Source organism: Panthera pardus, unplaced genomic scaffold (genome assembly GCF_024362965.1).
Source record: "Panthera pardus isolate Hobbes unplaced genomic scaffold, ASM2436296v1 HiC_scaffold_22, whole genome shotgun sequence".
Taxonomy (NCBI): domain Eukaryota; kingdom Metazoa; phylum Chordata; class Mammalia; order Carnivora; family Felidae; genus Panthera; species Panthera pardus.
This window is the reverse complement of record NW_026526788.1, coordinates 1839505-1945627: the sequence shown is the minus strand read 5'-3', so window position 1 is coordinate 1945627 and position 106123 is coordinate 1839505. Positions and strand designations below refer to the sequence as shown.

The 106123-nt window shown below is 49.6% G+C and overlaps 2 protein-coding genes and 1 pseudogene across 4 annotated transcripts; 2 read left to right on the top strand and 1 right to left on the bottom strand.

Moving 5' to 3' along the window:
• Nucleotides 1-26141: 26141 nt before the first annotated feature.
• On the top strand, nt 26142-37678 carry AGT (angiotensinogen). The gene is made up of 6 exons (XM_019419046.2): nt 26142-26261; nt 27127-27183; nt 29732-30593; nt 34145-34412; nt 36014-36158; nt 36913-37678. Exons 3-6 carry the CDS (start codon nt 29762-29764, stop codon nt 37102-37104), a joined length of 1437 nt encoding a protein of 478 aa, XP_019274591.2. The 5' UTR covers nt 26142-26261; nt 27127-27183; nt 29732-29761; the 3' UTR covers nt 37105-37678.
• An 8308-nt stretch (nt 37679-45986) lies between these two features.
• Nucleotides 45987-92399, bottom strand: COG2 (component of oligomeric golgi complex 2). 3 transcript variants are annotated; one of them, XM_019419050.2, is made up of 18 exons: nt 91978-92398; nt 79228-79389; nt 78045-78110; nt 75718-75798; nt 73934-74037; nt 71299-71407; nt 70571-70750; nt 68781-68905; nt 64123-64249; nt 62089-62228; nt 57556-57617; nt 55960-56111; nt 52874-53071; nt 51979-52051; nt 51537-51676; nt 49626-49765; nt 48147-48327; nt 45987-46697 (listed from the first exon to the last, which is right to left on the bottom strand). In XM_019419050.2, exons 1-18 carry the CDS (start codon nt 92047-92049, stop codon nt 46596-46598), a joined length of 2214 nt encoding a protein of 737 aa, XP_019274595.1. In that variant the 5' UTR covers nt 92050-92398; the 3' UTR covers nt 45987-46595. The 3 variants fall into 3 exon arrangements, with proteins under 3 accessions (XP_019274595.1, XP_019274594.1, XP_053766163.1); XM_019419049.2 differs by having other exon boundaries at nt 51537-51679; nt 91978-92397; XM_053910188.1 differs by lacking the exons at nt 62089-62228; nt 64123-64249 and having other exon boundaries at nt 51537-51679; nt 91978-92399.
• LOC128779064 (rRNA-processing protein FCF1 homolog) lies at nt 85941-89986 on the top strand (annotated as a pseudogene).
• Nucleotides 92400-106123: the final 13724 nt, after the last annotated feature.

Below are 106123 nucleotides of genomic sequence, written 5' to 3'. Positions count from 1 at the left end.
GCTTGAACTTCCAGTTTTGCCTAGGGTGACCTTGGACAGTCCGTGCCTGTTTCCTCGGAGTCAGGACAACAGCCAGGCAGACAGGTGTGACAGTATGAGGGTCATCCATTTCTGGTGGCACCTCCGTCAAGGAAATGATCACCAGCCCAGGTTTCTGAGAATTTCCCCTTCAAATGCCCCAGGGGAAGTGAAATTCAACACCGACCACGCCATTTAATGTGGGGCCTTCCCCACGCGCCAGGAATTTGGGTCCTTATTCCATTCCCATTACGTGGATCTCTGGACAGGGGTCTTTTCGCCTGGATCTCTCCCGTGGACTGAAAGAACCAGTTTTTTTGCTTTTGGGTTTTTTTTTTGTCTTGTTTTGTTTTGGTTTTTTTGTACGTTTCTTGTAATAAGTTCTGCCTGCTGGTCTCCAGCCCAGAGACACGGGTGGCTCTGAGCCCCGTAGGCCTCACAGGGCCCATTCGTCATTTTAGCTGTATTTCCTTCCCCTTGGCAGAACAATCTGCTGAAGTGAATTCTAAATTAATTGATCCTTAGCGGGGCCTCGGGGGGCCTTCCAGTCCTTCCCTCCGCACACTTGGCCTGCAACGAATACGTTTTGCTCTCCTTTCTCCAGAGCAAGCCCGGGTGTTCGTGCATGGGACAGAGGGATGCAAGGATCATATCTGGGGGGGGGGGGGGGTGTCTGTGACGCCTCTGGGCAAAACTCAAGAACCAATGGTCTGAACCCTCACCCGGGTGCAGCCACTTGGTCCTCGGACTCCAGTGGGCTCGGACATTACCGCAGGGCAAACTCGTCACAAGTGCACAAAACAGATTTGATCCTGTACCGGGGGTTGTCCTGTTTTCCGCGCCTGGCTCAGCAGGCGATGGGTGCCGTTCAGGGCCGGCCACCTGCTGTGTGGGGAAGGGTGGAGGAAGACACCAGACGGCAGGTGAGCCGGGGTGCATGCCCAGTGTGCAGGTGGGAGGGGCGTGGCTTGCGCCAGCCAGGGGCGGTGGGAGGGACTGGTGGGAAGGGACAGGTTCTTTTCGGAGGGTTAGTAGTGTCAGGCCTTCCCTCGTGGGGTGCTGGGACCCCGACCCGAATACAAGAACGGATGAGGGGTAGACCTAGACGTTCAAAACTTTGGATGCGATGGGAGGAAAATGCCCTCCTTGTTGCTGGTGGGAGTGCAGGGCGTAAACTGTTATAAGCACTTTGGACTGTGGCTTATTAAACTCCATCAAAGGGGGCGCCTGGGTGGCTCAGTCGGTTGAGCGGCCGACTTCCGCTCACGTCATGATCTCCCGGTTCCCGAGTTTGAGCCCCGCGTCGGGCTCTGTGCTGACAGCTCTGAGCCTGGAGCCCCGTTCAGGTCGTGTGTGTGTGTCTCTCTCTCTCTGCCCCCCACCCCCTGCTCGTGCTCTGTCTCTCTCTCTCTCTCTCTCTCGAAAATAAATAAAGATTTAAAAAATTAAAAAAAAAAATTACAAACGCCCAGACCCCCTGAGCCAGCCATTTCCTCCTAGCAACTTCTCCAGCAGATAGACCCACACCCATGCAAAGGGAAAGACGGTGCCCGCTTATTCATTTCACCGCCACGCTGTTGACTTTAGAGACCAGCAGGTTCCACGGTGTCAGCACGGAACCGTCTGCGGGGCTCGAACCCTGGCCGGTCTCTCGGCTCTGCCGCCTCCACCCCTGGTCAGGGCAACGCCTCGGTGGCACAGGTGACCCTTCCTTCTCAGCCGTGGAAACGGTCATGGCCGGGCTGTCCAGCGTCATTGGAACCCCCTTCTGGCAACTAGGGAGTTTCCCCTCTTAGAAACCCTATTTCCTGGACCCGATTCCCAGGTCTTCTTCGCTGCCCAAGGCTACGTAACTCAAGCTCAGATGCACCTCAGATGCCCCCTCCCCCCCCCACCAAGGGAGAGACAGGTTCCGAGCGACAGGTGGAGAAGCAGGAGAGAAGGAATTTGTTTTATGGGTGTTGTCGGTGCAAGGCGCTGGTGGAGGCATTCTGGGCCTGATGGCCTGTGTGCGGCAAGCTTTCGGTATCCTGTGTCAGCCTCCAGCGTGTCGGCCTGCGACACCAGGTCTCTGCCGGCCAGTGACATTTCTATAAAGAAGCCTCATGATGGCGCTGGCCATCGCATCCGGCTTTGTTCTGGGCCTCTGGCTTCCCGGTACCCTTTCACCAACGTTCTTTTGCTTTTTTTTTCCTTTAAAAACTTTTAAAAAATGTTTATTTTTGAGAGAAAGAGACAGAGCGTCCGCAAGAGAGGGGCAGAGAGAGAGGGAGGCACAGAGTCCCACGCAGGCTCCAGGCGCCGGGCCGTCGGCACAGCGCCCGACGCGGGGCTCGAACTCCCGGACCGCGAGATCATGACCTGAGCCGAAGTCGGATGCTTAACCGTCCGAGCCCACCAGGAGCCCCACTTTTGCCGCTGTGGCTTGCAAGTAGGAATCCTGGGGCCGGTGGAAACCCTTGGCTTATCTGCACGTGGTATCCGGGTCCCGGAACCTGGGTGGGCTCGCAGGCCCCCCTCTGCCTGAACAGCCTCGGTGCCCCTTCTTGCCTGGTACCCACACAGGCCCCCTGTGAAGCTGTCTGCTCCCACAGAAGCAAACGGCACCCGGCGCAGAGAGCACTGTTGGCAGAGTCCCCTACAAACGTTTGGGGTTTTCTACTGCTCTCCGTCTGCAGGTTGAACCGAGAGGAGGGTTGGGTGGGTGGAGGCAATGACTTCAGACGTGGAACTCATTCTCACCTTTGACTTCTCCCCACCGCCCCCCCCCACCCCCACCCCACCCCATTGCCAGGAACATTTCCCACTTCCTCTCCGTGCCCTGTGGGAACTTTTCTTAATGCCCTTACACTCCTTCTCTTGGACTTTTTGACTTAGAGAGGGGGTTCGATGACCTTAATATGCCAGGTTTGGTTCTGGGTATGTAAGGTAGCTCGGGAAGTTTAGAGAAAAGGCTTTCTCAACTGACTAAATGTGCTTAGCTTCAGACTGTTTCCTCACTGTGGACTTAATCTCTGTCTGGGAGCTCAGGGCTGGGCCCTTGGCTGGCTTCTGTCCTTGTCAGGTGATTGTCAGTGTGGCCACGGAGGTTTTGCAGCCGCTCTGGTAAGAGGAGGGTCTGTGTTCCCAGCCTGAGTCCGGGCCCGGCCTGCGAGCTAGTCTGCACCGGGACACGGTTGCAGATGCACTGACGTGTGAGTCCCCGGGCCCCTGGACACCCTGGGACTTCTGCCCGGTCCTGAGAACCCTTGTGGCACCGTGTCCACAAGCCCTGGCCAATGTGCTGCTGCGTGAGGGGCCGCGGGGAGAGAGGGTCCAGCCATCTCGGCTGTCCAGAGCCATCCCAGCTCCGTCGTGCCCTTCCGAGCCAGCTCTGGTGGAGATAGCAGAGCCCGCCCAGAACAGGAAGCCCGGCTGAGCCCGATGTGAAACACCAACCACGGACTCATGAAGGACCATGTGCTGTTTAAAGCCCTTCAGCTGGAGGTGGGTTGTTATGCAGCGAAAGCTAACTGATACACCTCCCAGGAAACAATAAATATGGGGGCCGTCATCCTGAGGTAGCCAGGAGCTCAGCATGACTGGGGGGGGGGGGTGGTAAACACCCACTGGTTTGGGATTTAGCGTTGAAAAAAAGATCCCTGGGGGCGCCTGGGTGGCTTAGTGGATTGAGCATCGGACTCTTGATTTTGGCTCAGGTCACGATCCCAAGGCGCGTGGGATCGAGCCCCGCGTCTCTCTCGTCCTCTGCCCCGCCCCCTGACTCATGCGCTTTCTCTAGCTAAAGAAAAAAAACAAGTAAATAAATAATTTTGAAAAATCCCTGTTACGCATCATTTTCTAAATCGGATAAATTTGGTCTGGGGAGCCTGGGTGGCTCAGCCGGTTAAGCGTCCGACTTCAGCTCTGGTCATGATCTCACGTGAGTTCGAGCCCCGCAGCGGGCTGTGGTGCTGACAGCTCGGAGCCTGGAGCCTGCTTCGGATTCTGTGTCTCCCTCTCTCTCTGCCCCTCCCCTGCTCACTCTCTCTCTCTCTCAAAAATAAACATTATATAAATAAATAAATTTGGTCTGAGCTCCCAGTCTGCAGAACTGATGAGAAAGGTCAGCTCAGTTCGTTTTGGGGAGGGCTCTGCTGAGGGTTGTACAAGGTCTCCACAGGTCGACCCAGGAGGGCTGGGGGTCTCTCAGGGCAGTCACCGCCAGAGCTAGAGAAACTCTCCCCTGTGGCATTGATCCCCTTGGCTCTGTGAGGGTGTAAATTGTCCTGACCCTAATTCCTCTGCATAAGATCCCTTATCGCAGATGTTAATCCCCGCCCCCCCCGGAAACCTGGATTGGGGTGAGTCTGGAAGATTCCTTCCTTCGTTTCCAGAGATACTATGGGGGATTTGCTCTGCAAGGATCTGAAGGATCCTTCTATCCTAAGTCCAAGCACCACATCAGGCACCCTCTGATGCACCAGAGGAATTATCCCAGAACATCCAGGCAGAACACTCAACTGTCCTCGATCGTCCCAAATCCAGGACGCCTCACCATTACTTACACGGCCTGTCCCAGGGTCCTGGGATGCGTCCAGCTTAGCTTTGAGGAGCCCTTGGATTTACTGGAACATCAGACATCATGAACCTTGATTTTATTTTGAGCTCACTTTTAGGGAGATTGGAATTAGGGAGGCCCGAAGCCCCAGGGGACTTTGAGAACAAGTCACATGGCTCTGGGCATGAATAATGCGGAGTCGGGAATGTCCTAAAGCATCTCCCATCGTGTAGGAGGAAGGACAGTCACCCGTAGCCACCACCGGAAGCGATTTTCGTGCCTGTCCTACAGGTTCCTGTCACCTGGGACTTTTTTCTGCCCAGTCAGCAGAGTCCAAAGACATCTGTTGTGTGAGAATCTACAGCTAAGATTCTCTGGTTGTCATTCGCAACCCTGCCGGCTAGGCTGGCCCAGGGACGCCAAACCGGAAACCCCGAAATAATCTATGGTCCCTGCTCATTTTTCTAGGTAGAAAATCCACAGTTTTCACCGGATTCCCCAATGAGCTTGTTTCCCTGGAGTTAAAAACCACTCATCTCCAATGTGGCATCCACATCTACTGCTGTTGTGATTTTTGAGATTCAGTAACACAAAACGATAATCAGAACCAAAAAGATACTTTCGCCTCACATCTATCTTAGTATTATCAACGATATCATATGACTGGGCATTTATTGTTTTACAGGGAACACTGATGAAATCATGGCTCGAGAGAAGCAGGAGCATAGTGACCACAGCATCATTCTTGTGAATTACTGCTGACAAACAAGGTTCTTTGCTACCAGAGGTCAAAGCTCGTGTAGCTTTTCTGTAGCTGAAAGGGAAGGAATAAAAAAAAGAAAAATCCTCTCATCGTAGGCATTTGCACATTTTCCACAATGCTGCCGCGTTTATTAAAATAATTTAATTGAAAAGACCCCCATTTGCGCTCTCTCTTACATCACACACCCAGCTGCATCTTTAGTAATTGGCACGGATTTGATTTAATTCCCGTCTCTTTCCGTGGTAATCTTCCTGCGTCTCATCTTTCGTCACTTTTCGTTTCGTCTTTTGACACATCGTGTTCAGATTCTCGTAAGTTGTCTTCTCCCACGTTGGGAAGGGCACCATGAGGCAGCAAACACATGCCACGTTTGCGCAGGATGAATGGCTCAGGAGAAGGACTATTTGTCTCCTCTGAGCTAACGGCCTTCATAAAATCTCAAAGCAATCCTTGTGCTCCAACTTGCAAAGGGGATTTATTAGCTCAGGCTCCCCTGGAAAGATAATTTATAAAGTCGCTGACTGTCAGTCCTAGCTATAAGGACAGAAAAGAATATAATAATCGCTTCGTTTTGATGGGGCTCTTGTCATCAGAGTACTGTGGTAGGAGCTGCCACGGTAACAAGTTCGATTACGATGTCTGATTTATAAATAGAGGTTCCTGCTTAACTTAGGGAATTAAAAAATGCGTGAGCTTCTGGGGACGTAAAACTTCGGAAAATGGTCCGGCAGTTCCACAAACGGTTAAACACGGTTACCGTGGGACCTAGCCACCCCATGCCTAGGCATCTTCCCCCCCCCCCAAAAATGAAAATATATGTCCACACGAAACCTTGTTCATGAGTGGGTATAGCCATATTATTCACAATAGCCCAAAGGTAGAAACAATCCATATCAACTGCTGAATGGATAAACAAAATGTGGTATAGCCACACAGTAGAATATGAGCAGGTCATAAGAAAGAATGAAGTGAGGACACTTCATGCTCAACTGCAGAAACCGTGGAAATGTTGTGCCAACTGAAAGAAGCCAGTCACAAAAATCCACATATTATATACTATAGACCGAACGTCTGCGTGTCCCCCGCCCCCCCCCCTGCCAAATTCATGTGTTGAAACCTAACCCCCGATGCGATGGTATTTGGTGGTGGAGCCTTTGGGGATGGTTAGGTCATGAGGGTGGAACCCTCATGAATGGGATCACTGCCCTCTGCAAGAGGTTCCAGAAAGCTCCTTCGTCCCCTTTACCATTGGGGGCGCAGTGAAAAGACGGTCATCTGCGAACCAAGAAATGGGTTCTCATCAGACACCCGATCTGGCGGTGCTTTGAACTTGGGACTTTCTCAGTTTCCAGATCTGTGACAAAGAAACGTTTGCTGTTCAAGCCACACAGTCTGCGGCATTTTTGTTACCAGCCCAAGTGGACCAAGATATTCTAGGATCCCGTTCCCGTGGATGACCAGAATAGGAAAATCTGTAGAGACAGCAAATAGGTTACCGGGTGCCCAGGGCTAGGGGAGAGCAGGGGGTGGGGGTGATAACTATAGGATCCGGGGTTTCTCTGCTGTGATGAGAATGTGCTGAAACAGGCTGTGGTGATGGTTGCACATACCTAATAAACATTGTTGAATTGTGTCCTTGAAGTAGGTGAATTGTGTAATGTGTGAATTGTATCTCAATGAAGCCGTTTGTGAAAGGTGTGTGTGACTTCTGTGCTTCATTTTGCCCCTGATACTGTTTTATAAAGTTATGTGCTGCAAATGTGATTTAGGTTTTAATAACAACAGTAAAAGCGGTACAAGCAATAACCAGCACATAGGATTCCTGGCCATCCCCTGCACGCAGTCCTGTACGTTCTCCTTCAAGTTATGCAGATCAATGCATGTAAATCAGGCAGAAAAGCGTTTACCAGAAGAGCTCGGGAAGCCAAGAAAATAGACAATGGCTGGCAAAACTAAGAACGGAACACAGAGGTGAGCAGGAGGTGGGGTAGATCCAAGAGCAGGGAACAGGAACATTCTCGAAGCAGGGTTGGAAGCCGGGATGAATGGGACCCAGCTGTCCCCACCGTTCACACCCCCTGTGCTTTGGATTCAGGCTTCAGATGACTGCCCGTTAGCCTAAGGAGGGCAGAGTTTCCAACTAAAGACCCTTCCAGATGCTACCAAAGAACCACAGGGGTCCGGGTGCCGAAAAGAGACCGGAGCACACTGCAGTCTCCAGGGACATTTTTGGTTCGGTCCAGGGCGAAACTTGCGGCTCCATCAGGAAATAGAGCTTCCAGAGTTTGCAATTTGGCCCCAAAGTACTGCTCGCAGAATCCCATTAGATAGTGTAGAGGCATGTGGCTGAGTTAGGAGAAATAAATCTGGAGCAGAGAAAACATTTAATTAAACCCTGAATATGCGAGTAACATACTCCCTCCTTGCTCAGCCCCTGTTTGTATTTCGGACCAGTGTTCATGCTCCAGATGTGGTGAAAATCCTGGGGAAACAGAAATGTTTGAAATAATTTTTCTGATCGAGACCAAAACAATGAGAAATCAATCAAGTTAAACAACAACAACAACAACAACTTTGCGTTAAACTTTACATATAAAGAATCTGTTTCAGAGTTCGGAGGCAGAAAACTATTTTAGGGGCTGAGTATTACTAAACACATGTTTTCTCAGCTGCATCAATAGATGAAAGATACGCAAAACCTTTGGATTTAGGGTATCGTCTTTCTTTGAGTTTTGATACCCTTTTCCAAACTTCCCTACACGTACATGAGGCATTTTTATTTCATTTTTATTTTTATTTTTTTTAATGTTTATTTAGTTTTGAGAGAGACAGAGCACGAGCAGGGGAGGGGCAGAGACAGAGGGAGACACAGAATCCGAAGCAGGCTCCAGGCTCCGAGCTGTCAGCACAGAGCCCGACGCGGGGCTTGAACCCACGAACCGTGAGATCATGACCTGAGCCAAAGTGGGATGCTCAACTGACTTGAGCCACTCAGATGCCCCGTGGCATTTTTCTTTTAAATGGTAAAGTCAGGGTCCTGGGAAGAAATAGGCAATATACCCAATGGGGCAACTGAGAAGAGTTTAATCAGTGAACTATTTACCAAGATGTGGGCAGGGAAAACACAATAGGTTGAGCTGGGGCTCAACCTTGGAGCAGCGGGGGCACCTTTGGAACCTCCACATCTGGGGGGGGGTTGGTAGGGGGGTAGTTCCAGGATGGGGGTGGTGGGCAGGATAAATAATGATCATCTCCCCCGCTGGCAACGACCAACTGGAAGCCTGGCCAAGGGAGCCCTGTGACACCATCCATGTAGATCAGCCTCCCGGGGGACAGAGCAGGGCGGCGAAGGCTGGAAAGTCCATCTAGAGGGACAACCGGATCAGCCAGCCCAAGACCCAATGGCTCAAAGGGGTTCGGGCCTCCGACAGTGGGGCAGGGCCTGGGTGGGGGGCCGAGCGGGACAAGGGTGGCAATTTCCCCTCACGTAACCTCTGTACTGAGGTTTTCAAAAGGACCGTCGATGAATTCTGACAATGATTTTAAAATAAAAAGTTAAAAATAGTAAACACGGCTTAGAAATCATTTAGTTAGAGGTAAGCAATGACGCCTTGGGTCTGCTCTACGAAGGAGAAACAGCCTAGCCGATTGTTTATAGAATGTACGAGTTACATTCTTCACCGGAGACTTTTTGTGGTAAAATACGTGTAACATAAAAGTTACCGTCTTAACCATTTTTGAGCTTACAGTTCGGTGGCTTTAAAGTACATTCACCAGGGGGCGCCTGCGGGGCTCAGCTGGTTAGGCATCCGACTCTTGGTTTTAGCTCAGAGGGTCGTGATCTCGTGGCTGGTGAGTTCGAGCCCCGCTCGGGCTATGCTGGCAGTGCGGAGCCTGCTTGGGATTCTCTCTCTCTCTCTCTCTCTCTCTCTCTCTCTGCCCCTATCCTGCTTGCTCTCTCTGTCTCTCTCAAAAATAAACAAACAAAGTACATCCAAAATGTCGTGTTGGCCATCACCCCCATCCACCTCCAGAGCTTTTTCATCGTCCCAAACTGACACTCTGTGCCCATGAAACAACAGCTCCCCATTCCCGATCCCCCAGGCCCTGGCAACCACCATCCCACTTTCTGTTACTGCGAACTTGACCTCGTATAAGTGGAATCACACTGTATTTGCCCTTTGGTGAATGACAGTATTTCACTCAGCACGATGTCTTCAAGGTCCATCCATGCGTAGCCTATGTCAGAATTTCCTTCCTTTTTGAAAGCAAGCAATCTTCCATTGCGCATACATCCCGCTTTGCCTATCCGTCCATCCATCGGTGGAAACCTGGATTGCTTTCGCCTGCTGGCTGTTGTGAACCAAGCACAGGGAATATAAAGGAAACAAACATAATGCAAACACACTCATACACAAAGTCCAGTGTGTGCCTGTGACCCCACCAGGGGTCATCCATACGACGACGAAGGATCATCCGTATGAGAGAAATAGAAAAATCGTGGGCCGCGTGTGTAAGAGACTGGATGAGAAGCTTCGACGGATTTGAGTTCAGCTCCATAGAAGTGGATCCCAGGCTGCTGCCTGAGCCCTGTCTCTCACCTCGCGGGGAGGGTGGTGTCCCTGAATGCCTGGTAGAATAAGTCTTCAGAAGGTGGACTCCGGATAGACAAGATAGAAGACAGGGCACGGGGGTGACCCAGTGGGAGGCCAGCCAAGATGAAGACTCCAGTCTTCATCATAGTGGCCCTCCAGTGGCCCCACCAAACCAGATGTCACAAGCGGGCAGAGCCTGGGGTGACGCCGTTGTGGAAATCCACGTGATCAGAAGAGTTCACCCGGTCTCGCCTCGTTGCCACGTTTTCCAGAGGAGAAATCAGTCCTTCAAATGCTTCCTATTTTCACAGAATAGTAAAGGTGCCATTTTGGCATGACCGGGTTTATTACCTTGCAGCAAACGAGACAGCTTTTTGGGGGTGCGGGTGCAAACAAATCTCCTGGTAAGAACAACAGCCTTATGACCAAAGGGGCTCGTGGGGTTTCCTGATGGTATTTTTTCACAGGTACTTGCTTTCACAAGCTTTAGCCTTTAGATCTTTTGTCTGTTTTAAACTGGGTGAGCACGTACAGGGCGCCTGGGTGGCTCAGTAGGTTAAGGATCTGACTCCTGGTTTCGGTACAGGGCATGATCTCACAGTTTGCGAGTTCCAGCCCCACCTCGGGCTCTGTGCTGACAGCGTGGGGCCTGCTTGGGGTTCTCTCTCTCCCTCTCTCTCTGCCCCAGGCGTGCTCTCGCTCTCTCTCTCAAAATAAATAAATTAACTTTAAAAACTAAACTAAACTAGGTGAACGTGTAAAAGTGTGCTTGGAAACAACTAGTAACGACCTGGGTTTAGGAGCTGGCAGAAATATCCTATCATTTCAATCAGAAGGAATTTTCACAAAAAAGGGCTGAATTTTAATAGGCCAACTATTTGTTTGAGCCCACCCACGCCCGGGGTGGTTTTAGGTACCTCCCTGCATTCCTTGTGCTCATTCTGTCCACCGAGAAAGCCAGGGCTGATCCCCCTTGGTGAGCACACCGATTTTTAAGACCTCCCTGTGGCCAGACACTGTTCTAGGCGTTGGAGATATTGCAACAAACAAATCCAATGCTCAGCGAGCTCATCATATGTAAAGCAATACACAAACGAGATAGTTTCATGTGATGCTTACAAAGGAGGGAAAGAGGTGTCCTGGGATGAGGTGGGAAGGGACGTATGGGGCCAGGGTGCTTCTCTGGGGTGCTCATGGAGACCTCATGCTCGATAGCGGGCCGTATATGGTTTCCGTGTCCAGGGGTTCAGGAATGAGGTCAGAGTGGTTGGAGCCCAGAGGACAAGGTGGGGCATGTAGTGGGGCTTAGAGAGGAAGGCAGAAGTCAGGTTGTGTGAATGGCTCCGCGTGGCAAGGATTCTGATTTGTCACTAAATGCAAGGGCTGCCATTGGAGAGTCTTGCTCCTCGAGCGAATACGATGTGATTTACACGGAAGAAAGAACTCACTGCGTGCCGTGTGAATAACAGATGGCAGGAAGCAGGGAGTCTAGGAAGGTGGCCGGTGGGACCTCCGGGGGAGCCATGCATGCATTCGACCAGCGGTGATGGGGCACCACTGGGGACACTGAATCAGAAACAGGGTCTTCTCCCAACCCAGAAATTCTCTCCGCAGAGTAGTGGAGAAAGAAAATACTTTGATGAGAGAATAGGCATTAAGCCCGAATGTGATGGGCATCGCAGGGAATCCACGAAAAGATTGCGGAGCAGACACGACCATTTACACACATGTTCTCAAGACAGACGATAACTGGTCCTCAAGTAAGAGGACTTGGCACTGTTGGTCACGCAGAGTTCATCTAACTTTCCCTGGTAACTGGGGTGACCATCTGTGCTAGCTAAGTGGCTTTATCCAAAGGAAAGACACGCTTCTCACGTCTGTATGACGGGAGGTAATTTCATAACGTGGAGCCAGGCGCCACACACGTTAGTCTCTGACTGCACACAGGGCCTGGGAGACCAGGGCTCTGTGGCCCTTAATGTTTGCATTTCAAAAAGAAGAGAAAGTGTTGGCAATGACAAGCTTTCTAGAAAACAGATGGTGGGGAGATCTCTTCTCCCATTCTCAACAGGGAGAATGGGGTCTCTTATTTATAATCTGAATTTGCCCTTACAGGGCCCTCGGTGTGTGGGAAACACTGCCCAGGAGCGCAGGGTGGCTGGGCTGCGGAATAGTTGGGCGCCATCAGGCTCTTGCTGGCTATGGACGAAAGTCCAGGGACAGATGGAAAATGGAGGTCAAAGGGCAGCGTGGGAGCCCAGCGAGGTAGATGGTGGGCAAAGTGCACGAGACAGAAGCCCTATAGGGCTCCGGGTCGGGTAGAGGGTCAGGTTGGCTTTGCGTTTCTGTTTGCAGCCAGCCCAGCCAAGTTAGCTCCTTCTCCAGCCTATTGGCTTAAAAACCACATCCCCAGCTGCCCTTTCACGATTGGTAGCACACTGCGTGCCTAACACTCACATATGTTAGCCCATTTCATCCTCATTACGACTCTTGAGATAGGAATTTTTCTACTGGGGACGGCAGAGGATGTAAAAATCAGCCTGCTATGTTCCCTAACCTTAAGTAAAGAGTATATGACACGAGAGCAAGAATAATGCAGGTGCCCAAAGCGCCATAGCACGTATTATATGGTCTATCCTTTTACCAGGTGCCCTGTTATGGATCATGGAAATGAACTGGCAGATGTGAAGTCTTAGAAGGGTGACCTGTACATTAAAAGTGCTTAGCAAGCAGCAACATCTTACAGTTGTTGCTATGATTCACGGGTGACATCTTTGTGCATAAATAGGACCTCGCCAGCCTGACATAAGACCCTTGAAGGCTGAAGAACTTCCTGTATTGTGCCTCCCAGTGGCAGGTCAGGACCTCATACAGAATACGTGCTCAATAGTTGTTCACAAAGGATGAGGGTTATTGGTCCCTTAGAAATGGCTAGAACTTGCCATTCCTCGCCCACACCCCCCACACCCCCACCCCCCCACCCCCCCGCCGCCCTGCCAAAGCATGGTGTCTTTCTGGAGGATAAAAGTTCAACAGAACTTTGTATGTCCTCCTCAGTTATTTGCTTAAGGTTTCTCTTACTTCTCGAGCCTGTATTGATTATTTGAATTTTGCTAGAGAATTGTCATTATCACTTAGGTTTTTATGCTTCTGGGCATAAACCCTTGTACAGTATTCTCTCTCAATTTCCTAATGTCCTTTGTAACTGGAGTCTGTTTATATGTGTTCAGTCAATATTTACTGACAGTCTGATCGATAGTTTTGGCTTATGATCATGGAAGAACCCAGCAAGCGTAGTTGGGTATTTGTCTCCGGGGGAAGATACCTGGGATTCACAGCTTGGATGCTTGGTGTTATGTGATAGTCTTTCTGCTCTGGCCTGGGAAATCACTGAAACCGGTTCAAGTATGAGAAGCAGTTCTTGGAACAGGAGATCATGAAGACTGGCACAAGGAGTTGAAGAGAATTGTATTTTTCTCTGGCCTACCATCTTGAGGAAGAGAGATCATCCTCTTTTGGGCATCAGAGTCATACCTGAGCACCACGGTGGGATTTTAGGGCCCTCCAAGGCCTACAGGGGTGCCGATTTCATGCAACTTTGCCGGAAAGTCCGACCGTTCATCAGTCACAATGCCACCTTGACTCCAGAAGGCCGCCATTGTCATGACCATCTAGGAGAAAGGGAGAAGGGAGGACTTCCGGATGCCTGATCCAAATTCCTTATTCCTTACTTGGACAGCCATGGCGTCTTCTGGGAAAACGCCTTGAGATCCAAGGGAATGACATGAGGTGGCAAAACAAGGATGGGGGAGAGACAGTGGCTGAGTTCCCTCAGTAAGGCTCTGTGGAATGGACAGGGGAGGAAACCTGAAGACAAGAGGGAAAACGAGATGCCTGGTCCTGGGGATTGCTTGGAGCTCTGTGATTCCTTCAGTCTGAAGAACAGACACAGATGACTCTTGACTGAGTTATGGAGCAGAGATGTTTGGAAAGGGTGTGAGAAGAGATTCATGCACCTGTCAGACTCCCTACTGTTGACTAAGGATACAACAAAGTAACGGAAATGGTCCGCCCAGTGAAATGTTTTTGTTTGTTTGTTTGTAAACATTGTAAGGACAAACCAGATCGAACCCTCTTCTTCTTTGGCTCATCGCATGACATCTTATACCCAGCCCTTATGTCCAGACAGCTTGACCACTTGCCAGGGAGCTATTTTTACAAGGCCACTGGCCCTGCTGTTGGTGAGATGGGCAGAGCAATTGCGGTGGGTACGTCTCTTCCTAAGGAGGTTTAGCTCTCTCCACGACAGCCGGGGGAGGCCCCAGTGGTGACCCAGGGGTCCCGGCCTCCACTGTAGGGCTGGCTCTGGCCAGCAGCCTTTGCCCACGCTCCTCCAGTGCCTGACTCCCCCGCCACCACTACCCCCCTACGCACACTCTGACTTCTCCCCTCCTTCCTGTCTGCAGCTGGAAGTCGCTCCCTAATCGTTCTCTTCCCAAATTTCTTTGCAAAGTTTTCCATGGCAGAAAAGCTGATCATTAAGCAAATACTATTTCTGGCACTCGGTTTTCGCAAGAGATACGTCTCAGGCCCAGAAGGACAGCATTTCTGTCATCATAGCTCTGGCGCTTTGGTGGGAAAAGGGTGACAACATTTTTCCATTGGACAGCCATTCGTTATCTAAACTTATTAAATGGGGAGCAGTACTGGGTTCTGTAGACTTTTCCCAGCCACACGGGTGCCAAAAGAAACACTGGAGTCCGGCCACATCGCTGCAGTAACATAGGCGCAAGACGGTCTGCAGGGAGAAAATAGACTTAGAAAGTAATACCTTCTGTGTGTTCGTTCATGGTACCTCCGTCTACTGACACAGAAACGGAGCCTGTCCAGAACCATCTCCGAAACACAGAGGAGCCCACAAAACAAACTTAGGACACCCGAGAATGTTCCCTCTTCAATAAGAATACTGTAGTCAAACTGCCGTGACTACTGGCGACTTTTCATTGAAAACATATTTTCTGGAATAAAAGCCATTAATTTTATTCCATTAATCATTTTATTCCATTATTCCATTAATGGCTTTATTCCATTAAGCCATTAATTTTAATTCATTAATCAATTTCTATTATATAGCGTCGTTAAATCATCTTTATTTTTCTTAAGTTAATGAAACATTTTCCATTTTTATTTCTCAAAAGGGATTTTCATCAGGATAAATTCTTTTCCATTTAAAATTTATCGTGAAGAGCGGATTAATCAATTCGCTCTGGTCCTCATCAAATTGTCTTGATTACGGCAGCTGCTACCCAGAGTTCCCTTTTGTTTTTCTCTCCCCTACTCACCCTTTGGTCAAGTCCAATGTCTCAGGCAGATCTGAATTTGCCAATGGTATTTTTAAAAAATTTTCTGTCGATGACAAAGTTTGTAATGGGGAGTTCTAGCCATCGTCTGGATAGGTTTTGTAAATCCTTTCTACCTGTCCTTTTCGTCATGGGGTGGATAAAATAGGTCATCCAACTTTTTTTGAGTCATTTTGTTCGGAATTTTCTGGATAGTCCTCCATTCATGCCGGCATAAAATAATAAAATTATACACAAAATAGGTGCTGTAAGCACAGTAGATGTTTCCAACGCTAATATTCAAAGAAAAGGATGACAGACAAGTATAGATCTATTACCTTTGTCACTGACGATCTGAATTAACGACATAGATTAGGTTCCGCAAACTTTTTCTGCAAAGGGCCAGGTAATAAATATTTTAGGGCCATCCATACGTTCTCTGTTGCAGCCACTCCACTCCGCGGTTGCAGCCTGAAAGCAGCCATAGACTGCATGCAAACTAATGAGCGTGACTGGGCTCAATTAAAACTTTGTTATTTATATTTTTTTTTATGGAAGTGTAATTAACATACAATGTTATGTTGGTTTCAGGTGCCTGACATCGATTCAGCAACTCTCTACATTTTTCAGCGCTCAACACCGTAAAGTCACCCGTTTGTTCTCTGTGTTTAAGAGTCTGGTTTTTGTCTTGTATTTTTTCCATTCCTCACGTAAGTGAAATCGCACGGTATTTGTCTGCTTCTGCCGCACTTATTTCACTTCGCGCGATACTGTCCAGATCCATCCATGTTGTCACAAATGGCAAGATCTCATTCTGTGCCTAATACTCCATTGTGTGGATACACCCCATCTTCTTCACGCACTCATCTCATCAATGAACACTCGAGTTGCTTCCATAATTTAGCTATTGTAAATAATGCCGCCGTAAACATAGGGGTGCATGCATCCTTTTGAATTAGAAAGAAGTGTTTTCCTTCTTTTCAGGTACATACCCAGTAGTGGAAACCCTGCCTCAGATGACATCTCTAGGTTTAATTTTTTTTTAATGTTTATTTACTTTGAGAGAGAGAAAGAGCGTGTGCGAGCGAGGGAGGGAGGGAGGGGCAGAGAGAGAGAGGGAGACAGAAGATCCGAAGCAGGCTTTGTGCTGAGGGCGCAGAGCCTGATGCGAGAGGCTCAGATCCACGAACCGTGAAATCATGACCTGAGCCGGTCAGATGCTTAACGAATGAGCCACCCAGGCTCCCCTCTATTTTTAATTTTTTTGAGGAATGTCCATACTGTTTTCCACAGGGGCCGCGTGAATTGACATTCCCACCGACAGTGCACGAGGGTTCTCTTCTCTCCACATCCGTGCCACCACTTGCTAGATTTTGTATTTTGATTCTAGCCCTTGTGACACTTCACTAGCCTTGTGAAGTGACAGTGCACTGTCCTCCAACAAAACTTTATCTATAGAGCTGCACTCCAGATTTGGCCCGTGTGCCATTGCCTGCCAATCCCTGGAACAGGTTAATGTTGTTCTGTTACTTACTTTATCAAAGGATCCTTGACTTGCTGGGGTTGACCGTAGACTACGATGGATAGAGAGCTCCTGGAATGCACACTAGAAATGGTTTCTCTTCGCCCAGCCTCTCAGGATCAAAGCCTTGCACACCAGCAATATGTGTATCAGCACGGTCATACCCAGTTTTCTTAGAGGAGCTCATCACCCTGTGGAATTAAGTCAAGAACCGTAAAACCTCCTGGGGAGGGATAAAGGGAAGATAATCGTATTTCCATCGTACTGAAAATGGAGGCAGGGGCACCCGGCTGGCTCAGTCGGTTAAGTGTCTGACTCTTGATTGCAGCTCAGGTCATGATCTCACAGTTGTGAGATCGAGCCCCGCGTTGCTCGCGGAGCCTGTTTAAGGTTCTCTTTCTCCCTCTCTCTCTGCACCGCATCCCCCCCCCCCAAAAAAAATGGAGGCAGAATGACCCTCCAGACCTTCATCACAGGGTTAATTACAAATGGAGCATATTGTACAACAAAATAAAAACTAATTGCAAAGCACAGCATGATGCTAGCCTTGTTATTCATCCCAGGCTTAGAGTTTTCATGAACCTCATCTGGGCACAACAGATGAGGTTCTGAATTTAACTGGGAAATTGTTACACTCTAGACTTAGGTTACTCCCTTAAATACAAAAACTCCATGCGCAACGCGGGCCTTGATCATAACCCTGAGATCAAGAGTCGCGAGCTCTACTCAACCGGGCCAGCCAGGTGCCCCGTGTGTCAACTGTACTTAAAAAAAAGAAAGAAAGAAAGAAAGAAAGAAAGAAAGAAAGAAAGAAAGAAGAAAGAAAGAAAGAGAGAAAGAGAGAAAGACCAAATATCCAACTCAAACAAATGTGAAAAGGAAACCCCATTACAAAGAGGCTAAAGTTTGATGGGAAATTTACTGCACTCGGCAGAATTAAGTTTTTGGCCTCTCGGTGGGAATGAAGGTTATGTTATTAGGGATCAAGTCCCTATTACTAGCTGAACAACTACACATTGTCATCTACAAACGCTACTATTGTGCTCAAACAAGCAGAGGTCCAGAGACAGACAATTGTTGGCACTGGCTGGGCAGCTCTGGGCCAATCAAAAGCTCAGGTTTTCTCTACATTCTTAGTTTGTCGGCCTTTGGTCTCTATGTTTGTTGTGTCGCGGCTGCAAGATGGCCGGCCTGTCTGCGGACATTACCCAACATTTGAGGGAGGAAGAAGGGGTAAAGTCTGAGCCACCGACTCTGCTTACACAAGGAAAGCAAAAAGACTCCCAGAAGCAAGCCCTCACATTTCTGTTCATGTCTTACCAGCCAGAACCATTTTACTTGACCATTGATGGAATTAGTGGTTATCGAGGAGGCTACAAAAGTGGCTCATTACTTTTCCCAATTTCCACGCGGATGTGGACAAAGGACAAAGGTGGAAGGGGAGAGGAGAGGTCCACATCCAACAGCATTTGGCATAAATTTCATTGCTACTTTTTACAACAACCCAGAACTGGATTCATTTGCTGTGTCACTTAATATTGAACCGGGTAGGAATAAATAACCCACTTCTTATGCATACAACAGTCATCGGTGACCAGGAAAAGCCGTCTGTTGGGCTGTCATCTCTGAAATACGCTCCAGTCCCAAGATTTCCCAGACTTTTGTTATCTCGAATCCACACCTCCTCCAGCCCGATCTTTGCTGCGTCTAAATCAGCAGCCGCACCCACCATGCAAAGGCTGCGTACGGAGGTGTGCGGGGCAGGGTCCAGGGCATCCTGTGATGTCTGGGAGACCTAACAAGGAGAGCAGATGCCTCCTGGTGAGGTGGGGGAGGGGGACTATTTTGTTTTATTTACCAGGAGTCGAAAGCCCATGTGAGCTGAGAAACCCGTCTTCGCGTTTGAGTACTCTTTATTGGAAGGAGATGGACTTCTCCCTAATGAGCCCATTTTACAAACTGAGAGCCCAGAGAGCTGGTCTCCTGGCGCGGAGGAGCAGCGAGGAGGACTCACAAGTCGTGGAACGTGTCCTTGTCATAAAAAGAAAAACTTGGACGCGGGACAGGGCCCGCCTCCCTGCTCCCTCCCTGGTTCCAGTAAATGACGTGCGGTGTAGTCATGTGTCCCAGACCAGGCACATCCGTGTGACAAGAGCTCTGATGCAGGCAGAGGCAAGGCCCCCGTGAAATCATTAGTTTTGTCCGAGAAGCAAAAACAGAAACCCAGTTCCTGTGTTTACCCCACATTCTTTCCTTACTTCGTTCTACCTGGTTCAGAGTTCGATTGCATCACGGACATAAAGAAAGCATCTCCTACTTTCCCGGTTTGGCTTTGTTTTGCTTTAGAGTAGGAGTTTGTTTGTGTTTGTCCCTTGGCTAGCTGGTTGGTCAGGAGCGGGGAGAGGGGGAGTTTTAACTCAGACTGATCCTCAGCTCAGTCCTCACCACAGTCTTCACCACAGAGTGGCCTTGACCCCCAGATGTCATCAGCCTGAGTGCATCGCTGCGGCCCAACGCTGCCTGCTATCCATGGCTCCCTTCATGGACCCAGTTCTGAGGGATGGCTTACTCAATTTCATGGCCAGTATTTCCTCTTTGTTCAACAGCTTTCCTGGAGCCACAGATAAACTGTACCTAACTTCCACTGATGGAATGAACACACGAGAAATTGTACCTGTTATTAAAAGAAAGAAAGAAGAAAGAAAAAGAGAGGGAAAAAGAAGGAAAGGAAGAAAGAAAGAAAGAAGAAAGAAAGAAAGAAAGAAAGAAAGAAAGAAAAGGGAAAGGAAAAAAGAAAGAAAATAAAAGAAAGAAAGAAAGAAAGAAAGAAAGAAAGAAAAGGGAAAGGAAAAAAGAAAGAAAATAAAAGAAAGAAAGAAAGAAAGAAAGAGAAAGAAAAAGAAAGAAAAGAAACAGGAAGAAAGAAAGAAAAGAAAGAGAGAAAGAAAGAAAAGGGAAAGGAAAAAAGAAAGAAAATAAAAGAAAGAAAATAAAACAGAAAGAAAAAGAAAAAGAAACAAAAGAAAGAGGAAGAAAGAAAGAAAAGAAAGAGAAAGGAAAAAAAGAAAGAATAAAAGGAAGAAAGAAAGAAAGAAAGAAAGAAAGAAAGAAAGAAAGAAAGAGAAAGAAAGAAGAAAGAAAAGAAAGAGAAAGGAAGAAAGAAAGAAAAGAAAAGAAAGAAAGAGAAATCGTACTATTAAAAAGAAATTGTTCTAAATCTGAACCAGGTCAAAAGTTTATAGCCTGTTTGAGTGGCTACTTCTTCTGGGAATAATTTACGGTCTGGATAAAATGCTCTAGCAATTTTCTGATTTATTTTAATGAGCTTAAAAGCCCGGCATCGAAAATTCACCCAGCCGATGGTCACCCTTAGGAGCTGATTAATGGCCTTTAACCAATCTCGAAAAAAGTTGACGCAGACATCCTTTACTGTGTCCAACTTAACAATGATTGCTTCCTTATTTTTTCCCCAATAACCTGTCATTACCAAGAGCAAAATTTCTGCTGAGAGACCTCTCTCCACCTTGCAACAAGTCTGAAATGAACTTTGACGTGTGTTGGAACCTCTGAGACACTGCTTTCAAATACACTAAAGCCTGTAATTGTGTGGCAGGGTCTCTCAGGACTGAAGAAATTGCGAGAAGGGGGGAATCGCTCCAAGGGACTCAAGGGCGTGGTTTGCAGAAGCTAGCCGATGGGGGGGGGGGGGGGGGAGGTGGCCCGGGTCTAGGGAGCCTGTGAGCACTCAGAGGCGGGACGCTTTGGATGTTCCCTTGAGGCCAGGCCACCACCGAGCCATGTGGGGCCACAGACAAGTCACTTTTGAGGGGGACTTATCTATACAAGCAAATTAATTTTAAAATTATGTGATAGAATTACATCCCAGAATTCATGGGCCACCGTGAGAGGTAGTGACTTTTTTTTAATGCAGACTTAGCACGGTGGTTACAGAAGAGGCACTTATGGCTCTATTGTCTAATCCGTGAATGCAAAGGTTCTTCGTGTTCTTTATTGTCAAGTGTGACATTACTGGATAACTTCCTACCCGCCGCAGCACATCGGTAGCGCCTCAAGCCTGTTTGTGTTGAGGCAGCACAGACCTTCCCGCCTCTGTAGTTCCCCGACACCACGTCGTCACTCTGGAAGATGTGTCCTCATTGGCACCATCTGGGGATGCTGGCTCCCAACAACTCACCAAGGTTGCCCTGTACTTGGTTGATGATGACAAATGCAAGGGGGCAGTCTGAATTAGAATCCTTTTTCTGGTCATGTGAACTTCACTGCTTGCAATTTCTTTTTTAGTTTATTTATTTTAAGAGAGAGAGAGAGAGAGAGAGAGCATTCAGGAGGGGCAGGGAGAGAGAGAATCCAGGCAGGCTCCCCACCGTCAGCGTGGAGCCCTCTGCAGGGCTTGAACTCACGACTCACGAGATCATGATCTGGCCTGGTATCGGGAATCAGACGCTGAACCAACTGAGCCTCCCAGGCACCCCAACTGTTTGGGATTTTTATGGCATAAACAGAATAACACGTCTTCTAATCGTGTCCCCTCCTGAGCTCCATGGGCCAGGCAGGAAGGGTGCGTTCCTAGAGCATCATCTCTTCCAGCGTTGACCTGCCTTCTGCACCCAACACCCGCAGGGAGGATGGGCGATGAGCCGTGGTATGAGGGCAAAGGGGGGTCTCATTGTCCCAAGGAATGTCCCTCCCTCGTCTGGCATGGCTGGAGACCACCCTGGAGGGCACAACGTCACTGCACTGATTTGAGGTGCATCGGTCAGATGGCTCAGTTAGCAAGCCTGACTGGTCCAGAGCCTGTGGAGCGTGTAGGGGGTGCATTCTGAGGGCCAGAGGCAGGGGGTCCACAAGAAGAAGGATGCCCGCAGTCACCCTGAGAAGGATACATGGGACACAGGTGGATGAGAGCAGATACATGGACCCACACATGGCTCAAGCCCAAGGTTTGGCAGTGGCTCTTGGTAGCTCAGAGCCCTGAAGTCCCATGTGTGATTTGAGAGTTCTCCAAAGAGGAGCATGTCAGTACCATTCTGGCAGCCCAATCTTACGGGACCCTGCTCTTTAATGTCAGTGAAAGAAACTCGTGCCCATCGGCAAGAGTGAGCTGATTAGCAGACTGCCCTCCGAGACCTGGGATGCTCCATAGGCAGGAGTCTGAGAGCTACTCAGACATCTGGTCACCTCCTGATGCAACGTGGGGGATGAGTAGAAGGGGGGGGGGGTTGCATTAAAGGGGAGAGCCAGGACAGAGACCACACAGGCTGTGGTCCTGTCGCCCTACCAGTCCAGGCACCAAAGGACTTAAGAAGGTTAAAAGAAGGTGCTCTAGGGCATAGTTGGCAGGATCTAAGGGTGGTAGTCTTGGGAGGCCCCTTCCGGTTCTATGGTCCCATGATTCACCTCTTTATGCCTTAATTTACCCACTGTTCGGGGCCATTTTGAAATAATACAGTAAAACGTATTTTATACATATTTTGGGTTCAGGGACCCTTCCCCAGACTTCACGAGTTTAATAAAAATGTGTGCACTATGGTTTGTCTAGACAGCAGATGTCCTCCTGCCCCTTAATACTGTGAAATAGTTGCTGTCCTTTGGAGAGCTGGGCTAAGACTCATGATCAGAAATTGAACTTCAGGGGCGCCTGGGTGGCTCAGTCGGTTAACTGCCCAACTCTTGAATTAGGCTCAGGTCATGATCTCAGGGTCATGAAATCAAGCACGGAGCCTGCTTGGGATTCTCTCTCTCTCTCACTCTCGCTCTCTGCCCCTCCCCCCCCAATAAAAAGAAAATAAATTGAACACAAGAATGACTGTGGTAGGAAAAGAGTAGCCATTGATGTCAGACAGACCTGGATTCACCACCTTCTTTCTGGGTGACATTTCGCAGATGGCTGAACCTCTTGGGGCCTCCGTGTTCTCTCCTTGGATGGTGGGCATGCTAACATTTGTATTGCAGACCTCTAAGAAGATGTATGCACCTGGCATGTAGCAGCATGTTAAAAAGAAAACCACGGGCCCCAAATGGTATCGCTTAGGCTAACTCGGCAAACCAAGACTGAATAGGTAACCTAACTGCAGTTTCAGCCTCCCAAGGACGCAACCTTTCGTTGGTCAACGTGGAGTTTTCTGGTCGACCCTAGGAAATTTACTCATAGACCCTTCCGCTCCCCTTCGGAGGGCAATGTTGTCTAAACAGTGAACTCCTTGCTAATAAATTCCTTTATTAGTTGTCTGTATGCCCTCTCTCTGCCTTCAAGATCTTTTGTTTGGCTCAGTGGGGCTCCCCTCTCTTTGCTGGATGGGATGCTGCCCGGCTCACGAATCATTGGGTCTTCACATTTACTTGGTAGAATTTTGATTTTTAACCAGCTGCTCAATCTAACCTTGTCCTTGTCTTGGTTATTGGTTTCATCATTCTCTCCGGGGCCTGAGCTTGGAAATTTGACTGATACGTGGCACGTGGATGCTTGTCGCAGTTAGAGGACATCTGTAAAAGCGGAAGTCTGGGGGCACCTGCGTGACTCAATCGGTTGAGCATCAGACTTGGGCTCAGGTCATGGTCTTGTGGTTGGTGAGTTCAAGCCCCCCATCAGGCTTTCTGCTGTCAGCACAGAGCCTGCTTCAGATCTTCTGTCTCCCTCTCTGTGCCCCTCCCCTGCTTGTGTTTCTCAAAAATAAATAAACATTAAAAATAGAAGAAGGAGAAAAAGAAGTCCACGGGTGCCTGGGTGCCTCAGTCGGTTAAGCGTCCAACTTCGGCTCGGGTTATGACCTCGTAGTTCGTGAGTTCGAGCCCTGCATTGGGCTCTGTGCTGACAGCTCAGAGCCTGGAGCCTGCTTTGGATTCTGTGTCTCCCTCTCTCTCTGCCCCTTCCCCACTCGCACTCTGTATCTCTCTGCCTCTCAAAAATAAACAAGCATTTGTTTTTCGGGTGTGGAGTTTGGTGAGCTCTTTATAGATTTTGGATACTAGCCCTTTGTCCGATATGTCATTTGCAAATATCTTTTCCCATTCTGTTGGTTGCCTTTTAGTTTTGTTGGTTGTTTCCTTTGCTGTGCAGAAGCTTTTAATCTTCATAAGGTCCCAGTAATTCATTTTTGCTTTTAATTCCCTTGCCCGAAAAACAAATAGCCCAGTGAAGAAATGGGCAGAAAACATGAATAGACACTTCCCTAAAGAAGACATCCGGATGGCCAACAGGCACATGAAAAGATGCTCAACGTCGCTCCTTATCAGGGAAATACAAATCAAAACCACACTCAGATATCATCTCACGCCAGTCAGAGTCGCCAAAATGAACAAATCAGGAGACTATAGATGCTGGAGAGGATGTGGAGAAACGGGAACCCTCTTGCACTGTTGGTGGGAATGCAAACTGGTGCAGCCACTCTGGAAAACAGTGTGGAGGTTCCTCAGAAAATTAAAAATAGACCTACCCTATGACCCAGCAGTAGCACTGCTAGGAATTTACCCAAGGGATACAGGAGTACTGATGCATAGGGGCGCTTGTACCCCAATGTTTATAGCAGCACTCTCAACAATAGCCAAATTATGGAAAGAGCCTAAATGTCCATCAACTGATGAATGGATAAAGAAATTGTGGTTTATATACACAATGGAGTACTACGTGGCAATGAGAAAGAATGAAATATGTCCCTTTGTAGCAACGTGGAACTGGAGAGTGTGATGCTAAGTGAAATAAGCCACACAGAGAAAGACAGATACCATATGTTTTCACTCTTATGTGGATCCTGAGAAGCTTAACAGAAACCCATGGGGGAGGGGAAGGAAAAAAAAAAAAAAAGAGGTTAGAGTGGGAGAGAGCCAAAGCATAAGAGACTGTTAAAAACTGAGAACAAACTGAGGGTTGATGGGGGGTGGGAGGGAGGGGAGGGTGGGTGATGGGTATTGAGGAGGGCACCTTTTGGGATGAGCACTGGGTGTTGTATGGAAACCGATTTGACAATAAATTTCATATATTGAAAAAAAAATAAACAAGCATTAAAAAAATTTTTTTTTAAAAGTCCAGCTTCATGGCACTCCTCTGCTTAGACATCTTCAGTCCCTCCCTCTTGTGGCATCGACTTTGATCTCTGAGCTGGTGTGCAGGCTCCAACCAGTGTCCTTTCTTTCCACATCACTCGGTCACACGCCCCAGACCTAGGGGTGCATGTGTGTTTCATCTTGGGCAGTTGGCTCCGATCCTGGAGAGTTTGGCCTGAAGCCCTGCATCCGGGGACACCCACGAAAGACTCGGCACCCTCGTGGTCCCTGGGGACAAGCACAGGAAGCAGCGGCAATTTTCTGTCACCCCTGCCCTCCCCTGTAGCACCTTAGGGGTGCAGGCGTCCCCCAAACAGGCTCCACGCTTCCCCACCTCTGTTCCCATCGTATAAACCTCTAAAATCCCTTCCTCAGCTTCTAAGTCCAGCTTATTTACCCTTCAAGGCGTGACTGAAATGACATTTCTGCCTGAAACCTTCCCCAGTTTGAACGGATTGTTCCCTCCCGTGATCTGAAAGCTCTTTGTTGGTGCCTTTCCATCTGGCTGTATCATTGCTGGTGTCTAACCATCTCCCCAGCTAAACCACGAGTCTCTAGAAGGTGCTTCTGCTTGGTCGTGTGTTCCTCCCCCTGCCCGTCAGAGGGCCTCTCATGGAGCAGGTGCTAAAGGCTGCCTGAGCTGCTCAAGGCCATGGGGTCAGATGTCACCCCCGGGCTGCCCCTCCTTCCCCTGCCCTCGGGGCTTCCAAGAGCACTCTTGGGGCCTCTTTGAAGCACACCCCAAACAGGGCTCCGTCAGAAGGCTTGGGTTGGGGGCGCCTGGGTGGCTCGGTCGGTTGGGTGTCCGACTCTTGGTTTTGGCTCAGGCCACGAGCTCATGGTTTCGTGGGTTCGGTCCCCACTTGGGACTCTGCGGACAATGCGTAGCCTGCTTGGGATTCTTTGTCTCTCCCTCTCTCTCTGCCCTCTCCCACTCGCGCTGTCTCTGTCTCTCTCAAAATAAATGAACTTAAAAAAAAAGAGAGAGAGAGAGAGAAGGCTTGGGTGGCTGGCCTGGGGTTGCCAAGCCTCAGGGCAGAGACACATCAATCACACCCCTACGTGGGACGCTCCTGTGTTCCGGACCTGCGGCCCCAATGCAGGAAAACTTCAGTAAATGTGTAACTCGATGGCATTCCAGCTCATCCTGTCCAGCAGTGAAAGTGTGTTATCGATCACCCTGACTTCCTGGAAGGAGCCCCTGCATGAGAGTCACTCTGGCGCCTGTCCCCCGGCCCGGCCTGGCTGCCTGAGGCCCCCCACCCCCACCGCTGGGCCAAGTGATGTCACCCCCCCTCCTCCCCAGCCTGGGCACAGAACGCTCTGGGAACGGCGCCGTCCCCACCCCTCCTGTATAAATAGGGCCTCCGCGGCCCTGCCAGGGGAAGAGGCTGCCTCTGTTTGGGGGAACCAAAGGCGGAAGGTAAGCTGGGAGGCCCTCTCCTTACACACCCCTCCCTGTCTCTCTCAGGGCAGCTGAGTCACATGCAGGGAGGAGAAGCCGGTGGGGGGCCTCTGTGGGGAGGTGAAAAGAGCTGCTGAGGGCCAGAAGCCAGGGGTCCCTGCAGCACGGGGACATCACCATGGGAGACTCACAGGCTGCCTTTCCTCTCCTGTCACAGCAGACATCCAGACATGGGGGCTGTCCTCTCCCACAGCACAACCCAGCTCCCATCAGAGGAGCCGTCCCTCCCCAGCAGAAGGGAAGAGAGTGGCCGGGTCCTCCTGCCGCCCATGAGCGGGGCTGGGGCCTCAGGGGCTGGCACAGGAGCAGAGTCATGGTGGCCTAGAGTCCCCTGGGTCCCCTGCCAGCAGAAGGAAGAGCAAACTTGCGGTGTAGGTGGCGGAGCTGGGGGAGGTGACTCCCCCAGCTGGGGGAGGCTGACTCAGTTGGCCCCCGGGGCCACGTCCCCACGGGGCTCGGATGAGGAGTGGCCAGCGTCTGACTCCCCGCCCCTCCCTCGAGGCAGCGCTGTCTCTGCGTTCAAGGCTGTGTTCTGTGCACTCATCACGCTGTACCCCCGAGCCTCGGGTGGCTCAGCCGTAAAATGGGACAAATGGCAATGCCTGGCCTTCCTTGCTCCTGAACCAGGGTGTATGTAAATCAAAAGAGCTAATCTAACGTGAGAGTGCTTTCTAAACTTTAGGATAAACTAGAAAGACAAAGTCTTATTGTTTTGTTCAAGAGGCACTACAGATCGGTGCTGAAGCGTGTGGACTATGGCGTCTGGGAGTGGGGGGGGGGGGGGAGGGCCTGGGTTTGAATCCTAGTTCTGTCTCTCCGACAGAACTGCGTGACCTGTGTGGCCTAGAGCAAATCACCGGACCTCCTCTGCAAACCCGCGGTAAGTGCTCCATTGACAATTATGTACCAAGTACCTACGAGGTCCCAGGCGCATTTCTGGGACCGCGGTGTCCATGCATCAGCGAACAAAACCGAGCGAGGACCCCGCTCTCATGGGGTTTGCTTTCATGTGCAAAGGGACAGAACTGAAAATGAAAAAATAAACAGATACATGCTGCAGACGGTTACAGGGTGATCGGCACTAAGGGAAAAGGAAGTAAAAGCAGGATCGGTGAGCCCAGAGTGTCAGGCGTGGCGGGGGACAGTTGCGGTGTGAAACGCGGGGTCAAGGAAGCCCCAGCAGGATGAGACGAGTCTATGGAAAGCCCTAGAACACCGCCCGGCAATGATAAGCATTGTATTAGGGTCGGTTGCCGATCTCACCATTTCATCAGGCCACGGAACCACGAGGAGTCGAGATACCTGGAGGAGGGGAGGGGAGAGGGAGGCTGAGGGGGAGGGTGGTGGAGGAGGGGAGAATCACAGGCTCCTGCTTCGTGCTGACTTAGGACCAGCCGGGGCAGCAGCAACTGATCCCAGCTGAGAGCAACGACAGTGATCCATGAAATTGCTCCCCACCCCCACCCCCCCCACCCCCCCCTCCCCCCGCCCCAGACGGTGCCGAGACGAGGCGGTGCAGGAGGGGTGGAGCAGGGAGGGGGCTGTGCTTACCTGCCTGGCCCCAACCCTGGACGGGGTGCCTGTTACTGCAAGATTTCTCCGGCACTCTGCTTCCACTATCTTTCCTAATAACTCAGTGTGGTCCAGCTTTTCTTTTTTTTTTTTTAATTTATTTTTTTTGAAGGGGTGGGGAGGGGCAGAGAGAGAGAATCCCAAGCAGATTCCATGTTGTCAGCGTGGAGCCCGACTCGGGGCTCGATCCTACGAGCCGTGAGATGGTGACCTGAGCCGAGACCGAGAGTCGGACGCTTGACTGACTGAGCCGCTGGCAGGCTGACAGCAGAGAGCCTGACGCGGGGCTCGAACTCACGAACCTCGAGATCCCGCCCTGAGCCGATGTGGGACGCTCAACCAACTGAGCCACCCAGGTGCCCCTGTGTGTGCTAGTTTTGTATTCCAAACTGGTTTACCGCCTCCCCTGGGGCCAAGAGGCCTCCAAGAGACCGGCAGTCTGGTCCACGTTTGGTTTTCAAGGGGAAAACTTACAGCCAGGGGCGCGTGAATGTATGAGTTTGCTTAGGGGCCATATCAAAGCCCCACAGACTGGGTCACTTAATAGACATGTTATCTCACGATTCTGGCGGCTACCCACCTGAGATGAAGGTGTCAGCGGGGCTGGCTTCTTCGGAGCCTCTCTCCTTGGCTTCTAGATAGGTGGCCATCCTCAGTCTGTACAGTGTCTTCCCTCTGGATGTGTCTGTGTCTTAATCTCCTCTCTCTTTTTTTTAAAGTTTATTTATTTATTTTTGATGGCGGGGGGAGAGTGCACAAGCAGAGGGTGGGGCATAAAGAGAGACAGAGAGAGTGGGAATCCCAAACAGGCTCCACACTGTCACCATGGAGCCCAATGTGGGGCTCAAACTCACGAACCGTGAGGTCATAACCTGAGACGAGATCAAGAGTCGGACTTAACCGACTGAGCCACCCAGGCGCCCCTGAATCTCCCCTTCTTAGAAGGACACCAGTCAGATTGGAGTAGGTCCCACCCCGATGACCTCATTTCACCTAAATTACCTCTTTATGTCTCCAGATATAGTACATTTTGAGGGACTGGGATTTCAACAAATAGCTTAAAACATTTTTTGCCTTAATATCATGATACGTTATTGCCAAAAATGGTCCCTTAAACATCAGCTTGAGTGTTTCCATATTATTCTCTATTAAACATATAATTATTGATGGAAGCAGAAGATCACTGATTAACATAACGTAAAAGTAATATCAGCCACTCATATATCCTTGGAGAGAAGTGCTTCCACTATTTTGTGAAAACATTTGTGAACATTTTTACTTGATTTCACAGACGACTTCCTATTTCTGTTTAAACTCTCCAGAGGTCTTAATCCCAAGACATCCCCACCGCTATAAAAATTAGACAAAACAACCGGGGCACGCCTGGGTGGCTCAGTCGGTCGGGCGTCCGACTTTGGCTCGGGTCACGATCTCGTGGTCCGTGAGTTTGAGCCCCGCGTCAGGCTCTGTGCTGACAGCTCGGAGCCTGGAGCCTGCTTCCGATTCTGTGTCTCCCTCTCTCTCTGCCCCTCCCCCGTTCATGCTCTGTCTCTCTCTGTCTCAAAAATAAATAGACGTTAAAAGAAAAATTTAAACATTAGACACAACAAAACACAAAGCCCACCCCAAAATAAGCCCCGTGAGAGCGCAGCCCAGCCCACAGCGGCGTTTTGCACCTGCGCGGTGTCTTCCCCAGAGCTTTGAAATTTACCACTTCTCTTCGACGTGTGTAGACTTCGATAGATTTCTCCTGGACTGAACGATTGCAGGGAATATTGGAACGGCTAAAAGTCTGGCTAGAGGGCCCCTCCACACCGAGTAGAACTGTCACCCTTGACAAGAGGACATTTTTGCAGGGTCCGCGGAAGTGAGCGCCCCCGTCAGCGATGGCTCCTGGTGGTGCGAGCCTGAGGGCCGCCGTCCTCTGCCTCCTGGCCTGGGCCGGCCTCGCCGCTGCCGACCGGGTGTACATACACCCCTTTCACCTCCTCGTCTACAGCGAGAGCAGCTGTGAGCAGCTGGAGAAGTCCAACGCAGAGGCGCCCAAAGAGCCGACCTTCACACCGGTCCCCATTCAGGCCAAGACAACCCCTGTGGACGAGGAGGCCCTCCGAGAGCAGCTCGTGCTGGCCACCGAGGGGCTGGAGGAGGAAGACAGGCTGAGGGCGGCAAAGGTGGGGATGATGCTCAACTTCTTGGGCTTCCACATGTACAGGATGCTGAGTGAGTCGTGGAGCACGGCCAGCGGGGCGGCCATCCTGTCCCCAACGGCTCTCTTTGGCACCCTGGCCTCTTTCTATTTGGGCGCCCTGGACCCCACGGCCAGCAGACTACAGGCGTTCCTGGGCGTCCCTGGGGAGGATCAGGGCTGCACGTCCCGGCTGGATGGCCACAAGGTCCTCTCTGCCCTGCACACCATCCAGGGCCTTCTGGTCGCCCAGGGTGGGGCCAGCGGCCAGCCCAGACTGCTCCTCTCCACGGTGGTGGGCCTGTTCACAGCCCCCGGCCTGCGCCTGAAGGAGCCATTTGTGCGGGGCCTGGCTCCCTTTGCCCCCATCACCCTCGAGCGCTCTCTGGACTTGTCCACGGACCCAGATCTTGCTGCCGAGAAGATCAACGCGTTCACGCAGGCAGTGACGGGGTGGAAAATGAACAGCCCCCTGTCAGGAGTCGGCCCAGACAGCACCCTACTTTTCAACACCTATGTCCGTTTCCAAGGTAAGACAGACCCTGTGGGTGGGGTGGGCTCTAACCCCGGGCCGGTTCCAAAGGGTGACAGTTCCCTGCGACTGTGGCTGTAATGCCCAACATTTCAGCTCAGCAAGGGCCAGGCCTTGGAGAAGGGCAGGGTGGCACATGTGAGGGAGCACCCAGGAGTCACTCTCGAGGAGGCGGAACTATCGGCCCACCTACCTGCTGCCCTACTCTGTGCAGCTACTAAAGTACATCCTTCTACTTTTCTCATTCAATCCCCTGGCGGTGTGGTGGAGAGGTGTTGCTGCCCCTAGAGGAAAAAACAACAACGCAGTGGCCTCCTCAAGAAAGCACAGGCACGAGCGGGTGTCCCAGGACCCAAGCCCCCACCTCCTGGCCCTGGGGCCCAGCTCTACGCTCAGGAGGGAGGGGTTCCTGTCTCTTGAGAAGGTCAATGTCCATGCAAACAGCCCGTTTGTTTGCTTAAATCCCTTTCATGTTGGGAGGGGCCATTACTCCCTCCTCCCCCGCAAAAAAATCCCTACGAAGACAGTTCGCTCATTCAATATATAATCACGGAAGAGGTTCGCATGCAAGCTCCCCGAGTTGGGCGTCTCCGGGGGGCCAGGTGGGAAGAACACACAGGTCCCGACCCCAGGTTGCCTATTCGAGCCTCAGCAGGGCAGCTAGGTCCCACAGGCGAATGCCCAGGGTACAGAGCTGCAGGTAAAAGTCCCCGAGGAAGGGATCTGGGGGGCTGAGCACCCAGAGGAGAGAGGGTCACTGGGGAAGAGGACAGAGGCCTGGGGGCGGCTCGGGGAGCGGGGCTGCAGTAGAGAAGAGCAAACACGTGAGCAAAGGCTAGCGAGTTCGGGGCCAGGAACCAGGGCAAGGGCGGCTCTGTTTGGCCGGAGCTGGGAGTGAGCGAGTGTGGCTGGTGCAAGGCGGGGCCGGAAAGACGGGGAGGGTTCCGACTTGGAATCTGACGTTGGGAAGGCTGACGGGTGTTGGAGCGGGCAAAGGGTTCTGTTCAGAGGTCGCCCAGGCGGCCTGTGCCATGTGCACTGAAGGCGGGGGGGGGGGGGAGGGGGACTCCCGGGAAGGCTGCTCAACGGGGCAGGCAAACCCTCCCGGGAGCATATGCTAAGGTAGTGGCTCTGCAAACTGAGGGGCCGGGGAGGGTGCGTTTGCGAGCCAAGCAAGCAAGCAGCCAAACCGGAGCCAGAGAGAGAGAGAGAGAGAGAGAGAGAGAGAGAGAGAGGTTGAACAGAGCATGGCTGCTTTCTTACTCTGAAAACATTCTGGAAGCCTGTAAACCGCAAGGGGGAAGGACCTCCAGCCTGTTCTGGGTGCAGGAGGAAGATGGCAGACCCGGGAATGCTCAGGTCCCAGTGCTCACAGGTCGTGGGAACAGAGTCCAGCACTGGGGCCATCCAGCTGAGCAGGGGAGGACAGAGGGGACTCGTGGGCTCAGCTCGCCATTCCTAAGAGGAGCCCCAGTAGGAGAGCTCACTGAGGAAGTCGTGCCCCCAAAAGGCGAAGCTAGGGAGCCACAGGTGCCAGAAACGGGGACTCATTCTGGAAAAGCCCCCGTGCACGCGTTCACATGATGGGGCTGGACAAGAGGGGAGCGAGGAAAGCCACGAAGAGAAAAGCAGAACCGCGCTCAGGACTCCGACGCCCTGGACGGTCACCCAGCCCCACCACATCCCCGCTTCTGATCTCCCTCCCTGACCTTTCTGTGCCTCAGTTTCCATCCAACAGAGACGCACCTGTCCGCCGCGGCGTGTCCACTTACGTCTTGGGAGCTCTGTGTTCCCCTTTGGCAATGACGTTCTATTACCGTGACCTGAGCGGAGGTCAGGTGCACGTTCCCAACTGGCGAGCACTTGGGGGCTGGGAGCCCGCGAGCTCCAGGGCGCCATTTGCCCAGGCCCTGCTGTCATCCCAAGCTGGGTGCTGGCCCTGACAGGTTCCACGACGCCAGCTGACTTAACCTTGAGGGATTTACTTAACCTCTGGACGAGGACGGTGTGCTGTGCTTTTCAGATGAGCAGACAGGACCAGGCAGCCGCCTCCGGTGCAGAGTCTCACATCTTTCTGTCTTGGTGGGAAAAGAGTCAGTCCTTTCTTCCCCTGAACTAACGAGTCCCCTGCCAGACCTGGGGGAGCCTGGGAGGAAGGACACCACGGCTTGTCGCTCCTGTCTCCCCAAGGCCCGACTACAAAGGGGGAGGGAGAGGCTGGGTCTGGCGGTCCCTTCTTGCCAGACCCAGGCCCTGGGAAGGCACCCTTGTCCTTCCAGCCCCCGCCCCTCCACTTCAGAGACCTCTGTTCCCAGAAAAGGGAGCCGTGGCTTTTGAAGCTGCCTTTCCTCAGACCCCCAGCTGCTCTGTGACAGACTCACCCTTACCCTCCCCTCATTCCCCCAGAAAGAACCCCGACATGGGCCACTCACGGTGACTGAGGAGACTGCAGGGGGGAGGGGCTGTGCCAGGGGCTCCGGTCACAGGGAGGCCCCCAGGGACAGGGCCTTCGGCAGGCGTCTGTCCTGTCTCCGAGGACAGCTGAGCCGGGTGGCAGCTCGGTTCTGCCACCACGTGCACAGCCCTGCGGGAGCGAGGGCACCAGAGAGGGTTCACCGCCCGCCGGCGAGGCCCAGTGCCAGCTTGCACGGAGCGCCTCTGCTCAGAGCCACTGGTCGCGCCGGGTTGTAGGGGTGTCCCTGGCAGCACAGGGGCCCGAGATGTGGAGCCTTCGTGACAGGAGGTGTGTGCTCAGCTCCGCGTCCTAGGACTTGAGAAAGGGAGTCTCTGTCACCGCCGGCCCTGCTCGCGGGCTGGAGAGCGAGCATGCACTGGGGGCGTGTCGGGCCGTGACCCTATTCTGGATGACGCGGTGATGGTGGATACAGGTCACTGCACGTCTGTCCAGACCCGGAGAATGTACGGCCCTGATGTCAACCACGGGTTCTGGGTCATGACTATGTGTCCGTGTCGCTTCATCGGCGTCAACGGACGTCCCGCCCTGGTGGGGGTGTCCGTGGGGCGGGAGGCTGTGTGTGTCGGGGGAGTGGGGGGGGGGGACACACAGGAAATCTCTATACCTTCCTCTACCTTTTGCTGTGAACCCAACAATTGAATTTGTCAAAAAAACAAAAGAAAAAGAAAGTGAGCACGGCAGCCCACAGGCTTTGGGCCAGGGCAGATCTGGGGTGAGTTAGTCACTCAGTCGTGGTGGAAGGTGCCTAAATTCTCCGCCTTCCTTTGTGGGCCTTAAGGCGACAGGTGTAAAGTCCCAGGGTGGCACCTGGCGGGTGCAATGTCTTCACCGCTGGTGGCTGGCGTCACCGCGGTGATCTTGCAGGAGGAGGACTTGAACGGGCCCCTGGGGCCGTGGGGCTGGTGATGCCCTGGGCGGGGAGAATGCCCCCCTGCCCGGGCTGCGCTTCCGGGATCTGCCCTCCAGGCCTCGCCCCGCCCCACCCCTGCTCAGTGGCGCCCTCGGCCCGAGCCCACCCGCCTGCCCCTGCCCCAGCTGACCCTTCCCCTCTTGTCTCCCGTCCGGGTCCGCAGGAAAGCTGAAGGGGTTCTCCCGGCTGGAGGGGCTCCAGGAGTTCTGGGTGGACAACACCACGGCAGTGCCCGTCCCCATGCTTTCGGGCACGGGCACCTTCCAGCACTGGAGCGACGCCCAGAACAACCTCTCCATGACCCGCGTGCCCCTGGGCAGGAGCGCCTGCCTGCTGTTGGTGCAGCCGCAATGCATGTCGGGCCTGCAGCAGGTGGAAACCCTCAGCTTCCAGCACAACTTCTTGACGTGGCTGAAGAATCTCTCTCCCCGGTACGGCTCCCGGGAAACCGCTGGCACCTCTGGGGCTGCTCCCCCTGGAAGCCGGGGGGTGGGGGGGAAGGCGAGGCGGGAGTGGGGGGGTGAGCAGGGGCAGGCCGGGCGGCCCCTGCTGTTCTGGGCCGGAGGGCCTGGGCATCCCCCCATCACCCCTCCAGCCATCCACTGACGTGGCTCTCGGTTTACCAGCTTCTTCCGGGAGCATGAGAGGTAATGGAACTGGGGAGCACGCCTTCCTCGGGCTTGTGCTCACCCGCTGGTTTTGGATGCCCGCGTTTCAATCTGCCCCTTTTGATGCCAGCCCCCCAGCCCCGTCCCCCCCCAACACACACAATCTGCTGCAATCCAAGAGCTTGTGGGGGGCCGACTTCCCAGAAGGGTTTGTACCCTTCCGAGAGACCCGGGGGAGGGGCTTTTTCTCGAAGATGACCTTGACCCCATAGGCCCCCTGGTTTGCTCCACTCCTGCGGCGGGGAAGAAAGCAATTCTCCGCTGGGGGCGCTACACTTGACCTACCACCCAGGCGCAGGGCAGTGGGGTCCGGAAATCTGCCCCGAGACAGGCACTCGGGGAGGGGGCGGGGCCTAGTGGCCTCCTGAGGTCTCCTTTCTAGATCATTTTTGGTTGTGGTGGGTGGTAAACACCTAACATTTACCACGTGACCCATCTTTTAGGTACACGGCTCAGGGGCACGGAGCACATCCACACTGTTGCGTGGCCCTTACCGCCACCCATCCCCAGGATCTTTCCCTCTTCCCAGACTGGAACTCTGACCCCGTTAAACACTAACTCTCCATTCCCCCTCCCCCCGCCCCTGGCCGCCACCTTTCTACTTCCGGTCTCTGAATGTGTCTATTCTAGGACCTCAGAGGAGTGAAGGCATAGGGTATTTGTCCTTATGCGACTGGCTTATTTCCCTTAGCATCTTGTCCCCAGGGTTCACCCACGTTGCAGCCTGCGTCAGAATTTCCTTCCTCCTTGAGGCTAACATTCCATTATATGGATGGACCGTGCTCTGTGTATCTTTTCATCCATCAGCGGACACTTGGGCCGCTTCCACCTTTTGGCTATCGTGAATAATGCTACTAGGGACATGGGTCCACTGTCACCTCTTGTGAGGGTTTGGTACGTCACTGGAAACATCCATGGGCTCTCAGGGATGCCAAAGGAAGGTCAACTGAGCTGATGTAAGGAACGTGCCCACCGCTGAGAGTGACAGGACATCCCTCCTATCTCTCTCTCTCTCCCCCCACCCCCCCCACGGTGGGGGGTTTCTATGTCAAGGACACCACTGAAAGGTAGCTAGTAAGACAGGATGCATTATTTCAGAGAATAGCATTTTAAAGTTCTCCAGGTGATACACCTTCAGTGCAGCCAACCTAAACCCAGAATGGAAGCATAGACTGTCCACAAACACCCAGAGAGCACCGCTGTTAAATGTATGCCCTTCTCACCGTATTCCCAAGGACATGGAAGTTTTTTGTTATGTTTGCTGCTGACAAACTTTCCCCAAGATGGCCTAGCCGGGTGAGGGGGGCCCAGGGCCTCACGGTGGGGGCCACCGGGACCTCCCTAAGTGTGTGTCACCCTCCCAGGACCATCCGCCTGACCATGCCCCAGCTGACACTACAAGGCTCCTATGACCTTCAGGACCTGCTGGCCCAGGCCCGGCTGCCCACCCTGCTGGGTGCAGAGGCGAACCTGGGCAAAATCAGCGACGACCAGCTCAGAGTCGGAAAGGTACCGTGCGGGAGGTGTCTGTCTGTGTCGGAGCGGATTCCGTGGGTTCGCAGAGTGGGAGGCGTGGACAGGAGGGACACAGGGGGAGCTCCCGGGAGGCGGGCGGGGTAGGAGAGGAGAGCATGGCCAGGTAAGTGTGCACGCAGGGTAGGAGAGAAGTGACCAGAGCCTTCTAGGGCTTTCTGGGGACAGGTGGAGAGCAGCGAACCCTTCCCCACCATGTGTTCTATGGCTCTGCCCAGCCTGGCCTAGCCTCAGGGTCCCTCCCAGATCCTACAGCAGGGCCAGGACTTGGGCCATGACAGTGAGTGCCCCTAGGCCCAGTGCCAGCCCTGCCAGAGGGCCACCTGCTTCAGGGAAACGCTTGGTGGTAGGCAGACTGTGGCTCTGCTGCCTGGAATGATGCACCTCTGCAGCGGGGCCGCCTGGACGCTCTGCTGGGGAGAAGAAGGGCTGCGGTTCTGGCTTTGGAGACCACTGTTTGGGGGGCATGAACCCCTGTGCTACGTGAGTGGGATGAACCGAGCACAGGGGCCCGCAGCCGAGGGCCCGGGGTTTTGCCGTGGATGGCAACAGCAAGGTGGGAAGTGGAGGGACTCTGGGGAGGAGCTGTCAGGTGGGTTGGGCCGAGTGGGGGTCGTCTACACCGAGGGGCGGGGCGTGCACGGTCTGGAGAAACGCCCTCCAGCGACAGCACTACATAGCTGGGCCCCGAGGGCCTTCGGGAGCCGTCCCAACACCTGCTGCCTTGCAGGTGCTGAACAGCGTCCTTTTCGAACTAAAAGCAGATGAGGGAGAAGAGCCCACAGAGTCCGCCCAGCAGCCTGACGGGCCCGAGGCCTTGGAGGTGACCCTCAACAGCCCGTTCCTGTTCGCCATTTATGAGCAAGACTCCACCGCCCTCCACTTCCTGGGCCGCGTGGCCAACCCGCTGAGCGCGGCGTGAGGCCTGGGCCGCCACCGAGCCGCGGCTGTCACCGTGAGCGACAGGCACACAGTAACGCCGATTTGTCACCCGTCTTCCACTTTTCCTTCCAGTGAGTCAGTGCGGAACGGGAAGGAAGCTGTTTCTCCCTGGTAAACGTGGCACTGTGTATCACGAGCAGCGGAACCTTTGGGAAGAAGGCCTCCCGGGTTCTTAGGTTTATCTTGGGCCACGTGAAGGGGGGGGCGGTGCCAAGAACCAGAGTTTATTAGCACAGGACGACTGTTCAGGACAAAGTGTGAACAGACTTAAAACCGGTTCGTGAAACCAAAAACTGCTTTCCTTTTTATCAGAGAACAGAAATCGGGCTTTAAAATTATACAGTTTTCACGGCCCTGGGTTTATACTCGGTTACGGAATACGAACGCACGAACTGCATACGGTCTCCACGATGCCTTAGTTTTTTGTTGGTTTCTTGGTTGTCTTCCCCAGGATGCTGTGATCTTGGAAAAACACAAGCGTCTGAATTAATGTTAGAATGTTAATACCACGGCTGGTCATCCCTTGTGTTCTTAATAAACGTCTTGCAACAATACGCAAAAGAGGAAAATTCTTTTCACTCTGCAGCAAAACAAATACATGCCATTTAGCTTAACAGACCGTACAAATGCTAAGTGCATTCAAGGGCTTTGAGCCATATTTTGGATGGCACTTCCCTGGAAGGTGCGGGCCGGTACTTGGCCGTCATTTGGAGAGGTTTTAGATGATGCTTTATTCTGGACGCTTCCATCCCTAAATGGCAGATGGGCATGGGGGGGGAGGGGGGGAGAGGCCCCATGCCGCGACAGGCAGCTGCGAAGGAACGGGGCAGGTGGGCACCTCTTCCTTTCTGGGGACACAGGGTCGGATCGCTGCTCCCATCGCCCAGGGACTGGAAGACAGAGAAACGAATCCTTCCATCTGCTGAGTGTCTCTGAGCGGGTTAGACGCCCGCGTTCCTAAGCTCGGGCGGGGACTGGGGAGGAGGTGGGCACCCGGAGGCCCACGCTGTTGCTGGAACAGTGAAGAGTGAAGATGCTTCCTGATGTGCACAAAGCCCCGTCTCCTCCTCCCTCCCACAGCTGCTGAAGTAACCAGGAAGGCTCCGTAATACGGTAACCACTGACGACAGCTGCTGGACAGTCACCGGGGGGTAAGAGTGGGGATGACGATTTCAAAGGCGACCCAGTTCTTGCCGGTATGCGCTTTCAGAGGCGTAAGCAGAAGCATCCCGTGTTCTGCTTGAGCGGTGACTGCACTGCCCACTGGTGCCCAGGCCTCGCCCACCCCCCTTCCTGGGCTTCGTAGCCACAGCCCAGGGCACCGTAGCCACAGTCCGGGGTGCTGGGGCCAACTGAGCACGTGCTATGAGACGCAGGCCTGCTCCTCTGATTGAGGCTCGGACCGAACAGGAACACAGAACAGGAACGATGCCCTCCACGCCCCAGTGTCCCCCTCATGTTCCCAAGTGCCCTGCCAGACTGGAACGCAGCTCCCTGCTCTGACGTCAAGGTCAAGGGGACAGCTGGTCCTCCCCCCCAACCCCCCTGCCCTTCTGTGGCAGTGGCAGGCACATGAGAGGCAGCATTGGTGGGTGCTCGGGAACGTGGGTGCCAGAGATGGGCGGGCTGAGCAGGAAGCCCAGACCCAACACGTGCTGGGACCCGGAGCAGGGGACATCACCCCTCTGGGCTGCGCTGCCCTTCTGTGTAAAGTGGGGAATGCCCGAACGAATAAAAGAATAACAGCAACCATGTCAACGGCAGTCAGTCCACAGTGAAGTCAGGACCTCTACCCTGTCTGAAGTCCTGTTCCATAAACGTACAGCAGGCAAAGCGTCCTCCCCTAGAGCCTCCGGAGGGAGCACTGCCTGGCCAATACCTTGATTTCGGCCAGTGACAACCATCGTTGACTTCTGGCCTTAGAGCGGTCAGGGAATAAACTGGTGGCAATGTGCTATGGCGGGGAAAGGAAACACTCAGGCACGTCTCCTATCCGGCACTGCTGGGGACCCTCAAGGCTCTCCCCCCACATTCCAACCCCTTCAAGAGCTGATGGTCCCCCCATCCATTAAAGAGGATCACTGGCCATACAAGGACCAGCTGGGACCTGGGGGGCGGAGGAGGTGAAATGTCCCAGGGGAAGCTTCTGGGAGGGGCCTCGAGTTCGCAAACCCCTCCCTGCCTTTGAAGCTACGGGTGAAGATCTCAGTGCCTGGAGACCTGCCTCCCCTTCCCCAGATCAGCCTCTGCTCCCTGACCACACAGGGGCCCCCGCCGCATGGCACACAGCTATGGATGGCTGCTTTGAGGCTCTAACGCGCAGCGAATGAGCCCGGGCAAGAGTTTCCCGCAAACATCAGTACCTCACCTGGTGTCAGGCCGAGCGACAAGGGCCCCGGCGGGACAGGCACAGCAACAGGACCTGTGCTTTGTTTGGTCGCTTTGAATAGGCAGCAGTCCAGGGGCCCTGTCGAACTGTGGGTGTCGCTGGGGGTCCCCCTGTTCACTGCTGGCAGGGACTCTGTCCCCCCAGCCCCCCGGCCCAGCCCCGCTTTCACCTGGGTTTACTTCCCATCACACTCTGCCCTCCCTGGGTCTCTCTTCTCAGAGGTCCAGTAGGGGGGGCAGCAGCTGGCATCCAATTTCTCACTGGTTTGGGCTTTTGGAAACGGCCACTGGATGCCAGGTCTCTGGGGGGGAACTGGAAGTTGGGGAAGCAGGAGCGTGTTAGAGAGTCACGACCCAGGGCGCCGGGATGGCTCAGTGGGTTGAGCGTCCCACTCTTGATTTTGACTTGGGCCATGATCCCAGGGTCGTGGGATCGAGCTCCACATTGAGCATGGAGCCTGCTTGGGATTCTCTCCCTCTGCTCCTCTTGCCCACACGCTCTCTCTCTCTCTCTCAAGAAGTAATAAGCACAGAGTCTCATGACTCCGTGTGGCCCTTGGTGCAGAATCTACAGCCCCACCCAGACCCCGTCCTCAGCATCTGCACCGTCACCGGGAGCCCAGGAACGCACACTAGACTTTCGGGTCAGGGTTGAGGCCGGCCCGGAATCTGCGCTCCCAGCCACAGGCTTCGAGAAGAGCAGGGGACACAACCGGCAGCGCCCCCTCTTGGAGTCCCGCTCTCAGGGGGATGCCACGTCTTCGATCTGAACCGGAGCCGTGGCAGTTCGTCCCGTGAGTCCTAACACAACCGCAAACGAGAAACGGTCCATCTGTGTGCGCGCCATGGGTTCAGAGCCGTTCCTCCGACCCCGTCCCAGCACCTCCCTCTCCACGCGGACACACACTTGTGAGCTGCCCAGGGCCAGCACGGAGCCCCAGGCGCCACCACCGACGTCCTCCTGATTCGTGCACCGTGGTTTTGAAGTCGTCCCCAGTGACCTGAGGCAGCACCGTCCCGCTGTGGCTGGGGGTACAGAACACGGTGCGATCCTAACTTTGTTTTAGAAAGCGACTGGCCGGGGCGAGCACATTTCTCCCATTTCTCCCACCGAGCAGGCTGCTGGGGCTGGAGCAGTTGCTAGGAGTACCCAGTACCCGGTTGCCAACGACCCCCTGCTGTTCTTTGTCCTCGGGTCTTTTATAAACTGGGAAGTGGGTCAGGATGTTACCAGGATACAAAACACCACCGTTTGGCAGATTACTTGACGCCAATATGTTAATTATGGGGGGTGGGGGGGGGGGGTGTCTGTTTCTCCAAAATCTTTCGTCACTAAGTTCCAAGTCGTCCTGGGCTTGCAAAGCGCTTCCCCGGAAGGCCGGGGAATGATTCGGCAGCTCCCGTCCCCTCCGGCCTCAGGTTTCTGCTCAGGACCTAGAGCTTCCCACGGCCCACCCACCCAGGACGCTCACCAGATCCCGAGCCTGTACTGAGTTCAGGACCTGAACACGATTTTTGCCGGATCCGTGCGGCGACCCCCAACCCGAACAGACACGAGGCTGCCGAAGACAATCCCGCTTCCGAAGCTTCGAGTGTGAAGCGTCCTCTCCTTGCTGCAGAGACACCGACGTCGGTGACCCCCAGGTGCTGTTCCGGAGCCCGCTGGGACGCCACATGGCACGCAGGATGCAAACCACTTTGCCTTTCTAAAATCTGAAAAATTCTAGGCACCGAAACACGTACTGAAGGTCTGGGACAGGTTTTGGACTTGAGAATCATCCCGTGTGGGTTGGTTTGTCTGTTTGGTTCCTGATAGAATTCACTTTTTTTAGCGCAGTTTTAGGCTCCCGGCAAAACCGAGCACACGGTAGTTCCCATATGCTGATAGGTTAGACATCCGGTGTCCTAAAAATCCTGTGTGCCCCACCTGTTCATCCCCCACAACTCCTGCCACCACTCGTCTTTCTCGATCTCCGTAATTTTGCCTCTTCCAGAAGGCCGTAGAGCTAGGTTCTATGCGCAGCCTTTTTGGATTGGCCTCTCTCGCTTAGCAATATGCATTTAAGATTCCCCCAGATGTTTTCATTTCTTTTCAGGACGGAACGACATCCCATTGTCCGGATGGACCGTTTATTTATCCGTCCATGAAAGACAAGTTGGTTGTTTCCAATTTTGGGCAGGGGAGGGGGGCAGTGATCCGTGTGCAGGTTTTTGTGTGGACACAGGCTCGCCATGTGGTTTTTAAAGCTGCAGGACGAGCAGACGTTCTGGGTGCCTCTGAGAGGCTCTCACAAACACCGCGGGTGGTGAATGTCAGTGACTCCCAACACTTCGGGGGGGGGGGGGCGGGTCCCACAGCCCACCTCCCTACATTCCATGTTACTCTACACTTCCGTGGAGTTACCTGCAAAGTTACCCTCTGAGGCTCGCTGTGAAGCTTTGTTAAGCGGGTCCAGACCAGCCTTTGGTTTAGGCCAATCTGGTGCCGCTCCTGAGGCCGATCCTTCTGAGGGCGCCGCTTGTGGCCACTGTCAGAGCCTTTCCATCCTGCCAGCGGGAACACGCCGGGGTCCCCCGAGCCTGGAGGATGATTCTAGCCGCTCCTTTCTAGGACCGCTTTCCTTGCCTTGATAGCCTCCTGCCCCACCAGCGGCTAACCAGCACCCGGCTATACAAAGTGAGCCACCTTCCTCTCCATACTCTGCCCCCCAAGGTCTAGACTCCTTCCCCCCCCTTCACCCCCCCCCTCCCCCGCTGCCTCCCCACTCCAGACTCTCTCACATCAGAGTCACCGGCTCCGGGTCCCCCTGTGCCTGGGCCTGGACCCTGGGCTGTCCACACACAGCCCACCTTGTTTCCCTTCTCTCTGGGATCCTACGCTGCTCTTGTCCAGCGTCCGCACGGTGCCGTTTCAGATGCTTGCCTTGGCGTTCAGTTGTTTAAGGGGGGACAGAGATTCAGGTCCTCGTTACTGGGTTACTTCACAATCAAAACGCCACCCCAAAGATCAAGAACACGTTTCAGTCCAACACTGACGAGAGCGAGGGAAAGAGGAGAGGAGAATCTGGATTGTTCTGGGACTCCGTGTGACAGGGGCGATGGGGCGGGTGGCGCGTGGAGGCATTTCTCAAAGTCACGGGAAGGTGTGACTTCCCTTGGTCCAGACGGCCTTTGCCGCCAACCGACAGGACGCCCGGCGGCTCTTCAAGAGGGGTGGGCAGTGCCGGCGAAGGCTCGCCCGGGGCCAAAGACAGCGTCTCCTTCACAGCTGCCTAACCTGAGGTGGTGGGAGGACGACCAGGGGAGGCCGGCGTCCTCTCAGATGGTGGAGGCTCCACCTGGGATGTCTGGTGGCTGACGAGGAGAGGTCTCTCTCACGGGTGAGGATGCCACGCGCTGACAACGTGAACGGTGCCTTCAGGTAAGAACTCCCAACAGGCCTTGCTTCAGAATCCCCCGTTTGCTCGGGGCGCCTGGGTGGCTCCGTCGGTTGAGTGTCCGACTTCCGCTCAGGTCACGATCTCACGGTTCGCGGGCTCGAGCCCCGCGTCGGGCTCTGTGCTGACAGCTCGGAACCCGGGGCCCGCTTCGGATTCTGTGTCTCCCTCTCTCTCTGTGCCTCCCCTGTTCCTGCTCTCTCAAAATAAATAAAAACATTAAAAAAAAAAAACCAAAAAACTCTACCGTTAGCTCGACATCTGAAGTTCGGCACCATTCTCCGGTTCTGAAACATGAACTTGAGCGGGAAGGTCAACGGGAGGGTCACGTGGACGCCCATTATCGCACCGCCAGGGCGGCTGCTGTCCTTAAAGCTCGACGCTGGCCTCCTCCATGCCGGAGGTCCGGGGCTGCCCTGATTTAGCCTGCGAGGCATGCAGACCCAGGGGCCCCCTTTTCCACAGGCAGGTTCGTGGCTGAGTGGCTCTCACAGGGCAACTCCACAGAGTAGTTCCAGGGAGCTGCAAAGAAATACTGGCAAAGACCCCCAACAGGACACCGGGGTGTGTAACTGAAGAAGCTCTAAAATTTGCTTTTTTTCTCTTCTTCCTGGACACATAGCTAGACCCATTTCCAGCCCCTGGACCGTGCGGAGCTCTCCCCGCCAGGGCCGCGGGCCCCCCCTGCCCCCGGGTGGCCCTCATGTGCTTTTCCTTTCCTGGTTGGCTGCAGCAGAGGCCAAAATGGTGGGCCCCCAAAAAGGTCCGCACACATGCTGGCCCCTGGAATCTGTGCATGTGACCTTACTGGGCAAAAGGACCTTTGCAAATGCGATTAAGTTGGGGATCTCACGACGAGAGCCTCCCGGACTACGCAGGTGGGTCCTAAATCCAACGGCACAGCTCCTGTAGGAGACAGAGGAGGAGACACAGAGAAGAGCAGGAGGCTGCGTGAAGGCCGAGGCCGAGGCCGAGTTGTGCCATCATGAGCCGAGGGACACCTCGAGCCACGAGAAGTGGGACGGGCAAGGGGGAGAGGAAGTGTGGCCCAGCCGACACCTGATTTGGACTCTACCTCCAGAACCAGGAGGGAAGAGAATTCTGTTGTTTTCAGCCATCCCGTTTGCAGGAATTTGTTACAACAGCCACAGGGAACTAACAGGAAGTGACCCCCGGTGGGGGGGGGGGGGGGGGACACGGAAGCCACAGGACGGAGGTGGTGCCTTGCAGGCAGCCTGGGTCCCTGAGGACTGTGTGGAGCACCCCCACCCACTCATCCCCTGCCTCCCTGGTACCACATGACCAGTTGGCCAGAAAGACTCCTCTGCTTGAGACTTTTAGATTCTGTAGGATATAAAGTAAAACACTATTATAGTTTTACTGTAAAAATGTATCATTCATCTTTATAAACTTTGTTCCATTATGACTCTTCAAGCCAAAGCTCAGAAAACACACATTAAATGAAGGAGACGTTCTGGGGAGCCAGGGATAAGTGTTCTGGAACGTTCTGCTTTTCACTAAAGGTTCTTGTTTCTTCAGCCTAGACACAGGAGTGGGACAACACGGGCGTCGCCCAGAATGAGCCCAGAAATGTGGTTACTACTGAACCCAGGCTGAGCCTGGGGCTTGACAGGTGTCCGGGAAATGGACGCCTTGGGCCCCAACCCTGCCCGATCAGCCCCTCTGTTCCGATGCTCATATCAAGGGGGGAGAATTACCCGCTGCTGAGCAACCTGGACTCTGGAACCATCTTCCCTGGATTTAAATTCCATTTAACTATTTTAACTCCTTAATTTCCGTTTCCTTGCCTCCATAATGGGGATAAGCCGGCTGGAGTTGGAGGGGCTAATACACTGTATCCTTGTCAACCACGTTTTGAAACAAACGAGAAAGAGCAGTCAAGGAGAAAGGAAACACTGGGGCTACTGTTGACCAGCGTCGGGCTGGAGGGAGGCGCTCAGCCATGTGGCTAACCTGGGGGACCACCGGCAGGTAGGCAGGTCTCGTCACCCTGGCAGGGCTGGGTCTCCACTCCCAGAGCTCCCAGAGCTCCCCACTGGGCAAGGTGGGAGGTCTGCCTTGCCCACAAGGGCATGTCTGCACTCAGAAGCTCCCGCAGGCCCAGCCACCGGGTGGCTCACACGGCTCCCGGCACGACGCGCGGGCCCTGCTGGACCTCCCTCAAATCCTGGGCCGGGCGCGCGAGCTCAACTTCTGCAGGCCCATCGCTGAACTTGGGGGACGCGGGTGGGGGCGGCAAGAGACAAACGTGGGTGCCAATCTATCCCCACTGGCTCCAGGTCGGCCTTGCCCTCTCTCACTTCACGTCCAGCTTCCTTCCCAGCTGCCCCCTGCCCCTTGCTGCCTACGAGCCCAGCACCGCGAGGTCCAAGCCTGATGCCAAATCCCTTCTGCTCTCGCACCCACGGGCCGGGGTCTGACTGGACTCCCAGTACCGACCCGTCAGTCCCGCTCCAGCTGGGGCAGGGCTCAGTGCTGAGGCTGGGGCACTGGCTCTCCAGGGGAGCACAGGCAGGCCCAGCGTGCAAGCCCCGAACACTTGCGGGGCCGCACGGCCGCAGAGGCGGGGAGGACATGCATCCGAAGCCGCTGCTCTCACCACTTTTATGGGGGTTCCTTTCACGCTCCCTATTTCCCCGCGCTGCCTCATCACTGCGCTCACACACATACAGACAAAATCTCTGCTAGCGCCCGGATCTGCTTTCTTGATTGCCGATCGCTTACTTTTCCTTGCTCTCCCTGGAGCTGACCTCCGGGCCAGGAGACGGAGATGCAATGAAACGCAGGCTAGAGGGAGAAGCGCCCCTGCCTCGGGCGCCTACCTCTTCCCAACATCCCCGCGGCCTCTCCCTCCCGACACGAGGGCCGCGGCCTTGTCGCCTCCCACACCTGCAGGAGGAGGACCCGCTGAGGAGAGCGAGAGGCAGGTGCCCTCGAGGAAACGTGCCCGACACGCCACCCCCCCGGCCAGAGCACTCAACCCGCACCGGATTCACAAACACGAGCCCACGTGCTCCTGGCAGACACTTCTTTTATTCAGGAAATGCATCTTCCTACAGGTTCCAGCTCCTGCCGGGACAGCGTGACCAGGAGCACTCTCGCTGAGCACCCAGGGGGAGAACGGAGGGGGCGCCCCTTGCCGCCTCTCTCAGGGCGTCACGAGGCGTCACCGCGCGCACCGGCTTTCCCGGCGGAGGAGGGGGAGCCATCCGACACGGTCGCCCCCCACCCCCGGCGGGCGGGCGCTTCCGACAGCGGGGTCGGGGCCCGGGCCCAGCTTTCCAGAGTCCTATGTATATATTCACTTTAGTCGTATTTTAGAAATCAGCTCTTCCGCGCTAAGATTTACAATAAAAATAAAATAATTTGCTCTGTAAACTAGAGTAGAAAGTTTCAAGTGTCTTAAAAACTATCTTCCATACAACGGAAAAAGGCTTCTGTGTTCTGTCCTGGGCAAAAGGAGACCCCAGTGTGTGGAGAGAAGCTGCCCTGGCGTGTTGCTCGAGACGCCGGGCGCCGTGGAAGCACTTCTTGGCCGCGGAGACTGGGCCCGAGGACAGAGCCACTGTCTTCCCCTCGGGCTCCACGTCCAGCTTTCCCCTCCCCGCGGGCTCTTCCAAGATGCTCACGGCTGCTCTGCCGTTGCCTGGTCCTTGGTGGCGGCAACCAGCTCGGCGAGGGCCGGGAAGCTCTTTATGTCCTTTGTCGCCAGGCCCATCTTTTGTATCTGCAAAGGCCACGAGAGCAGATAAAGGCACCGCGGTGTGAGCTGAGCGCGAACAAAAGAGCCTCATAAAGAACACACGGGATGTCACCCCGATCCTCTCTGGAATCTGAAAAGGGCAGCTCCCCAAAGGCTGGCAGAGCCTTCTCCCTTCACAGGAAGGATTTGCTTATTGCAGAGCTTCGCTTTTGGGGGTTAAACATTGCGCCTTCAAAGACGCCAGTATGTTCATTTATCTCAGTCCATCAGATCAGGCTCTTGCCAGGGGAAGAGCCTCTTTTGTGGACTGCAAAGGAGGCGCACGAAAAGAAATCACCAAGCGAACTATTTTTTAAGTGGAGAGTTTTCACAAAGTGCCTGAGCACTTAATGTCTTCACGGGTCATCGACAGATTTTCTTAGAATCTGAGGGACTGTGGTTGCTGTGGCAGAGCAACTACCGTGGATTGCCGTGGTAACCGAATGGTGACAAACCACGTGCCCGCTTTTGTTAACGGCAACACACACGCGCACACACGCACAGGAAAATCTGGAAAAACCCACATCAAGCATTTAGCATCTGTCGGCGTGCTGCCGTTCATTCTGGGGGCTGGCGACCAAGGAGTGCCGTCTCTTTTCCTGCACCCCCACCCCCCTCTTTCTCTGGCTTCTTTGTTCCTCATATTTCTTTACCAGATTGTCTGGTTTGTAAAAGGACTGCAAGTTTCTCTTATGAGAGAGAGAAATAGGGCAACGGACTTCCGCCGGGATAGATCTCTAAATTCACATCAAAACAGCAGAATTTAGATCTCCAGGGAGGACCCTGACGTGCAAGAGTCCTCAGTCAGCTAGAAAAGCAAGCGCTTCTGGATGGAAATTCTCCTCCAGCTGCAAGATCTTCCTGGAGGGTGTGTGCTATATGGGGACTCTAAACAGTTTAGAAAGCCAGCTTCTCAAGAACGAGAGAAGTTTCCTGATCCTTGAATGAGTCACCTGTGTGAAGAGAGGCCTGGCACGCAACCCACGTCTGCCTCCTAAGTGACACCACGTCCAGCAATGCTCCTGCGCCTGCTGGGACTCCAAAACCTGTGCTTTATGGGAACAGAGGAGACTCGGCCAGGGAAGCAAAGAGGTCAGGCTTAGACGACCTCTCAGGGGCCACACTGAGAGATCCACGGGCTAATGCTTCTCTACTTATTCTAACCGCCTGACTACGTGTCAGGCACTTCCCTGGCGGTGGACAGAAAGGACGCCGCCTCCGTCTGGGAGCTGCCCCTCCAGTGGGCTCCGTGAGCCAAGCGGATGCCAACTGCACCAAAGACCAGTTGGTCAATTTCCGGTATTCGTTACGCACATCCCTTCCCCTCAAGTATTCTGGGGCCCTGACCCCTCCCTCCAGCCCCGGGAGGACACGCTCGCCCTCGGCAGCACGTCCGGGCTCACGTGAGGCACCTGACGACGGCTCGGCGGTTACCTGCTCTCCCAAGTACTCAACGTCCAAGGCCAGCTGCAGCCTGATTTTGTCGTCGTCACTCATGCCGCCACCGGGACCGATGGGGTTGGCAGGAGTGGTTTTCCTGGCTTGTTTCAGCCGCTTCAGGCTCTCCTCCATTTTCTTCACCGAGTTCAGAACGTCGGACACAGTTTCGTAGTACCTTGGGCACAAGACACGCTTACTGGTGAGACCGAGGGGCTAGCGTGCATCCCCAGACCGACTGGCTTGGTGGGCCAACACAAGAGATTCGTAAGACCAACACTCATTTCCAATAAAAGAAATCGGCCATGGTGAACTGACCAATGTTTCTTAAGACTGAAAAAAAGGAGCCTTGACACCCTAGCATCACAATCCCTCAGAACTTATGAAATACATACGTGAACTCTGTTTACAATTTTCATCCCGGACACCAACAAGAGAACATCGAAGGCCAAATGATCTTTCCTACTCGAAGGGGGCAACAGCTGGAGCTCATTCCCCAAGTGCAAGTAACAGATTCATTTACGGTCAGTTCTAGGAACAGTTCATCTTAAGAACGGAAAGCTTTCAAATTTTTAAATAACACTAATTACCTTCACAGTGCTCTCAATATAATTTGCAAATTATAAAGGAGTTGTATTTCAAAACTTTGTTTACAAGCTGGCTACTTGGCGCTTGGTATATACTTGCCCACAAAAACAAGACTCTAATTCACTGTTATGTTCTAAATTAAGCCACAAATGTTCCTGAACTCAGAAGTAATTGAAATAAATCAAGTACCATCAGAAAATAATTAAACAAAATCCAATAGCAAAATTGAGTAAGATGCTTTTGACATAACTCAATGCCGGCATTTGGGGAAAAGTCTATTAAATGAGAAACGAAGAGGCATTCGACCAAAGGGATCCCGAAGACCTCCTGAGATTTTCACGGGTTGCAGGGTTTTGGATACTGAACGTTTATCCGTTACAATCAGGCTTCAGAACGTGTGTTTTCTCTTCCTTGGCCACAGTGGTCTCGCCAGTCTGCGCTTTCGGTTATCTGGCGCGAGCAGAGCCACTGTGGACACAGGGGAGAGCGGATCTTACGGGAAAACGTGTGCCTGGCCTTGCAGAAAGAGGGCCGCGTGAAACGCACCCTGCACACCAAAAGCTGGGCGTGCCGGGGGAGTGGGATGTGCCTGCGCCTCCAAGAAGTCCTTGACCCAGGAGGTGCGGGGCCAGGGGAACCCCGGGCGGCTGGGGGGCAGGTGGCCCATCGCACTCCAGGTGCGGGGGGGGGGGTGGGGGGGGGTGGGGGGGGTGGGGCCAGAGCGGCTCAGCCACCAACTCAGGTGTGAGCGCCTGCACCCGACCCGTCCAGCGACGCGGCCATCTGACGTCGTCAACAAGCCACGTGCCACCCTCCGATGGCCTCCGCGGTCTCTGACTCGGGGCTTCCCTAAGCAAGTCCGGGATGGCCTACTTCTAAGGTACTTACTTATGAGTGCTCTCAGAGAGGGCGCCTTCTAACCACTGTCGGATTACTGCCTGTCTCAGCTTATCCTTGTGCCCACTCTGAAGCTGGCGAAATGGCTTCAGGGCACTGTCCACGTAAGAGGAGGCTGTGGTTGGCACTTCCTGGAGTAATGATGGTAGGGGTTGAAAAAAAACGTATAGAAAAAAAAAAAAAAGAGTTATTCAAACTTCGGAAGGATGTTACTAATGTGCCAGTTTGGAGACATGAACGAACCCCATCCCTCCCCAATAGTGACACTAAGGTTGTCTCCCGAAAGATATCTGAGAACAGGAGGGGTCAGGAAGAGTACAGCAAGGGAAAATAATGTTTAGAGCCAGAGAGAGAGAGGGAGAGAGAGAGAAAAGGACAGAGAGAACAAGTTCTGCAGTGCGCGGTTACGGGGGCCGGGAGAGCAGTGTTTGAGGCCATGCATTTCTAACGGGCTCCCGCCAGGTCATGCTAATGCTGCTGGTCGACAGAGTGAGACGCAAGGATCTAGGGCGAGTAATTGGTTCTGTTTTAGCTTCTTCGTCTGCAAACAAGGACACTGGTGCCTACTCTGGAGAAGAGCAAACGACAGCATCTGACCGCCAGCGCACCGGATCTGACCCGCAAGCACTTGGTCAATACCCCAGACGGGAAAGCTGGTAGCTTCCGCAAAGAAAATGAAATGTATCTAGGAATACAGAGGAGGTCTCTCTCTCCCGCTCTGAAGTGGGAGCTTCAGGGCAGACCAGACAGGGAAAATCAGGTGGCAAAATCCTCTTGCTGGAAGCGGTAATCCTACTGCACGCCCCAGATTTTGGGAAAAGGAAAAGAAGAGCCACGAGGGAGACTCTGTCCACCTCCGCTGAGCACTCACTGCCTCCAGAGCACCGAGTCACGCAGGCGGGGGGCGGTCAAGACGCCCGTGCTCGGCACACAGAGACCGCCCCAAACCAGGGACACATAGGAACTCCGGGGACGCTCCAAAACAACAGGTCCTAAAAATCACTTTGGTGCTAAACTGCCTGACACCCAATTCTACAACTGGAGAAAAAAGAAAATTCGATGGAAAATTAAGCGAGATGTAGCAAGAAGGAAAGGTGCGTATAATGCACAGAAAGAAGAGCTCAGGAACGGAAACGACAGCTCTGGTCGAAACGAATTCCCCAAGGCGCCTTTCTGCCAAATGAGACAACGGGGGAATTCGATTTTAAACCCCAGTGTGCCCGCACCCTTTTCATCTCAGAGATGCTTTTCATATTCCTGATGCAGCTTTTTGAATCTTTTCGAGTTACAGAATAGCAGAAAGCAGGTACTTGCTAGAACGATATGAAGGGAGCAAGGTCGATTCATTTTTTTCCAAATACAAGAATCAAAGTATAGGAGTTAAAAATATTTTGTTAAGGGGTCCCTGGGTGGCCCAGTCGGCTGAGTGTCCGAGTTCGGCTCAGGTCACGATCTCTTGGTTTGTGAGTTCGAGCCCCGCGTCGGGCTCTGTGCTGACAGCTCGGAGCCTGGAGCCTGCTTCGGATTCTGTGTCTCCCTCTCTCTCTCTCTCTCTCTGCCCCTCCCCTGCTCATGCTCTCTCTCTCTCAGAAATAAATAAAAAACATTAAAAATATATATCTGTTAAAAAGCTTTCTTTTCAAATTACTACCATCTTTCCTTAAGGCCAAGGGAATCCGGGAAGAGGCCGTGCTGTGTGAGTCCAATTACCAAAGCAGCTGACCATCCACCTGCAGAGTCCCCTTCTCACAAATAAGGCTTCTCGGGAGGAGGCCGGGCAGGCCTGCCTTGGGCTACCCCTGTGCACTCATTTCTGGGTCTCGCTCAACAACCCACTGCCTCTGTGGCTTTCCTGTCATGTATTTCCCCACCTCAAAAGGCTTTCCAGGGAACAGTGCTGACCTTATTGGTTCTTCGGTAGAGCCTGGGGACCTCTAGGGCACTCTTCAGGTAGCCAAAGCAAGACTCACTTAAGTCTTGGATGATCCTGTCACTCAAGGCAGGAGCACAGGCGGACAGAGACGTCTGGGAGTCCTCCAGGGCTGCTGTCCAGACACAGAGACTGAGTTTAGCCACTTACTGAAGCCCGGGTGCGAATTTTATTTTAGACACTGTCACAGTATTTAGAGAGTGTACAACAATAAGCCGAATCAAATCAACTTATTAGAATTAAACAAAATATCTCATCTGGAGAAGTTATCATCACAGAACAGAATATAGAAACAACCAAGGATTGACAACTAGAAAAGAAAATGGTAGTTTAAATATATGCTACAGGCTCTAAAGTTTTATTTTAAATTATTTCTTATTCAGAGATGTGCTGAGTCTAAAGATTCATTTTTACCTGAGATAGAAGAAAAATTCTTAAAGCCAATCATTTCAAGTTTTGGCTTGATTGTTTCCAAGAGTTCTGGAAGCTGAAATAAATACATGCACTTTATATATTCGGTTACTTTTTTATAAATCAAAGGAAGAGGCAATTCAACTTGCACCTATAAACTCTAAAATACTATTAATGAAAAATGAAACTAAACTCAAGACTTCCTACAATTTTCATCAGAAGAAAGCAAAATTCTTAACGCTTTCACTAAAACAGAATCCAGCAACACGGGAAACAGCAGTCCCCGGCTATTAACAGGCCCAGGGAAGAAGCAAAACCATTTTCTATTCTGTGGCTTTCACCGATACCAAACAAAGACCAGCGGAAAACAGACTCATGTATCAGAGCACTCAAACACAAATTTGGTCCACAAAGCCCTGTTAATGATAAAGGCCCCAAACATGGACATCCCCAGAGAAAACAGGGGGAGCAGTTTTCACAGTTCACTTTCAAAGTACACGCGAAGGTTAACTGTTGCCAGGAAATACGTGGTCAAGTGGGGGTACAACCCGTTAAAATCCAACCCACCAGCGATCATGCCAAAACGCGGAGCTAGTGAACAGTGGGGCATGGCTCACTCGTCACTTGTGTCGGGAACACTGAACAGGCAGCAGAGACCCCCCCCCCCCAGGTTCACAAAATATGAGACTAGACTGACAAGCAAGGAGGCAGAGAGCCCCCCTGCGGGGGAAAGCTGGAGAGATCGCTCGGAGCGCGGGCGAACCTGTGCTCTCCGGGAGGCCCTGGGCCCCACGATTCCAAGCCCCATGAGGCCAGATGGGGTCAGACCCTCGCACATGTCACTTTCGACGAAAACACCGAACCGAGCCCCCGGACTTGTCCTGGGACACAGGCCTACCTGCTCCTGAAGCTTGTCCAGGTCGGCGACCACATATATAAGCTGCGTACTGGAAATGGAAGCCACGGGCCTTGTTTCCGCAGGGCCGCTTGCTTGGTCTTCACTGTTTCCCTGGGTAACTGAAGGGTCTTTGCCACCAGTTACCAAAGGCTTTTTAATATCCTTGGCACTTTCATTAGAGATGGGCCTGAGTAAAAGCTGAGAAACCGTTTCAACGATCAACTACTTTTCCACCTGCCACATACCTGAGCATTAAGTTTTGTGGCCCACCATCTGCAAAGTATTCAGTAAAAGTTTACCAACGAAAGAACAACAAGGAGAAACAAAGCCAAACCACAACCCCACGGACATTTGTCCTCCTTAAGCTCGCGTCTACTTTCCGGTGATTAAAAGTAACAGGCAAAAAACAAAACAGGTCCCTGAACGAAACGAAAATTAATTTCTAGAATATCACAGTTAAAGAAAAATTCATTAGCTCAACTAGGTAAATCATTTACCAGGTTTGCTCGGTAAATTTACCTAATGTCAATTATAATTAATTAATAAGGATAAAAAAAGCACAATCCAAACCTCACCATGTTTCAAATAGTATCAACAAAAGTGTTACTTGCATAATGATTTGTTACAAGGGAAAAATCAAAGAGAAGTACCCCCGGCATAAGGAAAAAACGGAATAATGAACATGGGAGGCAAAATAATTTATTGGAGACCTGAGAATTACTGGCTGGTAAGAATGCAGGACCCAGCCTACTCAGGCCTAACCGAAGAATCGCATCAACCCCGCTGCCTCCCCGGAATCAACTGCACAGGGGTCTTCAGAAACCGCTTGGTGGACAGGGGGGTCTGTTAAGAACCCTTCTGCTCTCAAAGTAAATAAACTTAAAAAATTAAAAAAAAAAGGGGGGGGGGGGCGGCTGGGTGGCTCAGTTGGTTGAGTGTCCGACTCTCAGTTTCAGCTCAGGTCATGACCTCACATTTCGTTGAGTTTCAGCCCCACATTGGGCTCTAAGCTGACACCATGGAGCCTGCTTGGGTTTCTCTCACTCTCTCTCTGCCTCGCCTCCTCCCCGACTTGTGCTGTCTCTGTCTCTCTCAAAATAAGTAAATAAACTTAAAAAAATTAAAAAAAAAAAAAAAAAAGAACCCTTCTGAGCAGAGGAAGGCAGAAGGGAAAAAGAGAACTAGCTTCCACCGAGCTCCCAGAATCTGCCAGGCACTTCCGTCAACAATCTGCTGGTCAACAGATCCCTTTTTACTCCTCACGGATGGAAACCGTTTTGCCATTTCACAGGTGAAGAATCCGGGACCCCTAGAGCTAAGTCTCCCAAGGCCACAAAATTTCAAAGTGGCAGAACCTGGGGGCGCCTGGGTGGCTCAGGAGGTTAGGTGGCCACCTCTATTTCAGCTCAGGTCCTGATCTCACGGTTCATGAGTTCGAGCCCCGTGTCGGTGCAGAGCCTGCTTGGGATTCTCTCTCTCTCTCTACCCCTCCCCTACTTGTGTTCTTTCTCAGAATAAACTTAAAAAAAACAAAAAAAAAAGTGGCAGAACCTCAGTCTGTCTGCCGTGAAAGCCTGTGCTCCTTCTGTTAGAAGACCCTGCAAGAGGGGCGCCTGGGTGGCGCAGTCGGTTAAGCATCCGACTTCAGCCAGGTCACGATCTCGCGGCCCGTGAGTTCGAGCCCCGCGTCAGGCTCTGGGCTGATGGCTCGGAGCCTGGAGCCTGTTTCCGATTCTGTGTCTCCCTCTCTCTCTCTGCCCCTCCCCCGTTCATGCTCTGTCTCTCTCTGTCCCAAAAATAAATAAAAAACGTTGAAAAAAAAAAAAAAAATTAAAAAAAAAAAAAAAATTTAAAAAAAAAGAAGACCCTGCAAGACAAGCCGGGCTCTCCTCTCCAACTCAAGATTGCATTCCTTCTGATAGCTGAGGCTTTGTCACGCCGTCCTTCCTGACAACTTACGCACGCCTAGGCCCATTTTCATACTCATCACGCACAGTGAACAGGCTGCACGTCTGTCTGTCCCCTGCGACTGTCCAGGAGGGGCCAGGGCCTCTCTGAGCACGAGACGCTGGCTCGGGGCCTGCCTGGGTGCTCAGGGCTGACCTGTACGATCACCGCTACGGCTGTGTGCGCGACACCTAATCCATCTTCACAGGGATGCGGATACTTAAGAGAGTTAACTACTCGACAAGGAGAAAAGGAGGGTATTCTGAAATGAAGGGAAGGTTAATTAATTTTATTACCTTTTAGTCCAGATGATCATACGATTTTTTAAAACTTCCAAATATGATTAAAATGCGTATGTTTTTATTTCTACTCATTTTCATTAAAATGAGCATCTCTGTCTTAATTTCGAGGCATCTCGAAGATTCTGGCTTTGAGATGGGAAAATGAGCTTGTCGGGACAGTGCTTTTCCACAAGAGGAAGCACGGACAATGGGACAATAGACACCCATACAGGCAACGGTGGCAAGAAAAAGGAAACAAATACTGGATACAGACTTGAGAAATGAGTCGATTTTTGTCCTCCAGATGACCTCTCATGACAGCCTGGCCTTTAAGAGTCTTAGCGTATTTAGCTTAACGTATCTTTAATTTTTTTTTTTTTTTAATATTTATTTTTGAGAGAAAGTGTGCACATGAGCGAGGGCAGGCAGAGAGAGAGAGAGGGAGAGAGAATCTCAAGCAGGCTCTGTGCCATCAGAGCAGAGCTTGACTGACGGGGCTTGAACCTACCAACTGTGAGATCATGACCTGAGCCGAAATCAAGGGTCAGATGCTTACCTAACTGAGCCACCCACGTGTCCCTCTTTAATTCTTTTTTAATATTTTTTAACAATGTTTACTTATTTTTAAAAGGGAGACAGAGTGCAAGGGGGGGAGGGGCAGAGAGAGAGAGAGACTCCGGAGCAGGTTTCAGGCTCCGAGCTGTCGGCACGGAGCCCGACGCGGGGCTCAGACCCACAAACTGCGAGATCGTGACTTGAGCCAGAGTCGGGACGCTCCACCGAATGAACCACCGAGATGCCCCCCCCCCTAATTCCCAACAGTCGTGATTCTGGACGAGCTACGTGGCCAGCCCTCACCTCACTGACAAACACGGAGTAGCGAGCCAAAATCTGCAGTGTGAGCCTCCACAGACGATGCGCCAGCACCGGCAAGAACATCTCGTCCGACCAGCACCTCTGAAGGCTGCTCCATGTTCTGTGAGAAGCCAAAAGGCAAAACGAACTGCCAGCTAGAGAAACAGACAGACACGTAAAGAACCTCAGGCAATTCCCAGCTAAATTCTAATAGTTCCGATGCATAATTCAAGAGTGAAGAACGCGGCCATAATCCATGCTGTGTCATCTTTTGAGGCAGTGTGTTTTTCTAATTTTACACAATTCCCCCTCCCGGATGTTTGAGACTGAACATCTATGGCATTCGGCAATCACTTGTCAACAGGTATTTTGTACCAAGTCCACAAACCCAAGCTGGAGTGGTCCCCTGCAGGCGTCTCAACTACAATTCTGAGTTTGTCCAGTTTCGTTTGTCTGCTCTTCCGTTCCTCTATCGGAACTCGCTACATACAGGAAGTCGATCACTAGGACCATGTTTTGCAAAGACAGACGAAAAACCACCTTGGAGCCTAAAATGGTGCAGTCAGGCTGACTTAGCTACATAGAAGGGAGCAGAAACTTAAGTGGGAGTGGCCTAGAGACCCGTGTGGCCATCGAAACAGCCGTGCGTTACGCGAGCGGCCACTGGGAGTGACTACAAGACACAAGATCAATGAGGCTGTTAAGGAAACCAAACCTGTCTGCAACCCACCACCCACTGTCACCTGCCCAGTGTCCCAGGACTGGGGCCGAGGGCTCAGGAGGCCTGAGGCAGGAGCCCCAGTTGTAAATCATCCCCCAGGAGGGAAGGGCCATCCTGACGCTTTACCTTAGCCTGGGAGGAAAACGGATGGAATCCAGTTTTCTATAAAAAGCGCTGATCACCAGGGGCTAATCCCCCGTGACAGGTTATATTCAGAGACAAAACTGAGGTCTGCTTCTTACGTTCTTAAAGCATTTATTTTCAATCTTATTTTAATTCCAGTGGAGTCAACATACAGTGTTGTCCTAGTCTCAGGTGTACAACATAGTGATTCAACGCTTCCATATATCGCTCGGTGCTCGAGATACGTGTGCTCTTTGTCTCCATCCCCTACTTCACCCCTGCTCCGCCCCACCCCCCTCCCCTCCGGTGACCACCAGTTTGTTCTGAGAGTCTGTGTTTTTTGGTTTGTTTCGTTTTTTTCTTTGTCCATTTGTCTCGTTTCTAAAATTCCACCCTATGAGTGAAATTACATTGTATTTCTCTTTGTCCAAGTGCCTTATTTCACTTAGGATTACGCTCTCTAGCTCCCTCCATGTCGTTGCAAACGGCAAGATTTTGTTCTTTTTTTTATGGCTGCATAATAGTCCGTTCTTTTGATCCTCTCTGTAAGGAAAGAAGCTCTATGGACCAAAAAATATACTTTTAGCCTTTTAGGAAAAAAAAAAAAAAAGAGGTTGAGCCGTGTTTTTAAGCTACGTTTTCACCTACTGCGTGACAAAAGAAGGTGAAAGTACCCTCAGAAAACGAAGGCTTAGGTAAGCGCTGAGCTTAACCCCTTGCGTGACATCCGCCATTGATCGCTTTACGGAAATTACCTGGAGCGTCCTCCAACCCAGCTGTAAGTGCTGCTTCTAAGGATCCTGCGATCTCTCTAAATCTGAGAGAAAAACAAGAGCACAGATTAGGGTTTATGCTGCTGCTGCATGCCTTTACCTACCCGTTCTCCCTTCCTCCTGAGCCACAGGAACTTCCTCCGCTGGCTTGTCTCGAAGAGCGTCCCAAAGACACCCTTACAGATGCCCGGCCGGCCCCAGGAGGCCCATTCTCCCACTGTTTTCAACTGAGCAAGGAATAAATTTCTCCCGATTAAGCCACCGTCAGGCAGGGCTTCTCTGTTATCTGCGGCTGATTGGAATCACAACCAACCCCGTGTTTTTCGAACTAAACAAACCACCCGGTTAGACTGCCATCAAGGAGCCCGTGTCAGGCCAGGCCCACGTGGCTGTACTCGGTGTCGTCGCCTCGTGGCCACAAGACCGGGGGATCTCCGATCCACCTCGACTCACGCTGCCGTAGGGAAAAAAGGAAACGTCTCTAAAGTAAGGAATGGGAAGGGTGGACTCCGGATCTGTTTGCAGTTTGAGAAAAGTCACCGCGAGCAGCCGGTGAACACTACAAAAGCCCGCTGCGTGTGCTGTTCACACTGCTGCCCAGCCTCCCGTGCTGTCCGGCCCCCGCCTCCCGGGTCAGTCCTCCTGGGTGGTCAGCTGGCCCACCAGGCAGCGCCTTCTCCCGTCACAGAATTCCGTTTTAGTAACTGCGTGGGCACGTTTTCAGGGCTGTGTGACATTAAAACGCTGTGTTTTGGAAACAAGCTGTGCACGTGGCATCGGGTCCCAACTACGGAACCTCCGCCGTCGGACCTTCCCCAGCACACCCGTCACCTGCCAGTTCCCTTGCTGGCAACACATGCTGACACCCGCTCAAGATTAATTTCCCTGAGCCTTTCGGGTTTTTTATAGTACACATTTTTTTTAAAGCAGATCAGAGCCTGAGCTTAAGGAATCTGTCTGGAGGGTGAAAGGAACAGCACATCAGACCAAGAGCAGCGGCCGTGCCCTCCATGAACGTGCAACACGGCCCAGAGCCCCAGGCCCCGGGCCACCCCGAACCACGAGAGCTGGCTGCTTTCCCGTGGGAAAGGAAGCCCCCTCCTAGTGCCCAGGGGAACCTGCCAGTGAGAGGCACGGGTGCTATGTCGCGGCCTCGACACAGCCATCTGACCGTGCAACCACGCTGAAAGACCCATGGAAGTAAAACTGCCCAGGTCACTTGGCAGAGCTGTGCCTCCCCAGCCGGGAGCCCAGCAGCAGCCCCTCGCACAGCTCTGCTGGGCAGTTAACTTCCAGGACTGAGGTGAGGTGCTGTCGTTCTTGGAAAACGGCAAAAAGGGAGAGGCCACCTTGGGGACCCTTGAGAAGCTGCGCTGGAGTTGGTCCACGCGCGTGTGATGCCCACGGCGCTTGCTAGGGTATCTGTAACAGAGGCGACCCCAGACAGGACGTTTCTACATTCTGAAATCTGGGTTTGGGAGAGGCCTCTAGACCTATCCCTCCACGCATGCCACAGGTATGCAATCATCGCAAAGCGCTTCCGTAAAAATAAAAGCGGCAAAGGTAACACTGCTGGGCGTTGAAATCTCTGCCCCGTAGTATCCAAAGCGTCGCGGGGCACACGTCTACTCCACACACACGCGTACTCGGGGCAAAGGGAAAGCACGTCGATGCTGCAGAAAGCCCACGTTTTCTTTTTCTAGGAGATTATTTCTATTTCTAGGAGGAGATATATTATGTTCAGCATGTACTGACTGCAATACATCTACAGTGAATGTTCCGGGAGTATACAATATTCTAGAAAGACTTCAATTAAAGATGGCGGAGAACTTAGCCTAGGGCATTTCAGGGACTGAGCCCAGTCTCTGCGGAGCCACCGGCTCACTGCACTGGAGACCACTGGGTCATATTTGCATTTACTTTCTTCCTGTGAGAAACTGAATCGTAAACCTTTTTCTTGTTTTTGAAGTTTGTTCATTCATTCTGAGAGCGAGCGTGAGCAGAGGAGGGGCAGAGAGAGAGGAAGAGAGAGAATCCCAAGCAGGCTCCGTGCTATCATCTCATGAACGGCGAGATCATGACCTGAGCTTAAATCAATAGTGGGACGCTTAACCGACTGAGCCCCCCACCCCCGCAGGCGCCCCTAAACCTGCTTTCTACTACACCTACGGGAACAAGTGACATGAAGGCCAGGCAGGGCATCGGGAACAGTGAGGGGTTCAAGTGCACCCCCGGATGGCGCTGGCTGGAAGGGCCACCTCGGTTCCTAGAATGACGGGATACAGGTTTACCGTCAGACCAGTGGCGTAAGCCTGTTCCCAAGAGAGCAATGTTCACGTTCCTCCCTACGAACATGTCAAAGTATACCACCCCATGGGTTTTGGGCCTCCTTTAAATGGCCCTGAAGTGAATCCCCTCACAATGTAACTCTGACCCTAGTCATGTTTGTGAAACTTCTGGTCATCACTCAGAGTAAACAATGTGACGCCTGGTAAAAATCAATAGGGCAGTCCTACAAAGTATTATTTGAACTTATTTTTTTTTTTAATGGAAAAACAAACATAAGTGAATACAAGTTCCACACTTCGCAACTCAGATGTGATGTTTTACAAATTTCACAAATTTTAAGTAAAATGGTTTACAGAGAAAGGCTCACCGATCCTTTTGATTGCTTACTGTTAAAATCTGGTAACGTACAAAATCATTCAGGGAACTGGCTGACTTTAAACCCAGCTCGGCTGCCGGCCCCGTGAGAGGCGGCTGAGGGGAGGCTGTGCTGTGGCTGTGGCGTCCGGCCTGGCGAGCCCAGAGCACGCCCCGAAACAGCCACCAGAGCTCCAGGGGGGGCAAGTCCGGGGGGGGGGGAGGGGCGGTGAGGGGGACGACAGTGCAGGATCTCCAAGGGTGGGGTCACGGGATCTGGGGAAATGACTAGGAAGAGGAGTTTGGAGGCAGCAGGCAGGACTACGTGATGTCACAGTATTGGACGTCTAAAGCAATCTAACTTCAAACCCGGACCACAGAAGAAATGCTAGACATTTCTTCTCCACTGCGGTCATATATATACACACACGTACATACATACATATATACATACGTGTTAGTCCCCAATTTTATTTTTTTTATTTTTATTTTTAGAAAGAAAGGGCACAAGCAGGGGAGAAGGGCAGAGAGGCAGAGAGAGTGAGAGTGAGAGAGAGAGAGAGAGAGAGAGAGAGAGAGAGAGAATCTTAAGCCGGCTCCATGCTCACCGCTGAGCCTGATGAGGGGCTCGATCCCATGACCCTGGAATCACGACCTAAACTGGTATTAAGAGTTGGGCCTGAACCGACTGAGCCACGCAGGCGCTCCTCTACTGCAGTCTTATACTGTGAAAGACTACTTCACTGTTTTAAATTCCGCTCCTGCATCTAAAGGGCTTCCTGCCCTGGGCTGATCTTCATTACCCTGCAACAACCACTCCCAGTGCAGTCCATGAATACCTTAGAAGAACAAATCCTTCATATCCTACTGAGAGACAAGCTACATGGTGATGTCACGCTGGCAAAATTAAGCATAAAATACAGTGTGGTACGAGCAAGAGCGCCTCACTAACATTCTGGTAGCTGTGATTTCATTATCAGAAGATGATTACATACATTCTCAATCACGGCAAGCAATTACAATCAAGGGACCTAATCCTTAACGTATTCCCCCCTCTGTAATTTCCCCCCAGAACTCTAGGGAAAAGGACTGCATCCTAATGAATGAAAGCACTCACGATTTCAACAAAAAGCTTGCAACTCTTTCCAGACCTTCCTAACTAAAACGCTCCAGTTAATGTCATTCGATGAAGGAACTCACCACGACCTCGTTCAAGACACTCTGCAAAAATGGCTGTTTTCGTCTGTTTTTCTAACAGAACATATGTTGCTAAGAGTTCATCCTAAATGTCCCCAGTTTATGAAAGCACTTATTTACGTACGTGGTATCGTCACGACATCTGTTAGAAGTGTCACCATTTTCCAGAACAGAGAGAACAAATGTCACAGATGTCAAAGACATCCAAAAGATGTCAGAGACGGCCAAAATAATAACTAGGATTCTCATAAACCGACTGACGGAACCAGCTGCGAAGAATACGCTTCTCCCCACTCTCAGGGAAAAACCAGCACAGAGAAGCCAACAACAGACCCACGTGGGCCGGGCCTGCTGCCTGACGAAGGCGTGTGGGGAGAAGGGCAAAACGGACAGGCTGCCGCGGACGGAGCGCAGGAGGACGGAGCTGGGCGCGGGGCCCACCTCGGTCCGAGGCCGGGGTCCTCAGCCCTTTAATTACCAAATGGTTTTTCTGTCATGCCAACCGGAACGCCGGCAATGACACTTCTTGCACATTCCCACTTTCGATCTTGTTTCCCAAGGAACGGCACGATCATCTCCGAGGACTGTTTCCTGGAGGCAACACCCTGACCTGGTATTCTAGTCCCATTTCAGAAGGCTGGAGGTGGGGGGGGGGGGGGGGAATAAATCACTGACCTTATTTGAAAATAAACAGGCAAGTTCCACTTATTACTGAAGCTGTGATAGGCGGGATGTGCTCTCAATCTCCTCACGCTGGCCTGTGTTCCACACTGCTGTTCAAATGCTCTTACAAAATCCATGCTTACGGTGTATTTCTAAAATAAGAACAGGCGGAATTTTCACTGTGAGCAAACTAACCAGGAACGAGCACATACAGGGAAAACTGTAATCAAGATAAAGAAGGAGAACACTCTGACTCGTAGCTTCCGGAACTGACAGAGACCTGAAAGGGGTCGCCCGTCCGAGGTCCTGACTTGAAAATTCGGTACTGCCCAAAGCGGGTCGGTGACACGCTCGAGGTTTTACGTGGCAAGCCTCCCTGGAAACCCAGTGCTCTGCAAACGACAGCTCTCGTATTCTCGGCACCCCTAACCTCGTCCACTGGAACTGGCAGAGCCAGTAAATTAAGTGGTATAATTGTCACTGCCACTCCAGAGGAAGGAGTAGAACATTTTTAAAAGGAAAGAACCAAAGCAGGTGAGCCATCACATGATCTCCATAGACAAGACAGCACAAAAACGGACGGGGAGCTACCAACACCATGAAAAGCCGTGGCTGAAACTTACTTAACGTTCATCACCCACGCGCTGTGCCTAAAACTGTGTTCTTTAACGTGACCCACAAAAGTACCCTCCCAGGTTAACTACTGTTATTATCATTTGAAGGATGACGCTTCCTCTTCTATTCAGGCTCACAGAGAATTTACCCAAAGACAAAGCTGAGAAATAGAGCAAACAGCACCCTGGTTGGTCAGCAGAGAACCGCAGCTGTTGGAAATGCGCATTCCTCCGTGGGTCCCCTGGTCCCCCCCCCACCCCCACCCCCCCCAGGGCCCAGGCTCTACGGGGAACATGTGGGGACACTCCATATCCTTCTGGGTCACCCAACCATTCACCGAAACTTCCTCACGTCTGCGCTTGGGCAGGAATTTTAGTTCACTCCACACTACAGGCTTTTCATTTCTTTCAACTGGTTGGGCGAGGTGTTGAGGAGTTGAGACCAAGGTATTATTCATCCTTTGGGGATAAAACTAGACAGACCTCTGCACACGACGAGATGCTAAAGGAACACGAGATATTTCTCTCCTCACGAGAAGCACGTCACAGCCAGACTGAAAGCTGAAAGCATTTTGTGAAAGGAACTGACCGACGCTGTGCTCACTGGAAACAGACCCAGCCACGTTAAGGACTGGCTTAGAATTCCAAAGTCAAAGTTCTGCGAGAAAGTTTCCTTTCTGAGCTGAAACATCTCCTGAGCATAACGTGATCAGCACAACTCCAGAGGACAGCAAAACGTAAAGGGTCTTAAATGGTGAATGCTTAAGACCGCTGTATCATTCTGCTTCTGGGGTCTATTTTTAAAAGCCCTACTGTTTTCAAATAATAAAAATCACTGTCACACGATTCACTGAAAACGATACCACGTGATCACATGATTCAGCATACTGTCACGTCGCACAATTAGTCGGAACAGGGAAGTGGTATTTCTGTGACACTGTGGCTCCAAATGTGTCTTCTCGTCTGTTTTGAAGGCCAGCAGGCCCCAGGCTCACCACACCTTACCGTCTGCCTCTATACACTACAAATTAATGAGGATTTTAAAATCCAATCGAGACCTTGTTTTCCTTTAAAATTATACCGTACACATTTGCAAACCTAATTTTCCATAGAAAACCACTGCAAAGGGACTGGCTTTTAATGGTCTCGAGGATCTTTTTGAAAAACTGAGAAAATGATGTGCATACACATCTTGTCACATTGGTACCTAGGCTGAACCTTACTCTGCATTTTAAAATTATAGTATATGCTCCCAACAGTATCAGAGACTACTACTTGGATGAAACATTTTGTGTATTTTAAGGAAATGCTCACTCACAAACTCAGATTTTTATTTTTAACAAAGCACAGAACGAAGTCTGTGCAGAAAGCATGATTTTTCTCAAGCCTCTGATTAATATCTTTGAGAATCAGGATGATGGAGGAAAAGTACCTCGTGAAATGCATCAGGATTTCCAGGATTAAAAAGCGAAGGCAGTTTTTCTTCTAATCCTCGTACAATTTCTGGCCAGACAGAATTCACCAAAAAATCATATCCAGGAACACTGTTGCCTTTCTCACTGTAAGAAACAGCAACACTTCAGTCAGATACACTGCAACCTCCTATTTACAAAGGGCAAAATTCTACAGTGGTATTTTAACTCAAAGTTCCTCAGCCTAAAACTTACTTCCACCTTTTTAAAAAACTCTACGTCAGTTAGCTTGTTTATAGCCTTCAACTTCTATTTTACTCCTTGATCCCAGTCTCACCTTGAACCTGAACGCCTTCTGTATTCTGACTCCTGTATTTATCACATAGGAGAGCAAGCTAGTGTCAAGGATAAGGCAAAATTACTACATCGAATTGCCTTGGCAGGATTTCTCCCTGGAAGCAGGCTATCGTATTTACACTCTATCTTGGAAAAGAAGTAGTCTAATAACACAAGAAAAGCGATCTTCGCGTGCAGTCTTTTTTTAATGTTTACTCATCTTTTTTTTTTTGAGAGCAGAGACAGAACATGAGTGGGGGGGGCGCAGAGAGAGAGAGAGAGAGAGAGAGAGGGAGACACGGAATCCAAAGCAGGCTCCAGGCTCTGAGCTGTCAGCACAGAGCCTGACATGGGCTTGGACCCACAAAGTACGAGATCATGACCTGTGCTGAAGTCAGACACTTAACTGAGCCACCCAGGCGCCCCTCTTTGCATTGAATCTTAATACCACTAAGCTCTAAAGCCCTGGAAATCATGCTAATTTGCCAGTTACTAACAGCTTCGTTGAAGATTAAGCTATCTCTAAGATTACCTTCAGTTCTCAAATTCTATGACTATTCCATGTAAAATCTTGATTCTAAATCCTGATGCAAAAAAACTTGTCACAGTCGTGTTTTTTTGTGTATCCATGCTTTATTTTGCCTTTTTTTTTTTTTTTAAGCAAAAGTCTAGACTCTGGATTTCTAATTCAGACTCAGATGAGAGGCAACACTGAGATGAAAGCGTTCACTCAGGAGCCAGAGTACCTGGGTTCAAATGGTGGGCCTTTTACCCTGTTTTGTTTTCTTCATCTTTAAATTGAGATGACATGATGGAGATCATAGCATCTTCAAATGGGTTAATATTTGTAAAGCATTTAGGCTTGTGCCTAGCATACAGGAAGTGCTGTGATAGTAGGGCTTAAATATATAAGTAAATAAATAAGTAAGGCAGATTGCTCAAGTTTTCTCTTGCACTTAAAGACACAAAAATAACTTCTAGGTAAATACCATCTCACTGAATGCTCAGTTTTAAGATAACTTTCTTTAACAATGGCCAGCAATTCAATATATGGTCTTTTTTTAAGTCTTTATTTAGGTAATCTTCACAACCAATGAGGGGCTCAAACTCATGACCCCGAGACCAAGAGTCGCACGCTCCTCCGACTGAGCCAGCCAGGTGCCCCAATATACGATCTTATTTCGGCAAAACTGGGAGTTTTGTAGCTAAGTTGCAATATGAAGTTGGGTATTGAAAATAAAGAAAAAAGGGGCGCCTGGGCGGCTCCGTCGCTTAAGCGTCCGATTTCGGCTCAGGTCATGATCTTGCGGTTTGTGAGTTCGAGCCCTGCGTCAGGCGCTGTGCTGACAGCTCAGAGCCTGGAGCCTGCTTCGGATTCTGTGCCTCCCACTCTCTCAAAAATAAACAAACACTTAAAAAATTAAAAAAAAAAAAAATGAAAACAGAGATAAAAGCTTTCCCAATTTTCCTCCTTAGCAAAAATTGCCAGGAAAGATAGGTTATCCAGGAAGCCATGCCTTACTGGCCAGCAAGGGCTACCAAACAATCTTACTATAGTTAAGTACTGGTAAGAAATCACTGGCCGGTTGGAGGAGGGCTGGGGAGGGCCAACAACATGTCTATTTTCCACATACCCAATTCCACACCTCGCAGTCTATACTTTCAGCCACGCTAAGAACGAGCTCTATTAAGGTACCTGGAGAAGAGAAGAATAAAACTGGGAATTTTAAAACTACGGATGCACAGAATATAAGCAATATCAAATGACAAGATCCCCTCATCCCCAAAGCAAATTATCTACTTAAAGCCCCAAAGAGAAAACTTACATCTACAAGATTAACAGCTGAAACAGATGGCTAATGAGAAAAACGAATCCACATTCCCTGGAAGACAGATCCTGCATGCTGCTGGCACTACAGATATAAAAGGCATATACAGAGGGCGACATGAGGGAAAAAGAACAGAACGTGCGAGGGAAGCACCGAGAGTGGGGAATCCTGGAGGCCGGAGCCGAGCGAGGGCAGGTCAGGGCCAGCAGGACAAAGGTGCCTGAAGCAAATGACGACCTACCAACGCACAGATTAGATTCCCCAACCCTCTGAGGCTTCGACGTGAATTCTGCCACGCTGAAAACTATGGAAAGGCCTTCGCAAAGCTTTGAAACTCGGCATTTTCAGGACCAAGACTGCCCTTGTCAAATCTAATGACTGTTTTGTTTCAGAATTGCGGCTTCCTTAGTTTTACATCACGACTTCTACTGAATTCTCACCCCAAATCCAAATTCAACTAAATCTTCACGATGACTAAATACAAGCGGCAAAACCAGGCCGAAATCATGCGGTGGGAATAGAGAGGGTACTTCAAAGGTCAGGTGGCATATAGTTTTTCTTCTTCTTGTCTTTCCAAAGAACAAAAATTCCTTTTCTTTCCAAAGAACAAAAATTCAAGACCAAATGCACTGATCGCCTACTTCATAAAGATCTGAGACCTCCTCTGCCTTTCTGACGATGAAAATGGACCAAGTCTTTCATTTTGCAAACACGGGGAAGTCACTAACTTCAAGACACGGTGACAGGTGAGGAAGGTGTGGGCAGCGTGGAAGGAGAGCACACCCTCAGCCTCTGGGAATGACCCCTCCACAGAGGTTAAGAGCCAACATGTACTGGAACCGAGGACATGGTGAATGCTGAACACCAGGGGAAAGCGGTCTCTTGAAGGAAGTGGTATCTGAGCGGGAGCTCAGATGGAGTTGACAGGTTAACCAAAAGCCACAGGCAACGGGAAGCGCAGGAGACAACGAGGAAAACCACAGAAGCCCCCAGTACAGATCTTCCTTGACTTACGACGGAGTTACATCCCAATAAACCCCACGTAAGTTAAAAATATCATGAGCTGAAAATGAAAATACACCCAACCTACTGAACATCAGAGCTCGGCACACCCTACCTAAAATGTGCTCAGAACGCTCACAGCAGCCTGCAGGCGGGCAACATCACCTAACACAAAGCCTATTTTACAACACAGTGTTGGCTACCTCACGTAACTTGCTGAAGCCTATACTCAAAGTGAGAATCCGGATGGTTTCAGTGTGTCGGTTGCGGACCCTCGTGATGGCGTGGGTGCCTGGGAGCTGTGCTCGCTGCCACTGCGCGGCATCACAAGAGGGGATCCTACTGCGTATTGCTAGCCCGGGAAAAGATCCAGATTCGAAGTCTGCGATATGGTTTCCGCTGAATGCGTATCGCTTTTGCACCATCGTAAAGTCAAAAAGTCCTAAGTTGAACCGCTGTGAAGTCAGGGATCTTCTGTACAAGTTGTGTTAGGGAAGGTCAAGTGCTATAGTTTGGCCAGGGACCATAGTGGTACGGGGTGGGGTTGCGGGGGCGGGGGTGGGGGGTGGAGTTCCACAGTAGAAAGGTCTACAGTGTCGAGAACCACCAGGACCAGAGCATCAAGGACCTCACGGGCTGTGCCAAGAAGACTGGATGTTCCTCTATAAGCAACGAGAAGCCATTAAAGACTTACGAAGGTGGCAGAGCTCTGGGCGGATATGACAACCAAGGGCTGCAATGAAGGGGGACAGGTGGAGCCAGGGAGGCCAGGAGGGGAGAGCCTGTTATTCCAGAAAACATGACAAAGGCCCGGACCAGGGCGATGGTGAAGTGGAATGGGATATTTATGAAGCAGAACTGGAAAGTCATGGAAATTAAGTAAAAGGAGGGGAAACTGAAGACAACCTTAATCACTATTAATATAAAACTTATTGAATCAAGCTGAGGGGCGCTTGGGTGGTTCAGTCAGTTAAGCGTCAGACTCTCGGTTTCAGCTCACGTCATGATCTCGCAATTCCTGAGTTCAAGCCCCGCATGGGGCTTGCTCTGACAGAGCACAGAGCGGAGCCTGCTTGGGATTCTCTCTCTCTCTGCCTCTGCTCATGCTCGCTCACTCGCTCGTTCTCCCCCTCTCTCCTTCCCTTAAAATAAACTTAAAAAAAAAAAAAAAACCCAACTTGTTGACTTAAAGCTGAATTGATATTTATAGATATCAGAATAATGGAAGGAAACCAATTTTGATTTCAAACCCGATTAAGGAAGAAGTATAGAGAAGGTAAAAGGGGTTTTGGATTCAGAGAAATGCAACCTTCAAGATTAGCTCCTACTATTAGTTCCATTACCTAGAAACCGAGGCTAACGACACCCACCTCATGGCATTGGTAACAATTAAATAGGAAAGCGCACTCGTTCCCAGTTCAGACAAGACAGCCAGTAAGCAGTACGCACTGGGAGCCACCAAATGCAATCGCCGAGCTGAGCTGACCGGGAAGCTCAGCAGTTTCAGTTACCTGGAGATGGCCCCTCCCGTGACTTCTCGAAGAAGGCGGCAATGGTGAGGAACAAACTCCAGGAGCTTATCATACATGATCTGAAGGCCGTTCGGATCAGACTCAACAATCTGCTCTACAATCACCTATCAAAAGGAGCATCATTTGTTTTAAAGCACCTAAAAGAGAAGTATGAACTATATACTACAGAGGAAAGAACAGAGAAAACCTTAAAAACACAATTCCTCTCTGCCCACCCTCCTCCCCAGCTGACATGCCTTCGAAACAGAAGGTAAAGCACACCTTCACTCAACATCGGCTCCTAGGGTTAAGGGACACAGCTCTGACCCGGGGGAGACACAGGCTGGGTGACAGAGACTGGCCTAGAGCCGAAACACCACACACACTCATCTGCTTCCCGTCTTGAGCTTGAAAGCAAAATACTGTGTGTCCCGACAACAGTTCTGTACTGCCTTGACCTTGGCCTAGCCGACCACCACCAGATTAGGGAAAGGGTTGGGACAGAGAATGATGGAAGAAAACACATTTTATTTTACTTTATTATTTTATTTTCTGTGGGAAGGTTGAGAGTCAAGAGGTAAAGAAAGGACAAGCACACAAACTTAAAATACAAACGTGGCCATCGTCCCTTTAATATGCCATTGAAACTTAAAATATTTTCTTAATTTGGCACATTAGATGCGGCTCAATGAAAAAAGCATACATTAGGAACTACCCTACTTTCACTTACGGATAAAGCATAACGTAGTTAATCGGTCTTTTTCATCCCCACAGAAATAGCCATGAAATATAACAGGATACACACAGGGAACTGGCAGATCATTTATTTTTAGTGATCCTAATGAAGTTGAGAGGCTTACTGAAATTAAGCCTTAAATTTCACTTTTACCAACAGGATTCACTGTCCCATTTTAAAAATGGAAGGCTTTCATCCTGAAGTCACAGGGCTTGGAAGCTTTGTACTTACTGGGACAGGAAGAACATTCACACTGACAGGTGACTGCAAGAGGGTCTTCAAACACTGAGGACTGGCTTTATGGCTTCTATCGGTTTGAACCAGACGAAACTGCCATTTTCTAAGCCGGAAATTGTTGAATGTTGGCAACCTTGTATGATACGACCTATATTCTGGCTCCTCAAAGGCAGGATATACTCCCTGCCTGTAACTTAACTATACCCCGACAGGTGAAGGGTCCTGGACAACCAAGTTCGGGTTTAAGGTACTAATCTGCCCACAAAAGCCCTTCATCTTTGAACATTCCCTCCTTCCCACTTCCTGGCCTGGCAGACTCCCCCGTGGTTTTCAACACTTAGGTCCAATCTATTCTGGGAAGACACCTCCCTCGCGGACTTTCCAAGCTCACGGGGCTGTCCACACCCTCCGCCACCAGGCACGTGCTGCGGAGCGGTCATCGGCCTAACTGTTCTACTCCTCTACCCTGGCAGTGCAAAAATGCTTTTTCACAACCTCACTGACGTAGAACTGACACAACTTAAAACTGACCTGCAAATGTTCGGATCCAGACCTTCTCCCTAGGCAAGACCCTCACCCCTATGGTATTAGGATGATCCCTGGGTTATGACATCACTAGAGAATACTGGAGAGCATGCTCGGTTCCTGGCACTCTGACTGTAACCAACGGGGGGACCGAGCTTTTCCTACAACTGAGAGTGCGGTAACTATGAGACTGTACAGAAAGATCTCTGATCTATCCCCCCACAGCCAGTGAAGAATCCAAGTCCGAGTAGATGCTCTAGGAGCGTCTGAACGAAGACACGAGTGCACACACCTCATCCACGTAGGGTTTCACTAGAACTTGACCGACTAAGGCCTCGGCATCCCGTGTCTTGTCAATTGTGGCATAGGTCCGTAGGCAGTGCCGTATTATATCAACGTTGGAAGTCTGGAGACCTTCTAAGAGCAGGCCTTCCAGTGACTGCTGTAACATGGCTGTAATGCCGGCTATCCGCTGCAAGCAAAAACAGCTGTAAGGAAAGTTCCAGGTAGACCAATTGCTAAAAATTCAAATATGTATATAACAGACCTCCTATTCTACTAGAATATACGTAAGATTAAAAGATTAACATTTTCTGGAGAGTTAACAGTGAAATCTCTTCTCCCCACGATTTCTTTACAAGTAAATCTTTGCTTCATCTAAGAAATGACAAAGTTATTTTCTTCTTAAGCTACAGAGTAAATCCGACAAATGTGTTTAAACCCAGTCAAGGGCTTTGGGTAAATTAATTCTGACTACCTCGTACAATGTGTCGAGTTACATGAAATTCAGAATTCATTTTACTCGTGTAATTTGGAGAATATGCTTGTGACTTTACGCAAAATCTCTCCAACATGACATGAGAGAAGCAGGGTCCCCAGAAACCAAAACTGAAAGAAAAAATTCAACGTTGGTTTCAAAGTCCTCTACAGCAACAATTATCAGGGGCAATACGAGATTTAACGAAAATCATCCAGCAAATTCCCAAACAGCAAACTGTGAAAATCTAAACCAACACTTACCGGTCTTACTTTGTCCAAAAGAGGCATGCCTTTGCTTTGAACAGCATGAAACTGTAGCTGGTTAAATTCTGTGGCAATTCTCTCCAAAATCTGTCCAGTCAAAAGCGGGCTAGTAGAGACAGTTACAGAAATTTAGTTCCCAGAGTTATTTAATTTCCAAGAGACGATATCACCCAATTAGCAACAGTGAGGCTTTAGCACCCACGGTGTCGTAACTTTTCTTCAGGGTGTTTTCTCCCACAGACCCCTTGTCACAAGGTGAAAGCTAACGTACCTTCCGTGCTGTGGATTTTCACTACGAGCCATAAGCATAGCATGTTCTAGGTGTGGTGGGGAGGTCGTCACGTATAAGCAAGCCACTGACACTGCCTGGCCCCAGCCACAGGGCCCACACGAGCAGCAGGAGCTGAACCGGGGGAGTGTGGGTGCAACTGCGTGTTTCCACCACGTTCCTCAGGCTCTCCCATTCACGAGTCTTCATCTCTAACCCCCTTCTCTCTCTTGCCCTATCCCATCATTCATAGCCGAATCCTCCTCTTCTCTACCTGCCTCATTCTCCCTCCTTCCAAAAGACCTCATACGTCTCAGGCACCAAATCCTGTTGTCCCTTCAATAAAATCAAACTGGCCCTCTAGCAGCAATAAATGCAACACCTCAAAGCAGCTTCCTTTAAATTTGCGTCTACCAAAGAGCAGAAAGAGCAATCTACATGCTCCGGGTCCTACCGAGAAAACATGCATTTGTATCGGCTACCACGTGTAATAAATGTACTCCCCTCCCTCCAAACACATTATAAAGCATCAACATCACTTAAGAGGAAGCTGAATAGTGAAAGATGAAAACCATAAAGGCACTGAAAGTACCTGCTGGGCTTTTCTAAGGCATCCCACATCTCTCGAGGCACAAGCAGGCAGTGAGGGGAAAACCCACACCATCAGGAAATACAAAACGCTACATGCAGACCAGCAGTGATCCACCCGGCCCTGTTTCCGCAGCATCCAAACCAGCGTAGAGGGAAAGTGCCCAGCGTGACCAACCCTGAAGCTGAACCTCTAACTTGAATAACCTAGCGTGGACGTGTTGTTTACCAATTATCTCAACGTCTCCTGGCCTAGGAAGCATGATCTATTTACTATTCACCAACGTGGCTCTGGCTTTCCTTTGTCTACAGCTCAAAGCTGCTGTTCAAAAGGAAAGGAAAAAGCCTCAAAAGTGATTCTGAGCAAGAAAGAGCATAATAGCTATTACATTAAAGGCAGAATTGCCAAAGGAACAGTATTACAGAAACAGAAACCACTGAGGGATTTCTATCAAAGGAACACAGCAGGAACGAGCAAAAACAAAGAAAACTGGAAGGCGTGCATCGGAACAACAGAGAGGCCGAATGAGGATGCGGCTAGAGGGACCGTCAGCAGAGCAGAGCAGCTGAAGACGAGCCGGTTCCACCAGACGGATGGGAACGGACGTTCCCGGGGTCTCTGATAAGCGACGAAGGGGTCAGGGGCACAAGGGCAGTGGGCCGAAGAAACACACCCGGCGGGCAGCGAGTACCCATTTCCACGTCTGGATTATGAAAGGAGGCAGAAACGGAGGACCCGAGAACCCCCTTCCTTTGGGATGTCTCCTTTCTTTACTCCATAATGAGAGATGTGGAGCGTGGGGTCTCTGGGGACCCTTCCGAATCTAAAACATCAGTTCCTAAAACTAAGAAATCCCCATGCCTTCTTGGTGGGACCAAGCCTTTGAACTCTAGGTATAGTCAGTTTGGCTGTGGGTGGTGCTGCCTCAATGATCCAGTATTCCTCGTGGAAAAACGCTATAGCTATCAGGGTGATTTCAAAAAGACAGCTCACGTTAAACCCAGATTTCCTAAGGGGGAGGGCCTGTGTATGCCAGGTATGGCTGACAGTCCTTCACTGGTTGAGACAACCTCGCACGTGGGGTTGCTGTCAGCCTTACACTCCAGGGGACGCAGGGCACCGAAGGACCTGGACTCGGGCTCCCCAAGCCTGTGTTCTTCCCACTGTTCCACAGCGCGTCCCGCTGGTGCCGCCGTGCTCTGGCAACTCATTTTCCGAGTCCCTCATCTACCCGGCTGATTGAAAATTCACACTAAGGCGGCGGTAAGTCGCGGCGTAACACAGAGAGCGGTCATCTTTTTCTGATTTCAGAAGCTTTTTCTTCCTCGTTCGTGCATTTCACCTAGACGTGCCCTATACTGTTTCCGTTAACGATATAATGCTGGTGCAAAACACATCAATGGTTAATACTCTGGGCAGGTCTAGAGAAAATCTGAGAAAGATGAAGGCTATACCTTGAAGATCAACAAGGATTTTGCTAGCTCTTTAGGGAAGGGGATTCCAAGTGTAAAAACTTTCCACGGGAGGCACACTGCCTCTGACCCCCAGTGTTGGAACTACATGGCCTAGGACCACAAAGGGTTTAAAATGACGTATAATAAACTTTACCATTTCGTGCGCTCTACTCTCTGGAGCTACGTTCGAAAACGCTAAGCTACAGACTTGGGTTTTCTCCTTATTCAGAAATGAATTCTAACTAAAACGAAACCAAACAATATTTACACTGGATGTGAGGTATTAATTTACGTGCTGTTTAGTAAAAAAAAAATACTTACCTGCTTGCTTCTAGTACAGATGTTTCTTTAGAACTTTGAGAATTTAAGATTTTTTCAATTTTTTCAACTGATCGAATAACTTGTATAAGCCTCAACACGCACATCTATAAAGATAAAAATTAAGCAAACAAAAAAAGTTATTATAATGTTTAACCTTAATCATCTTGTTTTCCATGCTAAGTGCCAGAAAATATAAAACCAGAAAGAAGTCAAGTTTGAATATATAGAGCATCCTACATTTTGAATATTTCTATAAAACACTGAATTGCCAAGAATGGAAATCTTAATTTTGGCTTTCTGGAACAAGCATATTTCAATATTCTACTGCAAATTAATAGTAAAAAAAAAAAACACACACACAAACGAAAAACCCCTAGACTTTTGCTTTCTCATGCTCTGTACTCTTATTTCTTCTTTTTCCCATCCTGAATCTCTCTATGGGCAGTCCACTTATTTTCTTATGGCCCTTTCTTCACCTTTTCAGTTTCTGAACGTACTTATCCTCTCGGTTTACATGTGCATGATGTACACCTATATGCCCTAGTGTCAATTCATTGAAGGCATTTTATGTTACAAATATTGCCAAGAGGTTGCGGGACGTTATAAAAACGCTCACCCTTAAAAGAACGAAAAATACAAAGTCATCCGTTAAACAAACAGTACCTGAGAACCCCTCCTGGGAGCTAGACATTCTTCCAGACAGTGGGGACAGCAGTGAATAAAACTAGAAAAATGCCTGCTTTCACGAAGCTTAGTCTTGTCTAGAAACACACCACATGAATTCTTCGGACAAAAGCTGGGAGAAGATGTAAAGGAGAAATAGTCTCTAAAATAAGCTTCTTTCTCCCCCGTGAGATTTAAGAAAATATGCTAATAAGGGGGCACCTGGGTGGCTCAGTCAGTTAAGCATCTCACGGTTCGTGAGTTCGAGCCCCACATCGGGTGAGCACGAGCCCCGCTCTGGGTAAGCTCGAGACCCACTTCGGGTAAGCCCCACTTCTCTCTCTCTCCCCCTCACTTGCTCCCTCTCTCTCAAAAAATACTAAAAATAATAATAATAAAATATGCTAATAAATACACGTACAAAACACTGGATAGTCAGAAGTCTGGAATCCCAATTCCAACTCTGCCCTGACATCCTTATGATCACGAATACAACCAGGGCTGTGTGGAACAGGTGTCGAGGATGAAGGCGTGCCCTTGCTGTGATGAGCACCGGCTGACCTAGGGAAGCGCTGAATGACTACACTGTACACCTGAAACTAATATAACCCTGTATGTTGACTAACTGGGATTCAAAAACTAATAAGAAGAGCTAAAACCAGAGCATAAAGAAAAAAATCAGAAAATAAAATTAAAATCCAGGGCCACTAAACAGTAAAGGCAGTGCACGCAGACGTGTATTTAAAGAAGGGAAACGAAAAAAGAAACAAACATGGCCGAGCATGAGACAGCAATACTCCGCCTTTTCTAGAACAATCAACCTGCAGGAGAATACAGGGGTGGAGAACATTTACGTGGCTGTTAAACCACCAAGTGCTCCACTGACATCAGTTATTATTATTTCTTGTTCTGGAAAAAGTGAGGGACCTTGAGACAATGTGGGTACCTCTAAAATTCCGTCTTACTATTTCAAGTAGATAACGTGACATTATAATGCGAAATATGCACATGGAAAAGAGCTTTGAAAACAAAGCCGCATAGTACTGACTGACAAGCATGAGGGGACACGAGGATGGGGACACATAACCGGCACGTAACGTGGGAAATCTACTGAGGGATACCTTTTTCTTCCTGATGTCCTCTTGCTTACACATCCGTTCATCCACTGCCCGAATGCCTTCACTGACAGATGACCTGAGGCTCTTTAAAAGCATAAACAAAGTATATTGCAGAAACTGTTCTGTAACATGATCAGGTTTATACATTTAATTCAACCTCACAGAACTTAATACCTGCAGACCAGTATTATGCAGACACTGACAATAACACGAAATATCAGACACAAATGTTGTTGAGGGTACTCATGATTTAGGAGCAAAATGACATAAAGCCAGGGTCGCACTGTATTAACGGCCAGAAGAACAATAATACATATACAGTGAATGTCATGGGTGGTCAGAGTGAAGAACAGGTAGTCTGAAGCAAAGTACAGAAGAGTCTGGAAAAGGGGTGGGACTCAAATCCGGCTCTGAAACCGTGCATGGGCGGAGACAGGATCTTTAGAAGACAAGAGGTAAGAAGGTGTAGACGCGTCCACACTCAGGGTCACAGCCATGCACCCGGGTGCGCTGTTGGCTTCGTTTTGGAGAGAAGCAGAAATAAGGGAGGGGTCAACTCAGGAGGACTTCACTCAGATAAGGGCTTTAGACGGGATTCCACACATTCTGGAGAACTAGAGAATGTTGACGCACTGACCTATCGTAGGTCCTAATATTTTGGAAATATTAGGAATCAAGGAGTAAGAACAGAATGGCCAGGAAAAGGGAGAGCTCACAGGTGGAGAAAGAGGGCCGGAAGCTGAGGAACGAAACCAAGTAGAAGACAGGAATTAGAGCCAAAACAAAGGTTCACAGAAACAGCTGGGATAAACTGGACACATCACAAAAATTCTACAGAAAGGTGAATTATTTCACTCAGAAAACATCATGAAATACCTACTAGATGTCAGCTGTCGTGACAGCACATGAGGATACAACAACGAAGACAGAAACAGTCTTATCCGTTAAAGATCTTAGAATCTCTTAGAATCTTAGATCTGGTCCCTGAGTCGGGACCAGAAAGGAAGGTCAGGTCTGTGGCTCATTAGGACAAAAGCAGCTATAAAGACGGCTGTGGAAAAGGAAGGGGACACGGTGCTCGCGGGGACGAGGCAGGACGGGAACCTGTGTGCGAGGCAAGAGCAGGAGTCAGCAGAGCAAATCTACCTTTGGGGAGAGGGGTTTCAGAGAAGAGCGGAAGGCCAAACGAAGGCTGGGCTCAGGGGACACCACGGCTATGGGGCTGGGGGAGGAAGGGGCACACCAAGGAGGAGGCAGGAGAGACACGCGGCAGCAGGCGTGGAATCCAATAGTGGACCACAAAAATCGCTCTTCCCTTCCGGGGGAAAGCACCTCAATAAGATTTTGTAACATTCAAACGGGACATAAACAAGTAAGAGTATTAGCTAGCTCGAGGCACGGCTCCAAATTTCCCTCTTCTATGAATTCTTTCCTGCCTACCCCTCCTCTGGGCTTCTCAGCACGGACATTGCTGGTACTCCACGTTTTTTCCAGCTCTGTCCATGCACCGGGCCTTCCCTTGGATCATCTTCCACTTCTAGTATCTCCTCAGGTTCCAGGCACTGTCTTATGGGCTGATGCACGAGGCCACTCAAGCTAGGGGTGACATACCCAGGACAGGACGGTGCAGAGCACCAAGTTCACAACAGTGCATCCAAACGGAGGGGTCGGGGGGGTGGGGGGGGACGAGTCAGGGCATCGACACAGACTGGGGGGTGGGCGAGGACAGGATGGCACAGTTTTCTGTTGGAAGTGATGCCCTAAGTTCCCCTCCGCTGTTCACCAGGTGGAGTTCCCATTCCCAACGTCTGGGAGTGGGGAGTTCTATTTCCACAGCAGGGATTTTCTCAGAGAAACATTATTAGATATTACATCTATATCATCTTTCGGTTACACGAAGGATTTCATAGCTTTTGTGGACCAGTCTGGGAACCTGACCGCATGTACATTACTGTCTGGGCGGGGAGGGGATACTTACAAATTAGGAACTGTTCAAATGAGCCATTCAGAAGCTGGAAACCACTTACATAGGAGTAAGGTGGCATTAATAAGTTGAATTTGGAAATATTCTTCCTCTCCCCTGACATTTTAAGGCTGTCTACTCTGAGAATCTGTCTTCTTCAGATCGAACATGTTTTTTAGGTCATAATACCACATGCAAAAATAGAAAATCATTTACAACTTTTCTGAAGGCAAATACAATAATCATGAAACCATGAGAAAACAACCACCGCACCACGAGCTAACAGATGAAAGGAATTCTTCTTGGAGAAGGCAAACGAGGACCACATGCTTTCCAGCAGCTTGTTTTATACTATGTAGGGACTTACCAGAACTTCTTCTCGTAACTGTCCCAAAGGCACAGAAAGCTGATTGAGGGCCTTGTCCATGCCAACCTAAAGGCAAAATCACGTTGGCACACACACATCACAATCAGGAATAACAGTGAAGTATCTTTTAATGATCAAAGCAGTACTAGACTTAAGTTATTTTTTTGGTATGACTGTATTTTGCTGAGTAACTAGTTAAATAACGGAAATGTTACTGTGCCATCAATGTTCATAGAATATGAAAAAAATCTGTTGGTATACATGAAACTATACAAACAAGGGAAGTCCTAATAAATGAAACCTTCAAACAATTTGCCTTTAGATGCCATTTTAAATGAATGTGAAAAACTGTAACGGAAGGGGCACAGCTATGTGTCCGTAATTTATGATACCCAGCCAGTTGATGTGAAAGGCCAACGGGCTATGTCTCTCCTAAACATCATTATAACCCTTGAGAAAAATCTAAATTAAACAGAACAGAAATCAAATTTTCTGGGTTTCTAATCCCACTGGAACATTTATGTTAGGGGTATATTTCCCAAAAGCAAATATGCCTCATTATTTTAATGCTTCTTGAAATCCCCACGGAGCTGCCGACTTTCGGCAGATTTAAAACAAAATGAAGTAAGAACAAGGGGACTTTTCTGCAAATATTATAACCCAAGCATTTCTAAACAGCTTTCACAAACACTTGACACGCTCACTACAAATCATTCTTATGTTTTTATAAAACCACGCCTTCTAAATATCAATACTGGCCCACGTCCCCTCAACCTAGCTCTGCCTAACGCATCCACCTGAAAGTAAATTCAACACTTCCTTCAGAATAGTTGGTATCTGCTCTTGCAAATTAGCCTCAACCAAGTAAGACTTCAGGGTAATCACTTAGCAACTACCAAAAAACGACGACTCCGATGTTCTTATCCTCTGCTGTTGACTTATTTACTAACGATTTCAAAAAAATAATCAAGCTAGAGCGGCCTGAAATGAATTTAAACACTAAAACCAAACAAATGCACACCAAACAGTTTAGTTATTTTACTCGTGAGCTTAGTAATCTCTTTAGGTTTTTTTTTGGGGGGGGCGGCGCAGGGGGAATCGACTGAAAGCTTTCTTTTAGAAATCTACACTCCACTCTGAAGAATAAATATGGATGAGAGGGCCTTGCGGATTTCCGGCTTACCAAGTTTGTGGACAGGTTGACAAAATCCGCGTAGTCTTTGTTGATGAGCTCCACCATGGCTGTTTTGAGGAGTCGGTAATAGAGTTCCAGGTCACCTCTCAGTTCCTCCAGCTGCACGCGCTTCCGGCAGTCGGACACGAAGTGATCCACATCGAAATCTTCCTGAAAAATCAAACCGCAAAGAAAAAATGACCGCCAGTGATACCACATTTTACGCATAAAAATCAAATCGGAGACAGAGAGAGAAACGCCATTCTACTCATTTAGAAGGGGCTCTGCGGCTGCGCGGGGCTGGGGGGGGGGGTGGGGGGGGGAGTGTCTAGGGACACACAGTGACACCAGGGCGCCTGCTCACGTCACAGAGGTGCGGGAAAGGGGGCCCCACCAAGAGCATTCTCTCCTGCTGCCTAAGTTCCACAAGGGATTTTTTTTTTTAATTATACATTTCAGAGGCTTGTCTCAAAACAGAAACAGCCTTTGCTTCTTTGTTTCAAATGTGACAAATGCTCATGGCAAACTTTCAACCAATAAGGAAATAATTATATTAAAGAGTGTAAAAAATCATCTGCTCTCTGAAGCTCTATGGATAAGCACTGTTCACGTCGCCCGCCCACCTACTATTTAACATTGTGATTCACATCCTCCCAGACTTGTTGTATTTTGGTCTTTTCTCTTTAAAATGTTAAGTTACTTTTTCAAAAGTTGAGATACAACGGACACATAATCTTTCAGGTGTCCAAGATAATGATTTCATGGTTTCATCTACTGTGAAATGATCACCCCAAGACTAGTTAACATCCACCACCACACACACATTTTTTCTTGTGATAAGAACATTTCGGAGTTACTCTTAGCAACCTTCAAATGTACCATATGGTATTTCCTAGAAGTACATGCTGTATATCACATCCCCAAAACTTACCTTACTAACTGGAAGTTTGTACCATTTGACCCCTTCACACACCCCTCCCCACCACCTCTGGCAACCACCAATCGGTTCTCTAGGACTTCATTTTTTGTTTTTGTTTATAGATTCCACACATAAGGGAGATGATACGATATGTGTCTTTCTCTGACTTGTTTCACTTAGCATAATATCCTCAAGGTCCATCCATGTTGTCGCAAATGGCGAGACTTCCTTCTTTTTATGGCTGATACTATTCCACTGCCTATACACACATTTTCTTCATCCATTCACTCGCTGATGGACACTTAAGTTGTTTCCAAGTCTTGGCTGTTGTAAAGACTGCAATAAACACGAGGGGCCTGTGAGCGTAAGCCTTGCCGGTCACTGGAGCCACATGACCTAGAGGAATCCCTTAGGTGGCGACTGCAAAACATGGACACCAGATGAGCATTCAAGCTCCTTTTCCGGAGATACCAGTGAGCAGGGGTGAGGCAGAGAGACGGCACAAAGGTAACACCTGCCAGTTCCGTCTTTGCAGACTACAGAGTGGGCCCCAGATGAGTGTTAAATTAGATGCCGGCCCCTCAGTGCTCTATGATAAGCAAATGGGCCTCTTTTACAGAAAGTCTGAACCTTTTTCAATCGGCTACTTCTGTGCTGAGTCCTGGAGTTGGGGGACTCCACTCACGTGACTGCTTTAAGAGCTGTTTCTCTGTTCCCCACAGCCTTGTGGGTCTCACGGATGCAAGCCTTGTTGGCTTTCAAAGCTAGATGTTCTGGGGGCTTGTCTCTGAAGTGCAGATCTTAAAAGTTGGGGTGCTGGATGTGGGGTTCAAACCATTCATTGCTCCTAGGGGTGAAGTCTGGATTGTGAGCTCCCTCCCAATTGTGGGTCACTGTGCCAGGGGTGGGATTTATGGCAGGACTGCATCTCACTTCAGTGTAGGTTGTTTCCTTATTCACCTAATGTGTAGGAGTCACTCAGCTAGTTTTGGGTATTTTTCAGAGGAAACTGTTCCATATGTAGCTGTAGGTTCAGGGTATCCGTGGGAAGAGAGGAGTTCAAGATCCTCCTACACCGCCATCTTGAACTGAAACCCAGACCTTCTTTATGTGTCTACACAGACACACACAGACACACACACACACACACACACACACACACACACACACACACACGGCAGCTTAATATTCATGTTCTTCTCAACTGTTATTTCCCATTTAAAAATGTAACTTCAATGTCTTTTCATAAAACGTATACATTTGTATTAATATTTTACATGGATGTTAAGTGTTCCATTGAACAGATGTTCAGAACCTTTCATAATCAATTTCCAAGTACTGGTCTCACAGATTAGTTACACGCTTGTTTCCCCTTTACTACATTTTGGTGCCCCTGGCATAAATGTTAACATAAATGCTAAGAACCATATGCACCATTCCTTAAGAGTACTTGTTTCAACTGACTTTCTTAATCAGCCAAACACCCACCCTGATAGTGTCAGAGAAGAGGAATTCATACCAAACCATAATTTCACAGCCATCTACTGAAAAACCACCTGCTTCTTAAACTGGGGCCAGAATTAGCCTGGACTTTTGCCTCTTGAGACCACCTCAGACAACACCTTACGTTCATGGCTATGAAGTACATCAGAGAAGGAATGCAGAGGCACAACTCAGCTCAGAATCCTGGCCGTGCTACTAACCAGCTGTATGCCTTTAGGTAGATCATTTTTCCTGCCTCATTACGTATTCTCTGAAGTTCTGAACTTGACGATGGCATTCTAAATCATGTAACTCAGACCCTTGAACAAATGCTACCAGGTAGCATCAGTTCTCAACCTGCCATTTATGTATTTGTTCTCAGATAAACAAATGTTGCTCAACACAAGACTAAATCACTTCCCAGTAATCTGTGAATACTGAATTAGGCAGCTTTTGCTGTGACAACAAGCCCAAACTCACAGCAGCATCAAGCAACAGACACATTTCACTTACCAGGAATGGTTTTACTCTATAGTGTAAATCTGCTAAACATTTAAAAGGAAGACTTTGCAACCCATAGACTTATGGTCAATTGATTTTTCAAAGGATGCCAAGACCAATGACTGGGGGAAGAAACAGTCTTTTCAAGTGCCCACCACAGGGACAATAATCTACACACAAAAGAATGAATTTGGAACACCAACCTCACACATGCACAAAAAAGTAACTCAAAGTGGATCAAAAGCTTAAATAAAAAAGCAAAGACTATAACACTCTTAGAGAAAACAGAGGTGAAAATCTGTGTGACTCTGAATTACATAATGCTTTCTTAGACATGACACAAAAAGCATAAAAAATAATCAGTAAACTGAACTTGATCAAAATAAAAACTTTTGTGTGTCAAAGGATACTACTGAGAGAGTAAAAAAGACGACCCACAGAATGGGAGAAAATACCTGCAAATCGTATATCTGACAAGGATCTACTGACCTGAATATGCAAAAGCCCTTATAGCTCAACAATAAAAAGAGAAATAATCTAATTTAAAAACAAGCAACAGACTTCAAACTGATATTTTCCCAAAGAAGACGCACAGATGGCCAAGAGCACATGTAAAGATGTTCAACATCATTAGTCTTTAGGGAAAATGCAAATCAAAACCACACTGACCTACCACTTCCCACCCACCAGGATCCAATAAAATAAGAAAAAAAAAAAAAACAAAAATAAAAACAAAAAAAAAACCCAGAAGACAAGTGTTGGCAAGAAGGCAAAGGAACTGGAACCTCCTGTATTGCTGGCGAGAATGGAAAATGGTGCAGCTAATGTGGAAAACAGCTCAGCAATTCCTCAAAAAGTGAAACATACAACTACCCAGTGATTCTACATCTAGGCATATACCTGATAGAACTGACAACAGATGCTCACACACAAAAAACACTCACAGCATCATTCATAACCGCCAAAAAGTATCAACAACCCAATGTCCATCCATTGATAAGGATACTTTAAAGGTGGCAAAGCCTATCACGCAGCCAAAAAGAAAAAGCGGGGGGGGGGGGGGGGGGGAGAATAAAGTACTGTTACGTGCTGCAACATCGATGAACCCTGAAAACATTCTACTCTAAGGTTAAAGGAAGCCAGATACAAAAGGTTGCATATCATATGATTCCATTTATAGGAGATGTTCTAGAACAGGCAAATCCATAAAAACAGAAAGTAGATTAGTGGTTGCCAAGGAACGGGGGGAGGGGAGAATCAGAGCTGATAGGTTTCTTTTTTGGGGGAAGGACATGTTCTAGCATTAGACAGTGGTGACGGATGCACTGTGGAGTAACGTACTAAAAACCAGTGAAGAATACAGTTTAAAACGGTAAATTTTATATCACGTGAATTACATCTCAAGGAAAAATGAAACAACTTAAGCATCAACAAGTCAAATGTGCAGATACTTTAAAAAATCTAAAGTAACGCTAGTTTAGGGGCGCCTGGGTGGCTCAGTCGGTTGAGCGTCTGACTTCGACTCAGGTCATGATCTCATGATTCATGAGTTCTAGCCCCACATCAGGCACTGTGCTGACAGCTCAGAGCCTGGAGCCTGCTTCAGATTCTGTGTCTCCCTCTCTCTTTGTCCCTCCCCAGCTTATGCTCGCGCTCTCTCGCTCTCTCTCTCTCTCAAAAGTAAATAAACATTAAAACCTCCCATGTCTGAAAAGCTGGAAGGAGTCAAGACTTGTGGTCTGTAAGCCCTGAAATAAGAAGAAAAATAGTTTCTCTTTATACTCAGCGGTATTTCCTACTTGAACCCAGGTAAAGTACAAATGCCCCAAAAGGCCAGAAGTTGTGAAATCACAAGACGTGCTAGAACACAGGATATTAAATCAGCAAAACAGACCAGTTGCAGACAATTTAAGAACCATTAACCACTAGAGTAGCGGTGACATCACTCAAATTTAAAAGCAAATAGAGTTTAAAAGTTGAGCTACTTTAATGCCTTTGCATTCCGGGACGGCAAACAAAGACGAATACAAAATAACCAGGGAATTAAGCATTTAAAACTTACCAAAGACCCAAATATTAGTATCCTTAACACGGGGATAACTGCGCAAGACTGTGGAAAGGTCAAAATGCTCTAAGCTGCCAAGCAGTATAACGTTCCCCCAAATACACGGAAATGTAAAGTCACTACCTACCACATCCACAACAGAACCCCCCGCCCCAGGCACTACCATTCTGCATCTACAAATTATGGGAGGTACGAAGAAGGCACACAAAATTTATGATCTCTGCCCTGAAACAGATTCCGTTTCATCGAGACACAAATACAAAATAAACGCTAACCCACACATTACATAAAATACAGCTCAAAAGACCTAAGAAATTAGTGTGAGCCCATGTGTGTGTTACCAACCTTCTTGAAGACCAGAGGACAACAGAGACGAATAAAAGTCCTTGTATATCCCCAAAATACTACTTAAATATTGACCACGCAACTCGAGCTCTGCTCTAAAACCTGGGGACACAGCCATGAGAAGGTCTCTGCTCTTAAGGAACATATATTCTAATGCAGAAATGAGAAAACAAACATGTAAACAAATAAATGTGATACTAATGAATAGTGATCAAAGTCACAAAGAAAATGGGACACTGTGAAGGTGAGTGATGAGACAGGGAGGTACCTGAACTTGCATGACCAGGAAAGACACAGAACAAAGACATCTGAGTTGAGATCCAAATGACATGATGGAGCTGGCCTGGGGAAAGTGTGGGAACAGTGTTCCTGCCCGAGGGAACAGCATGTATGCAAGAAGGTCCCTGGAGCTCTTCCCTCGCATCCCTGTCCTCTAATCTCTCACTGTGGCAGGGTGACGGGCACATGACATGGCCTAGGACTTGTGTCTCCCAAACACAACTTTATTTGGTTACTAAGCTATTCAAGCTTGAGAAGTTTAAAAACATACGCTAACGAATTCTTTCCACCATCTATAGACAGATCATCTTAAAAGTATCATGAAATAGTAACACTTAAATTCTAAGCAACATCTGTTCTAACATTTTGTTGCTGTTGTTCCAACATTAATCAATTTTATATCTAACTCCTTCATTCCATATATATATATATATACATATATATATATATATATATATATATATATATACCCGTTTGACATACTTATGAGAAGGCAAAGGAAACCTATATTCTGTAAATTTATTCACCCATCTAACAAGTATTTGAGCACCTAATTATGCTGTTCCAGCTGATTTCTTCTCTTTCTCTCTCCTTTTCCCCTCAATTTAACACTAATCATAATCTATGTTGGGTTTTAGTTTACTTTTTCAACTTAATTTCTTGAGCTACTTAGTGGAATTATCTAGTTCCAGCGTTCTCAACATCGGTCATACGTTAGAATTGCTTGAGGAACTTAAAAAAAAAAAAAAAGCCCAAGCCCAAGGAGCACCTGGCTGGCTCAGTCGGTACAGCGTATGACTCTTGGTCTCAGGGGCGTGAGTTCGAGTCTCATGTTGGGTGTAGAGACTCCTTAAAAACAAAATTTAAAAAAAAAGAAAAAAAAGAGCCCACGTCCCAGTTTGTGATTAATCTGTTTAAATGTTTTAAGAAATTCAATGCTAAATGCTATCAAACTAGTTAAATAACAAAAAGATCTTCTCTCAAAATTTGAGTATTACTAATAATCAATAACTCGGTAGGCTAGAAGTGCAACATTTTATTCAAATGAGAAATTTTTTAACAGGATTACAAAGAGTGGATTCGAAAATCAAAAGCAAGGAAAAACAAGACTGCAGCATGAACACGGGGAAGCAAAAGCAAGCAAGAAAGTACGTGACCATGAAGCGAATGCTCAGTCTCTGAGATCAGAGGCTTGAAGAGAAGGATTAAAACCTAAAAAGAAAGAAAAGAAAGATCTCAGTGCACTCAAGGAGAAGTCCCCCAACACCCTTCCTGCTTATTCTTGTGATGCAACCACATCCTGGCTGATGCCAACTTCACCAACTCTTCCACGAAAGCCAAACTTGGCTTAGTACAATCAGTAATGGACCGTGTGTATGCCAAGTGTATCCCCTGTAGAACGGACTGTGTAATGGCTGAAACTGAGGAATTAGGGCAGAACGGGTGGCTCTAAGGACTGCCAAGGATCCAAGATGTGAATGACAACCACGCACACACAAAGGGACCCATGCAGAGGACTGCTTCGTCCAGGGAGTAATTCAGTACAAGTTTGACACTGTGGCCTCAGTGGACCCAGACCTTAAAGGAAGGATCTGGAAGATCCCTGGAGTTCCCATCACGTACATTTCTAACCACAGGTACAGTGTTGAGCGGATGCCCGATGATTATGGAGCCCCTCAGTTCTATTTCTTAAAAGAGAGGGGTCCTGAGCCTTCCTTTACCAACTTTTTGTTTCCATTTTGTACAGCAATATGCCACAGCATGAATTATCCTACTTACCCACTTGCTCTGTTATGAGCAGAGTACGGTTAAATACACTCACTTTCTGATGTTGTTTTGAAACTGACGTTTTGTATCATTTTAAATTTTGTTGGATCTTTTTATAAATCAGAGGACTGCTCACATAAAAAAAAAAGATGAAAATCAAAAGCAAGGACAACCAAAAAACCACTTTTTTGCAAGAACCTTGTCTTGCAAAAGTGCCAATCAAATAAACTTTGTCCAATGTCACTTACCTATCATCCAAAGTAGTTCACATCAGTAAACTTTTCTATGAAAATGAAATGTAACCTAAGTTCTAGATGGGGCTAATCCAAATTTTTTTGTGGCAGTCAGTCTCAAAAATATTATGATGTCTCAAACTGATGCGGAAGAGAAAGGAATCTTTTCATCGAGACGTGGCATCAAACTAAGAACCTACAAGGTTGAGCGCTCAGCTCCTGTGAGATGAAGGCACTCCCCGGGGTGGAGGTCACTGGGCATCGGCCGCAGACCCGCTTTCAGACTGTCTGCGTTTCGCCACTTTCCTCTTTTCCTTCTCTGTCAGTCGCTCTGTCAGTTTCTAGGTGCCGTCAACGAAGTCCACCTCGAACAGGCCACCTTTTCCCTCTCGTCTCCTCTACTGTACCTAAGCTACAGGCCAAGAGTCCAGATCACCAGCCTTGTCAGGATTTCTTCTAAAATAGGAGGCAGCCCTCGGTCTCTTCCGTACTGGTGGGATGCACGCATTCAGACTCTGTGCCATCTTCTGGGCCGTTCTCAATATTCCGATTATCCCACTTCCCAAAGTTCCCACCTGTGGCCTCTGGAAAGGAACAGGTTATACAGTATTATTTCCCAAGACTGAAGCATGGGGGTCAGGAGATAAGGCCCGCGATGTGCCCCCAAATAACCGTGTGACTTTAGGGGAAGTCACGACACCCCAGGCCTCAGTTTCCTTGTCTTCGAACCAGAAAAAGTGACTACCGTCCTTCTTTCACAGAAGCATGAAATGTCAAGGGCTGGAAGAGGCTGCAGAGATTATGCAGATACTGCGGAAACCGAAGCCCAGAGGCAAGTGATCGGTCCCATGTCACAGGCCAACGGACAGCAGGGCTGAAAGTGAGACCCACGTCTCCAGGTCACAGCCACTCAACCAGCAAAATACAAGATCTGAGCAGCTGGTCATTTTTCCCTTTTCTATTTCCCCATTAGAATACACGCTCCTTGAGAACAGGAACGCCCTTGACACACTTCCTGCTTCAATATCCCCAATTCACCCAATTACAATAAGGGAGGAGCCTCAGTGACTCACCCCCTAGATCTGTATTCTCTTGTAGATGCTTACAGTCACCATAAAGAGGGTTCCTGATGGCGCTTCTCATTAAAAAGGTATTGTGTGCCTACCCAGGGTGCCAACAAAGCCACTATGCGCTGGGGGTGCAGGAAAGGAACTGATACAGTTCAGAAGAAGCAGACTGGCTCAGCATAGAAACGCACTACACTGCCTGCCAATCAAAACTATCCCGCAGGGGAACGAGCCTCTTTGACATAGGTTCAAATGTTTTGGAAAATGTTTCCTCATGAGCCTGTGGACTAACCAACCACCTGTTACACGAGACCAGATACATGTTTCGAAAAGAGCGCTCTGCCTGTAGTGTAGATGAGGGACTAGAAACAGGCGAGGACGGGTGCAAGGAGACCGGGTAAGAGGCCTTGATGGTGTGATGGCCAGATAGCACCGTGAAGGTACGCGAAAAGATGGAGAGTAGATGGATTCAAGAGGTATTCAGGAAGTGAAATCCATGGGACTTGGTAACAGACTGGATTTTGGAAAGGCGACGGAGGGAGGAAGGGACTTCCGGTTTGCGGACTTACAACTCGATGCATGGTGGAGCATGTACTGAGACGGGCAATAGGACAAGAAAGCTGGCTTTCAGGGGAGGAGGTGCTCACCAATTCAGTTTCGAACGTGGTAAGTTTGAGGGACCACAGAAACATCCAAGAAGAGACAACAAATGCAGTACATAGGTTTGGAGCTCAGGGGACATCTGGGCCAGAAAGAGGCATCTGCCTCCCCTGCCTACAGCTGGTCACTAAAGCTGCATGAAGGGCCATCTGGGGCAAGGAGAGGACACGTGACTGAGCCCATAACCAGCCATTCATCAGCTACAGGAGACAGGAGACGGACCAGAGAGAGAGGAAGACAGAAAGCAATGCAGAGCATTTGGTCTGCCGGGAGGGCAAGTAAGGAGACAGAAAAAAGGCCAGCGGGATTGACTTACATCCGGTTAACTTCGTAAGAACTCTTTAGTGGGATGAGCGTCCCCTAAGAGTGACAAGTGAGAAAGTAAAGACGACCCCTGAGCACCGGCTGTGATGTGCTCCAGTGTCAGGGCGACCCCTCGAGGCGGGAGGGCCAAGTGGAAGAGGCTAAAAGGGGAGCAGGGGTGCAAACCAACAGGAAGGAGTGCAGGAGAGGGTACGAACAGGGTGCTGAGGAAGCAAGAGGGCACGGGCTCCAGGCGTGGGTGAAAAGCTACCTGGAGGAGGGAGGAGAGCCCCTCCACAGACCAGGGAAGGAGGGGAAGGGAACAAACACAAGGATGGGCTTGTTATCAGCAAGACGGAGGAGTTCCCATTTGATGGCCGCTATTTTTTCTGTCAAACTGGAGATGAGGTCATACATCGGGATGGAAGGAGAGGGCCATGACGTCAACAGCACACCCACGCAAACAGGTCTAACTTACCTTGGTCGGCATTGCCACTTTCTCTCCCTACTGCCAACACCTTACATCCTATTCGTCTATGAGTTGGCTGTCAGGCCTAAGGATCTTGGTATTTTTAAGGTCACAAAGAATGATGTTGCCACCCCCTTGGCCCCAAGTGGCCCTTCCGGGTCTGCTGCTCCTGTGTGTTGACCACCTACGTCTTTCACAAACCTTTCCCCTCCTCTGTGTTTCTCCTTAAGTCTCATAAAAACCACGGAAATAACTTTGTAAGTAGTCTCCTGCCGCCACTCAGCTCCAACGCAACAGGCGGGACCATGAAACTTCCCGCTTTAAACCTGACCGTAACTCCACGATGGGTACTGTCTCCACTTAGACCCCTGGCTGCAGCCTTCAAGGTACAACTTGCAGCCCCACCCCATGCACCTGGCCTCCTTGCTGGTCTCATTCCTGGCCACTCTTCCAGGCCCCGGCCTCTCTGGACTAAGGGTGGATTCTGGGCACACACGTTCGTCCTACCACCACGCTCAAGAGCCAATGCCGTGTGTTCCCTGGCTTTGTACCACCACGTCCAAATTGCTGGCTGGCACCCAGCAGGTGATCAGTGAGTGTCTGCTGACCGATGAGCAACTGCTACCACTGCCCAAGGAGGTCCACCTCGCGTGTGACCGACTGAGGGCCCATTTCTAGTCAACTGACCGGATTGCAAGTTACCTCCGCTCTCCCAGGGAAAATACGATTTTCTCTCCCTCTCCCTCGGGCACAAAACCTCTCCAGTTACAAAACATGTAGAAACAGAACCCCGACGGCAAGCTCTCCACCCATCCTTTCTGCCACGGAACTGTAACTTCTAAAAAGTCCCTCTGAAGGAAACCCACGCTGCAGGTAACCTTTATCTCCAGGTCCCACCCAGAAAATCAATAGCAAAATACACGGAACAGCTGTTCCGTGTATTTTCCTTCTACCAACGAAGTGGTCACGGTAATTAGCCCTACAGATTGTGTGGCATGTTCGGAAGTTTCAGAGCCGTGAAAGAACACGGAGCCGCTGGGATTCCAGCCACTTGGCCAGTGTGCTCTCTCCCTACCTCGAAGCGCTACTTTAGGGCTTCTATTCTGAGAGTTCTATTTTCTGAACCTGCTTTGACCAAAAGCATTTTGTCAGCTCACAGTGAGAAACATGGCGGGGCTAGGGAAGTCTGAGAAAATGCTCCTGTGATCTCTCCTCATCATGTATCCTTAGTTAGCAAAGGGCTTCCGGATCAGTGAATTCACTTTGTACTCTCTTTTAGACGTTCCATTCGAGGGGCACCTGGGTGGCTCACTCGGTTAAGCATCCGACTTTGGCTCAGGTCATGATCTCACAGTTCGTGGGTTCAAGCCCCGCATCAGGCTCTGTGCTGACAGTTCAGGGTCTGGAGCCTGCTTCAGATTCTGTGTCTCCCTCTGTCTCTGTCCCTCCTCTGTTCATGCTCTATCTCCTTCTCTCTCTCTCTTAAAAATAAATAAACATCAAAAAAAAGTTTAGACATTCCATTCGGGTTACACCTTTTATTACAGTGGTTTAGAAACACCACTGTACAAGAACAAGAGTACCTTCTTCCTCGGTCTAGACAGCCCTACGTATTAAAAACAACAATGGCCACAATACAGAGGATCAAGATAGAAATGCTTTTTAAGGCCAGAGTTTGGGAGATATGATCTGAATGCAAATATCAAAAGCCGGTTAACCTTGAAAAGGAAAAAAAAAACATATTGGGAGTTGAAGCCACCAAAAAATAAGACACTTAAATTCACTCTTTCAAAATTTTAGGTGCCTACAGAACCAAAACTTTTAACTTTTTAACACCGAAGCCAGCTACTAAGTGGTGTCAAAAATCCCAGTCCTTAAACAGTACACATATTTTTTTTTTTGATAGTTTAAGTACAGACCCAGAGGGATACACAAACTGGGTATGCAAAGTTCCTCCTGGCTCTGATTCAAATCTTGGACATTTTCAAGGCTGTGCTTTGATGAACCTTTATCGTCAGTAAAACGTTCTCAGTTTAGATCTCTAATCAGTACGTTTATGTCCTACAATTATCCGCAGACAAGTTTCAAGTTCACCTTAGGAAGAGAAATAGGGCAACTTTAGAAAAGGACAATGGTCCGCTCTGTAGCCCTGAAACAGAAGTAAGGACAGTACAGTCTTTATATCTCTCATTCCAGGAGCTGTAGACGAATGTCAGGCAAAAACTTTAGATTAAGGGCCTTTTTTACCCGACCCGATCCCTGGGTGAGCACGTACGTTTAGAGACGTTTTCAAGACACGCTCACCGAGCTTCTAGGGGCAAGGCACTGGCAACAAGCTGCTGTCAGACAAGGGGGCCGGCAATCTGACCGCACCCCGCGCGGTAACAGAGTCGGGTCCTAACAGGGGCGTTTACGTTTAGCTCAAAACTTTCAGGCCTTTTCACTCCATATGCGCGATTTCACAGAAGTGCTGTCTCCACGCTGCACCTACCAAACCCGAGGCCAAGAGACTCACTGCGAAGCGCAGCGAGGTCCCCGCGCCGAGGGCCCGTCCGCGGCGGGCGCGGCCCGGGAAGCGCGCAGGAGAGGCCCGAGGAGAGGCCCCGGAGGGCAAAGGAGGGCAGACCACCCACGGCCCGGCTCCAGGGAGCGGAGCCCCCGGCGCGCACCTTCATGAACTCGTCCTTGTCGAAGCAGAGCGTGTCCGGCCCCTTGGGCAGGTTCATCCTACTTTTCTCCATCCCGCCGGCCGCCGCCTCTCGGCGCCGAGACTCGAGCGAGGAGAGGCAGGAGGCTGCGCGCTCGGACGCTGCGGCCGCAGCCACGGCCAGTTTCCACGGCACAGAGGCACCGCTTCCGCCAACATGGCAGCGCCCGCGCCGTGGCCAATGAGCGAGGACGCCGCGGGTCCGCCTCCGCCTGCGGCCGCCAAGAGCGGCGCGCGGACCGCCGCCGCTGCTTCGGCGGGTGGTGCTGCCCCCTTGCGTCGGAGGGCGGCCCTGCGGCCCCGCGCACGCTTCCTCCGGGTAGCCCAGCTCCGGGCCAGGCGGGGTGAGCCCGGGAGGGGACCGGCGGGAAGGGTCAGGGGCGCTCCCTCCCCACCCCACCCTTTCCACTGGAAAATCGGCTCGCAGCCGGTGTCTTCTCCCTGAGATTGTTCCGCGGAGAGCATAGCCGTGGCCGGATGCTGGCCCCTTGGTTCTGAGGCCGGTCTCCCAGAGTTGGGCACATCACCATGTCACTCCTCCGGTCCCCGTGCGCCGCCGCCGCCGCCGCCTGGGCGCTGAGGCCTCGGTGGGAGACTGGGCCACCGCCCTTAGCCCCGGCAGTCGCAGGCGAGCGTAGCTTCTCCTCCCGTGGGCTCCGATCCTGGGAACTGCCGGGAGGAAGGTGGGCAGCTGGGCACAGCCTTAGGTCCTCTGGGCAGCAACCTGCTCCACTTCGGGCTCAGGTCCAGGGTGGGCAGCTTCGGAGAACAACTTTGGGTCGTCAGGGTTCTTAAAACCTCGAGATTTTGTCGCTACCTGCTGACAAAACACAGCCGACAAGTAGTGCATGCGTATTTTTTTCTAATCTAAGCCAGGAATTGGCAAATGTGTGTGTTTGTGGCCAGTATTGGTGCAATCGCCGCACCTCCCCGCAGTTTCTGAGACTTTCTCTCTCCTCCTCCCCGCCACCCATCCCCAAAATTTATTTTGAGGTTTTCTTTCTTCTTCCTTTGTTCTTTCTCCCACTGCTGCCCCCCCACCCTTTCGTGTGAATGCCATGGTCAAATGATGCTTCATTTTTCTTTTTTTTCTCCTTGAATCTGTGACAACTCAAACCACAAATCACGCTTCACACTCTTCACCCTGCAAGTCTTTGCTTCCTGCAGCCTTGCTTTAAGAAACCAGGCCTCGGCTGCTGTTGGAGATGCCATTAACCCTTAATAGTCCTAAAAAGGGGGTGGAACAGTGGAAGACAATGCCTTACAAAGACAGTCTTGTGTTCAAGTCACTCCAGACAGGAAACTGGCCACGTTTTAAACATGTGGGTATGGAATCTGCAACAATCTATTCCCTACCATCGGGCCTGGCAAGGCTTCGCGAAGGAAATACTTCCTGCCAATACTCAGAGAATGTGACAGAGGATGAGAGCTGGAGTCAGTCCAGAAAATCAGAATAAATTGCCAGAGGAGCAATTATGAGGAGTGCACTCTGTGGCCCTATTATGTTTCTGTGGCTATAGGGAATGAAAACCTCATCATTTGGTTTTCGTTCGTTTACTCTTATGAAATTTTGCAAACATGCAGAAAAAGGGTGGAGAGCACAAGCCTTCCCGAGCCTGTCCACGAACAAGGGGAGGGGGGAGTGTCTAAAATACATATTTTAAGTTTATTTACTTATTTTGAGAGAGAGAGCAAGCAGGGGAGGGGCAGAGAGAGAGGGAGACAGAATCTCAAGTAGATTCGGCACCGTCAGTGCAGAGCCCCATGTGGGGCTCGAGCTCACGAACCGCGAGATCGTGAGGTGAGCTGAGATCAAGAGTCAGACGCTTCACCGACTGAGCCACCCAGGCGCTCCTGGAATATATTTTAAAGCAAATCCCAGGCACCACATCATTCCTGGCTCCCAAATACCTTGGTTTATAGTTCAAAGAAAGCTGAGGAACTCTAGCTGAGCCAGGAGTTGAACCGCTCCTTATCTCCATTATAATTCCCTTCTGCAAGTATTGCCAGGCCTTTGGTAAAGAAATGAACCTGAACGTGTGCCTCCTGGGGTGCTGATGTCGGGGATGCTGAAGGGGTTAGGTGGCAAAGAAGGATAAAGACCCCGCTACCTACTCTCCTCCCAAGAGTCAATAGGGAACAGCCAAGACCCCACAGAGTGGGCTTGGAATCATAGGCTGTGGTAATGATGCATCCTATCAAAGCCAGGAGCTGCAGGAAAGACCCCAGATGCTAATGGAGAGCATCTCACTTTGGCTCAGGTCATGATCTCACAGCTCGTGAGTTCGAGCCCTGTATTGGGCTCTGTGCTGACAGCTCAGAGCCTGGGGCCTGCTTCCGATTCTGTGTCTCCCTCTCTCTCTGCCCCTTCCCCCACTTACAATCTGTCTCTCTCTCTCAAAAATAAATAAACATTAAAAAAAGAAAGAAGGTACGTAGCCTAATCAGTAAAGACATGATCGGCAGTCAGTCTATCCTAGTTTCTCCTGTCTTCTCCGATCTGTACTTTCCTCACGAGAGAGACTTGAAATTGACATTTTTTTTTTTAATCTATTCCCTAATTTGTCTTTCTTGCCTTAATCTCATTCTAAAGCTTGTGCCTGCGAGTTCATTTCTAAGTAAATGTTAACCCCCTGTGACTTTGCATCTCTGGAAAATTCTCAGTTCCCTATTTTCTCTGCCAATGTGACAGGTCCCCATTTCTCCTTCCCACTCTTCTCTATTTATACTTTTCATATTTTTGGCAGCTTTGCTGCGGAACACTCAAAAATCGCAAAGAGAAATATTGTGCTCTGGGAACTCACACGAGCGTTTTCTCCAATATCATCCATCTGCCCCTTCTGATCCTTTCCTGAACTGTTGGACTGAAGCAGCCAAATCCTCCAATGGCAACCAGAGTTGTCTTTGTTCACTACTGCAGGAGAGGAGGGTTTCCATTTTTTTAAAAAAAAATGTTAATTTTTTTTTATTTTTGACAGAGAGAGAGAGAGAGAGAGAGAATGGGTTGGAGCAGAGAGAGGGAGACACAGAATCCGAAGCAGGCTCCGGGCTCCGAGCCGTCAGCCCAGAGCCCGACGCCAGACTCGAACTCACCAACCGTGAGATCGTGACCTGAGCTGAAGTCGGATGCTTAACCGACTGAGCCACCCAGGCGCCCCGAGGAGGGTTTCCATTTTGAACTGGAACTGAATGTATAGTCTGGCAGCCCCAAATTCCCAGGAAAGCAAGCGTGAGGTGGGGTGTGGAGGACAGACATCGTGGCAGAGGGCTCCATTCAACTTGAAAATCTCACAATGAGCCAAGAAGACCATTTCAACATCTTCTGTATTTGAATTATACCCTCTTTCGTTCCAGAGTGGATTGGAGGTCATTTGGTTTGATTCTTAAATATTTCCCATTCCAACTAGAAAACAGATTAATCTTAAGGGATCCCAAATTCTGCCTCTTCCCCCCAATCAGTGAGTACCCAAATGGGGTATGACAGTACCGGAATATTCTCCCATGTGAATTTTATAACAGACTAACATTTTATCAGTCTTATTCAAAGAATAGAAATGATAGCGATAACTTTTTAAAAGCATTATGGGGAAAATCATGAAAGACTATGAAATGAACCTGAAAGATTGTAGTGTTTTCAGAGGGAAGTTAGGTGTTGTCTCACGTACCCTTCTGGGCTGTCTGATTCTGTGGGATATTCTGTGCCTTTCTTGTGTTTGAGCTATTTTGCAACTCTGTAAATCGTACGTAATTGTGGTGGTAACATCTTAGTGGTTCCCTTGTTAATTAATGAATTAAGTAAAATCCTTACAAGCGTTCATCTTATGTTTGCATAAAGGTCATTATTTTATCTTTTTGAGAAAATTACTGGGGCGTCTGGGTGGCTCAGTCGGTTAAGTGTCTGACTTTGGTTCACGTCATGATCTCACCGTTTGTGAGTTCGAGCCCCGCGTCGGGCTCTGTGCTGACAGCTCAGAGCCTGGCGCCTACTTCGGATTCTGTGTCTCCCTCTCTCTCTGCCCCTCGTGTTCTGTCTCTCTGTCTCTCAAAAATGAGTAAACATTAAAAAAAATAAAAAAAAAGAAATACGTATTTAAAAAAAGGAAATTATATACAAGCAGCATTTCAATTAATAAACTATGGTAGGATTCTAGTAAATGAAAGTGCAGACAAATCAAATCAGAGTGAATTTTAGAATCACCTTCTGTGCCCCAGTCCTATACCCAAGGGAAAGAATGGATGAAGTTCAAGACCAGGCATTGGCCCTGAGGCCAGAATCTGTGTAGACACTGTCATGCATGACAAATGTATAGGACTCTTTCCCATCAGTGTTCCTCAGGGTTCGGTTAACCTTTCTCTTCCCAGCTCCCCTCTCCTGTAGTGAGATCAACTGTGCCCTTGGTTTCAGCTCCCGTTCACGAGCTAATACCTCTCTAATTGCTTAACCACCATCGGCTTCTCTCCTCCTCACCAGACCCATGTAACTGACCACCTCCTTATACTGTTTCACTTTCATATCCCACCGGTGCCTCAAAACTCGGCATGTTGCAAAGATCATCCAAACGATGATACATCATCTTTTCGGAAAGGCTTGCTTCTCCTTCATTTTGTTTCTTTACAAATGGCCTCCGCCAATGCCAACTGCATGTACCAGAAAGCCAGGAATCAATCATAGAACTGAGCCAACCTGTTGTACTTTGAAACACTTGACCACAAACCTGCGATGGGTATTCAACACTGACTACAAACTCCCTTGTCTCTCCAGGGGGTTTGCTACCCCTCTAATGGATGACCATCTTCAAGACTTGCCTCAACAACCCCCCCCCCACCTCTTCTGAACAATGTCTCCTCACTCTAAGCTCATGCCTACTGTCACACTTCAAGGAAATAAAAACGAATTATGGAGGAATTCCTCTTGTCACCATCAAATCAAACCTATACCTGCATCTGTATCCATTTTTGTTCATTTCTAAGCATTTATTCCACAAATATTTAGTAAGTACCTGCTATGCGCTCCTCACTGCCCTGAGTGTTTGCAAATCTGTGGGGAACACTACAGAAAAGTCCCCGTCACTATGGAATTTACATTGCAATTGGAGAAATGTACAAGAAACAAAGACAATGTTAGCTGAAGGTAGCTCAGGGTTATCGAGAAGAGCAGTGAGAGACTATTAAAGGGGAGGACGTGCCCCAGCTCTAACCTACCCAGCTGGGTGCCCTTTCTTGTGCTTGGGATTCTTCCCTCGGCATTGCCAGGGACATCAAGGTCTCCTTTCCAATGGATTGTTGCCATCAGCATACAATTGACCTTCTGTCTTCAAAACAAAACAAAACAAAATGGACTTCCTTTGACCTTACATCTTCCTACAGCAACCTCTTTATTTCTTTCCCCACTTCATTCACAGTATAACTTGTAAAATATTTGTCTATACCTGTGGGCGCCTAATTAGGGTACCGTGTCCCCAAAGATACTTGAAAACTCTCTAAAGAATCCTTGAAAAGAGGGGCGCCTGGGTGGCGCAGTCGGTTAAGCGTCCGACTTCAGCCAGGTCACGATCTCGCGGTCCGTGAGTTCGAGCCCCGCGTCAGGCTCTGGGCTGATGGCTCGGAGCCTGGAGCCTGTTTCCGATTCTGTGTCTCCCTCTCTCTCTGACCCTCCCCCGTTCAGGCTGTGTCTCTCTCTGTCCCAAAAATAAATAAAACAAACAAAAAAAAAAAGAATCCTTGAAAAGGGGCACCTGGGTGGCTCAGTCAGTTAAGCGTCCAACTCTTGGTTTCAGCTCAGGTTGTGATCTCATGGTTAATGAATTCAAGCCCCATGTCGGAGCTAATAGCGTGGAACCTGCTTGGGACTCTCTCTCTCTCTCTGCCCCTCCCCTGTGCACACGTGCGTGCGCTCTCTCTTTCAAAATAAATAAACTTAAAAAAATGCCTTGTGCCCAGATCATTTTAAGGGAGTCCATTTCCAGATCCATACTCCATATATCCTCTTTAATATAATTCTATGTCCAAGAATGGGTCTGATATCATGATACTCCCCTCACACCCTGGGACAGCAACATACACCTCCCAAATCTTATTAGAGTATATGACTTGGGCTGATACCAAAGTTGAAACACCGCCTTTGTTTTAAGTAATGCCCTTCAGTGAGTAATCTTGGGGCTCCGCATTTAGTGCTTCCTCTCCTTATTAAGGTTGAAGGTTAGCATTGGAGAGAAGGTATTTGGGCTGATGTTGACATGCTCCAAAATCAGAAGGACAATCAGTTCAGGTTCGTGACACGGATGCCTTTATATTTAAATTAAACTATATATATCCTTTAGGGACATGATAGGAAAACAAAACACAAGTAAGCATTGTAATGATTTCTTTCCATTCCAGTGTGGTTCGGTAAGTAAAATAATAGAAAACTAGCTTGTTCTTCTTTTCAAAAAATGAAATGGTATCAGGAACATGTTATTCCAGTGAAGTCAGTCCTTTCCTATGTTACTTTTTGAAATATTGTCGATGTCTAGTTAATAAACTATACATGAGCTTGTGATGCAAAGTCTCTAATTACAAATTTCAGACGCCAGCTTAAAAATGTTCGAGGCGTGGGGTGCCTGGGTGTTTCAGTTGGTAAACATCTGACTCCGGCTCATGTCATGATCTCACGACTCGTGAGTTCGAGCCCCGCTGCATCAGGCTCTCGGCTGACAGCTCGGAGCCTGGAGCCTGCTTCAGATTCTGTGCCTCCCTTGCTCTCTGCCCCTTCCCGCACCTGTGCTCTCTCTCTCACTCTCTCTCTCTCTCTCTCATAAATAAATAGATAGATAGATAGATAAATAAATAAATAAATAAATAAATAAATAAATAAAACATTAAAAACAATGTTCAAAACACCAAAAGTGTCCCCAGCTATTGTTCAATCTGCCCTGGGAGCAAAACCCCCGGCCTCCCAACCCCCGTTTGAGAATCACTGCTCTAGATGATTCCATCTGGCATTATTGATTTCAGTACTTTGTACAGACTGAAGGCTCTGAAGTTAGTGTCTCCAATCCTGACCTGCCCTTGGAGCCCAGACTCACATGTCCAACTGCCTACAGCATTTCTCCATATGAATACGTAACAGAAGTCGTATTGTTTTAAGTTTATTTATTTATTTTGAGAGACAGAAGGAAAGAGAGCAAGCATGCGCGGGGGGAGGGGCAGAGGGACAGAGGGAGAGAGAGAATCCCAAGCAGGTTCCATGCTAACAACACAAAGCCTGACTCAGTGTTCGATCTCGAAATCCACAGGATCATGACCTGAGCCAAATTGAGGAGTCAGATACTCAACCTACTGAGCCACCTAGGTGCCCCATGAGAGTCATATTTTCAACACGATTTCTTTTTTTAAATTTTTTAACATTTTTATTTATTTTTGAGAGACAGAGACAGAGCGTGAGCGGGGATGGGTCAGAGAGAGAGGGAGACACAGAATCCGAAGCAGGCTCCAGGCTCCGAGCTGTCAGCACAGAGCCCAATGCGGGGCTCAAATTCATGGACCGCGAGATCATGACCTGAGCCAAAGTTGGAAGCTTAACCGACTGAGCCACCCAGGCGTCCCTCAACATGATTTCTAACCTGCTTTCTCCTCAACCAGCTCATCTCCCAGTCTCCTCATATTAGTAAATGGCATCCCCATCTACCTAGTGGCTAAAGCCTCAGCCCCTGAGATGACTCCTTCCTTTCCCTTATCTCGTATCTAATCCATCAACAAAACCTGCTGATTTTACCCCCAAAAGTGAAGTCAGACTTGATCACTGCTCTTCATATCCACAGCTCCCATTTGAATCCAAAACCTGAAATTTTTTTTTGCACTTCAGATACTGCAGACAGGCTCTGGTCCCGCGACTACACCTGTACAGGTGCATCACAAGACCGTTAGGAACTACCACCTGGCCGAATCCGATGATTAATTCCCAGATCTCAAATGACTCAACCCGTCCGTCCTAAATGACGCACAAGTCCTTTCACTTTGCTTGGAATGTTACACTTTATTCATCTAGATTCTGACTCTTCCTTCGTTTTCCACCCTTGTCACTGATGGCTGCTTTCTGTCGACTTGGCTGGGTTCTCCTGAACTTCCTGACCTTTAAACGTCGGTGGGCTCCAGGACCCAGACCTTCGGTCTGAGTTTCCTGTTGCGTTAAAAACCAAAATTCAACTGAGTAAGTTTTAAAGAACTTACTGGCTTTCTTTAATGATTCATGAAATGGGAAGCATCCCATCTAACAGATCAAAAGGAGCTCTGAGGAGCTGTATAAAATGAAAGGATTGTTCGGCACAGGGCAGGAGGAGCATAGAAGTGACACCAGGCGGGGCGCCTGGGTGGCGAAGTCGGTTAAGCGTCCGACTTCAGCCAGGTCACGATCTCGCGGTCCGTGAGTTCGAGCCCCGCGTCAGGCTCTGGGCTGATGGCTCGGAGCCTGGAGCCTGTTTCCGATTCTGTGTCTCCCTCTCTCTCTGCCCCTCCCCCGTTCATGCTCTGTCTCTCTCTGTCCCAAAAATAAATTAAAAACGTTGAAAAAAAAAAAAAAAAAAGAAGTGACACCAGGCAAAAACAAAAACAACAACAACAACAACAACAAAAAAACAGGTTGGTTACGGCCAGGTGACTTTCCTTCAGGGGATGGCAGGGGTCTATCATGCAGATGATCTGGTGGCTCCTGATTGACTCGTTTGAGAGGGGGGAGCCCATGCTGTAATTAAGTCTCAGTTTGGTGACATGGGCTTAGCGTAAGCGACGCCATTTTGGGCCTGTTGCCTTGTTTTTAATGGTTACTTCATAACAAATAAGAGCAAGTTTAGTAGCTTTAAACAACCCAGTTTATTATCTCATCATTTGTCATCAGGAGTCCAGGCACAGCCTTATGGGGTCCTCCCCTCAAGCTCTCACTCCAAGCAGAAGTGAGGCTGTCAACCAGGCTGTTCTCACCGACGGGCTCACCTGGGGAAGAATCCGCTTCCAAACTCACTCAGGCTGTTGGCAGAACTCACTTCCTCGCATCTGTACGGTTTGGTGGGAGGTCGGGAGGAGATTCCGGCTGTGAACCAGACATTATCCTCAGCTCCCAGGGGCCACCTGCAGTTCCCTGCCATAGGTGGCTTGAAACATGGCTCTTTGCTCCTTCAAGGCCAGCAGGAGATCCTCCTACTATAGTGCGAAACCAGAGCCTGATTTAATGTGATGTAATCATAAGAGTGATAACCTCTTACCTTGCCAAGTTCTACTAGGTTAAGAGCAAGTCCTAGGTCCCGTCCACACTCAAAGGACGTAACACAAAGGGACAGACACCACGGGGCTGTTGAACACACCTCTGTCCGTACTCACTGCGTAGATAAGCCCACTCCTTCTCACGTCCTGAAATATCACCTCTATCCTAATGATGCTCGTGTTTGTGTCTCCAGCCTGGACCTCATCCCTGGACTCCGAACGCGTGTACTCAGCTGCCTGCTTGGCATTCCTGTTTGGGTTCAACCGCTATCTCAAATGTAATATTTCCCAAGCCAACCACCCCTGTTTCCCATCAAACCTGCCTCTCCTGTAGTCTTTCCCATCTCAGCAAATGGCACCTTGGCTGTTCCAGTGCCTTGGGCCAAAGAATCGTAGAATCATCCCAATTCTTACACCCTTTCCATACACTCTGCACTTAATTTATCTACAAATCCTGCGAGTTTGCCCTTCAAAATACACCCAGAATCTCACCACTTCTCCCCATTCTCACATCTACCACTCCGGTCCCTCCACCACTCTACTCACCTAGATCGGTGGCCCTCGACCAGGAGGGTTTTGTCCACCGAGGGGACTTTGACAATCTTGGAGACCATATTAGTTGTCACAACTGGGGGAAAGGGTGCTGCTGGCATCTAGTGGTCAGAGGCCAGGAGTCCTGCTAAAGAAACATCCCGCGGTGCACAGAATAGCCCCCACGACAAAAAAATCTATGTGGCCCAAAATGTCAACAGTACAGAGGTCATGAAATCTCCATCTACGTTAATGCAAATAACCTCCTAACTGGTTTCCCTGCCTCCACCCTTGCTCCCCACCCCACAAGTCTATTGTGCACACAGTAGCCTGCATAATTCTTTTCTAATCTAAGTCAAGTCAAGCCTCTTCAAAGCCATCCAACAGCTTCTCATCTGGCACAAAGTTAAAGACAAATCCTTCTCAGAGCCTTTGAGACTGAACACGACCCCACTGCCTCCCTTACCTGCCTCTTACCACTTGCCCTCTTGCTCTTTTTCTTTGTCCAGCATTATTGGTCTCTGTTCCATTCTTTAAACGCACTGGATGTGCTCCTACCTTGTGTCTACTGTTTGCTTTGTTTGGAATGTTCTTGTCCAGATGGCACAATTGCTCGTTCCTCAATTTCCTCCAGGTCTTTGCTCAAACGAGAGTCTTCTCTGACACACTCCTCCATAAAATACCAATAAAAAATAAATACAAATCTGCTCCCTTAAGCCCCCAGCCTCCGTGTCCCCTTACCCAGCTTTACTTTTCTTCCTAGTCCTTGTCAACATCTCATATGTGTGTGTGTTTATTTGCTTATTTTCCGACTCAGCCGCTAAAATGGAAGCTCCATGGGGGCAGCAAATTTATTTTTTCTATTGTTAACTATTCTTCTCTCTCTCTCTCTTTTCTTTTTTAGTGTTTATTTATTTTTGAGAGAGAGAGACAGAGCACGAGCAGGGGCAGAGACACAGGGAAACACAGAATCCAAAGCAGGCCTCATCTGTTCTCTACACAGCAGCCAAAGTGAACTTCTAAAAATGCAAAAGGAGGGGCGCCTGGGTGGCTCAGTCAGTTAAGCGTCCGACTTCGGCTCAGGTCACCATCTCGCAGTCTGTGAGTTTGAGCCCCGTGTCGGGCTCTGTGCTGACAGCTCAGAGCTCGGAGCTCGGAGCTTGGAGCCTGGAGCCTGTTTCAGATTCTTTGTCTCCCTCTCTCTCTGACCCTCCCCCATTCATGCTCTGTCTCCCTCTGTCTCAACAATAAATTAAAAAAAGAAAACCGTTAAAAATGTAAAAGGAGGGCACCTGGGTGGCTCAGTCAGTTGAGCATGTGACTCTTGATTTCGGCTCAGGTCATGATCTCATGGTTCCTGGGATCGAGCCCTGTGTCTCTCTTTTTCTCTCTCTCTCTCTTTCTTTCTCTCTCTCAAAATAAATAAATAAACTTAAACAAAATTCAAAAATAATCCCATCACCACCTTCCACTCACCAGGGTAAAACCCTTCAGTCACTTTCCATTTCACTCAAGCCCCAGTTGACAGTCTACAGACCAGGGCAGATCAAGATTTCAGAGTTTGTTTGTTTTTTTTTTTTTTTTTTTATGTTTTGTTGTTTATTTTTGACAGAGAGAGAGGCAGAGCACGAACAGGGAGGGGCAGAGAGATACAGACACACACACACACACACACACACACACACACACAGAATCCGAAACAGGCTCCAGGCTCCTAGCTGTCAACACAGAGCCCGACGCGGGGCTCGAACTCACGAACCGCGAGATCGTGACCTGAGCCGAAGTCAGACACTCAACCGACTGAGCCACCCAGGCGCCCCAAGATATCAGAGTTCTTAATCACGGAAAAGATTATGGTGTCATCGCCACCAGAGAAAATTTAAAAAAGTTTAAATATTAGATCCCAAAGTAAGTGTGTTAAAAGCCTAACAATTTCGGATTTCACAAAATCGCATTAATCTTCCCACCCTGTGTGTGTTTAATCTTTCCACTGCCCCTTCTTCCCTTCTGCTTCCGGCATTCCCCGCACCCTGCCAGAACTACCGTAACTAGCCTTCCAAGCTGTCTTCCCATCTCCAGCCATACGCCTTTCTTCCTTCCCTCCCCACACCAATCTATCCTCTACACTTCTTCCAAAATGATCACTCTAAAACACACATCTCATTATGTCCATCTCCTATTGAAAATAGTACCTCTTAAGGCTGTCCAAGTTTCCCTAGTGTAGGACTTTTGCAAGACTCTTTGATGGCAAGTGACAGCAATCCAAAGCGAAGTGGATGGACCGAAAGGGAAAAACAAACAAACAAACCAAACCAAACAAAGGGATTTCCAGGTTCGCATAGGGAAGGATACTGTGGTTCATCAAATCAAAAGAGCTGAAGAGTTGGAATTTCAGAGTCAAGAACTAGGGACTGGAAATCAGCAGAACACATGTTCTTTCTATCCATGTCTCATGTTTACTTGTCTTCACGTGGCTGCTTTCTTCTTTGGTCAGAGTCTCTTCGAGTGTTAGGGAGGATGGCTGTTGCCAAGTCCTGAATCCCCACCAGCAAGGCCGGTAAGGTCACTAAAAAGATAACCTCTCCTTCCTTCCATTTACATATCAATCCGAGGGAGATTCTGATTGGTCCCTCTTTGAGTCAGGTGGACCCACCACTGTGTGTGTTTATGTGTGTGGTCCCCAGACCCCGTAAAGCATGGAAGAAATTACCCAGGGTCAATGCAATGCTGTCCCCAGAAAAAGGAAGGTGAGAAAGCACAGTAGTCAGATGCAACATAATGGCCACTAGCTTCCACTGCTTTCCAAACATGGCACATAACGACCTTACAGATCTGGTGCCTAACGATCTCTCCAACTTCACTTTATCCACTCCTCCCTCATGTTCCATGTTCTTTTTTTTTAGTGTTTATTTTTGAGAGACAGAATGTGAGCGGGGGAGGAGCAGAGAGAGAGGGAGACACGGAATCCAAAGCAGGCTCCATCCAGGCTCCGAGCTGTCAGCACAGAGCCCGAAGCGGGGCTCGAACTCACGATCCGTGAGATCATGACCTGAGCCGAAGTCGGACGCTTAACCGGCTGAGCCACCCAGGTGCCCCTTGGGTTCCGTATTCTAACCACAGTGAACTGCTGTGAGTTCTTGGATGCCTTTGGCTATCTCTTACCTCCAGGAGGTCACTCCTACTGTTCCCTGTACCTAAAACACTTTTTGCCGGCTTGTTTTACAAATATAATCCTTCCATGGCGTGCCTGGGTGACTCAGTCAGTTGAGCATTCCGACTTCAGTTCAGGTTGTGATCTCATGGGTCGTGGGTTTGAGCCCCACGTAGGGCTCTATGCTGACAGCTCAGAGCCTAGAGCCTGTTTCAGATTCTGTGTCTCCTTCTCTCTCTGTCCCTCGCCTGCTCCCTCTCCTCTCTCTCTCTTTCTCTCAAAAATAGACATTAAAATCTTAAAAAAAAAATACTCCCTGACATTCTTCAGTACTCTCCTCATACATCACCTCCTCCAGGAAGTCGGTTTTGATTTATGGATTTTTTATTATTTAGGGATAGTAAGGCCAACAGATCAGGAGATAACTTTCATTGAAAAGACCCTTGGTTGCTAACAGACCCCATACGGAGGGAGCATGCCAAGTCACTAGGGAGGGATGGGACAGGACACAGGACAGCAGCAGCGTCTGTCAAGATGGGGCTGGGGATAGAGCCTTTATTGTGGTTTTTGGAGGTAGAATGGGGGAAGCAGGGGCAGCAGGTTAGGACCAGCTGGTTTGAATACTTTCAGCAGGTGCTGGGGCATAGGGGCTGTCCCTGCTGCTACCTGGCTCTGGTATGATCTGGTCCCTGAATGTGCGAGCTCCATAGGAGAGGCAGTTAGGGATCAGACTCTGGATTCATTGCTTTGCGTTTAAAAAGCACCCCCCACCCCAGGTGAGTTGTTGACTCTGTCCGGGAATTGACCAACCCTGGGAGGGGCAGTCCTTCCGGGGTGAGCAAGTCCCCAGATTGTCAAAGCAGCAGAAAACAGAAAATAAAAGACTTGGTCACTAGTCTGCCCTGACATTTTTTTCAGCCTCTTCCCCTAAATCAGATTTATGCAGCTCTTCTCTGCGATCCTATAATCACTTGTACAAAACTCTGTCACAGCAAAGTGGAGGTGCCAGCAAACAGCTCCAGCAAACTTTGACCCTCGAATTCCTTCTAGGGAAGTGGCTGAGAAGTTTAAGCTGCTTGAATTTAGATTTAATGGCTATGTGACCTCACTTTATGCTGATAGCCTATAAGACTGCACATTGAGTCGTCACTCACGCGTCTTTAAAATATTTTTTCATCATGTATTTTATTAA

Excerpts from the sequence above, each read along its gene's own strand:
- COG2 (XM_019419049.2), bottom strand. The coding sequence starts at position 92,049 with ATGGAGAAAAGTAGGATGAACCTGCCCAAGGGGCCGGACACGCTCTGC. Across the intron at positions 71,408-73,933 it reads TCTGTACTAGAAGCAAGCAG|CCCGCTTTTGACTGGACAGA; the intron begins GTAAGTATTTTT and ends TGTCTCTACTAG. Across the intron at positions 64,250-68,780 it reads ACGGGAGGGGCCATCTCCAG|TGAGAAAGGCAACAGTGTTC; the intron begins GTAACTGAAACT and ends TGTTTCTTACAG.
- AGT (XM_019419046.2), top strand. The coding sequence starts at position 29,762 with ATGGCTCCTGGTGGTGCGAGCCTGAGGGCCGCCGTCCTCTGCCTCCTG. Across the intron at positions 30,594-34,144 it reads CACCTATGTCCGTTTCCAAG|GAAAGCTGAAGGGGTTCTCC; the intron begins GTAAGACAGACC and ends CCGGGTCCGCAG. Across the intron at positions 34,413-36,013 it reads CTGAAGAATCTCTCTCCCCG|GACCATCCGCCTGACCATGC; the intron begins GTACGGCTCCCG and ends TCACCCTCCCAG.